General features: G+C 36.0%; 7 protein-coding genes across 11 annotated transcripts in view; 6 read left to right on the top strand and 1 right to left on the bottom strand.

The window, feature by feature from the left end:
• The first annotated feature begins 34,103 nt into the window (after positions 1–34,103).
• On the top strand, positions 34,104–41,976 carry LOC142336248 (organic cation transporter protein-like). The gene is made up of 2 exons (XM_075384931.1): positions 34,104–35,020; positions 40,341–41,976. The coding sequence occupies exons 1-2, from the start codon at positions 34,814–34,816 to the stop codon at positions 41,871–41,873; spliced, it is 1,740 nt and encodes a 579-aa protein (XP_075241046.1). The 5' UTR covers positions 34,104–34,813; the 3' UTR covers positions 41,874–41,976.
• An 8,353-nt stretch (positions 41,977–50,329) lies between these two features.
• LOC142337100 (uncharacterized) lies at positions 50,330–55,849 on the top strand. Its single transcript, XM_075386182.1, has 3 exons — positions 50,330–50,622; positions 50,822–50,903; positions 55,017–55,849. Exons 1-3 carry the CDS (start codon positions 50,376–50,378, stop codon positions 55,573–55,575), a joined length of 888 nt encoding a protein of 295 aa, XP_075242297.1. The 5' UTR covers positions 50,330–50,375; the 3' UTR covers positions 55,576–55,849.
• A 3,070-nt stretch (positions 55,850–58,919) lies between these two features.
• LOC142336645 (uncharacterized) lies at positions 58,920–62,123 on the top strand. Its single transcript, XM_075385555.1, has one exon. It carries the CDS (start codon positions 58,920–58,922, stop codon positions 62,121–62,123), a length of 3,204 nt encoding a protein of 1,067 aa, XP_075241670.1.
• A 74-nt stretch (positions 62,124–62,197) lies between these two features.
• On the top strand, positions 62,198–63,172 carry LOC142336644 (uncharacterized). The gene has a single exon (XM_075385554.1). The coding sequence runs from the start codon at positions 62,198–62,200 to the stop codon at positions 63,170–63,172; it is 975 nt and encodes a 324-aa protein (XP_075241669.1).
• A 34,570-nt stretch (positions 63,173–97,742) lies between these two features.
• On the top strand, positions 97,743–112,258 carry LOC142336247 (band 4.1-like protein 5). Its single transcript, XM_075384930.1, has 4 exons — positions 97,743–97,849; positions 97,963–98,321; positions 110,109–110,335; positions 110,527–112,258. The coding sequence occupies exons 1-4, from the start codon at positions 97,777–97,779 to the stop codon at positions 112,037–112,039; spliced, it is 2,172 nt and encodes a 723-aa protein (XP_075241045.1). The 5' UTR covers positions 97,743–97,776; the 3' UTR covers positions 112,040–112,258.
• Positions 112,259–119,159: 6,901 nt separating this feature from the next.
• LOC142336246 (uncharacterized) lies at positions 119,160–122,637 on the top strand. The gene is made up of 2 exons (XM_075384929.1): positions 119,160–120,563; positions 120,808–122,637. Exons 1-2 carry the CDS (start codon positions 119,195–119,197, stop codon positions 121,938–121,940), a joined length of 2,502 nt encoding a protein of 833 aa, XP_075241044.1. The 5' UTR covers positions 119,160–119,194; the 3' UTR covers positions 121,941–122,637.
• Positions 122,638–128,295: 5,658 nt separating this feature from the next.
• The window catches only part of LOC142337099 (uncharacterized), a 92,005-nt gene continuing 76,121 nt past the window's right edge, over positions 128,296–144,179 (bottom strand). For all 5 annotated transcript variants that reach the window (XM_075386181.1, XM_075386178.1, XM_075386180.1 and 2 more), the window contains exon 3: positions 128,296–128,848. In XM_075386181.1, coding sequence (XP_075242296.1) covers positions 128,484–128,848 — 365 coding nt within the window. In that variant the 3' untranslated portion in view covers positions 128,296–128,483. The remainder of the gene's footprint in view (positions 128,849–144,179) is intronic.

Raw genomic sequence — 144,179 nt, 5'->3', positions numbered from 1 at the left:
AAATAATTAAAAGCTCAATAAAAATACAAAGCAGAATTTGTGGATTGTAACACAGGCACGCGCACAAAATATGTTTTTTTTGTATAAATTATTCACTTAAAATTGACGTTGATAGTGAGAAAAAGTGCACCGAAATTATAAGATTACCTGTTTTAAGGCTTAGTATCAAAACTACACGAGCCACTATTTGGTTGGCTAATTGTATTTTGAGCTGAATACATGGTAAAACACGCCTAACAGGTGGAACTTTAATTAGATTAAGGCAAAGTTCACAACCTGGCTTGTTTTGTGTAATATTGTGACAAATTTTGCCAGCATATTCCACCTTTTGCGTTTTGGGGAAAATGAGAGTTTAATGCTATGAAATTTTGTGACAAATATATTGTGACAAACGCCATATTCCACAATAAGCATGTTAGCTTGTTGTTGTTAAACTCAAATAATCTATTTGGCGTTGATTTTCCTGAAGCGGCACGAATCAATCCTCAAAGCTAGCTGTAATTGGTGCCCATTTCCAATAATTTACTCGCGGATAAAGAAAAATTTGTTTTCAAATTAGCTGTGGGAAATTTTTTAAATTACTCAAAATATGAGTTTTGTATCACTCTTTTCAAATACACACAGCCTGTTTGACCCTCCCCTTACCCTGAATTAACAATCTTGGCTTTGGTGTAATTGACGTACAGTTATTATGTATTTCAATTATTTAATTCCTAGATCTATCCAGTTGAGTGAAAATAATGAAATAAATTTTGATCACTCTTCATACAGAGGGATTTCAGAATTTACTAATCAGCGATCACATTTCCTAAAAAAATTATTCCGAATTTATTAATTACTGATCACCATTCATACAAACGATATTTTCAGAAAATAATAGAGCAACTAATCGTTCTTCAACAAATGAACGATCAGTACAATACTGATTAGTTTTGCCAGCTTTAAAAGTTGCATTTTTTGACTTTCCTCTGAAATATTTTACATCGATTCTAGATAAAAATATAAAAACTCTAACTTTTAGCAAGAAACTTTGTTACGATTACTTTTATGTGGTTGATCTACTAAATCATTATACATTATATGGTTTAAAGTAGAATGTACAAAGTATGATAAAAACTTTTGTTTGTACAACTATGCTCTGTTTGGTTTGAATATTGCAGCACTCCCAGCTCACTTTGTTGCTTTCAAAGCTCATTTGAATTCTGATTAGTAGACTCTTAAACGAACTTTAATTAGTCGCTTATTAGTGGATTCTTGGGGACGTAGCCAGTGAAATGGATTATGCAAACTGTGGAATACAGCAATTTTTAAAGTGTTTGACCTGCGGGACAATTTTTGTAACCTTATTCCACAAAATGTCCAAATTTACAGTTTTGAAGATATTTTTCGGAAAACGATGGGTGAAATAGACCTAGAATTTGGTAGGGGTGTTGGTCTTTAACGTCACCATCGGACGGTTCATCGTCTTCTGAAATAATACGTATGTCAAATGGGAAAAAATCTGTGAATAATGGCAAATAAGAATGGTTATCGGGATGAATGTTTGTCAGAAAAAAAATCGTTGGTTTCCTCCGCAACCCTTTACATTTGATTGGAAAATATTCGGAACAGGCCCTCATTAAAACCACAAGTATATTTTTTGGGATTAAAAACCTTGGATATTGGAAGTTTTTGTTCAAGTTTACAGATTTTCTGGAAAATTGGTCTTCTAGGGTTGTATAGCAAAAATTAAGCTCTGATACGACAAAAAATATTCTGCTAAACTGGTCGGTTCTGAACATTTTTGGTCAATTTTAATACAAATCAAAGAAATAGAAAATCATTACCGAATGTGATATCCGTGACCATAGAGATACGTATGTGGGTTACGAATCCGCTTAGAAAATGTAGAGTGGGATTCGAGGTTCGAATCCAAGCTGTTAATAATTTGTGGGATTACCACTTTTAGTTTTGCTTAGCAATTGAGCTACGATTGTAGCCGTATTTTATCTGACGTGGAAATCCTCCTCGAATCCAATAGGATTCTTCTTATTGGAAAACAGAGTAGATTAAGAGCAACAGAATTAAGTGCTGAAATTTATGAGAATGAAAAGACAATCAAAAGTGGGAGGAATGAACAAACTGAAAACTTGACTTATTGGTCGGCGGCATTTTTTAAGATAAGTGAATGATGAATTTTGGTTGGGCAAGTTGAAACTTAAATTGATATTGTACTAAATGAAATAATATGATCTTAATAAGGTACAACCATACCACATATCCTCAGCTCCAAATAAAATTTAAACTGCCACTGTATAAAATTTGGAATAATAATAAAATATATACTGGTTACTATAATTAGTAGATTATGAGAGCAACGGCAAGCCAACAGAAAATTGCAGTGGATTTGAGGGACATATGCTAACGAATTAAATTTAGTGTAAATCTATTACATTTACATTCACTTGGAAACATACGACATAAATTAAAGCACAATTGAGGTGCGAATCCCTTAAATTAGAAATTTTCGTTTAACTGCTACAGAACAAAGTTTAATTTAACGAATGTAAACAAAACACCTTTACAAATAAATAGTGAACGTCAACAGAAAATCTGCGCAATGGTAGCACAAATCCAGTTCAGATTAAATAACACACAATTGAATTGATTTAAAATTAAAAGAATGAAACAATTTAAAATTTTGAAGTGAGTTTCTTAGTTTAAATTTGATTTTAGGCGTCAAAAATACTCATGCTTATCTCTCTAGCATAATCTCTGTACTCATAATTTTCGGGGTACCATGTCCCAGCTGGAGGAGGTGCAGGCGGACTCACTACGGACAGTTCAAAGGATGTCTCCGCTACTGGAGGTTGTGATGCCTCTTCCTGGATAATAGCCTCAATGACCGGTTTGCTCTCTTTGGTCTTTTGGGTGCAGGAACGGCAGAATTGTCGCTAACAGAGCACACGGAACTTTTAAAGCCAAAATATTCTGGGGATCTTCGGTTTCTCTTTGTCTTTGATGTAGAGGGCGAAGCGATTGATGATGTGACCGATGACGCAGCAACTGAGGAGGCATTTGATGTATTGAATGTGGCAGAAGATTGTCTTGAACATTTTCCCCCTGCTTGTAGCATTTTGGGCTTGCGTGATGACATCGCCTTTGAAGTTTTGCTGTTGGCTGACGAACCACCTGAAGCAGCATCGGATTGGGTCGGACGATGACGGATCTTTATTCCCCACGGAACTTCTTTTTGAGCTCCTTCGTATGTTGACAATTTTTTTCTTCTGTTGTTTTCTCATAAGGGAGGGGGCGTCGTTGGGCTTATTGCCAGAGGTCCGTGTTACGCTCAGCGCGAGTGCCAAACTTGGCTATATCGCTGTTTCGCACTCGTTCTTCGGGGACTCCAGGTTCTTTAATGACGGTTGTGGTATCTGATGTTCGCACTACTGTACTGCCCGGAGTCAACGTCTCCCACAAGCCACGGAGATCCCTCTTCGATCGTTTAATCCCTTTGCGTGCCAGCTTCAAGTCTAGCGACTTTTCGGACCGGGGTACCGGGTTATTGAGTTTGGGATGTACAATAAACCGAGAAACTGATTTATTATGTTCCCCATTGTATCGGCGTCCCGCATCCACTTGCGCCTTTTGCATAGCCTCTTCTACGAGGATATCGCTGCGGTCACTGTTCACCCGTCCGTTGTAGTCGAGATAATCCTCTACAGGAACGGTATCAGCATCTAAATAGTGGTCAAGACTGTTTTCATATGATAAATTGGATGACTTTGGTACTGTACAATTATTGCTTAGTGGTGTGTTTGGCTTTCTTCCGAAATGTGCTTGGAAAGGTGTTACATTTGTCGTCTTTTGTTTGCAAATACGCAATTGATATACTATTGACTTTATTGCTTCTTTAATTGTGAATGTGGTATTTGTACTATCTAATTTCATGCAGCCTAAGCGTCTTTTAATAGTTTGTATCAAATGCTCCACTAATCCAATAGCTCAATGGTCATTAGCAGGAGCAGTGATTATGTTAATGTTGTGTTGTTTGCAGAAATTGTCTACTTTATATCCAATTAAAGAACGTGCTTGATCTAATCTATTATTTCGGGGAACACCGTGTATATGAATGTATTCATCTAAGAATTTAATTACATTTGATCCGTTTGCTTTTTCAAATACTTCTACAGTAGGATATTTTGAAAAACGGTGAATACTTGCAATAAAATGAATCTAAATATATTTCATTTGTAAAGGGCCCTCCGAAATCAATTTGTATTTCTTCATTAGGTTCTGAACAATTTAACAAAGGTTTCCATTTTGACGCCGGAAAAACGGGATTAAGATTCTTATCAATATCAGTATAAGGCTTGCACTGAGCAGCCTTGTTAAGGATTTCGCGGTGCAAGTACGGCCAGAACGCGTGCTGTCCGAGAGTTATCATTCCCCAACTGCCGGGGTGCGTAAGATGTAGGCTCTCCAGGACTGCATCTTGTATCGAGTGTGGGATTGCCAACCGTTCATCTATGCAAACGCAACCCGATCGCACATGGAGATCTCTCCAGTATGAATACATGTAGGGGTTCACCTCCTTACATCGTTGGGTTCCTTTTGCAAAATGCAATAGCGCACCTCTTTGAGAACCGCATCTTTGCTGGTGAGTACGGCCAAGAATCCTTTAGTAAATAACTGAGTTAAGTTATTTTTGAAGATTTCTTCCTTGGACATGTCTAGGTTGGGTGATTTCTGGCCCTCGTTTGATGATCGCGTCGTGTTTACCGCCAAACTTGGGGTTGATTGAAATGTTACCCTGCTGTGGGTGGGAGGGGTTTGTGGGTTCGATCTTGGGCTGCTCATATTTTTAGAAGAAATTGAATGGATATGTGTGGTATTTGTCTTAAGTTCTGAATTGGAGTGGATTTGACTGGAGTTTGAATTAGAAATTGTATTAGGCTGAATTTGAGCTGCGTTTGCAGAATTTTCGAGAAGCAACTGAGTTGTGTTTCGATCAATGGCAGAAAGCAAATTGGAATAGTTTGTTGAGCGAGGATGCGAGGCACGTGTGGAATGTGTGTGATTGACGCTGTTAAAGTGCTGTGATTGGCAGTTTTGTTGTGTGGTATTTACATAAATTGCAGCAATAGCGTCAGGAATGCGGGCAATTGTTGCTACCCCAAATTCCTCATCGTATTTGTTTGTAACTTTTGCTTCTTGATTTGGCTGGCGGGAAATACAATCTACCAGCCCCATTTTTGCACCTGGTATATGTTCGATGTTAAAATCAAAAGGTAAAAGACGATCTCCCAGCGTGTTAAGCCACTATTATAAGATTTGTTGGACCGGTGTTCTTTCATAATTGAAAGTAGTGCTCGATGATCTGTGATGATTGTGAATGATTTGCCAAATAAATAGTATTTAAAATATTCTACGGACCACACAATCCCTAATACGTCTAGTTCATTAACACTATAACGTTCCTCGTTTGAGTTGAGGAAACGAGACGCGAATTCAACTGTATGCCAAACTGTAGGTGAGCGTTGTTCTAATGCTGCTCCTAATCCCGCTCTAGATGCGTCGCATTTGATCCCGCGTTTCCAAGTGTGGATTATTATGTGTACTTTCCGTTGCATTTGCGACTTTATTTTTAATTGATTGGAAGTGAGTTTCATGTTTATCATTCCAGACAAATTTTGTGTTCTTGTTAAGTAATGGCCGAATCGGATGACACAATTGTGATAAATTAGGAATGAATTTTCCTAAATAGTGGACAGAGCCTAGGAATGATCGTAATTGTTTCAGGTTTTTGGGTGCTGATAGCGATAAGATTGCTGCTGCTTTTGATTCAAGTGGTGCGATTCCTGACTGAGTAAATTTATGTCCTAACCATTCAACTTCGGTTTTTGTGAAGTGACATTTAGGTAAATTTATTCTTAAATTATCCTCATCCATTTTTTTTAAACATTTTTAGACTAACTTTAAGTGTTCTTCTTTAGACCCACGACTAACTACTATAATGTCGTCCAAAAAGCAATGAGTATTTTGAAGTCCAACTAGTGTATAATCCATTACTTTTTGGAATGCCGCTGGCATATCAGTTAATCCGTAGAAACCGGTAATAAAACGATATGTACCATGTCCCTCACCACATTTAATATTGAAGTTGAAATGCCGGGCCGTTTCCGGGTCAAAATAAAGTTGACTGTATGCGTACTTCTAATCCAAGGTAGAAAAATATGCTGTCTCCTGTGATGCGGTTGTATTTAAATTTTGTTGAATCGTTTCAATTAAATTATCAATATTCGGCATTTGATATTTATTTTTATGGATAGATTTATTCAAAATTTTTGAGTCTAAAGCAAGTTTAACTGTTTTATCTCTTTTTTGCTGTGATAACTATTGGTGAAATGAAGTTTTTATCTGAATAACTGTGTAATTTTATGATGTGTTTTTCGTCAAGTAATTTTTTAAGTTCTGCATTAACTAATGGTTGTAAATTAATTGGGACTCGTCGTCCTTTTTGATGTGTATCAAAAACGAGTGTTTCAAAAATTTACCGATTCTTGTGATGAGACCTGGAAAATCAAATGCAATCAGTTTCTTGATTAAACATTAGTTTTGATCAATATTTGCGTCTTGTTTCAATTGTGTGAGAGAAAAGCCTAGCTTTGAGAAGAGATCTCGTCCAATGATGGGTCTATGACCATCGTCCACTACTGTTACATCGACGCCCGTGGCTATCCAGTCATTACATTTGATTGATGTATTAATCACACCAACGATCTTGATTATATCATTGGAGAAAGTTTTCAGGTCATGTTTCTCTGTTTACTGTACCCAATAACTTTCTTTGCACTCTGACACCACCGTGGTTGCGAGACTTTTATTAATAATTGTGCACACGCTTCCCGAATCCACCAATGCTTTTGTCTTTGTATTCCCGACACAAATGTCTAAATTCACCGGTTCCACCTCTCGAGTGTCGCTTTTAATTGAAATCGTCGCCACACAATTATCATTATAGTCGTCATAATCCGAGTCATAGTTTGCGTCGTAGATGCTCTGCTGCTGGAGTAGTCTATCTATATTATTGACTTGTTCGGCCGCTGTTGCTGAGGTACCCACTGCGGCCGCCTCCGAAACAGAATCATCTACATTACTTACTCTGGGTTTCGGTTTATATGGGTGTTTAGGTTTTCGACAAATTTTTGCGAAGTGGTTAGCAATACCACAATTTTTACAATTCTTCCCACGGGCAAGGCAATTTTGTCTATGTGAGGCTGACCATCCATAGCCACAGTTTGGACAAATTGAAGGCTTGACGAATTGGTTTGTCGATGGACGAGATCTATTCCGGGATCCTTGTACATTATTCACTTTCGTACTTGTAATTTCGTTTGTGGTTGTCTGAGCTGAGGTCCCAGATATTTTTAGCTGATTTTGTATTCCCATTTCAATGTTCATGGCAATTTCAAGTACCTTTTTTGCTGTTCTTGTCTCCTTTAGCAATTCCCTTTGGATTTCGTCACCTTGCATGTTTGCTATGAAGACATCACGAATGATTGATTCCTCGTGGCTTCCTAAATCGCAATTCAAGGATAGTTCCCGAAGGCAACGGTAGAACTTTTCCACAGGTTCTCCCTTCAGTTGCTTCCTGGTGAGAAAGGTATACCGATCAAAGGTGATGTTTCGTTGTTTAGTGAACACCCTATCTAGACTTTCCCAAAGATCATTTGTTCTTACCCTATCAATGTGGATATTCGGTTCTTGGGAACCAAATATCCGTCTACCCTCTATTCCCAGGCTGAGATACGTTAGGGAGACTGCTTTGTTATCGCAATACTTCCAGGGTTTTTCACCGCACAATATACCTACGAGTTCTATTTTCTGACAACGATTTAGCCACGAGTTCTTCAATTGTTCGTTTCGGATTTTTCGATCTCTTTCGCTCTGAGATGTGCTATTTTCAAAATTATCCTCATATATAGGTTCAGGAGGTAGAATGACCTTGTCCGGGGATCTTCGAGCAGAATTTCGATCGAAATGCTCTCTTTTTCAATGATAGACAACTTCAACATAATCTGCCAGCGGTCCCATCTCAAGGGTGGTTCTAGTGTTGATTTCTCCCGAAAAGGTTCGATTCCAAGGAGTGCACGTTCTTTGACTGCTGTCTGCGCCATGTGATATCCCTGACCATAGAGATACGTATGTGGGTTACGAATCCGCTCAGAAATTGTAGAGTGGGATTCGAGGTGCGAATCCAAGCTGTTACTAATTTGTGGGATTACCACTTTTAGTTTTGCTTAGCAATTGAGCTACGATTGTAGCCCTATTTTATCTGACGTGGAAATCCTCCTCAAATCCATTAGGATTCTTCTTATTGGAAAACACAGTAGATTAAGAGCAACTGAATTAAGTGATGAAATTTATGAGAATGAAAAGACAATCAATAGCGGGAGGAATGAACAAACTGAAAACTTGACTTATTAGTCGGCGGCAAATTTTAAGAAAAGTGAACGATGACTTTTGGTTGGGCAAGGGCAAACTTAAACTGATATTGTACTAACTTAAACAATATGAATTTAAAAAGGTACAACTGTACCACACCGAATATTGATAAACAGTACTATCAAGCGTAAACCCGTTCAATTTACTGAATTGCCGTTCCGTAATTGAGAAACGACAGAAAAATTAAACAAAATTAGCAAAAATTGGGTAAAAGCATAACTTTTTGACAAATCTCTTCTGCTCTTTTGGGCGGTTTGTGTTTTTAGACTGTCTACAGTGTGCTTTGTTTGGTTGCCTTTTGGGTTGGGTTTGTTTTGCGTCAGTTTTTGCTTGTTTAGAGTATGCGTGGTAGTACTGCTGATTTGTCGAATTAATAACATCGTCAAAATAAAGTCATGAATAAAAAAGACAAAATTCTTTGCGCTGCTAGATCAAAGCGTGAAGCTGAGTTGCACGCTATGCAGGAAGTTCTCCTTCATTGTATAAAAAAACTTAGGAGTGGAAAATTTAAGAGCTCCTAGTAACAAAATGCAACGAAGCCTTTATGGCTGTTGTTGAGCAAAATGAGGACTTGATTGCGTTAGCTAGAAAAAATGAGGATTTATTTGCACTTTTTACTTCAATAGAGTCTTTCTCGTAGACACTAACAACTAAGAAGGATAAAATTTTTTTTTCAGCACAAAACTACATCAATTCTGTTGATAAATTAAGTCGGTTTCTTGAATTGAGAGCTTCTTCTTGTTCTAAAGTTTCTCCACTGCTGGCCTCGTCAGAAACTTCTAGTGAAAGTAAACATAATTACGTGATTCCCAAAAAGAAGACAAAGGATTTTGGAAAGCAAAATGAAGCTGCCATCTGACTCGCTAAACAGAAAAAACCAATGGAATTAGATGAACTGGAGGAAAACAACATGAAAAGTTTGGCAGAAGCAACTCTTCAAACATTTAAATTGCTGGGCATGGTTTCAAAAGGTAGCCAGCCTGAAACAACTGCAAGTGCTAGGAGCTCGATGAGAAGTGCAAAAGCTATCCAGAACTGGATCACAACCTCACTTGTATCAATTTGGAGAAAACGAACAGGAAAAGTTTAAACATAAGCAACTCTGCAAGCGTTTGAATTGCTTGATGCGGTTTCTAAAGTTAGGGAGTCTGAAACAAAAGTAAGGGCTAGTTGCTCGATGAGAAGTTAAAACAAGCTGTCCAGGACTGGATCAACACCTCACTTGCTTCAAATTTCAACAAGGAGGAGAAAATTGGGGAAACAGACGTTACGAGCGACCCTCCAGAATGCCTTGTCCGCAATGATAGCCAAACACTAGAAGATTAGAAAACAGAAATATTCAGGCAGTCTATTTCAAAAATTTGTCGTCAACTACATTCTAAATAATTAGACCTTAAAGCAACTAGATCCTTAATATAGTGCAAGTGAACAAGCCTTATACCAGGCGCACTTTCGGACGCAAATGAATCAAACAGGCCAACAAGGCATGGAGCTTCCAGGCAAAACTAACCAAGGAACTGCAGATAGTCACCCGCCTTCGGTACACGCCCCAGATGCTTCATCACCACCAAATCACCAGTTAACAATTTACAAGAGCTATTCGCACCGCAAGCACATCACAACGATTCCAGCTCCTTCCACACGCGCACTTTCGAAATTGTTCACACTTCGGCGCAACGTTTATGCCACCCACATCAATCAAAATCAGTACCACGAGCCCCAAAGACCACTCTCCATCTTTTTCCGACAACAAATGTTCCAGCCCCCGCAATAAATGCTCCCCTTTGCGGCAGCGCCCTCCAAGCGTAGATAACAAACAGCATGGGACCCAAACATATGTGGACCCAAAAAATCCTGAAGCCACTCCCCGCCCGAACACTGTGTTCACTCTGAACCTCACCGATCCCATTCCACGTGCCGCCCGCCCTTTGATTAATGAACCTCCCGTCCCCAACAGATTCCAATATATCAACTACTTAAGCGGTGCACCGTTTTCGTCCAATAGCACCGCGTCAAACCGTGAACCTCCTCAAACTAATCAAGTACGCAAAATCACTTGCTTCACTGCTCCTGCCCATAAAATGCCCAATATGCCTGTCGGACAAAATTTTGGGCCTGATATGAGTCTTTGGTTTTTTCGACAGCACAGACAATCAAACAACCAAGCTGCTGATGTTAATAATATGCCGTCAACTGGACAAACAAAATTTATACTATCTAAAACTAATATTCCGCCACATGTCTGTCAAAACTCTGCCTTTAATTGATATGCAGTTTCCATCCGGCATTCATCAGAAAAACCCGATCTAAACTGTGGGCAATGTCCCACTTGTTTCGCAACTCCAGTTTTTGAGCAGACCCTAGTTACGTTGGGCCCACCCCGTTGAATTGGAATGACACGCAATTATTTTCCCCGGCTCCTCCGATACCAAACAATGCGTCATTGATTAGGCAAGCGGCTGATGCAGTAATAATCAAGAAAATTTACCCTTTGACAGATTGGAAACTTGCACAGTTTAATGGTGACCTCTTACAGTGGCATGAGTGGTAGATCAATTCAAAAGCGCTATTGAATCTCAGTTGCTCACCGATGGCGAAGAATTGACCTACCTTAAAACCCTCGTCAATGGTAAAACAAAGATTGCATTCGCCGAGTTTGTGTACTGTGTTTCGATGAACAAGGATGCACTAAAGACTTTAGAACTTATATTCGGCCAATCACCGGCAGTCAAAAATCTTCACTTGGATAAACTGAGCAACTTCAAAATGCACGATAGTGATAAAATCATACACTATTCTGCAGCAATATCCAGCTTTTTTGGTACTGACCTGAACAGCGCTTCTATGAAGAAGTTACCACCACACATGAAACAGTATTGGTCACTCTTTACGGTAAAAAAGCACTGGGTTGAGCCAACTCTTCTTGACTTTAACTACTGGCTGTAAGAAAAGGCAGATGTACAGGTTCTTATGATAACATCATAAGCTATTCTGCAGCAATATCCAGCTTTTTGGGTACTGACTTGAACAGCGCTTCTATGAAAAAGTTACCACCACACATGAAAGAGTCTTTGTCACTCTTTACGGTTAAAACTCTTCTTGACTTTAACGACTGGCTGTAAGAAAAGGCAGAGGTACAGGTTCTTATGAATAAATTTTCATAAAAGACAAAACTGAAGATATTAGCGCTTCAGCAACCAAGAAAAAAGTTGGGTCGAAAGATTTTACGTCAAATACGTAAAAAATGGAACCAAGAGAGCAAGTTTCGTGATTGTCGACGCGAAATAACTGGCACTGCATGGGCAATCATTGCTGCGAGCGTAATTATTGCCTGTAGGAAAGCAGAGTCTTCAAGAAAAAATTGCCAGGCAACGCGCCAAGATAGTTGCCCGAAATAAACTTTGCCTTTCGTGCCTGCTGGACCAGCACAGATTCCGCCAGCGTCGTCAACCGAGAACGTTCCGGGCAGAAGGGTGCAATAGTTCGCATACCACGCTATTGCATGAAGCATATTGGGTTTTTTATCCAAACACTCAACAGATTTTATAAATGTTCAACAATCTAGCAAAGCAACAAATAACCAAACGTCGGGTAGCTCCACCACAATGTCATCTGCTACTGTTTTCAAAGGATTTCTTCGGGTGACTGAACTACCGTTGGTCAACTTTTCGGATTTTGATACCCAGATTTTAGTTTTGTGTGATTCCCACTGCAGTAACTCTTTGGTGACCCATGGTCTCTGAGATATACTCGGTTTACAAGGTACATCACAAAAACTGACTGTCAATGTCATATATACTGAAGAGGTAATCGAAACCATTGAGGTTTAGTTGAACGCGAAACCAAAAGAGCACGAAGAATATGATTTTTTCATTATCAATATTCGTGAAAGAAAAGATAAACTTCGACTCAGACTACCTTAATGTATCCGCATTACAGGATGTTTAACCGCCTTTAGCTTTCATTGGTCCTCTACAATATTGCTACGAAGACATTGAGATGATACTTGCACAGGATGTAAATCATGCCATCCGAGCGTTGGAGTACAGCTATCATTGAGAAGTGCTCACCCGTTGACGTTATCTACCCATAGGTTGGGTCTTAAGTGGACTGTTACCCGCAAGTTCATGTTTAATCTCAACGTGCTTGAAGGCGAGTATAGAAATTGATAGCGAGTTAGAAAATGAAAACATGGTACAATACTGAATTGTTCGGTGTAAACTAGCAACTCGACCCACGATCTGCAGCAGATGCAAGGGCTCACGAGATCCTTGAGAAAACCACCGTACACAATAGCCTAAGATACGGTGTCGGAAAGTTGTGGATGCCAAACAACACCGAGTTCCCAAGTAATGGCTTCTCTTCCCTAAGATTTGCACAATGGATTAGTAGTTGAGGTTGCGAACAATCACAACGTTGAGAACCGGTCAGACAAACAGTGGTACTTACCTCACTATCCTTTTGTGAACGCGAACAAGCCGGGTAAAGTGCCTAGGGTGCTCAATGGAGCATCAAAATTTCGTTTTGCCTTGTTTAGTCAATCCTTACTCAGTGGACTTGATATGCTCTAAAACCTCATTAACGTACTACTGCGCTTAAGGCAAAAGGCATAAGCCATGTCTGCCGACATCTAGGGAACGTTTCTACTGGTTGGCGTGCTACCATCAGATCAAACATCACTTCGCTTTTTATGGCGCATGACCAAGTTTTTATTACATGATTATTACCTTGACTCGGTGGAGCCTCTTGAGAAAACCATCAATAGATCCAGGGGATTGGTACATCTTCTCACCCTTGGTAGGTTCAATTTTACTAAGTTTGTAAGCAGTGTGCCAACTCGGGCTGTGATGGTTCTCCTGAAAGTACTGAGCCAAAAGGTATTGTTTCAAGCCAAGAGACTTCATTTCAAGTGCTCAGGCTAAGTTGGGACAACACAAATTACACCATAGATGTGAGCAGGGGAACCAGTTGCATTATTACCAAGTTACCCACAAAGCAGTTGGTACTAAGCCTTGTCTCGAAAATCTTTGACCACATTGGTCTTGTCGCGCCGTTTACTGTTGGTGCTCGACAGCTCTTAAAGAACATCTGGGTAGTCACGGGACATTACTGCAATGATGCGCTCCCACAAAACATGATTCAACTTCCTTTTGCTTTGGAGTGCAGACTTTCTGAAGCTTGAAAACGTCAAAATCCCTCGAATTTATTTTAACGGACACCTCAATAATCTTGAGTTGCATGGACAACGACAAAACATAGCTTGCGTTCTTTTTGGAAAAAGCGCATGTGGCGCCTATGAAAGTGATCTCAAAAATAGAATTGCAAGCAGCTTTACTTGCCGCTCGACTGAAAAGAAAAATGACGCCAGCACTTACTGTAAATGTTAACAAGCTTCTCATGTTAACTGACAGCACGACCATCTTTTAATGGATTAACTAATGAAAAGCCACCAGTCTTTGTTGCAATCTGCGTTTGCGGACTTGAGGAGTATGCCAGCTTTACGAAACGGAACCACATCGAATCTGAGGATAATCCAGGAGACGCTGGTCTCTTTTGATAGGTTTCCCCTTTGATAAGTTTAGTTCTTATCAAAAGTATTTGTGCATTGCCGCATACATTCTCAGATCTTTTCAACCGAAATACGCAGGTTACCGTAAAATCGATGGTAGCATTACTCAGCTTGACGAAGACCTGAGTCGTCTCCAGTACTTCGTTCCAAGAGAATTCTTTGAAACCGAAAGAAAAAATCTTCTTCAACAAAAATCTGTTAAACGGTGCAGCTGAATCGCTCTAAACGGGCCAATACGTTCCTGTGGCCGCATCAAGCGGTTAATGGTAGTTGGTTTTAACGAATCTTAAAAAATTTTCTATCATAGATGCACGTCACCTGTTTATAAAAGGGCTCCTTGCACACATATATGTAAAGCAATACCGTGAGGATGTTGAATACCTAAGATCAATTGTGCGGGAACACTGTAGAGTACTGACACCAAGATCATAATTGCGCACAATCAAATGCCACTGTTTGAGGTGCAGAGAAATCCAAGCTGTAACTATGCAACCAATCATGTCTGATTTACCTGAGGAGAGACTTGCTTATCAGACTCATGCTTTAGCAAACACTGACGCTGAATACTTTGAATTGTTTTATGTAACTGTCTGCCGTACTACTAAAAATAGCGGGAACTCCTCTTCAGTTGTCTAACTACTCCTACCGTCCATGCAGATAGTCACCTCAAGGGACACCAGTTCTTGTGGCATAAGAGATGAGCAGTTTGTGTCACGTAGGAATACACCTGCCATGATTTGGTCTGACAGTGGCACCAAATTGATTGGGGTGGGGAAAAAACTCCGGGAAAGTATCGAAACTGGAACATTGTATACAATGCAGCTGTAATAACGTGGAGGTTCATCTACCCAGCGAACAACATTAGGTTGATATCGGGGAAAGGATGGCGCGCAGCTTCAAACGAGTGCTATTTACTATTCTTGGCACATGTAGCCTCACGGATGAGCTGCTGCAAACTACTTTTTGTCTTGTGGAGCAGGCTCTTAATTCGCGACCGCTAACACCCGTAGGCGCCGATCCCAGCAATTTGAAAGCTATAACGCGCTGTCATTATATTTTAGTAGAATATTCCACTTGTATGCCGTCTAATGTTGATAATAAAGATTTTGACCATCGTAAAAGTTACGCTCGTGCGCAGTCGTACGTTGAGGTGATCTACCCCAAATGGACCAGAGAGTACGTACCGACGCTGGACCGATGTTCTAAGTGCCACTTGCCCGTTGTTCAATACCTTAAAACAGGTTACTTTGGTTGGGTAGTTGATGGAATCCTAGGGGTTTCTGATCTACAGCTCGGATTGTTGAACTCTGTAATGGCTCCGACAGCGTCACGCGCTCCGCCCGCTTGTACAACTTGTTCCAGTTTTCCCAACATCTCCATGCGGGCCGGAGGATGTTATGAGTAAATGAAATAACTCTAACCAATCAGAATCAAGTGTTTCCAAATAACAAATACATATAAAAAATCTTTCCAAATAACAATATAATACTTTCTAATATACGTAGAAGGTTCAGAAAATGTTTCTCTAACCTAATTTTAAGCAAATAAAACGGTTATATTAACGGATTGCAAAGTGATTTTTAGATGTTTTTAGGTTTTCCAGACGATTTTTGACCAATTAAAGACAAATTTTGACGTCAATAACCCCAGAAAAAAACCCTTAAAAGAGCATCAAAAAAAGCTTGCTGTCTAAGATCGTTCGTTACCGTGTAGTGTTACATTAATTGGATTTGTAAGTGGAGCATATCCATTTTTCCTGATATTATGTCGTGCAAAACGATGTTTTATGAACAAAAAGATGAATTGATTGCTCGGAGTAAAGTTTGTTACTGAATCAATAGGTGCAAGGTTATTTAATCTTGCTCCGTAACTGCTGCGCAGAGTGCACCGATGCGAAAAAAATGCCAAATTCGCAGACGTATGAAAGTACTTTTGCTCAAGTATTCAAAAGACCGTACTCGATCAATCAGTTTTCTTTGGCTGGATTATTGAATTGCTAATTCTCGACACATGAAAACACTGTCCTGGGCCCAAAATTCCCAAGAATTTAAGAAAAATTTATGAAAAAAATTCTCCGACCTTAAGTGAGAAACTTGACTTCTAATTTCAGACAATAGAGATCCTCGCCTCTAGAGTTTGTGTCTTTTTCATGATTATTAAACAACAGTAAACCATTACTATTAATAGAAATTGGTCAATTTTATGTACCCGCTAATTGGGAGGTTGTAAGAGCAAATGGCGGCTACATAAAAGTTGAAATGAGATCAAAAATGAACTTACGTAAAGTCAATCAAACATCAGTCAAGAAATTTTTCTATGATGACGGACAATTTTGCAATTGAGTTAATAATAATAAGAATAAACTGTTTCCAGAGTATTGATTAGAAAAAAAGAAACTTGCTCTTTTACATTTAGAAGTTAATATCGAAATTCATTTATTCATTTAATACTTCAGGAGAATACTTTTAGACCAAGGTTGGCCTGTTTTCAAGTGTCTCTAGCGAACGAGATCGTAAACATCAAAGATTATACGTAAAGATTATAAGAAAATTTTACTAGCTACATTAAAAAAAATTGTTGGAAGCTTGGAGTGTAGTACTCGGTTTGGTCTCACATTTTAAACCAAGATAGCAACTCATCATTGTCAACAATACATAAGTCCAAAAACTTGTGACAAAACTCCTTTACTTGCCGCTTTGAGAGATCAAAAATAAAGTTGAAAAAATTGGGAAAAAAGTTTAGCAAGCAATTAACCATTTTACGAATTTTTGGTTGCAGTGAGAAATTTTCAAACTTGTTCTTAAATAAACTCAATTTGCGAGAACTGTTTAGCGCATTTACTGTTTTTAGAAGCTCTTCCCTTGAGATACAGTTTTTTAAAACTGGGTTTTCACATTCTTTTCGTATTATTTTTTTGCCTTTTTGAGTATTTCATACAGGTGGAGCTCTGATACATTATAAAGTAGCAGTTCTTTCCGCTTACTTGTTATGGAGTCAATCTTTTTTTTGAATGTTATGATTCTGGCTATTCTTTTCACTATTTGATTCAGGGGTTTGAGTACTTGATTGCTTGTGTTAGCGTAAACTAAGACTCCGTATTGAATTACTGGTTGCACATATATTCGATAGACTTGAACTAACTGGTTTGTTGATAGGACCTAATTCGGTAGAGAAGTTAGCAGAAACCTAACATTCTTTTCGTTAATTTTTTAGCATGTTCTTGAAAACTTAATTTATGGTCTACCTGAATCCCTAGATACTTAAACGTTTCTACATTTTGGATTGTTTTACTGTTGATATACACCTTTTCAGAATTCTTTTGAACTCCTTTCTAAAAATCGGCGCATTTTGTCTTCTCAACTTTTAAAATCAGTCGATTTCTATTCAACCAGGAGGCTGTTTTCTGAAGAATTACATTGATTTTAGTTTCATTTGTTTTGGGTTCACTTTTTGTTTAAACTACAGTGTCATCAGCAAAGAGGAAGAATTTTATGTCAGATGTTTCAAGGGTCAGATCATTTATTTATATAAAAAAAGGACTCATTATTGAGCCTTGTGGGACACCAATTTTTATGCTCCTCATAGATGACTTCTTCGAGCCTATTTCAATGTATTGAAATCTTCTGCTCAAATAGGACTTCAAAACGTTCAAAACATGTCCTCTTAGACAATAACTGGAGCACTTTGCGAGTAATATTTGGTGGTCCACGGTGTCAAAAGCTTTTTTGGGATCCAAGAAAGTACTGATCGTATTTTGTTTACTATTTAGCCAATTATTCAAACATTTTCGCTGAGTTCCACCAGTGCATCAATTGTGCTGCGGTCTTGTCCAAAACCAAATTGATTTTCATTTAATACTTTTTCTTTATTAAGGAAAACAATAATTCTGCTGAAGATAATTTTTTCAAAAATTTTACCTACCACCGGTAGCAGTGATATCGGACGATAATTTGATGGATCACTTTTGTCCCCTTCCTTGAATATTGGGATTACTTTTGCAATTTTCAGGCAATCAGGAAACAAACCAAAAATTAGAGAGGAGTTGAAGACTTCGCAGAGAAAAGGTGAAATTGATGGCGCAAGCAACCGTAAGCAATAGTTATTCAAATTGATAGCATATACATTGCATTTGTTTTTCATATCACTCAAAATTTTGTTAATCTCCGTTATTGTTGTTTTTTGGAGAAATAGACTGTTGACAATTTTCTTTGTGTAGGACTCATTGCGTTTAGCACTAATTTTTTCTGTAAGTTTTTTCCCTATGTCTGCAAAGAAATTATTAAACGACTCCAGTTTTGACTCTACTTCCTTGATCTCTAGGTTTTTGGATTCACCCATTATTTCTTTTACAGCATCAAAAAATTACGAGTGTTCTGACCAGCTTTTTTATTTATTTTTGTTTGATAGTAATGTCTCATCTTTTTCCTGACAAGTTCCTTAACTACTTTGGATTGATTTTCATATTTTGCTTTGGCTGATGAAGATCTTTCTTTTAAATACAATTGCCATAAGTGATGTTTTTTGTAGCAGCATTTTTTACTTCGTTGTCGATCCAGTTTCTCTTGTTTCTAACAGATGGGTTTTTTCCCGGAATTATTTTGTTCAGTTCTTTGTTTAAAATGTCTTGGAATTTAATCAATGATTCATTGCAATTGTGAGAATTTATTTTTTTCTTGAGCAGAAAGTTGCTGTTAGACACAATTTTTGCTCTCATTTGATACAGATTATCTGTGTTCTGTAAGTTTGACCATACTCGTATCTTATTACATTTTTTGTTGGCAAATTTGGAATTTTCAGAAAATTGTAATTTAATGGTATAGTGATCGCTTACAGCTGTTTTCAGTGCTTTTTGAGATGATTTGAAATTTGTAAAAAACACATCAAGTAACGTTTTCGAGTAATTGGGTTCTCTTGTTTCATCTTGTGATGACACAAAAGAGAGCCAAATAGCGCTAAGTGTTGATATCAGCTGGTCATTTTTTTTCCTTTGTGAAAAAAATAATATTCAGGTCTCCACAAAGTATATGTTTGGTATTTGGTTTGAGAAATATTTCATCTAAATAACTTCCTAAAGTTGAAAACGTAGCTTCATTGGTGCAGTTTGGCGGTATATAAACACAGGTTATAACTATTTCAGTCCCTCTATAAATTATCAGAACTGATATAGCCTGAATTGAGACTTTTTTCCAGTTTTGCAAGCAATTTTACATTAGCCGCGCAATTTACAATTTTTCCAACGCCGCCACCCCTCTTTTTTCTTTCCGAACTAAATAAGCTACGACAATTTGCTAGATTAAAAATTTGTTTGTTATCTGTTGGCTTTAGCCACGTTTCAGTTAAGCAAATCGCAATTGCCTGTTTCTCACTTTCTTGAAATATTTTGATTTCGTCAAAATTTTTCGACAGTGATCTTATATTTTGCAGAAGTATTGAGTTTTTTTCATTGTTTCTAATCGAGATTTGAGATGTCATTTTAAGAAATAAAAGAGCAGTGCGTTTTGGCAGCGAATTTTAGCCAATCAAAACCATCCCCCTCTTCATTGTTTTATTTCAGATCTTCAAATTTTTTAAACAAATAAATTGTTTTAAATACAAGCAGTTTGAAAAAGAGAGAAAAAAGTAATAATAAAAAGTTTCTCGTTTCTTTTCTTTTTTTTGCTTCCTCTGCGGAAATCACAGAGTTTTTCAGTATAGTGTAAACATCTCTCGCCATCATCAAAATTGCGTACATTGCTAATGACAACTTGCGGATATCACAAGCAAGACAGTCACGCTTATAGAAGAGAAAACACACTAAGCTAACCTTAACCTATCCTAATTGATCTCTTGCGCTGATTATTAAAATTAACCACACGTTAAGTTCTGTGTTATTAACAGTTCAGTTATTGCAATATATTAACAAAAATTATTGAGTTTCACCAAGACTTCTGATATTATGAAGTTTTTGTCATTGTCAGTATTGTCTTGTGTTTCGCTTTTTGTGAGCCGGCGAATAATGATCATCATGGTCATTGTTGTTTGACCTGGCGTTGTACGTATTTTTCTTCACAGCCAAAACATTATCCAAGTCTTCAACATCATTGATTGTTTTGTATGTTGTGGCTGCCTCGATCAACCAAAACAGAGACAGTGCAGTTATGTGTACTTACAATCATACTTCTTTTTACTGCTTCAGCTTTTATCTGTGCCTCGATTTCGGGTAGTGGCTCGTTCAGGTATATGTTCTTATTATTAATATGATTTTTGGCTTTCCTCAGCGCTCTTTTCTTCTTTAAAACTTCCAACTTATCATTGAAGTAAATAAACTTGCATATCACCGTTGACATTTGGTCTTCTGTCTCAGTGTTGGGTATTATATGACACGCTTTAATGCTATCAACCGGTAATTGCACTCCAAGAAAAGCGTCAAAAAATTTTAATGTGTCGTATGTCACATTTTTACTAGTGCGCGCGTTAAAAGGAGGATTCGCAATGAGTACCCAATCTTTCCGAATATACCTCTCCTGGGCCCGCAATCGTTCATTGATGTTTTTTGATTTGCCCGAAGAATTTTTAGTTCCTGATCTTGCTCATTATTTTTTTATTTAAGATCTTTAACCTCCTTACAAAGTGCTTCAATTTTTTGTTGTGCGTAATTGTTACTCACGACCTCAGATGTCACTGCTACTGATGGTTGTTCGTTGCTCTCCATGATGATAAGACGAGGAAAAAGAAAAAGAAGTAATGAATAGACTAGGAAAAAAGTTTAGATATGATATCAATAAATATTTCAGTGAGAAACAATGTTTTAAGAGATGTTTTTGAAAGGCTTTCGCTGCTTTAAACGCATAAGAGTTTTTAGAGCATTCTTTTTCTCAAGAACGTCACGCTTTTTTCTCGCACGATTTTTCTGACGATTTTTCTGACTCAACAAATTTTGTTAATCCTCAATTATAATTTGCTCTGTTGAATGACAGCATGTGAAATTTTTTAATTTATTTTAGAGCCTTAGCAGTTTTTGACAGCTGGCTGTTTCTGCTAATAATAAAACTTACAAGCGTTTATGGCTTTTTTATTTAAGCTTTCGAAGGCGCAAAGTTCAAGCGAACATTAAAATTTTCTTACTTCGTTATCTCATTTTGTATACCTCCTTTGTTTTGAACGAAATGAACTTTTACAGTGATCAAATTGACTGCCCAGCCTAGTTCAATCACAGTGAAAGAATCTTTTTACGCCTAAACCTTTTAAAAATCCGAAAAAGCTTTAAAAAATAAAAAATCTGTCAAAACATTTGTAGGTCACAGCTTTATGATCAAATGTTTCTAAATGCGTGGATCGGATTATAGTTTCTATAATTTTTCATTTTAAGTTATTACTTTCGCTTGCGCAGATTATATTCCTAAAGTGATAGAACTGAATAGTTGAGGTACAGTCTCGGAATACAGTAGTATCTTGCGCATTATCGCAACACAAAAATCATGATTACGCGAAGTTTCACTTTTTCTTCTTTTCCAATCTAATTTGGACCAACATATTTCTAATGACGCCAAAAAAATTTCGCAAATTTCGCAAAACAACTCCCTGGTCAATCGAAAATATAGGTTTGAAAATATAGAGAAAATTTGATAGGGAAAAAGCATGCACAATGGTAAGTACCGTGGGCGCCAATCAAAAATGACCCGTAGTTTCCAAAAAGCAAAAAGCTCGAAAATACATATGAGCACTCAAACTGAAGGTCGAAGGCTCGCTTTCTAGTGTTTCTCGTTATTTTTTGGCGCGACATTGAAAGGATTCGTGAACCTTGCACCTGCATGCCTTTCAATTAGCCTCGGTGTCTTTTATAAAAGCCATTGACATAGTCAAACGGTTGTCTGTTCCCTCGGAAAAAGGTGGACTAGAAAATCGGCCAACAATATACAAACATATATATATATATATATATATATATATATATATATATATATACATATGCATACAAACACACACACACACACACACACACACATATATATATATATATATATATATATATATATATATATAATATATATATATATATATATATATATATATATATTTGTGTGTATGTGCATGTTTTTATATAAAATTGAACATAAATCTAACAAATATAATACAAACAGAACAATCGCAAAAATAATGCGACTTAAAGTAAAGGAAACAAGGAGGCTCAATAATGTGCGTTTGCACATGATGTTCCGACCCGCGCTCATCTTTTGACATAACTGTCAATCAAATGAAGAGAAAATCAAAAATAGGTCTTTGACTTTAAAAAATCGTTAACAAACTCCTAAGTGAATTACATAATGCCATGCCTCATTACAGCGCTCACGAGATGTCACACCATTAATAAGACTACGGGAGACAAAAATAAACAACAAATTAGGCAATGAAAAATTTATTTTTTACGGAGCAACATCAACATATGAAATTAAAAGCAACTAGTAACAACGTCAAAACACAATAAAAAACCTTAACTACACAAATTTAATTTTTTGATACTACAAAACAGATGGGACCTTATATTAAAGACACTGAGTAACAAAATGACAAAAAAGGCAAAAATGATGCAAAATTCAGAAGTCAATCAAAACTTTTGAAACCAAATATTTAAGCGTTTTAAAAACCATTAGCTTTTAACAACAAACTCTTGATAAATTTGCAAAGAGTCACTACGAAACCAATAGAATCTGTCTTTGGTTAGACTAAGCCACAAAAATGGACTGAAGATGAAGAAAAACCGGCAAAAACAACAATTTGCGAAAACACAAACTATTGAAGCCATTAAAAATTTCCGCTGTTATCTGAATGCCATGTTTTACATTTCAAATGTTAATTAAACTTTTTCAGTTTAAAATATGTTCAAAGGCTAAGTATGTTCACTTGGACCTCAGTTGAAAAACATTTCGATCTGTTTTTCAACAAGCATATTGTTCAACAAACAAAACATCAGTGACGACGTAATATCAGTAGCCACTTTCATATTTGAACTACAGGCAAGTGGGTGGGGCCTCTCATTGATGAGATTTAGATAAAATCTGAAAAATATAACAACAAAAACTAAAAACTTTAAGGCTATTTGCTATAAGTGTACTGCATTGAGTAAACTCATTAGTAAACACTCGTTAGGGGCTTATTAGACCTCTCAGTTCTTTACGACTAGATAAAGGTTTAAAAAATACAGGCAAAAACAGCAAATTGAAAAAAATTGAAACGGCAAAGTGTTGAAGTCATTGAAAAAAGATTTATTCATTGGAATCTTTTTCATTTTCAGTTTTTTTAACAAAATGGAAATCTTTTTTGTAACAATATGACTTCAAAAAACCAACAAATATGAACATTTATATTAAAACCACAAAATTTTTGAGAAAACCCGTAGTATCAAAGCCATTAAATTCAATAGCTTTCAAGGGAAATGAATAAATTATAGGTTTCAATACATTATGCTTCGATGAGATAGCAATAATTTGCGTCATTCCTAATTCATCAATAGTTCATCACAATAAGTCGTATGACTATGAAAACGACAACAATTACAGTCAAAAACCAAAAAAATAGTAGAAAAAAGCGAGAAGACAATGTGGAAGCCACTAAAACTATTACTTTAGTCTATGCAAACTTTATCTAAGATCTCTTAAAATTCTTCTCTATGCCAATGTGAACTGGCAAACGTAGGATAATGTGATAATATTTTAAAAGGATCTAAATATTTGGGAAAAAAAGAATCAAATTATAAAACTTGTCAAAAAACCAAACGTTAGAAATAACTATACGTAAAAAATTAACCAAACGTTATAATAGCAAAATTTAAAAGACAAAAATAAACAACAAATTAGGCAAAAAGAAAAAAATTTTTTTAAGGCAAAAAATCAACACCAGGTATAAAATTTACGAAATACCAACAGTGAGGCAAAATTCCGAAGTCAATCAAAGTTTTTTAAACCAATCATTTATAAATGTTTTAAAAACCATTAGCTTTTAATTAAAAAAGGAATTCTTGATAAAATTTCTAAAACGTCATTACAAAACCAATAGAATAAGCCACAGAAACGGACTAAAGATGAAGAAAAACCGGCAAAAAAACAATTTGCGAAAAAACAAATTATTGAAGCCAATAAAATTTTTCGCTGTTATCTGAATGCTTTGTTTTACATTTCAAATGTTAAGTAAACTTTTTCAGTTTAAAAAAGGTTCGAAGGCTAAGTATGTTCACTTGGGTCTCATTTGAAAAACATTGGGATCTGTTTTTCAACACGCACATTGTTCAACAAACAAAACATCAGTTACGACGTAATATCAGTAGCCACGTTAATACTTGAACTACAGGCAAGTGGATGGGGCCTCTCATTGATGAGATTAAGATAAAATTTCACAAATATAACAAAAATTAAAAAGTTTAAAAAACGTTTTCAAACAAAATAGTATCGTAAAGTTTCAGGCTATTTGCTATAAATTTAATGCCTTGAAAAAACTCAATAAATAAATACTCCGTTAAAGACTTATTAGACCTCTTAAATCTTTACGACTACATAAAATGAAAAAAAAAATACAGGCAAAAACAGAAAACTCAAAAAAAATTACGAGAAAAATGTTGAAACCATTAAAAAATGTTTATTCATTGAAGACTTTTCATTTTCAAAAAATTTTTAACAACAAGGGATTTTTTTTCTGTAACAATATGACTTCTAAAAACCAACAAATATGATTAATTATATTAAAACCAAGAAACTTTTGAGAAAACCCGTAGTATCAAATGCATTAATTTCAATAGCTTTCGAGGGAAATCAAAAAATTATGGGTTTCAATAATTTATGCTTCGATGAGAAGGCAGTATTTTCAGTCATTTCTAAATCACCAATAGGTCACTACAGCAAATCGTATTAATATGAAAACGACAACAATTCCAGTCAAAAATATAAAAATCAGGAGAAAAATGCGAGATGACATTGTCGAAGCCATTAAAACCATACGTTTTTCTCTGCGAACTTTATCTAAAATATATTGAAAGTCTTCGCTATGCCAATGGGAACTGGCAATCATAGGATAATGTGATACGTTTTCAAAAAGATCTAAAAAATTGGGGAAAATTAACTAAATATATATAAAAAAGAAAACTCGCCGCATCCAAGTCATAAAGACAATAGCTATAAAATGAAACCGCTGTTCAGATTAATTTTTTTGTTTGAAGAAAAAAGGAAGGGGCTCTTGTCAACATTAAGACTGACTTACAATTTATAGAAACAAATTTAAGATCAGTTAATGTTCAAATAAATTTTTTTTTCAAAAATTATTTTTGATGTCTTAACAGCCATTAGCTGTCCTTTCCAATCAATACATAGGTTCAATTACTGCTCACTGGGAAACCTAAGGCACTTTTTGTCAACGAGTCTATGTAATAATATCACAAAATTTTATTAAAATCTTAAAAAGAAAATCAAAATTTCAATAAAAATTACGAAAACTCAGAGTCGGAGCCAAAAAATGAGCGATTACTTAAGAACAAATTATTTGTTCATTGGGCATCATTTGACATTAAATGAGACTGTTCATAAACAGAACCTGGATTTGAAAAGTGAGAAGTCTCTAAGTGACGTGAAAAAATGTTTAAAAAATACAAAATTGTTTTTAAAATATCACCTCTCAAATAGAAATTGAATTTTTTTGACAGTAAACTTCCCTACGAGACAAAACCTACCCTTTTTATGGCCTTTCATCTCTTAGAAACATAATATTGTTTCATTTGTAGCATGAAATGTAATTTTGAATTGTTATTTCTTTAGAAAAAATCTTAATTTGAACAAAAAACTGAACAAAATCATGCCAAATATCACCTGTCCACACAAATATTTAAACCTCGATAACTCCTCGAAAAACACGAAAATAAAAAAAATCTTTTTAAATCCGAACTTTACGCTGCACGAGCTTTTTAATGATACCACTCACATTTCTCTACGACGAATATATCGATTGGCCAAAATTGTCTGAACAAAAAAATCATTGGAGTATGTAGTTCCTCCACACAAAAGTGGGTGGCACATCGCAGCTAATTTAAAAAAATGGATTTAAGTTGACCACAGCGTCTTCTTAATGAAAAAAAACATTGAAAGTTTTAATTATTTAGCAACCGCATGCTAAGATTTTGAAATAAAGTAATTATTGCTTACTCTGATAAAGTTCCAAACCACCGTTTGACATTCTTCGGTTCATTTTTTTCCGACCTATGGTTACGTGCTGTCGAGAAGCGTTGATCAGGAAATACATTAACAATGGTCTTGATAAGTAATATCTTAAGGCCTGATGAAAATTGAGCCAACTAACTGCAAAGAAAAACAGGTGTTTTAGGACAAATTTAACTATGACATTGTTAGTGAGCCAAAAACCCGGCGAGAGTAGGCTATTTCATTTGAATTTTACCATTTCGTCTCTCATTCTGCCATTTTCCAATTTCGCTCATTTGAGAATTAAAAGTTTTATAGTTAAACAACAATATCTATGTAGTTCCTTCGGTCATCAAAATACGACCGTACAATGATCAATTCTAAGCCAACGAAACTAAGCTTTAATTTCAAAAGAAATGCATTTTGGTTTAAAAATCAATTTATAACAATGAAATAGTTGTTTCTCGCAGGAGAAATTTCACACTAAATTTTCCCGCATAATTTTTGCTTCAGAACAATACTGATTCAGGTTTCCGACAATTTTAAACACATATGAACATTTGAAACTGAAAATGTGCTCCTACTCGTCAAAATTAAAATGTCTGCATCACTTCTTATATTCTGTTCCGACCCCTCTTGAGGGGGGGGGGGGAGGAACTATATACTCAACTGGTTTTTTTTTTGTTCAGACAATTTTGACCGATCGATATATTCATCGTGGAGAGTTGTCATTGGTATCATTTAAAAGCCTGTCCAGCGTAGAAAATGGAATTAATTTTTTTATGTTCGTTTTCTAGAACGAGTTAACGTGGTTTAATTTTTGTGAACATTAGACCAATTTGCGTTATTTATATTCACATTTTCCGGGATTTTTTCATAAAATTTCGTCAATTTTGCTAAAATGTGTAAAAACTGTTAACAATAGTACTGTTGATCTAATTTTTAAAGACAAAAAGTATTGCTGACTGTTTTGATTTAAAGTTTTTGGCTGCAATTTTGGCTAAATATTTCAAAATTGAGCCTTTTTCATCAAAAAATGACCGGAATATGTTTCTTTAATTCACTATGATTAAATTTACCGGAAGTACACACCCGAAAACAACTCACACAACCTTTGTAAACTACAAGGGTAGTTAGTCCTACTTCCACTTCCATTGAGAGCATTCTGGAATTAAAGTTTTGCCGCCTTCATCTAACTTTACTCTATGAATATCAAAAAGGTAGCGTTCTCTTTGATCGTTTAACTAACAATTTAATTTGATCTATAACATTCGATATAATTGAGTGTTCTTAATGGATAAGCAACAATAGCAGGGGCTGGTTTTGGTCCAATATTGGATTGTTTAAATCAAAAAGTAATTCGGATTATATCAGTCGGTCTTTTTTTAAAAAAACATTTGACCTTTTTATGTTAATTAAGGAAAAAACAATTCAAATCAAAGCTCAGTGTTGATAGGTCCAATGGGCTTCATAAGTATTTCCAAATTAATGTATCTAATTTTTTTACTGAGACGATTTTGGCAATTTTGACTTCTAAAATTGTTTGATTTTTAAATGAACATTGGCTTATTGAACTTTGCCATACAATTTCTCTTAAAGTGGTCAAATGGTAGCTGAGTGTCAGCAAAAAAGAATAATTCTTCTTCCTCATGTTTCTACTGAATTAAAATTAAACTTTTTTGTGCATTAAGTTATGGTTTTCTGGCTTTGATACTACTATATTTCAAAAAAAAAATTTTATTTCTGGCTTGGGCTCATTTTTCGTTTTTTGTTCTCATTTTGTCGCACTATCGCATTATTGAATGTTCACTTATTACATTGTTGGCGTTCCAAATAAAAAATAATCGAACATATAAAACCTCTAAAGGCATGGATTATGGTTTTAACGGCTTAGGCGGTCCTTTCTCGAAGAATTTAATTGAATTTTTTACATTTGTCTGTAACTGTCGTTTTTACTTTGTCTTTTTACTGTTTCGAATTTTCCTGGATTTTGGCTGATTTCATTGGCTATTTATGGAAGACTGGATGAGGCTATGTTGTGATCTGATTAGATAGCTGATGGCTTTCTTGATTTTGAAAACAACTGTTTTCAAAAATAAAAAAAAACATTTTTTTAAAATTTTGTTCTTTCTTTGTCTATTTTTTACCCAGTTTCATTTATTGCAGGTCACATATGACATTTTTGTCGTCGGGGGAAGGTGCAAGTGTAATCAATCTAATGTCTATGAGGATTTTGTTATGAAATTACTGGCTTCGACACAGGTTATTCGCAAAAAAAGTACTCTAATTTTTAATTTTGTGATTTTTGTCTAAATTTGACGTTCTTTTTGTAGACGTAAGACATATTCCGATTAATTACAGGTCTCTGTTTTTTTGCAACCGCATAAAAATTGAAGACAGACCTAAAAAATTAATGAAGACAGGTTTTAATACCCTCTTTTAGAGGCGTATATGATCATAAACTCGTTGGATGTTTTCAATTGCTATCTGATGATATTCATTACGTTGAAATTATTTGTTTTTAAAAACTTGTTCCATTTTTTTTAATTTTGCTGTTTTTTGTTCTTTTCTGTCTATTTGTTACGGAGCCTTATTATAGAGTGCAAGTCCCATATCTTTTCTTGTGAAGTACAAGTTGTTTTTTTAGTTTCTGTTTTATCTGACGCTATTTTGATTTTGCTAATAATTTTTTTTTTAAAAAAAATGGACGTAAAATTTTGGAGAGAATTGAATTTTTGTTGTCATTTTTGTTTGAGTTTGTTTGTCTTGACTTGCTTTCTTGATAATGGCTGATCTCAGCAATCTAGTCTGCATCTTTTTTACTGCACTGAGTTATTTGCGTTGGAGGCAATCTGTTTGTTCATACACACTTTTTTGAAAATTACTTCAGTTTTTGGGGTTTTTCTATCTGTTCCTCATTTGGTAGACATTTATGCCAAAAATACGGTTGAGCGGGGTTGGAATTTTATGTGCGAACGCAGATTTTCGAGCCTCCTTGTTTTGCGCTTTCTCAAAAGAGTCTAAAATGAACTCTTGATTTTGTTTGGTGTCCTCAATTTGAAATGCCCGAATGTAAATCTAGCACAACTCCAGCAGAGAAAAAACTCTAGCTTGACCAATTGGAATAAAGACCAGATATTATTGCACAACAAATGTGCTTTCAAGCTCCATCAAAGATACGACAGCCGATTGTTGAGCATCTTAATGCTGCGAAACGCATGTTTAGTTATCAGCAGAATCTGAAATTTCTTAGACTTTTTTTCTCTCGTCAGTTACCAAAACAGTTCTATATATAGAGAAAGATGCATTCGAAATGTTAACGTTAAGCTCTGTCTACTGGATAATCAACACGCAACAGAAAAAATCAAACCTAATTTTGCAGACAAAATCAAACTCAATTCTGAGGTGGGTTACAAACGGCCAGTTGCCGATTTTAGAAAGCATTTTTATTGCGGTGTCTTCTCCAAAAACCACGATAAGCCAGATGCGAAATCACAATCATTCAGAAGCCAATGGGGGATGCACACGGTTCGCAAGAAATCCAGTGCTTCACTGAAAATTAACGCACATTGATTACTTCAGCTGAGAGTGTGTGCTAATGGCAGTTCTGATCTACATACTAGCAGAATCAATTCAATAACAGCATATCGTCTAACGAAATCACTGTCATATCATTTGAAAAATAAATGGGGAAAAGATTGGGAAAAAAATTTGCGTGGCTCACGATTCCCGAATCTGAAATCTGGCTCACGATTCCCGTTTCACGAATCTGAAATGCAGCAGTATAACGTAGAAACAAGTAATTGAAAATAAAGGAAAAAAATAAAAACAGTGAATCCAGCTGGAGCAATTATTTTCGCGATTAATGATGTTTAGTCGATATATTCACTCGCACTTGGAACTTGGTGAAATCTCTGAAGGTCAACTAGACATAAAAATAAGACGGTACCAACTAATTTGCTCCAAATTTCTCCTATTTTTAAAATTCAGTTCTGTTCAAAATTTTGATTGCATTTATTTGTTTTACTGGAAACAAAAACCGTTGATTTTTGTTAGACGTTCCATATCTTAGTCTCTTTAAACTATGTGGTATTTGCTTGAAAACCTTTTCTTTGTATGTTTTTCGTGAGATGAACCAGCTTCTGTACAATTACGGAAAATTACATCTTACGATTCTTGACCAATATTGCAGAGGGAGACGACCTTGCTGGAAAAGCCACTAACTCATTTGGGCAGAAATATCCAAGACGGGGCCACTCACAAAAATTCTGAAACACATGAAAATTGCCTGAATCTGTCGTTTTTAATATTGATTTTAACATAGACGTCATTGCTCTTCGTTTTGTGTTGTGTTTTTCTTGCCAACATCGCAATTGCCAACTTTTTCGTCCGGGAGCCTAAGGAAACTCACTTTCTTCATTCCCCCGGAACTTAATCATTTCTCTTTTTTATCCAGTAGTCTCTAGTGTCACTAGATTCATTCCTTTAAGTCAACCGGTGTTCGATTTTGACAGTCCCATATCATCAATAGTTTGGAATTTCCGTTTTCAAAGCAGTTTTGTTTGATAATTGGGTGAATTATTTAGCATCTTGTTCAACTAGTGCACCTCAAATGGTACGAATGACTCTGCATTAAAGTTTATTGTTTTTTTTTGCAACCCGAATTTGTGAACTTCAGAAAAAAAACGTTATTCTTTTTGGTATGCAAGACTTACACCAAAGAGTGAATGACTTCTGTATGATGGTTGTCTAAGTTGGATATACTTTAATCCGAGGAGCTCCATCAGCACTTTGGTCTGGTTAAGCTGAAATATTTTCAGGTACAGCTATTAACTTTTGTCAACCCAGGTTGAGGTCCAGACCCAAATTTGCTTCTGATCAGACTTTCCAGACCAAAATTATCTCTGATCAGACTTTCCAGACCGAAATTACCTCTGATCAGACTTTCCAGACCCAAATTATCTCTGATCAGACTTTGTAGACTGAATGAGTTCTGATCAGACTTTCCAGACCGAAGGAGCTCTGATCAGACCATCTCCAGACCATGGTCCAGACTCAAATTCAGACCATTGCCCAGACCTTAATCAGACTATGATTAGACCCAATTTCAGACCCAAGTAGCCTCTGATCAGAGTCAGTCGAGACCCAGCTGACCACTCTGATCAAAAACACTCAAAATCTCCATCGTCAGCCCTCCCGTCCATTAACCACAACACTTAAATTGTCCATTCTCCTCCCCATATCGAGTTGAACTCCCCTCTCATCAGCCTTCTTCTCAACCCTAACCCCATCGCTTGACCCCCACCCACAACACACACAAACACACAAACACACACAGACACAGACAAACAGACACAGACAAACCGGTTACCCCATAAACGCACACACAAAACTTACACACACGTTGGTTGAGATTTTACTGCAAAATTAGCTATAAAATAAAAGATTTGCAATGAATTTGAATAAAAATATTCGACCTCTGATCAGACTCAAGTGCGCTCGAAGTCGCCTCTAATCAGACCCAATTGCGCTCGAAGTCGCATCTGATCAGACCCAAGTGCGCTCGAAAAGATTATGATCAGACCCAATTGAGCTCGAATCCGCCTATGATCAGACCCAATTGCGCTCGAAATTGCCTCTGATCAGACCCAAGTGCGCTCGAAATAGTCTGATCAGAGAAAGATTTTACTTATGAAAAAATCTTCTAATTTTGCTATAATATATTCATTTCAAAAAACTGATGTTTGCAGTATTTAATTATTCTAAGGAAAAATCAATTATAAAAGTTTTGCTAAAGAAAACGAAACCCAACTGTTGAGAAAAAATTTTATTCAGTGTACCTTTTAGTGTATATTTATGACTCAATGGAAGAGTTTAGACAGCTTTCCATAAGAAACATCGTGGTCTCCAGTTGATCAAAGTTTTTTCTGAAGGGGACCGGCCTCCGTTATCAGCTGGACTCCTGTTTTCTGATCAGAGCTATCGGACTTTAGATGAGTCTCCGATCAGAACGCTGCTTTATGGCTGCCTCCTGGCAGATCCAACATCTCTCATTAAAAAAAAAACAAAAAATGGAAAAAAATGCGCTCGAAGAAATGGTCCCTGATCAGACCCAATTGCGTTCAAAAGCATTTCTGATTAGACCCAAGTGCGCTCGATGAGGTTATGATCAGACCCAATTGCGCTCGAAGTCGCCTCTGATCAGACAAAAATGCGCTCGAAGAGGTTATGATCAGATCCAGTTGCGCTCGAAGTCGCCTCTGATCAGACAAAAGTGCGCTCGAAGAGGTTATGATCAGACCCAATTGCGCTCGAATTCGCCTGTGATCAGACAAAAGTGCGCTCAAAGAGGTTATGTTCAGACCCAATTGCGCTCGAAGTCGCCTCTGATCAGACCCAAGTGCGCTCGAATCCGCCTATGATCAAACTTTTCAGACCAAAATGACCTCTGATCAGACCATCTCCAGACCATGGCCCAGACCGTAGTGCGCTCGAACTTCCGAAAAGACCCTGTAATTTCGGTCTGGGAACACACGGGTATGCGCTCGACTGGGTCTGATCATAACTCAATTTGGGTCTGGACCTCAACCTGGGAAGGCAAGCATTCAAGTGTTAATTTTTATAGCATTTGAAACCACATTTTTTTTGTTATTAGTACAAAATTAGCACATTCATAGAAACTTGCCATAAAATCTCTTCCTTTACTTTTTGTGTTCAGATGAGGTCACTAAATTGAGCATCTCTGTTTCATAGATATGAATTTATCTCTGATCAGATTTTCATATCTCTGAACTCATTGGTGAAACAGACCTTCATACGCCTGAATTATGCTATGCCCAGAGTTTCATGTGAATGATTCGACAACTGTGATTTAACTTTGATGGATTTGATTACAGATTTGATTCCGTGAAATGAATCTGTCCCGTCCTGTCACTTAGTAACCTGTAAAATAGTTATCTTTGATCACTTTCAACTTGTTCTATAATATTGTTATGATGAAGCATGAAGGCAATTTTATGACTAAAATTATAGATCGATTTTTTTTGTTTTTTAATGAGCTGACCAATCAGGCAATGAATTTGGAGAAAAGTTTTTAGCGTTAAGCACTTATTTGGCTAAAAATGGCAGCTATTACCTAAAATGAAACAATTTGCCCAATGATTAGAAGGAAAGAAATAGCTAATGGTGTTGGCAGTATGCGAGATTATCTAAGTTTCAGATCTATCATTTGCACGATTGACTGTTCTATTAAAGGATGCATTTGGCTGAATTAGCCCCTGACATTGACATACCATTAGCAATCCTTTGAGCAAATTTGCCAACGTTATCTTTGAACTGGACACTTGCGTAACCTGTGTTGACCCCAGTTTCTGTCGGACGAAAGTTTAGTTGGAAGAAAACGTCGTGAACATGTTTATTGTATCAATCATGTTCGGTCATTTTAACATCAATGATAAAATGCATGCGATTAAAGGCTATATTTTTTTAAAGTTATACTAATTCTGTCTATCACATCACGTTGTTCAGCAGGACCAAGATGACTTTTAAAATATCCAATTAGAAAAATTGAATTTCGACCTTATGTCTACGCAAATTGGAGGCCTGGTTAACAATTTGAATTAAATTATGAATTGTAGGTTGTCACCAAAACTATGATTTTATTTCAAGTTTAGTTCACAGAAGGAAATTTTCTAATTACAAGCCTTTAAAAGTCACAGTATGGTGTAAAATATTGATTTTTTTAAACTTGAAAGTTCTCTTTTCATCGACCAACAGGCAATGAGCAACTGCATGACCTCTTTTATAATGATTGTTTTATTATTTCAGAAAAAAAACTATAATGCATTCTATCTTTGAGAACATCCAATTTGTCGTGTAAATTGAGTACAGCAAAGCTGTCGTTTGTGTGAACGAATTTAAGTTCAACTACGAAAGATAGCGGAGATTGAACAAACTGACTGATTGATCAGTCTCCGTCATTTACGAGCTGGTTTGCTCTTTTCGGTACCAAGAAATCCACTCATGGCCTACATACACCTACACACATATATACACATATCTATACCGAATACATAGATTTCGTTACAAGTATGAGTTCATGTTTCGCTTCAATTTGAGAGTCATTTTAATACAATTTAAATAATCAAATTTGCTAAATATAATTGTCACCGATAAATTCTGTTCACTTATTATTGGATTACATTGATGTTCAAACATTATCGAAATTGTGATTTGATCAAATTTTTGATATTTTGATATCAACCTTGAGTTCATATTGATAATTAAACCACGCTCACCTTTACTGTGTATTTAGACTTTTAATTAAACAAGACATTATATTTCAGCCGTCAAAAATCTTCAACGACCACATTAGTCGAAATAACTGAATATTAATTATATAAAGCTATCCTTAAATCAGGAGGATTATACTTATACTTTAATTACTCTAGTGAAAGATTGTCATTTTAGTTTCACAAAGAATCAAGCCATCTTAGAGTGATCTCACCAATGAAGCAATCTTAAACAACGTAGAACTTGTGTACTATAATTCTACTTACAATTCTACAGGCAAGTCTTTAGAAAGACACGAGGGCAAAAATAAATGGAGTCACCCGGAACCGAATCGAAAGCGGCGCCCTCAATTGACGCTTTGTTTCTGGAGCAGAAATTTGCGGCAAGATGGCAGTTTTTAATGGTGGCATTATGTACATTGGCTGCTTTGTATTCGGGATGCTTCGTCATTTCACCAGAATTTTACAGATTCAGTGTGCCTTATTACTGTTCAGAGAACCAAACCCTGAGCGCAGAGGTAAAAAATTGAAGGTCTTTCTGGAATTATTCCATGGTTGGTGTCAAACCAAAATGAACACTGATCAGACCGTAACAGACCAAAATAACCAATAACCGAACCATTTCCAGCCTATTTCCTAGAATTTTGAACGGCTGAACTTTTTCCTGCCTATGTAATTTCAGCAGTATAGCGTTGGACATGGCCTAATCAAGGTCACTTTGGTGTCAAAACTCACCGTGCGTTTGCAAAATGTTGTGAAACTCTTGGATTACATCAGACTGTTGCCATTACAGAATTACTGTTTTTTAAAGGTGCATTTGTCTAATTGATTTTTAAAAGTTTTTCGCTGTAATCTAGCTTGGTTAAAATTTTTGAGTCTCTCGCTATTTGTGTTATCAAATGGTTATCCTTTTCAAAGGAAATTTGTAAATTGACGTGTAATGGATGCCGACAGTGTCTGTTGTTTAAAGCCGTGATGGCATTCAAGACTATTGAGGGAATTTTCTTTTAGATCTTTACAGTTCCTGTTTTTTTCTTAGTTATACGCACTTTTTGACTAGGCACTTTCACAGAGATTTTCGTCATGTATTGGAACGAAGTCTTTTGTTACAGTCATCACTATCTAATACAGCGCTTAATTGTATATACTATTAATGTGAGGAAATAAGCTAAGCATTAGCTCTTACTGCTCGAGCTATATCGCTGAGCATTTATCAGCCGCACTCAGCTGAGCATGTTGTTATTGGCAGTTTTTCCTCTGCTGCGGGGCTTGAATCGCCAGCCAGTGGATTGCATCCTCGCAGACTTGGGAAAAAGTGCTTCTACTACAATTTTATTGCTTTTTATAGTGGTGGTTTATACTTTTTGCCAGCTGGCATAGTCTGATTGGTTGATTCACCATGACAACATAAACTACCGCAATAGCACAGTAGGATTGCATCAGATAGCACTAAAAGCGATTGAGTTTTGTATTGTATGTACCAATGCTACAACACGGTTTTAAGATAGCTGAGACTTTTCGTATTTCTTTTTTTTCTCTTTTCCATTTCTGATCAGTGCAGACCCCAAAATTTGGCATAATTAACCAATTTGTGCATAATTAATCCACTTGCAATTTTAATACTTCAAATCCGTGGAAAGTACTTATGTTCACTTAATAGGCTTGGATTGAAATCTTTTGAAGGGATTAAGTCAGTCTTGTCCATAAACGCGTATTAGTGAAAACACTGATGGTTTAGTGTAAGTGTTTTCAAAGGCAAATGTTAGGAAATTTGACTATTCGAGTAATTAGATTTCGCAATTGGAATCATTGAAGTGTGCGACTTGCATAATATGATTTCACAAACTGCGTAATTAGAATCCACAATTTGCATAATTACTTTCCACAGTATAGGGATGTCGTTACGCAAATCTACTCTGTTTCCACCTGCCTTCTCGCAACAAGCTTGGTGTTCATATAACATTGACCCCCCATCTGCACGAGCCTAGGTGCTATTTTTGTACATACTGTGGTATATAACCACAGTTTTTCATTGCGCATAATCAAATGCAGGACAATTGAGTGTTTTTTTCTTGGAAAAGTGTTTTGGAGAGAATTTACGCAATTAATTAATTGCAGAAATTTCAGAATTTTCCGAAAGTCACAGAAGTAATTGTAATTTCACAAATTTCCCCTAATTTTTAAAAAGGTTGCGGGTTTCTGAGAAAAGTATTGTCGCAGTTTTGGTTTAGAGTTGAATCCAGTTAGATTTGTCAAACAAAATTGACAGAATTGGGAGAAATTTGAGCAATTAACAAATGCAGAAATTCCCCTTTTTTTCATATAAAAGAAGAAGTAAATAATTTCACGAAGCTCCAGCATTTGAAAAGATTGGTTTCAGGTTTTGGAGAAATGTTTTTTCTCAGTTTTTACTGAGATTTTCAAATAATAGCTGAAATGATAAGATTTAAAACTAGCGAAAACATCTTAATTTTAATTTCAAAATTCCCCCACAAACAAGCTTTTAATTCGTGCATAATTGTATTTTTAATTAATAGTTTTTTAAAAAGTGCTAATTGAAGTTGATTTTATTTCCTTTCTTAAATCAAGTCTTAGGTAGCCAAATTCTGCTCCGAGTCCAAATATTGCTAAATTTAGGTTAATCGCACTCAAGTTTTTGAACTAATTTGATCGAAAATAGAAATAGTCGCCCTTGACTACATAAATTAATCTCATTTAAGGGAGAGGGATACTTGTGCTTTTTATGTAAGTGGAAGCCACCGGTCTAAAATATTTGACAATTTGTACTAAATAAGAGAGTCTGTCTTGACTATTAATGTCTCCAATTCTTCTTGTTCCTGGATTCTGTAAGTTTTATATGAAAAATTTTGAAAAGTCGTAACATGTTCCTTACTTTTCACTAAATGATAACTTGAACTAAAAACTGCAAACCTTCTACTGCAAATAGTTAATTTGTGAATTTTTGCTATTAGTTTGACAACAAGAATTCAAAATACCTCTAGAAGAGACCATAAATTAACTAAATTTTCCAGTTAGATTTATGGTAGTATGTGAATGCAACATTTATCAATTGGAGAAAATTATTTGTTATACGTAACCATATTATTATTTGAACTAAAACCATATTCAATCCATTTTTTCAGACAAAAGAATTTTTGCGCAAAGCGATACAAACACACGCCCAAAACATTACACACAAACACACACACTCACACAAACATAAACACCAGCTCCCCACACAAAAAAACGTTTTGTGCTAAAATGTATGAACGCAAGTTTCGTCACAATCCATTCAATTCTTTCGCGTTTTCTTTTAGAAAAGGAGGTGCAAATTTTTTGAGGAAAAACTTGCATCGGTTATCGTAAACTTTGACACTAAATTTTTGACAAATTTTTCATAAAATTGTCGTTTTTGATGCTTCAAGAGCTTGGTTGCCCAATACAATTTTTTCAAAATATCGCATACGGGTTACCAGCTTGCTTTGATTAATATCATTTTGTTCTTAAACCTTGTTTAAAACCGCAATCTGTAGCAAATATTAAGTAACTTTTCTAACATTGTAAGAGTTTTTGTAAACTTTTTATTGACTCTGGCTTTATTTGTCTCTAACATGTAAAGGAACGGTTGTGTTGGCCCAATGACTAGTTATTTAGTAAAGCAGGAGAAATCACTGTTCACTAAATTATTGTTTGCGCGCTTTCATTCTTTGGATTCTATTTTCAAAGAAATACCAGCTGGATTTAGTTGAAATCAACTTTGCGCTCAAAAGTTTTTAAGAACCGTAAACTGTAGGATATATTAATTATTTTTTTTTGTAATATTTCCGACATTTTTAGACTCTGCGTCTATTTGTTCCTAACATTGAAAGGAACGGTTGTATCGGACCATTGGGTAGTTTACTATTTTTTTGAATAATTTTTTTCCATTAAATTTTGTATTTCGGTCCTTTAACTCTTTGAATTCCGCTTTTAAAGAAATGGAAAACTTCAGTAACTCTAAACTGAAAAAAGAACCCCCTGATTTTTATTTTTTACAACTCTCGCTTTTACACTTGGGCAGCGATACGATCAACAAAAATTGTAAATTTTCCCTTGACAGAATCTACCGCAGACAAGATAACATCAGGTCGAAGTGCAACTTCAAATTTAAGGCGTCAAAAATTAAATTTCATATTTTCGAAAAAAGTAACTTTTGTATTTAGTTTTTGAATCTGGCGATCCGCTAACACTCTACTTCGCGAAGAAGTCTTTATGGTATTGTATTATACAGCAGTTTAATTGGAACGATCTTCTTTGACAAATTCAGGAATAAAAAAGGTGCTTCAAAATTTTCTGTTCTATAACAATTTTTTGACTTTTTTCTTCATGGAACCTATTTTTATACGTCCACGATTTTGAAACCGAATGAATGGTTAATTCTTATGAAATACGAGGAGTTATCTCGAAAACAACTCTGGATTTTGGAAAAGAAGACTTTGATACTTTGAGAGCTCTGAATTCCTGAATGTTTTCTGTTCTCCTAACAAAATTTTAAGATACGGAAAGACATTGGTTCACTTTACAAAAATTTGTCAAAAAAAACTTTTTTTCCAAGTATTTTTGTCAAACACCGTAAGCTTTTGGCTGGAAACTGCTATAAAATAATCTTGAAAATATAAACTATTTTTTTGTTTTTAGCCATGCCACCCCCAAATTTTTTTTTCCTTTTCTCTTCAAAATTTTTAAGTTCCCACTTCTTCAAAATGCTGGAAAACAATTTTTCCGTATAGATCCAAACTAGATTCTTAGAGCTAAGAAAAAGGATAGCCAGCCTCGTATCTATATTCCCTCATTTTGAAATAACCTTAGAACAATAATTGGTTGTGTAGTATTTGTTATTTCGCAAAAGTTTTATGCAAATTTTTTGTACGTTGAAACGTGATCGCCATGTTTTTCTTTTAAAGATTTTTTTCTTTTTATTAACAATTTTCCGTTAGAGTTTTATCTTTTCTTTTAACCAGATTTTTTACATGGTACGTAGCGTAATTTTTTAAATGATAGCATCATAATTTTATCTATTCTCTTTGATGTCGGTATTTAATGAAAAATGATTGCCCAAAAAATCAATGCCAGTGAGGTTGAACTGAAACAAACGTTTAAGAGATTTGCGTCAAACTCTTCGTTATCCAAGGTTTGCAAAATAGCTCTTCGTATTGTAAGATCTTAAATTCCTACATGATAGCAGTTTTAGTTGACAGATCCTATGCTGTCCGGTCCGTTCTTGTATAAGTAAAAGCAACTTGAGCAAAGCGAAAAAAGAACAGGTTGGGATACTTTTACAAAGAAGCTCTCTGATACTTTCTTTTTAATGAAAATGAAATAATTTAGGATGAAAAATTTTTTGCAACACGCTCACTCTAAATATGCTCACCTTGCATTAGTTTGGACTAAGGAAATACTCAAGTAAATTTTACTATAATCAGTGCAATCTATCCTGACTCTTCTTTGTCACGCTTGACAAACAGCCAATCAGCTGATAAGCCCGGATTTCAACTCAGAATTGTCTAAGTTCAATTCTTTTCTTTTTGGTTTTGTTCCTATCTTCATTTTCAACATCTAGCTCCAAAATGTTTTGATCTTTTTCAGTCACGTATTTCGAAAAGAATTGTAACCAAAAGCTGATACAAAGCACAGCAGTTTTTAATACCCAATCTTTCTGAAAGTAAAGCCGCAGCGGATATTTTCCAAGTTTTTGGTTGATATTTACATTATATGCAGTTATTGCTATACACATATTAGTTTGAAACCCCCCCGGTCTATTAGAATAAAGATCTCCGACGCAGCAAATTGAATTTTTAGGAAGCCTGCAATGCTGGTTGCCAAAAATGGACTTTCGACTACTCCGAACATGATCGGGAGACATCAATGCAGGAATCATTCAATCTGGTCTGCGATGACGAAATATTCCTAAAGCTGCATGGAAGCTTGTATTTCCTTGGACTGTGTTTCGGCTCAGTGATCGGCGGCTACTTGAGCGACAGGATTGGCAGAGCTAAGTGGTTCAGAATTGCGACTCTACTCGCGTCAAGTTGCGAGATGATAATGGCACTGACAACATCATTAACTGTGCATTTAGTTACCTGGTGTACTATTAGTGCCATTCTTATGAGCTCAATGGTCGGTCTATTCGCTTTGAGCGCAGAACAAGTCCCAGCCAACTATAGACATATTATTGCAGCTATTGTCAGCGTAATATTCTCAATATCGCTTCCATTATGCGCGCCGTTGGCGTACGCGTTTCCAAATTGGCGTCATTTAGTAATGGCAATTTCGGTTATGATGTTTCTATGCTTTCTGGTGTCGTTTCAAATTGATGAGAGCGTTCGCTGGTTATGGTCGCAAAAACGTTATGAAGAAGTTTTCATCCTTTTGGAAAAAGCGTACAAACTAAGTGGCCAAGCTCTTCCCGAAGAAACGAGGGAAACGTTTGATGAGTTAATACCGAAAGGTCTGCGCAAACTTTCCTTTTTAAGGAGAAATATAAAAGACGCAAAACTAGTTGTCGGAATTTCAAGCGCACGTGAAACAGTTGACCAAAAAGGGGTCAGGGAAGCAACGCAAAACGGTCACTATGAAAGTAATTTGAATAACAACAAACGCGAAATTGATCTCAAAGAGGAGAAACTAACTGAGAACGTCGAAAAGACCTACTCGATAATCGATATCTTTGGATATCATCGATTAAGTTTTCGTCTCATGATACTAGCAATGCATTGGGTATGTGCGAATACCATGTATTACGGTTTGTCTTTCGGTGCTGAAATGTTTGATCAAAATGTCTACATATTTGTGATGACTCAAGGCATAGCGGGTGTAATCGGCAGTGTTCTCGGCTTTTTCATGCTAAACTTCATTGGCCGAAAATACATCTCGGTTTCAACTCTAGTATTCGCTGGCATTTGCTATATAGCTTGTATTTTTATACCACTCTCCGAATCCACTGTTATTCTGCTAATTACGTCTTCTGCTAAAGTGAGCTTGGAGTTGTTCTTCCTAATATGTTACTTATGGACTTCGGATTTGATGCCGACTGTCATTCGAACTTCGGGAATGGGAGTAGCCTCATCATTGGCCCGAATTACCGGATTGGCTTTGCCTTTTGTAGGCAGTCTCGAAAAGTACGGACGATCGGTACCAATGCTCTTTTACTGCACTTTAGCATTCACGGTTTCCATTTTAAGTTTATTTTTGCCCGAATCGAAAGGCCAGAAGTTGCCGAACTCGTTAGAAGATGGAAACAATTTTGGAACCAAATATGCTAATAAGCAAGATCATCAATCTTGTGAAAATGACAGGAATAAAGATCAAGGAAAAACAGAAAGTGGATTGTAGTATTAATATTATACTTGTGAGACAGAAACTATATTTTCTTCATTTTGTACAGATTTTGATGTGACGTCCGTTTAAAATTCATCTTGCTTATTAAACATGTAAATTTTTATCTTAAAATGAGACTGTTTTCAGGGATTTTCTGTAGATTTTCAAAGGAGTGGCGTTGATATGAATGCTCCATTTTGAGGGCTAGAAGTTTCGCTTAGGCACATATCTTTCTCATCTATCGATCTTAACATTCCGAAAAAATATTACAATAAAGTATACACACATGAGTTTAAGTAATAGTAGATAGTTCTATTAATTTATATTTCGAGCTTAACGTTAGTGATAAAGTCACACCTCTTTTATTGGGAGTCAATAATTAAAGTATTCCGATATAAAAACTTCCCGACCTTATCATGTCTCCGGGATCTAAACTTCATAGTTTGAAAACTTGCTGTTAGATTTAATGCAATATAAAAAATAAGATTGGTGTATGTTTTTATTTGCACGTCAAAACAAGAACATTTTTTGAAAACTTAGTGCTCTGAATTGGAAATAAATTTCTAAAATATAAAGATGAGCATTTCATACCATATTAAGAGAGAATGAACAAAATAGTTTCAGGTTTTTCTGTTCATTGACTTCTCTACAGTTACCGAATGGATGCTTACTCACTATTCAATTTTCTGTATCGTAGAACATAATAATAATAGTGGACTACAATTTTATAAATAATACTGTCAATTGGTTTGAAAATCTCAGCCTCTTTCTTTTTTCTTTTGGAGACCGGAGGAGGCTTTTAGTGTCGTTCCTAGTTCAGAAAACCGTATGTCTTGCAAGATTATGCTAGAAATTGGCAGAATTTTGTAGGATATTTTTTTCCTCCAAATTATGGTATGAAAATAAAAGCGCTTGCACACGATCAGCATAAGAAGGTTGCAATAATTTTGAATGAAAAACAATACGAAAACTAAAAACTAGACCCTGAAAAAATGTGCCATAATAAACATAAATTACATTAGACACACAAAAATGAGCTGCAGCCGAGCATAGATGTATTGTGGAGCTCATAGTTTTTAAAACTTGGAGATGAGCATTGGTATTAGGCAAGTTTTAGAGACGAAGAACAGTATTGGATTGAGTTCACAGATTTTTTTCTAGAAAAAGAATGTTTTTTCATGACATGAATTTCGCCTTCGTTCATTTGAAACAATTACCTCTGCCTATGAACAATGACTTCCAATTGCGAACATTGAAGTTGAACAGTAGCATAGTTTTTAATCTATGGTAATAAAGAAATGATGGTATATTCAAGGTGAAAACTTCACCTTCTCCAACCTAACCCCTCAATACCTTCACCACAAAACCACTACACATACCTAAACCCCCAATTTACTACCCAACCCTCCCCCGCACCAACTCGTACCCCTTCTCAAACATCTATCCACTTTCTCAATAGAAATTAGTGGTTTCCATCTTTATATTGCTTTGTTCCGATTTCTTTGTTAATAAATTTGAAAAAGTCGGTTTAGATTAAAATTTTTTACTGCATGACTCTTCGTGTCGTTTCCGGTACTTTATTGAATGTTTTTGGCAGCTGAAGCAAGATTGTTCATGACTTGAATTTTGACTTTTTTCTCTTGGAACACCAGCGTCTTTGTCGATATTTACTTCGGTTTGCGAACATTGAACTTTAAGAATAGAAAGTCTGTAATGTATAGTAATTAAGAGCTGCTGGTAATATACAACTTGAATAAATAAATTTCAGAATTTTTGATCACATATGAGTTTCTCATAACTATCTAAGCCATAGACCAACCACCTACCTATCAAACCCCCAGCCCGCTTCCCACCGCTTATCGATCCACTGCCCCTAAAACCCTACTATACTTATCCGTTCATAACTACTTCCTACCTACATTCTCCCTGGGGCACCTATTCACCTACCACGCGTCTACACCTCTTACCTACTTTACAAAGCCCCACCAACTTAGCCCCTCTATATACATACTCTCCAGCTACCCCTACACCTACCTGGCTCCTTCAGTCCAACCTACTCCGCCCTGCTAATCCAAACTACGCCATTCCCCATCCAACAAATTCCCAGATAAAATTTGGTTTTATGCAACTATAGACAGCTTATTTTGATATTTTTGAAATAGTAAGAGTAAGTTAAAATTTTTATTGCACGAATCTTTTATATGTTTCTGTTTATTGTCCTTAACCCCAAAATTCTACCAATGAAGCCCTCGCCCAACTTCTTAACCCACCTCCAGACACTTATCAACAATCCTAATTAAACATTTTTGGTTTCCAAAGATACTGCTTTTGTTGTTTTTCTCTTTTTCGAAGAATAAGAAATAGGAAGCGTAAGTTATTGCATGACTCATTGTATCGTTTCCAGTATTGTACCCGCTACGATGTTTTAATTGGATAAATTTTATTTATGACTTGAATTTCGACCTTTTTTCGAACACTTATCTCTGTTTTTGAAAATTTAGATCTGTTATTGATTATTGGACATTAACAGTTGCTTTTATCTGCATGTATAGCAATCAATGAAATGTTGATAATATTAATGGTAAAATGTGTTGAAAACTCCTGGTCCCATATGAATTCATCCTACCTATCCAAGCTATAGAGCAAACACCTAACTATCAAACCCCCTGCCTACCCACCCACCAACAATCACCTCTACCCCCACTTTAACCCCTGTACCTGTACCTCCATACATCCCGCTACCTACACAAACCCCGGTGAACGCATGTATTCCGCGCCTACACGTCATACCTACTGTAATTTTCCCACCGACTTAGCTCCCTCCAACATACACTCCACCGACCTCTACACCTACTTAAGCTTTTAAGTCCTACTTGCTTTCTTCATTTACCTGCACCAATCCCTTCCAAAGGTACCCATAATTTCAAAAAATTTGGTTGTTTCCAACTATAGATTGCTTTGTTAAAATATTTCTTTTTTTATAATTACCAAATAGGAGGGATGAGTCAAACGTTTTTTTTTGCACAACTCTTTGAGTCGTTTCCTGTATTCCACCGGCTTTGTTTTTGTTTCATCTTCTGGCGTTCTTTTTTGTTCTTGAAAATGTTTTCACTTTATTTCTTAAGCGGCTTTTTCACTCTTGATTTCTTTTCTTGCTTTTTGCGTGACGTACTTTACTCTTATTCAGAAATGATTTGGGCTGCTAAAACAATGTTGATTGCAAGATAATGCACCACAAGAGTCTGGTAGCGGAGTGAAAATTCCTTGCGCTTTTTAGGCGAGAGAACGGGGGTTCGAACCTCTCCATTGTTTTAGCTTTTTTACCCAAAAATTTTATCAATTTTGGTACAACGCCTTTAAAATAATCGTATGTTTTTAGGCGGCAGTGATAACTTATTTCAACTGATTTCTGTATCTTTCTCTATCTGTATTTTGTGGCACGCAAGTCTTTTGTAGCTATTTCGGCAATATGCCGGCTATGTGTTTTTTGTTTTGTAAATTTAAGTCAATTTACGTGTCATTCAAATTGAGGAACTGATAGAATATCCGCAAATATTCAACCAATAAGAACAGAGCGTGACCGGGATGAAATTTCTTGCAAGATAGCTTTATCTCTTGTAAGATCTTGCACGGTAGCCTTTTTTCTAGCAATTCTTGTTTTTTACTGCTGTCTTTTCTTGCCAGATTGATGAAGATAACTTTTTTACAAGAATCTTGTAGATCTTGCATTATTACCTTCCAGCCTCGACTAGGGAACAATAAGATTCTTTAGTCAAATAATTTGCCGGAGTTCTCCATGTCATCTCATAAATTTAGTGTTGAAGTCTCTCTGACAACGTTGTATTGTTTTGTCTTCTATAAAACTTATGTTTGAAAAATTTTGTCTGCTCATAAGTGAAATAAGAACACTCCACGATGGGGACCTTAAAAGAAGTTATTCAAAGAACTAGGAAAGTTTATCTACTCTATGTTTTATTCTTGTGTATTTATTCGTGTCTACTAAGAATAAGAGATAACAAAGGAGGGGGCAACATGGGGGATTGTGGAGTTATCCAGTTTGTTCTAACATTTTTATTGCAAGTTTCAGGAAATTTTATTTAGATGCCATGTTTTGAAAAGACTTTTACATCCCACAATTTTTACAATGAAAATATATGCTTGAGTTCCCACCAAGGTCGAGATATCAGAGCCGTTTCAGCGCATTTTTTTAAGAAATGCACTGAATGCGCCCAAATTATGTAAGAAATGCGCTGAATGCGCAGAAACTTTAAAAATACGCTGAAAATTCAAATTTCAGCGCATCTTCAGCGCACTTACAGTGGAGCTATGTCGCCACAGTGGCCCATTCTTGTCCAATTTCTACACTATCGGGCGATGTTATGGTTTTTGTTGATTGGGCTTCTCCTTGCGACCGAAATGGTCTGGTCAGAGTAGGCTTGGTTCTGGGACCTTAAACTGGGTGAGACATTACTGCCTGCCAAAACATACAATCCCTCCCGGGTCGAGAAAAAATTGGAAAAATTTGGTAAGATAAGCGGTGAAAAGTCATTTTTTTTACCGCAAATTTCGAACATAATTTTGCGGTGAAATGCGGTGAATGCGGTGAAATTATGTAAGTTCACCGCTAGAGTAAGCGGCGATCTTACAAAAATTCACCACAATTCACCGCTAAAATATGTAATTTCACCGCTTATCTTCTCTTGATTTGGCAAAACCCTTCAAGAAAATAACCAGTTTGAATCCTTATTTTTGATTGTCTACAGAAATCATTCTTTTCTAGAAATCACTAGAAAACGTTTTAAAATCCTCCTACAACATTCCTACGTTTAAAAGCGGTCAAAAAATATCATACATCTCGAAAGACTTTGTAGCCGTGAGAGTTTTTTTTCGAAAAGGCAGCAGAAAAACAGTTCTTCTCAGTACTTTTTTTGTTCCGACCACCCTTCAGGGAGGAACTATATACTCAACTGGGTTTTTTGTTCAGACAATTTTGGCCAATCGAAATATTCGTCGTACAGAAATACGAGTGGTATCATTAAAAAGCACGTACATCCTAAAATATGAAGTTGAAAAGATTTTTCTTTTCGAATTTTGTTTTTTTACAGGGCGTTATCGAAGTTTAAAGTTTTGTGAATATTCGACAGTTTTATTCAAATTTTCTGTAATTTTCGCTGAAATTTGGCCCACTTTTGCTAATATAAAAAAAAGCATGTTACAATTTCTAATGATAGTGTTAATCAAGATAGAAGAGCGTTGCTGAATTGTTCGATTGAAGACTTTTTTTGGCTAAAATTTTTGACAAAATTTTCAAAATTGGCACTTTTATTATCAAAAGGGCACAAAAATTCATTTTCCGGTCCTTGTTTGAGTATGTTTGTCAAAATTAGACAACTCAAAACCACCGAAACAATCTTTTGAAGCACCGAAAGAGAGCTAGTTGACTTTCGGCGCCCTATAAAGGTCTCTAGAATTAAAATTTAACTCAATAATTATTCAAAATGCATCATTGTTTTTTTTTTATTTCTGAAATAGTTAATATAACGAGTGATCTAATTCGCAAGTATTTGGAACAATTAGGTGGTGTTCTGGACGCGTGGAAAGATCAAAGATAGGTTCGATCTCATTATGATTCTTCCAATCAGAAATTATTATTTGGCCGCTGCCTTTATTTTTCAAAAAGTTCTGACTTCATAGTTTTTTAATGTTAATTACTGACAAAATTCTCAATTCGCTGCTCTAATAGTGACAGCTCTAAATTAAGTGAAAATTTGGCCGAAAGTAGATATAGTTTGTTTCAGAGAAAACCTAATGGTTATTACTGCTTTGACGAAGAGTTTTAGTATACTTAAAATGAATTCTTGTGTTTCGCCTTCATTTTTTATTCTTTTTACAGTCTGATTTCTGATTCCAACTGATTAAAATAGCTTCTTCAGGAGGTGTAAAGGAACTGATACAAAGCATGTCTTATGAAAACTGAACATAATTATTTTAAGAGAATTTCAGTGACTTTTTGAAGTTAACAATTTCTAATATCTTCTCTGTCAACTTTTAGCTTAATCTCAGTAAAAACAGGTCTAACTTTCTTTTATATAAGACACAATCTAATCGTTGTGTTGGTTATTTTAAATAACGACTTTTTGTTTCCCGTACTACAAGTTTTCATACAAAATTCTGTGTTGTTTGTGCATAATTGCCCATTGTTTGTTTCTGTGGTTAATTGCAACGTTACTGAAAATGCAAACCGAAAACGCTTAAAGAACGCAATCCAGTACATTTATTGTTTTTATAACTTATGTTTTTAATGGCTGCAGCACTGGTCTCTTGCAGAAATTGGTAGTTTCTCCTTTGTCCTGTTTTCCTTGTTACTTTTTGATGTTGTACGCCATATATTGGGTAATAAAAGTTCTCAACGACTAACAGTTAATATATAAATAAGTTCAACAGCTGATATCGATATCTAGCTGATGGTTTTAGTGATTTTAAAAACTAAAGTCTACAAAAATGAAATGCTCTTCAACTTTTCCGTTTTTATTCTGGTTTTTCGTCACTTTTTCGTGTTCCACAGTTTCGTAACAATTTTATGACTTAGCCTCATTATTGGAAGATCTCGTTATTTTTTTGAACCCAACTTTAAATTCTCTGTTCGTTAGACGTTTTGATTTAGGTCTTAAGGGCTCAATCAATATTTTTCTGAGGAATTTGTTAAGAGCTTGAGATACTTTTCGTTTCGATGCTTGTTGTTCTTTTTATTGTAATTTTGAGATAGTCCTTGTCAAAAAAGATTTACGATGGTCAATGGAGAGGCAAATTAAGATTTGGTTTTCTCGCATTTTATTATCTTATTTACTCAATGGTTTCAAGACTGTTGTTCAACATTTTATAAATATTTGTTTTTAGAAAAACACAATAGATTTTTTTAGCTTTTCCATTCTTATATCTGTTAACTTATCGGTTAGTTTCTCTGCAGAGATCAAATCACATCCACTTTCTAGTGAGCTACAATTTGCTCTTCATAAATGTTTTGCTTTCTACAAATGGTCTTGTTCTTGGTACTACGTCTTTTCATAAACTATTCGTGATTCTTGCACATTTGAATTTTTTTTTCGACTTTTGTTTTCTTTTCACGCCATTAAAATAATGGAGTTCTGTTTCCATTTTGAAAAAAAAATATGCAATTACAAATGTTATTGTTCTCAGTGAACATTAATGTTTAATTGGCTGGGACACCGTTTTCGTGCAAGTTTTGATTTTTTGCCTGTTTTTACTTGTTGTAGTCGTAAGTGGATAACGAATGGTCTCACTCACTTTCTATGGAGGTATAAATAAATCTCTCAGTGATTTCTGTTGATAGTTAATGTTTCTGATTAGTTTGACAATTTTTTTTCAAAATTATGCAACGTTTTTTTAAACTTTGCTCTTTTGTTCTTTTTTTGTTAACTTGTTATCAAGTCACATTGAGGAGAAGTCCAATATTTTTTTCTCATGAAGTACAGTTTTTGTCTTATATATATATATATATATATATATATATATATATATATACATATATGTATATATATATATATATATATATATATATATATATATATATATATATCTGATGCCATTTCGCCATTTCGATTTGGTAATTAATGTTTTTAAAAGAATGGACAACGAATATAAACTAACTAATATTTGTGTTATTTGATTTTTTCGCTGTCTTTTCTCGTAGTCACATTAATGACAGGTCTCATCAGCCCTCTCAGGTATATTGTTTTGTTCATTTAGTGGTTTTTGAACGATATTTTAATTTTTCAATCTCTCCCTCAGTTAGTAAACAATTAAGTGAAAAATGCAGTTGAGCGGGGTCGGATCTTCATGTGCGAACGCACATTACTGAGCCTGCTTGTTCGCATAAAGACTCAACAGGGGATAATATTTTTGTACTTTATTACCAAACAGTAGTGACTATGTATAAAAGCCGTATCTCATACAAAAACTAATTGGTTTCACTGCTTAAAACCCCTATTTTTGTTTAATGTGACTAATTTTTTGTATATTTGGGCTTTGAGACAAAAAGGGAAATAATAAAGAAGCCTGAAATGCTGTGTGAAGACTATTGCACTGAGTCAGAAATAAGTTTTTAAGTCGAGAATGCCGGTTTTCAGGCGGCAACTTTTGGCTAACTCTATTACCAAAAAATGAATTTTGATCGCTGTCATTTTTCATTTTTACGCTTCATCAATTGCTTAGTTTTGTTAGAGATTCTAATCAAAATGGGAGGGATCTAAATTGATTTGAGCAGAATCGTTGATTTAAAATCAAGTCGTCTTCGCCGAGAATTTCTTAATATGTCAGTATTTTCTCTGGCCTAAAAGTGCAGGTATAAATTATGAAATATGTGAATCTACAGATATCAAATACTTTATCTGTTGAATTGATGCTATGACGTCAAAGTGATATATGCGAATAAGTCTACCTGTATCAGAGCCCATCAATAAATTTGTCTCTAATTGTAGTCTAAACTTTATATTCTGCATGCTTAACCATATATTTGTGCTCCTGTTTACAATCTGTAATGGAAATAGCCAACATGCAATGCAGGAGAAATCCAAATTTTACTCCCCCTTTCCTTCGTTTTTCGCTTTTATGGAGATTCCGATGGATAATTACGTGACTAGACACTGCGGAGGTTCCTTTGTCAGCGTGAACAAATTTGTAACGTCAGCGAGTTGTTTTCTGAAGCAGAAGAGCAACCAAACAATCGACGAGACTTCGTGGAAAAGTACGTTTCGTATTTTAACTTGACCGAAGCACCTTCCGTTGTCAACAAATAGTTAGTTGTAAGGGTAAAAAAATTTGCGTATAGGTTGGGTTTTAGCAAAAAAATTCTGGGCATTTGAATTTCATCAAACGCAAGCGTCAGTCTTGAAAAAACACGAATTAAACGATTAATTTAAAATAACTTTGTCTGATTATTTCAGATGCGAGGGTGACTTATAAAATGACTGGACAGAATTATGAACTCCAAATTGCTTCGATTTCCAGCTTTCGATTGCACGAAAAGTAGGTTCACATTTATTCACAATTGATTTCATAAAAGTTGAAAAAAATCAGAAAGCACTATACATACATTTTTCCCGTGTCGATTTGTCAGTAATGTTTTAGCACATAATTTTGCAAGAAATGCGGTGGTATATATATTCCGGGTGACCTTGAGTACAGAAATCTCATAACAGACCCATGACACTAGCATATGCAAGAATTAGAACCGATAACTTGGTAAAAATCGCTTATTAAAAAATAAATACAACTTTAAAAATCTCCGTTCTTGTAATAGTGCAACAGTTCTCTTCAGTTTTCAGAGATGAATTACATAATCTTCTTTGTATCCCTATTAAGTAAAAGTTTAGACAGAAATTTTTTAGAGTATTTTTTTGATACTTTTTCAATTTTTTCCTTACAGTCTACTTGACAACATCGATCCACACGGCTCATTAAGCGCTCTACGGGGGCTGTGAAGAACACATAAAAGTGTGTGAACTACATTTTAACTATTTCATATCTGTTTCGCACATATTCATTGTGATATGGGCTTAATTTTCCTGCGGGGCCAATTTTGGTGAGTACATTTAGTCGTCTTATATTACTAACGTTCAAAATGTAACTAGAGTACACGAATATTTGCATGTACATTAAATACTGCAACTAATATGGGTGTTTTTTTCACAGCCAACGGATTAATTTAGAGTGCTTTATCTATCAATGGAGTTTCCCAATCAAATAGTCCATCATATGGATCAGTTCCTTTGAAAGAAAAACAAAACTTTTAATTGAGTTTGTAAAAATTACGCCCAAAACATTGTTAGTTATTAAACAAAGCTTTTAACTAAAAACGAAAGAGCCACTTCAAAATCCACTCGTACAACACACTACAAACACACACACACATACAATTTTTAGTTGCTCAAGTGCACAAACATCTCAGAGTTTGAATAATTTCAGACAAAGCCGGGTGATATCCCTTATTACTGACTAATAAAAAGATCAAAAAATTTCCACAAAACCAATTTGTCTTTAAATTCAAACTCTTGCTGCTTTTAGAACAATCGTTTTGAAACCCTGTAATTATCATGAACCCTTCCAATGCAAAATAAAAAATATTGCACTGGAAGGTTTTATGATAATAACAGGGTCCTTCCGAAATCTCGAAGGAAAACAGTTGGAAAGAATTTGTTGGAAGCATGATGGATAATTTTTTTACTTAACCTTTCCTCAGAAATAACATACCAAACAGCCAATTGGATCTTTTCAACAATTTCCCCCCCCTTTTGCAAAAGGGGGCCTATTCTTGAATAGAATTTAAGCGAGCGATTTATTAACCAATCAGAGACGACTAAACTTTCCGTGTATGATCATACTGTGTTAAACTGGATAGAATAAAATGCACCATGCTAGGACAATTAGCCGAAATGGAATACAAAGCGAAAAGAATTCCCGACTGGTTTCGGTGGGCGCGCTTCGTCGCGGCTTCGCCGCGATAACCAACCCACGATTTCCGGATTACATCCCACAGCGCGTGAGAGGCATGGCCGTGAACAGCGGTCCGCAATTGCACTTAAACTGATATTCGGCTATCTAAACTGTAGGCCAACTAATATTGTGGTAAAGTATAGCACAAAAGGGGTGGCGATTCTCTACTAGGTACCAAAGGGGGGCAATTGTTGAAAAGATCCCAGCCAATTTTGTTGTTCAATATTTTGGTTGTTGCCACAAAACCTAATCCGCAAATATTTTTTATCTTCAACTTATTTGGGACCGAATGTATCTATTTAAGTGCTGCGATACAAGTGCACAAAATTACCACGACCCCAATAATTTAGTGAAAATCACCGAGAGATCCAAAATGGTTGAGATATATCGGTAATGTATATTAGCGTAATTAATAAATTTGCCCTATAAACCTCAAAGTACTCAACGGATCGTTTCAACAATTGCCCCCCCTTTTTGTAAAAGGGGGGGCTATTCTTGAATAGATTTTAAACGAGCTATTTAATAACCAATCAGAGGTGTCCCATTTTTTCACCCCTATTCATTTAACCCCCTATCATTTAACCCCGATTTATTCACCCCTGTATCATTTAACCCCTCTATCTTTTAACCCCACTATCATTTCATCCCGATTTTAATCCCTATAAAATAAGGATTATTAAATTAGCAATAAAATTATTTGGCCATGCCTCTCGGGCCATGGCCATGCCTCAGCGGCCCGTGGGACTTGATATGAAACTATCACAACCGAACGTGGGATTAATCTATCCACTTAATTATGACAAAACATGCTTTTAATGTCGACTGCTAATTAGCGGGATGAAATGATAGAGGGGTGAAATGATAGAGGGGTTAAATGATAGAGGGGTGAATAAATCGGGGTTAAATGATAGGGGGTTAAATGAATAGAGGTGAAATGAAGTAGAACCCAATCAGAGACGACTAATAATTTTCCGTGTATGCTCATACTCTGTTAAACTGGATAGAATAAAATGCGCCATGCTAGGACAATTAGCCGAAATGGAATACAAAGCGAAAAGAATTTCCGACTGGTTTCGGTGGGCGCGCTTCGTCGCGGCTTCGCCGCGATAACTGACCCGCGATTGCCGGATTACATCCTGTAGCGCATGAGAGGCATGGCCGTGAACAGCGGTCCACAATTGCGCCTAAACTGATATTCGGCTATCTAAACTGTAGGCCAACTAATATTGTGGTAAAGTATAGCACAAAAGGAGTGGTGATTCTCTGCTAGGTACCAAAGGGGGGCAATAGTTGAAAAGATCCTACTCAACTACACAATGCATTAACGAAACACAAATGCTAAGCAGTTCGTATGAAGTTGAATCAACTGAAATCAAATGGACCGGAGAAGGACAGTTACGAAATTTTGAAATTAGAGTTACAGTCAGCTTTTCAAAAACTCACACGCCAGCTATTATCCTGGAGTAATTACTCTGATATTTAATAATATGTAAGTTTTGTTGTGCCCATTAACCATATGTTATATGTGATATCAACTTCTGGGTACTAGGAAAATTGGCCGACAGGGCGTTTAGCCGACAAGGAAAAAATGAGAAACTTAGCCGACAGTTTTTTCATAATTGGTAATAGAAGATCATAACTGGTCCATAAATCAGTAGTTCGGTTGTGATAGATCCATATCAAGTCCCACGGGCCGCTGAGGCATGGCCAGATGCGGTTAAATACGGTCCGACCACGGATAGACCTTCGTTACAGTAGTTGATGAAAAAACTGCGGTATATTTGTCCGCTTACGAAATAGTGTTTTAAATTGGCCAATCACAGCTTTAGAATAAGTTTTATTGCTCATTTTACTTAAATTGTCGGTTAAATTTCTCAATTTTTGGTTGTCGGCTAAACGCCCTGTCGGCCAATGCGGCGGCCACCCAACTTCTGTTCTCCTCGCAACCATTTCACATGTTTTTTAAAGAAAAAATGGATAGAGCAAACGTTGTAGCTTTACTGACACGTTATACGAACCTGAGCTCTCTATAGGCGTGAAATTTCGATATAAAAAAATTTTAAACGAGAAAATAGAAACTGTAATAGCCTCTTCAACGATGTTAAGTGGCCACGTAGATCAAAGGTTCTAGATATGAAGATAACCAAGACAGAATACCATCAGATGTTAAGAGATGCCAAGTCGTACAGATTAAATAACAACCAACAAGTTTTTAAGTTATATGAATAACAAAGATCACAATACACATAGGGTCAAAACGCCAGTTGAGAATTCGACTTATGAAAAGACTGTGGTCGACCGATATCGAGTATGAAAAGACAGTGGTCGACCGATATGATCAGACTTGAGATCGACCTTAATGGTCATGGTCGACCCTAGGTCGACGTTATTTGTCAAGGTTGATTTTATGGAAAGACCGTTGGTCTATTTATGAAGACTTTAGGTCGACCCTTACTAGGAGGTCGACCGTGTATTTAAGGTAGGGAAATAACCCCGGTCAACTTTATAAGTCTTGTCACAAAGTCGACCTCTCAACTGGGGAAGTTATGTAAGAGCATAAAAGGCATTGCCGGAACTAAAGATCTTAAGGGGCCGCGGATAAATTTTCAGCATGGCAATTGTGTCCCGGCAATTTTTATGTTTCAGTTTTATACAAAACCCTGACAAATATCATATCGCAATGGTAACTATAAAACCCTGCATGAGAACAGTAAATGGCAAATGCGATGATCAATCTGTACACAGAGAACTCTCGGATTCCATCTCATACCAATGTTCTCGTTTGAAAGACCTCGACACCTTTGGACTCAAAGTTAACCCTCCAAGTTATAACTCAGTTAACAAGTCACTATTATCACAGCTCAAATGTCTACCAAAATCATCGTCTGACTTCACAAAAGAAACTTGTATTTTAATTGATAGAAGGGAACGCTTTTGTGCAGGCGACATTGGAAATCCTATCTTTGCAAGCGAACTTGTGAACAACAGCGTGACGCCTTGTTTGATTGGATATATAACATCACTCACAGATAAATCTAAAGATGTCGAAATTGGTTTGGTGAAGAAGTTTGAATCATGGATAGGAGAAAAAATGGACGAAAATGACCCCGGCTTTCTGACCAGCAACAGCTCAATCGCCGATGCGTATAAATGGCTTGTATTTATCCTCTGCTCTTTAACAATACTCAACGAATTTCAGCAATAACAGCAGTGTCTGCATGAATACCCATTGTGCCAAAAGTACCCAAAATGTACCAACTATCTTACCCTGTTGTTACGTTTATCAGAAAGACTGCTAGGTTAATTGTAAATAAGCAAGATGATTTATTGCATAAAATTTGTAATTACCCCATTGGCCATACCTCAGTGGCACGTGGGAATAGCAATGAAATAAAAACTACAGCGTCAATTGGTTATTTGCATTGGTTTTTTTGGCAAATTCGGCAATTCGCGATAAATTCTCTGATAATTTAAAATAAAGCTACATTCTCTCCGCATGAGGACTCCAACCAGTGAACTTCTATAATCTAACTTGATTGGACTAATAATGTCTCTTGTCCCATGCGGTCTATTTCTAGACATCTTATAAAATGAAGCTGAAGACTATAGACGAAAAACAGCTGTAAAGGAACCAAGTTCCTTTATATTTTATCTCCCCCCACACCCTCATTTTCCTCCCCCACCTACACTTTCGTCCTCCAAAACCCTTTCATTTCATGATTTTCATTCCCCAACCTATTTTCGTTGAAGCTTTTTATATGTTGATTTGAAGAAGTCAGAAGTGGTTGACGTTCACTTTCAATATTATTTATAGTAAGGGATTTCCCGTTTTTGACCATAACTTGTGTGCCAATGGCGCGAATTATGATGTATTTATAGAGCTTGATTTGATACCATAGTTGCGACTTTCAGAAATACAAATATTAATGAAAAGTTGTCTTGGTATGCAAGACTTAGGCCGAAGAGCATAAACATTTCTGGCGTATCCTAGGGTCAAAAAAGGACCTTTGAAACTTGCTCGACGCAGACTGGGGAATTTTTGATTTTATAGGGGGGAACTTAGACATTTGACACTTAGCACATTTTAAACTCTGGTTTTGATAACTTCACACTTTTTAATCAAAAACATCACAATCACAAATGATCCAACTGATTTTTAATCTGGCCCTAGAAGTGAAGACTGAGATGAGAGTTCTCCTGAAAAGGATGCTTGCGTGGGATGCCTATTCACGACAGATGGGCTGGTCTTGCTTGCGGATTTGAATGTCTTCATTTCAAAGGCTGGATTTTAATAGGCGACTAGTTATCGTTGGATCAATATAGTGTCTTTCCGCATTAGTTTTGAAAGGAGTAGGTCCTCCTCTAGGTAAAATTTAAAGCACCACCAACACACACATTAACTTAGGATTAGTTGCAAGGCCTGGTATGCCCTTGCTACCTTAAGGTTTATAGGAACGTGAAGTTATCCCCCCACCAGTGTCAGTAGACACACACAATAGTCGAAAGTTAACCACCACAGGTTAGGGTTCCTTCTGTCGCGCTCGAGAATCAAATAGGCAACCAGACAAACATCTAATTTATCTAAGTTTGTAAGAATTTCACTGATTAGTGGAAAAGTTTAACTCTATGCAACTTCTGATTAGCATCATATCTGTATCAAACATCACTTAGTTATAGCGACAAGCATAAACATAGCAATCAAACATTAAACAAAAGCATTAGCTAAGCACAGTAAGCAACAGCCTCATTTAAATAGTAGGTTTAACATAACAAAAACTAGAATAGGGCTGTTACAAGGAAACATAGTGCAGTAACAGTGCAGTATAAACTTTGTAAAATAAGAAAAGTCTTCTAACACAATCAACATGCCAAACAAGTCCAAAGCATCATCAACAGCAAAGAACAGCCTCAAGCAACAACTTCAGCTGAAAGTGATAGAGTGGAACGCAGTAAAAGACCTCTTCGAAGAACAAAGCAATAGTAACGAAGGTCTAAGCATACTACGTGAAACTTTGGAACTTTTGAGGTCTCAAAAAGAGCAGTTGGACAGAAGTTGCAATGAACTCATGAAGCTACAGCTAACAAGTGAAGAGTTGACAACACTTGCTAATGAATCTGCTGAAAGAAACATAACCATGCTGAAATGCAAACAGAGAGCAAAAGCACACAGAACGGATGCAAGTGACACTGAATCTGCTTTCAACACATCAGCAGCGCCTTCCCCTAATCTACTGAAAAAACAGTACCCTTTACGCAATAGAGCAATGAAACAAATGAAACATCAGTTGGCAAGCCGCAACAATCAGGAAACAAACAAAGCTGACTCGTCCGACTCAGAAGACCCTGATAATTTTCAACCCGTTTTTAACATTGAAGAGAGAGGAAGGAACAGAGAATTTCTCACAGGGGCCTTGAGAATAGATGAGGGCTGGCAAAATTCAATTCGATCGAGAGAAGAGAAGCATGTTCGAGGACAGAACCAACATGAGAGTGAGGATAGAGCTGGGCATTTGCAACAACCACTTTCTTTTCACATCAATAGCCAAGCTGGTCCTACCATGAGCCATAGGTACACACCACAAAATCAACAACCACTGAACAGTTGTACCGGGCATGAAATACACTATAACAACGGCTCTAACAACAACCTATACAATGGCTTCCCGAGTTTCCCGAGTTCTCCACCAGACTGGATGCAACACCAGGCACTGATGATACAGAACACAATGAGTTTGCCCAAGATATCAATTGATAATTTCACAGGTGATCCTTTGAAATGGCACCAGTGGTTCAGCTTCTTCAAAGCGACCATTCACAACAACAGTGGCCTCTCAGACGCTCAAAAAATGACATACCTCCAAAACTCTGTAACACATAAGGCAAGAGATTCCATAAGTGGATACTCATACAATGGGGACTACTACCATGAAGCTATCGCTGAACTGACCAGAAAGTTTGGCAAACCACAGCATATTGTCGCTGCATACCTAGATCAATTGGAGAAGTGGCCGAAACCCAGACTGGACGAACCAAACACTTTTGTGAGCTTTTCATCCTTCTTGAGGAGACTGGTACAAACATTCAGGCTTCACAAATTTGAAGCTGACCTCAAGTCTTCAGCCGTCCTGAGAATGGCCAGAGACAAACTGAACGCTACCATGATAATCAGATGGAATCAACACACAAGAAGCCAAGCCTTGCTGCAACCTAACCTTACCCACTTTGCTGATTGGATTGACTCCTACGCAGAGGCGTGTGAGGACATCTCCCCACAACGGAACCAGAGAACCAGAGTGAACAGTTCTTCTAGAAGGGGGCCACCAGATGTGTCATGTCAACTCTGCTCACAAAACCACAACCTTGGTCGATGTCCCGAATACTTGGAAAAAAACAGTGTATGACCGACAGTGTTGTGTGAGAAGGTTCAATCTCTGCCCTAACTGTCTAAGAGGTCATGAAAAGGGTCTCTGTCAATCAAAAACAAGGTGCCTTGTGGACAGATGCAATGGCTTCCATCACTCAACACTCCATAGGACAGATGCAAGGCAGATGCAACAATATGCACAACCAAATGGGAACTGGAACCAAAACTCACAAAATAACTTCAGACCCCAAACCAACCAAAACCAGTCAAACTATGGACGTAACTTTAACAATGAAAACCAAAGGCAGCAGACGAGTTCAAACTACAACCAACAGAGTGGAACTCAAAACAGACATGGTGGATCTAACAGCAGTACTTCACACAGGGGCAACTGGAACAAAAATGGTTTTCACCCTCAGCCGATGAACACGCAGAACGACAACAACAACAGACAGCAGAGTAGCAATCAACGCACTGTGGCTCAGCAGCAGGCAACTACTCCGCAACAAAACTACACCTGCAGCAACCAGCAGGAGACTTCTTGGATCAGACCGCAGATTCAGTTGCAGGCAATACCAGTAACACTTTTCAACAGAGATCTTTGCCTTTGCATTGAAACCTACGCATTGCTGGACAGTGGCAGTGACAATACTCAAATAACACAGAAGGTTGCTGATGCACTTCAAGTTCAACAACCAAAAGACATAACCCTACCACTAGCTTCACTTCATGGTGAACACTCAGTCAAAACAGCAGATGTCATGATCGGCATAGGAGCTTTGTACAGCAGTTGTCCTGTGATCAGAATCCCTGTGTACGCAACAGCAATGGACGAGTTTCGCATGCCAAGAGTTCAAATTGAAATGTTGAATGAGATCTGCAGAGACCATTCTCACCTCCAGAGCATAAGATTTCCAACAATCAGGGACAACCGGATCGGAATATTGATTGGAGCAGACGCATTCACAGCAACAGTTCCCAGACAGTTCACAACGGGACCCACTGGTACACCATACGGAGTCAACACTCTGCTTGGCTGGACACTGACAGGGCCCATTCCTCAGAGGTACACACAGAAGAGGGTCGGACAGTCAAACAGCACAAACATAACACTTTTCAATCATATCAAGAGACGGCAAGACGATCCAGATGAAGATCTTCTCCAGCTCTTCTGGACAATTGAAGGAGTGAACTTCAATCAGTGTTCTTCAAAGGGACAGTCTTCAGATGACAAGGAGGCGGTTTCCATCCTCAATGATACCATAAGACACATTGGTGACAGATACCAGATTGGACTTCCATGGGAGAAAGACATCACACTACCTAACAACTACTTCATGGCCAAAGTTCAGTGGCACGCTCTGCAGCAGAGGTTGGAGAGGGACACAAACTTGAGAGACCGCTATGAGGAAACAATCAAAAAAGATTTGGATAAAAACTACATCACAACTGCAGACCCCAGTTGCAGACACTCTGTCTGGTACCTTCCCCATCACCCAGTGATCAACAAACAGAAACCAGACAAAATCCGCAGAGTCACAAACGCTGCTTCCAAATATAAGGGACTCTCACTCAATGATGCATTGCTGACAGGGCCGGATCTACTCTGCAAACTGCATGGCCTTCTTCTCCGCTTCAGACAGTACTCAGTGGCAATCACAGCGGACATCGAGGCAATGTTCATGCAGATTGGCATCCAACCAAAAGACCAAGACTATCTCCGTTTTCTCTGGACAGAGGATGGCAATGAAAAAATCTTCAAATACAATCGACTCATTTTTGGAGCCACATGCTCACCTTCTTGTGCAATATTTGTTCTGCAGAAGTGTGCAAATGACCACAAACAAGAACATCCAGAGGCCTACGCATCAATCATGCAGCAGTTCTACATGGATGATTTCATGCAGACCTACCCTTCTGAAGAGGAGGCCCGCAGAAGTGCAGAGGAGATCAAAACTGTTTTACATACAGGAGGATTCAATCTGACGAAGTTCTTGAGCAACAGACCAGCCGCATTAGAAAACCTACTGGAAGAAGACAAGGTGGAAATGAAAGCCCAAAGAATCCTTGGTCAGACGTGCGACCCCAAAACTGACAAGTTGATGTTTGCAAAACCGAAGTTTCTCTACACAGGACAACAGATGACCCAAAGAAAGGTTCTTTCAATGGCAGCTTCTCTGTTCGATCCAATCGGACTGATATCACCCTTTGCCATTAGAATTAGATGCAGCCTCCAAAGAATCATTAAAGAGGGAAGAAACTGGGATCAACCTGTGTCAGAATGCTACCAACAGGAACTACAGGAGTGGATGGATGAGTTCGACAACATGACTCCAATTGAAATTCCCAGATGCTTGATTCCCAGCACCAATGGAACCCATCAACTTCACACGTTCACTGATGCCTCAATGAGTGCAATTGCTGCCATAGTTTATGTGAGGACAACGAACGCCGATGGATCTTCCACATCCCGATATGTGATCAGTAAAACAAAAGTGGCACCGATCAAGCAGTTGAGCATTCCAAAACTGGAGTTGGAAGCTGCAACACTTGGAGCAGAGCTAGCTGGGTTCTGTGAGAGCGAGATGACAACTACAATAAGTTCAAAACACTTTTGGACAGACAGCACCGCTACACTTGGTTGGATCCAATCCAAGCAAAGACAGAAAATGTACATTGCCAACAGATTAACCAAAATTCACGAGAATTCCAACCAAGAGAATTGGAGACACATCCCTGGAAAGATGAATCCCGCTGACCATGGAACACGAGGCCTCACCCCATCAGACATACCAAAGCTGTGGCTCCAACCACCGGACTTTCTGAGCAAACCTCAAGACTCTTGGAATTTTGCCGAGGACAGTGATCCCCACATATGCGCCACACAAGCGACACAACTTCAGACGCCGGTCATTGAGGTTGACAAATTTTCAACATGGAGTCGACTGCTCAACTCTACTAGAATGGTGTTCCAGGCAATAAGACGCTTCAGGGCAAAAGTTCGAACTAGAAGACAAAACGAATCACCTGAGACATCCAACACTAACACTTTTGCATCAGATGAGAACAGTGCAAGGAACTACCTCATCAAAATGTCCCAAAACGAGTTGTTCTCAGGAACAATTTCTGCACTGTTGAAGGGAGGCAATCTTGAGAAAGGAGACAAGCTGATGCCCTTCACACCCTTTCTAGATGAAGACGGACTCTTGAGGGTAGGAGGAAGACTCAACAAGGCACCTCTAACCTACAATGCAAAACATCCGCTTCTTCTCCATAGCAGGAGCAAAATTGCAAGACTGTTGATTGAAAAGGCGCACCATGACTGTGGCCATCAGGGTGTGGAACATGTGAAGGCTCACCTGCAACAGACTTTCTTGATGATTGGATGAGAAAAGTGCTGCGAAGTCTGGGGAAATACTGTTTCATTTGCAGACGATGGAGAGCAGACAATGTGAGACCTAAGATGGCCGATCTTCCTGAATTCAGATTTCCAGATGCAAACAAGCAGTACCCTTTCGTCAACACAGCAATGGACATGTTTGGACCTTTCTACATTGAGGACAAGAGAGAGGGCACCCAGATGCACTACGTCTGCTTGTTCACATGCCTGGTCACCAGAGCTGTCCACCTAGAAGTATGCCATGACCTCTCAACTGATTGTCTTCTCATGACAATCCGCAGATTTGTCTCACGACGTGGATACCCTGGCCTCATTGTGAGTGACAATGGCAAAAACTTCATTGGAGCCAACCAAGCAATTAAGTTAAAGTTCCAGAGAAGCTACAAGCCAGACAATGAGTACATCAGACTGCAATTGGCTCAACAGAACATTCAGTGGACTTTCAACCCTCCATTGGCACCACACTTCGGAGGAGTCTGGGAGAGGCTGATACAGACCGCAAAGAGGAGTCTACTAATAGTGCTGGGCAGTCGGAAACTAACATTCTCAGTTTTCCAGACAGTTGTGGCAGAGGCCGAGGCAATTTTGAACTCCAGGCCATTAACTCATGTGGGCTGCAGCATCTCAAATGAGGGACCACTTACTCCGAATCACTTCCTCCTTCGCCGACCTCACATGTGTTTGAAACCTCTTGTGAACAGCAACCAGCGGTTCTCCACTAAGGACTTCAAGTTGACTCAGACACTACTTGATCACTACTGGAGCAGGTTGCTGAAGGAATATGTTCCTGAGCTCAACAAGAGAACGAAGTGGCAAAGATCACATGATGAGCTGGATGAAGGTGACATTGTGTGGGTGCTCAAGGAGTTCACACCCAGAGGCATCTGGCCTCTTGGGAAGATTGTGAAAGCACACAGAGGTTCAGACGGGATAGCCAGGAGTTTCGACATCCAGACGGCTACAGGAATGGTACAAAGACCAGCAGTAACCCTAAGCCGTGTGTTCCCACAATCGTCAGGTGCGCGGGAGGGTCACTGAAACAAGTTCATCGAAACACACACACACTCTCACACACACACACACAAAACTCAATGTCGGAATGAAAACTTTTTGCTTTATTGTGTTTACATTTTCATATCAAATGCTTGCTTTTGTTGCCGGGAGTGTAAAGGAACCAAGTTCCTTTATATTTTATCTCCCCCCACACCCTCATTTTCCTCCCCCCACCTACACTTTCGTCCTCCAAAACCCTTTCATTTCATGATTTTCATTCCCCCAACCTATTTTCGTTGAAGCTTTTTATATGTTGATTTGAAGAAGTCAGAAGTGGTTGACGTTCACTTTCAATATTATTTATAGTAAGGGATTTCCCGTTTTTGACCATAACTTGTGTGCCAATGGCGCGAATTATGATGTATTTATAGAGCTTGATTTGATACCATAGTTGCGACTTTCAGAAATACAAATTTTAATGAAAAGTTGTCTTGGTATGCAAGACTTAGGCCGAAGAGCATAAACAACAGCTGAAATCAGCAGTCTTGAAATAGGTATTACGAGTCAGTGTAAATCTAAAATAATACTTTTTAGACAAATAGATTGTATGTCTGTTTTTCATCCAATATCTCAGCTGTCGGCGCATAAAATCTTTCTTCCGTAGCGCCGATTATATAAATAATAGTGAAAATGAAAAACGAATTTTTCAAATGGCTGAAAAAACAACAAAATTTGCAAACTTTTGAGAGTGCACCATGGAGACATTTAGTCCTTAGAGTGGTGTCTTCTGAGCAAACAATTGATCAAACTCTTTCCATTAATAATTATGCAAAATTGAAAATTATAACCCATTAATTTTGGCCCAATCAACATAAAACAAAGCCCTGGAATTTTCTAAGATAAAAAACTGCTACCAGAATAAACTTAGGAGATGTTCATTATCACATATATGCAAAGCCCGAAAATATTGCAAAAATTTATCCAGCCCCTCTTTTCTGGACTTTATGAACGCTTATGACCAATATGTTTAAGTCCAACTGAAGACATTTTTTTGAAAAGGGATTGTTCCCGGTTCTGCTTTTGTTTTTTATTATTTGATGTTATTGTTTCTCTGTTTCTCAGAGATTTATAGTCTACTGGTAATGTCTAGCAACTTTGATTCTCATTCTTCTTCTTCTGTTATGAAGTTTTTAACATCAGGGCATTTCGATTTTAGTCCCATATTTTTTTGTCAAGGACTCAAACACTTGCTAAGTATCTATTTCCTTGAAATAGCATATTTTGATATTTTTCTAAATGTAAGCAAGGCGTTTATATTTTCTGAGCTTGAGAGAACTCCCAATTAATTTATTTATTGCTTTTTAATTTTGATTAGAACTGATTCGTTTGCTGAGCAACCAATTATTACACGATATTGATAAAATGGTTAAGTGTATGTTTTATAAACCAGGTATAACTGGCTGCTGATGGAAAGGTCAAGCATATACTTCTTCAAAATTCATTTCATTATCAAATTTCGAGATGTCTGCAACTTTTCTCAATTGTATCAGACAGCGAACTTCTGTCATTTGCAATTTTATGGTTTGAAAAATTATTTATAACAGTTTTACGGCTATTTAGTGTTAGTTTGTTATTTTTGAACCAACATTTACTTTACAGATTACCATCTTCATTACGTTTGTTTAAATTCCCATCGTCATTGACGAGAATTGAATTTGAGCCTATCTTATCTACTCCTATGTCGATAAAACAGATGAGAAATAAGAGAAGAACCATTACACTACCCTGTCAAACCCCCGTGCTTCTAATTCTATTGAAGGTTTTTGACCATTCAATACAGCCATTTGCTTTCCGATTCCAACAAAGAGCTAAAAAGTTCCCAACTAAATGCTCGAGCAGTAAATATCACACTTAGCAAACAAAATATTGCAATGTACAGCGTCAAAGCCTTTGATTAGATCAATTAATGTACATTGTGGTCTGTTTCTTTCTGATACAAATGTTCACTTTCACTCTGTTACTAATTAAATAATATCAATTCTACTTCATTAGCCTTTGAAGCCAAAATGATTAGGGTTTAAAAAATTGTATTTAGTTAGAAATTGCGCACTGATTCTTGAAAAACAAAACTTTTAAAAACCACTCCAACAGTTGTTAGCAAAGAAATTGGACGATAGTATTTAAGTCAACGGTGTTTTTTTTTGTTTTGTGCATAGGAATTTATTTGCTTGTTTTTTAGAATTTCAGGAATTTTAACAGACAGAAAAAATCTGACTTTTTAGCGTTGCAATTCATTCTAGAATGGCAAAATTTAGTTTCCTCAGATGATTAAAGTTACTGTGTTCAAAAATTTTTTGAGGCTGCCAATTTTTGGCAGCCTTTTTTTTCAGGCTGCCAATAGCATTGAAAACTTTTACTGACTGCTTTTCATTCCATATGTGATGTCAATGCATGGAGTTCAATTGCAATAAACTTTTCGAATATTTCTGAAAATGTATTCCAATTGTGGTAAAGTATTTATTGAAAACAACCGCTGTATTACAATCCATTTTTGATCTCAACAACTTAGCAATTGAACTTGTCGATCACACTATAACATTTTTTTACAGTTATTAATGCTTGAGTGGTTCAACTTCACTTTAGCATTGGCCTTTTTGCTTCACTGCACAAAGTTTTACAAACATTTTTTACTTCTTAGATTTTTCTCATTGATTTCATTTGTATTTATCCAGTACTATTTGAGAAGTTTACTTTATTCAAAACTGCAACATTAAAGCTATTTATCCAATGGTTTTCACTTTTTATGAGGCTGAAAATCGGCAAAAAAATTTCAAATCGAAATAAATTTTTCTCAACTTGGTGTCAATTTTCACCAATTGTATTGAATTTATGGCCAGCGCAATTTCCACATTTTTTTTCTACAGCCAGTGATTATAGCATCTAGCGAAACTTCTTGTTTGTTTTGTTTGCTCCAATCTCGGAATTCGCAACAAGAAGTTTTCTGGTTGTAATTCTGAATGTTGCCTCTTCATTTTTTTTAAGATCAAAACGTTGTATTAAGGGAGTAAACCGTTTACTGTCAACTTCGTTTTTAGTCAATATGCAATGTTAAGCTTCCTATATACAAAATAGTTGGGTGTCTGCTTTGTTTTAAATTGAGCCAACTACCGCTTTAAATGGTCCAAAAATGTACTGACGCAGCTTTCTGGGTCCTGTAAGAAAAAATGACAAAAGATGTTTTCTCCTCGCAAATTATTTTTTTTGAGATTGCAGATGATCCTCCGTTTCTCAGAAAACAACTCATATTTATCTCATTACTGCATAAATTTGTAACATCCGGGATCACACAGGCAGCCAAATCGAATTAATCCAATTAACCAACCAAATTAGGTTTCAGAAACTGCTCTCAAGGCTTTAAAAATTTATTTTGCTGCCCAGATTTCTTCCTCATTGATTTCATTCGTATTTTTCCTGTAGTATTTGAGAACTTTACTTTTCTCAAAACTTAAACTTTAATCTTGCTAAGTATTTAACGATTTTCGTTTTCTTTGAGGATGAAAATAGGCAAGAACTTTCAAATCAATTCATTAAAATTCGTTAGATATTTTAATAATTTTTCAGGTTTTTGTCAAATTTCACCAATTTTATTGAATTTGTGGCACTTCCATTTTTTTCCATAGCTAGCGATTAGCATCAATAAAGACTTCTTGTTTGTTCTGTTTGCTCCAACTTCTCTTTTCGCCTTCACTGTTGAAAAATTTTTCACCACTAACATTTTGCTTTAATTTTCGAGTGTTCTCCAATACTAGCTGCTTTTAATATCAGAAGGCCCTCTAAGCTGTTACAAAAATTTGTTTGGGAGTAATTCTCGTAGCTTCCTCTTCATTTATTTTATAGGTCGGAACGTCGTTGTAAAGGGGTCAATCGTTTACTTACTTCTTTATTTGTCATTATGTAGTATTAAATTTTCTATTTAAAAGATATTTGGATGGCTGCTTTGTGTTAAATTGAGCCAACTACTGCTCCAAAAAGGTCTAAAAAAGAGCTGAAGCAGCTTTATTGTGTCCTGTAAGAAACGGTAACAAAAAATATATTTTTATCCTCACAGGTATTTTTTCTTGTTTGATGTTGTAGAAGATCCTCCGTTTCTCAGAAATCAATTCATGTTTGTCACATTACTGCATAAATTTGCAACGCATTCAATTCTACTTGTTGTTTTGTTATTGCGCAACGACTTGAAACCAAAGAGTTTGCAAGATCCGGGATCGCACAGGCAGCCAAATCTAACTCATCCAATTAACCAACCAATCTAGGTTTCAAAACTATTCTCAAGGCTTTTACAATTTGATTTTGCTGCTCAAGTTTTTTTTACTCAGGTTATTTTGCTGCTCAGGTTTCAGAAAAAATTCTCAAGGCTTTTACAAAAATATTTTGCTGCTCAGATTTTTACTCATTGATTTCATTCGTATTTCTCCTGTAGTATTTGAGAACTTTACTTTTTCAAAACTTCAACTCTAATATTGCTAATTATTTAACGGTTTTTGTTTTCTATGAGGCTGAAAAGTGGCGAAAACTTTCCAATCAAATCGTTAGATATGTCTAAAAGTTGTTGACATATTTCACCAATTTATTTGAATTTATGGCCCAGCGCAACTTCCTATTTTTTCCATAGCCAGTGATTAGCAACTATCAAGATTTCTTCTTTGCTCTGTTTGTTACATGCTCTCATTTCGCCTTTGCTGAAGACAGATTTTTTACCCCCAATGTTTTGCTTTAGCAAGCGAATGTTCTGCCGTACTAGCTGCTTTGTGTTAAATTGTGCCAACTACGGCAGAAGCAGCTTTTTTGTTCCTGTAGGAAACGGTAACAAATAGTAAATTTTTATCCTAACAGGAAAATTTTCTTGTTTGATGTTGTAGAAGATCCTCCGTTTCTCAGAAAACAATTCATGTTTGTCACATTACTGCATAAATTTGCAACGCATCCCATTCTCCTTGTTCGTTTGTTATTGCGCAACGACTTGAAACTTAAAAGTTTGCAAGATCCGGGATCGCACAGGCAGCCAAATCTAACTCATCCAATTAACCAACCAATCTAGGTTTCAAAACTATTCTCAAGGCTTTTACAATTTGATTTTGCTGCTCAAGTTTTTTTTTACTCAGGTTATTTTGCTGCTCAGGTTTCAGAAAAAATTCTCAAGGCTTTTACAAAAATATTTTGCTGCTCAGATTTTTTCCTCATTGAGTTAATTCGTATTTCTCTCGCAGTATTTGAGAACTTTACGTTCGCTGCTCCTTTGATGTTTGATGTTGTAGAAGATCCTCTGTTTCTCAGAAAACAATTCATATTTATCACCTTACTGCTTAAACTTGCAACGCATCCCATTCTCCTTGTTCGTTTGTTATTGCGCAACGAATTGAAACCTAAAATTTTGTAAAATCCAGGATCAGACAGGCAGCCAAATCTAACTCATCCAATTAACCAACCAATCTAAGTTTCAGAAACACTTCTCAAGGCTTTTACAAACATACTTCGCTGCTCAGATTTTTCTGCTCAAGTTTTTTTGCTGCTCAGGTTTCAGAAACTATTATCAAGGCTTTTACAAAAATATTTTGCTGCTCAGATTTTTACTCATTGATTTCATTCGTATTTTTCCTGTAGTATTTGAGAACTTTACTTTTTCAAAACTTCAACTCTAACATTGCTAATTATTTAACGGTTTTTGTTTTCTATGAGGCTGAAAAGTGGCGAAAATTTTCCAATCAAATCGTTAGATATGTCTAAAAGTTGTTGAAATATTTCACCAATTTATTTGAATTTATGGCCCAGCGCAACTTCCTATTTTTTCCATAGCCAGTGATTAGCAACTAGCAAGATTTCTTCTTTGCTCTGTTTGTTACATGCTCTCATTTCGCCTTAGCTGAAGATAGATTTTTTACCCCCAATGTTTTGCTTTAGCAAGCGATGGTTCTGCCGTACTAGCTGCTTTGTGTTAAATTGTGCCAACTACCGCAGAAGCAGCTTTTTTGTTCCTGTAGGAAACGGTAACAAATAGTAAATTTTTATCCTAACAGGAAAATTTTGTTGTTTGATGTTGTAGAAGATCCTCCGTTTCTCAGAAAACAATTCATATTTATCGCATTACTGCAGAAACTTGCAACGCATCCCATTCTCCTTGTTTGTTTGTTATTGCGCTACGAACTGAAACTTAAAAGTTTGTAAGATCCTCCCAGTTTATTTTTATCCTCTCAGATTATTTCGCTGCTCAGGCTTAAGAAACTATTCTCAAGGCTTTTACAAATTTATTTTGCTGCTCTAATTTTATCCTCATTGATTTCATTCGTATTTCTCTTGTAATATTTGAGAATTTTACTTTTGCTGCTAATGTAGTTGGTTTTTTTGAAAATCAATGTTTTGGCTTTAGCGAGTGAATGTTCTGCGTACAAGCTGCTTTGCGTCAAATTGTGCGAACTACCGCTGAAGCACCTTTTTTTCGTCCTGTAAGAAATGGTAACAAAAAATATATTTTTATCCTCACACGTAATTTTTATTGTTTGATGTTGCAGAAAATCCTCCATTTCTCAGAAAACAACTCAAATTTATCACATTACTGCGTAAATTTGCAACGCATCCCATTCTCCTTGTTCTTTTGTTATTGCGCAACGAATTGCAACCTAAAATTTTATAAAAATCCAGGATCAGAAAGGCAGCCAAATCTAACTCATCCAATTAAACTACCAATCCAGGTTTCGGAAACAATTCTCAAGGCTTTTACAAACATATTTCGCTGCTAAGAGTTTTCTGCTCAAGTTATTTTGCTGCTCAGGTTTCAGAAACTATTCTCAAGTCTTTCACAAATAATTTTTGCTGCTCAGATTTTTTCCTCATTGATTTCATTCGTATTTCTCCTGTAGTATTTGAGAACTTTACTTTTTCAAATCTTCAACTTTATTATTGCTAATTATTTCACGGTTTTTGTTTTCTATGGGGCTGAAAAGTGGCGAAAACTTTCCAATCAAATCGTTAGATATGTCTAAAAGTTGTTGACATATTTCACCAATTTATTTGAATTTATGCCCCAGCGCAACTTCCTATTTTTTCCATAGCCAGTGATTAGCAGCTAGCAAGATTTCGTCTTTGTTCTGTTTGTTACATGCTCTCATTTCGCCTTTGCTGTAGATCGATTTTTTACCCCCAATGTTTTGCTTTAGCGAGCGAATGTTCTGCCGTACCAGCTGCTTTGTGTTAAATTGTGCCAACTACCGCTGAAGCAGCTTTTTTGTTCCGGTAGGAAACGGTAACAAATAGTATATTTTTATCCTCACAGGTATTTTTTCTTGTTTGATGTTGTAGAAGATCCTCCGTTTCTCAGAAAACAATTCATGTTTGTCACATTACTGCATAAATTTGCAACGCATCCCATTCTCCTTGTTCGTTTGTTATTGCGCAACGACTTGAAACTTAAAAGTTTGCAAGATCCGGGATCGCACAGGCAGCAAATTTAACTCATCCAATTAACCAACCAATCTAGGTTTCAAAACTATTCTCAAGGCTTTTACAATTTGATTTTGCTGCTCAAGTTTTTTTTTATCAGGTTATTTTGCTGCTCAGGTTTCAGAAAAAACTCTCAAGGCTTTTACATAAATATTTTGCTGCTCAGATTTTTTCCTCATTGATTTCATTCGTAATTCTCCTGTAATATATGAGAACTTTACTTCTCAAAACTTCAACCTCGATCTTGCTAATTATTTAAAGGTTTTTGTTTTTTATGAGGCTGAAAAGCCTCAAAAAATTTCCAATCAAGTCGTTAGATATTTCTAAAAGTTGTTGACAATTTTCACCAATTTTTTTGAATTTATGGCCCAGCGTAACTTCCATTTTTTCCATAGCCAGCTATTAGCATCAATCAAGACTTCTTGATCGTTTTGTTTGTTACAAATTCTCGTTTCGCCTGAATAGTCCATGAAGAGACGAAAAGCGAAAAAAATAAGAAATAGAAGTGAGAAGGAGATTAGTTTGAAACACCGCGAGGTGAGATAATGAAAAAATGAGCAAAAGCGACTAGTACTCTCAGCAGAACGTGTTCTTTACACGTGCGTCAGAATTAATAAATCCAGGTAAACTGAAGATCCAGGTGAGCTGAAGGCGATTGCTCTTAATCAAAAATCATGTTTTTCACGTGAGATAGATTTTTGGTTGTGACTTTTAAAATATTGTACACTTACATGGACTCACTTTACACAACGGACTGAAGGTAGACGTGACACAATGGACAAAATTCAATGGTGAATGTCAAATGGTTCCTAGTTTTTGTCCTAAGAGGGAATCAGGCTGGCTTAGATGTGGCAGGGAAACAAGTCCCAAAGTTGTTAGACCCGCAGTTGCTTGGAGTGGGTAATTTTTCGTTTAAAACACCGAAAGAACTTGTCCATTAGATGGATGCAGGCTGCATCAATGCGGAACAGTATAAAAGTCATAATTTAAAGGAATCCAAAAAATGACATAAGGTACTAGATAGATCGATATGGTGAGCTACAACAGGGCAATATGATGAATAATGATAAATTTTCTGACGTTTTTCCTTCTCTAAAAGAGAAAAGTTAGCAAGAGAAAATGTTTAACTTTTAATGGTACTTTGGACTAAGGGATTTTTATGAAGGAATTTTTATCAGATAAGTGAAAAATGCAAATATATTTACGATAGCTGATTTTTTTCTTGTTAAACCCCCAAAAAATATTGATGCTGGAAAAAATAGATGCCAGATGAGCAAACTGAGTGAGAAAAGAAGTTTGGTTTTTCGGTTGAAGCAAAATAGAATCACATAATGTCTAAACTTAGGAAAAATCCAAAAGGAAATTTAAATTTTGCGCAGAAGAGACCAAACTAACTGAACAGACCAAAAGTGCTAATGAACCAAGAATTTTTTTAGCTTAGTTTCAGGGACACAGGTTTAGATCTGCTTTTTGAACATCTACGATTCTGGAACATTTTTGCATTAATGATTTTCAATTTTATGAATACAAACGCAATTGAGTTGCAAAATGGTCAATGGTTCACATATCCTTGAATTTTTGAGGTCTTTCATAAGCCTATAGTTTTCCTAGTCAAAGAACTGACGACAGTTTTTCAACCTCTGAGACAGTTGAGGTACTGAATATCACTGATGGCCTTTAACAAAGCAAGGCTGCCCAAAACTTAGTATATTCAAAAAATATGAACGGATAGAGATGTCTTCCGGGTATTTTCTTACCAGAAAATATTTCTTGTGAGAATAAAATATTGCAATATTTCAACTTTGACTAGATATACAATCAAAATTGACACGAAATTGGATTTTATGGAAATACGCAGAGAGTCAATTAAAAACCAAACTCTTCGGAAGAAGCAATAACTTTTATTGTTATTCGGTGGATGCTAAAAAAGAAGATACAAGCCAGAATATTACTAGAAGTGATGAAAATGCGAAAGAAAAAGGAAACATAAGTGAGAAGCAGAATAATTTGAAACACTGCGAGGTGAGATAATGTCGAAAATAGTGAAGAAGACTAGTATTTGTAGCGAAACTTATTCTTAGCAGAACATCAAAGAAGAAACATACTTAACAATAAGTGCGTCTTAACTGAAAATTATTTTCTGGTACAAGAAAGCAACCCATAAAAAATCTGATGTTATTGTGTTTCTTTTAATGGCCATTCGACAAAATGCAGAAAGAAAATGCTAAACTTGGCTGAAGACTATTGCTCTTAATTAAAAATCAAGTTTTTCACAATCGGGTTAGATGTAGGGTTATGATTTATAAATTATTTCACTATCACATAGACTTAATTGACACAACGGACTGAAGGTTGACGTGACACAATGGACCAAATTCAATGATGAATGTCAAATGATTCCTAGTTTCTATCCTAAGAGGGAATCAGGCTGGCAAAGATGTGGCAGGGAATCAAGTCCCCAAGTTTATAGACACCCAGTTGACGGGAGAGTAATTTTTCATTTAGAACACCTAAGGGACTTGTCTATTAGATGGATGCAAAGCAGTTTAAAAGTCATAATTTAAAGGAAGCCGAAAAATGACACAAAGGAATAAATATATCTAAATGGTGAACTACAAAAGGGCAGCATCATAAAGAATGGTACATTTTTCTGACGTTTTTTGTTCTCAAAAAGAGAAAAACTACCGAGAGAAAACAGTTAACATCTAATAATCTTTTGGACTAAGAGCTTAGAGTATTGTATCAAGGGAATTTTATCAGATAAGGTTCAGTGCACTATTTAATTGATCCAGAAGAGAAGGTAATTATATGTAGGATAGCTGGGTTTTTTGTTAGACCCACAAAAGTGATTGATGCTGGAAAAATTAGAAGAAAAGAAGTTTGGTTAATCGATTGAAACAAAACATAATCAGATAATGTCCAAATTTTAGAAAATATCCAAAAGTTTACGCGGGAAACAAATAGCAGAACAGACCAAAAGTTCTCATGAACCGAGAAATTTGAGCCTGTATGCAAGAACACTGGTTTAGATCCCCTTTTTGTGAGGATTTTCTATGGGATGTTCAAAAGTTAACAGTAAAGCGATTTTTTGCAGTTCAATTTAGAAAAATTGTAAAGAGCAATGAACATAACTGAAAAAAAGAGTCATTAGCACTAAATTTCATTGAATCAGCGGAGCGCTCGGGGAACACATGCAATGAGAGCAGGATGTGTTTTTTTTACTAAAGGTTGCGCAGGTTTTCGTGTGTCTCGTAGAAAACTCATTTAGTTCCAAGTGGGTGCCATTTCGTGTATTTTCTGACAATAGCTCAGTTGGGATAAGACACTTGGACGCCAGAAACTCAACAGGATTCTCGAACAAATTTGCACTAACGATTTTCAATTTCACGAATACAAACCAAATTGAGTTGCAAATTGAGTCATGGTTCACATATGTATAAAGATTTGAGGTCATTGATAAGCCTATAGTTTTTCCTGATCAAAGAACCGACGACGGTTTTTAATTCCACCTCTGAGACAGTTGAGGACTGAATAACACTGATGACCTTTAACAAAGCAAGGCTGCCCAAAACTTAGGACGTACAAAAAACGAACAGATAGAGATGTCTTCTCGGAATTGGAAATTTTTTATGAGAATTAAACATAACAGTGTTTCAAAATTGACTAATCATACAATCACAAATGACACAAAATCGGATTTCATGAACACACACAGAGAGTCGAGTAAAAGCCACTAACTTGAGTCCTCACAATTAATCATAAATTTGAATGTTATTCTGTGGATCAAAAATCGTCTTCGGTATTGTTTGAATTATTCCTTCAATCGTTTTTCTACTCATTTGTAGAAATCCTGTAGTTGAACTGCAAAACATTAACCTTATGAGGGAGTTCAGTTGTTTTCATTATCTAAAGCAACGCTCCATAGAACGCACTTCGAGGAAAAAACGACTAATGTTGCAAAAGGCAACAACAGATAAATCTCCATTTCGTATAACAGATGTTGATTACGTCGTCGGACCAATCCTTCATTTCTGGTCTACATAGATATGTGAACCCGAAAACGGTTTTTGCTGTCACCATATGCGATAATTTTATGAGGTCAGGTTAGTGGTCTGTCATCAAATATATCGGAATGTTGGAGTCAATTCCTACTAACTCCACTCTAAAAAATGTCTAGGTAAATCTACCTGCAACTGTAAAACATGATACGTGCAGTTTACATAGAACACGTTAAATAGATGTGAATACCTGTGCAATTGATTAGGTGCAACAACAGATCCAAAACGCTCTTGCCAAGGCCTCTAGACTTGATAGAAATGAGTGACTACTAAATCCTATAGGATAAATGTAGACAAAATGAGAACAGCGAAATGCTGGGCTCGGTTTGAGTAGGAAATTCGGCAGTTAAAGGTGGGACTCCAACGGCTGATCAATCACAATCGATACAGGAAACAAAATGATTCCCTGTAAGAGCTGCAAGTTTTCGGAAATCCTGCAAAACGTAGGCGGAAATGTTGATAAATGGGATGAAACAACCAAAGTTTGCGGATGGAAAGGGTAAAGTGTATCACCCTAGCAGAAGTTAGGTACTAATTATATCGGAGAGGTAGAGGAAGAAATGAGAAAATAAAAGGCTAAGTCATGGCGGAATAAATACAAAATAGTGATCAAATTAGACAAGGAGACAATAAGCGCAGGAGCCCGTTCAACTACCCAATTTGTACGAGCTTTTTCTTTTACTTCTTCAAAGCCCAGGTTGAGGTCCCAGACCGAAAGTCGATATGTCCAGACCGAAATGAACGCACAAGGTGGCGTCGTGCGTTCAAAATTACACGGTCTGGAAAAGAAAATGAACGCACGATAGTCTGGACATATGCAATTTTGAACGCACGATAGTCTGGACATATGCAATTTTGAACGCACGATAGTCTGGACATATGCAATTGTGAACGCACGATAGTCTGGACATACGCAATTTTGAACGCACGAAAGTCTGGACATTGTGACTCGGAGCGCACGAAAATTTTTTGAATGGAAACAAGAATGCCAAAAACTAATGAGTCCATGTTTGACTAAACACTCTTAATAGAGTGCTCACTCAAGTGAAAGCTTTCTACCAAGAAAACCTCAACTAACTTGAGTTCAAAAGTTACAAAACATCGAACGCAGGAAAACTCGCATCCAACATTTTGCTTTGTTTAAAACAATTTCCTACCTAGAATTATAAACCCTTGCTGAAGTTGCAAAGCAAATCATACTTTAATAACTAGGTCGCTGGCAGCCCCTTCAGCCAATGCTTTCATCGAACATCTTTTATTAAACAAAATGTAGGAACTGCTTGGGCACTTCATCACAACCATCACCCTAACGTATCTATATTTGAAACGAATACATTATAAAAACGTTATCTGAACATGAACGCAAGAAAGTCTGGACATACGCATTTTTGAACGCACGAAAGTCTGGACATAGGTGTTCTTGAACGCACGATAGTCTGGACATGAACGCACAAATGAGCGCACGATTTTTCATTTAGAACGCACTAAACTCTGGTCATATAAGATTTTGAACGCGCGAAAGTCTGGACATAAGCACGTTTGAACGCACGAAAGTCTGGACATAGGTGTTTTTGAACGCACAAATGAGCGCACGAATTTTAATTTGGAACGCACTAAAGTCTGGTCATATAAGATTTTGAACGCACGAAAGTCTGGACATAGGGAGTTTTGAACGCACGATGAACGCACGAAAAATTTTGAACGCACGAAAGTCTGGACATAGGCACTTTCCGTCTGGTAGGGTCTGGACATAGACACTTTCCGTCTCGGACGGTCTGGACATATCGACTTTCAGTCTGGCACCTCAACCTGGGAGGACCCAACAGGTATAAAACATGAGCAATTCTAAACCGTATCTTTTCTACGTCATCAGAATAAAGATGATCATGAATATTTGTTTGAAGAGATCAATTATGTGACATGTAAGAGCTCTTACCTGTGGAAAAAGTTTGAAATCAAATGGAAAAAAAATTAGAGGGCAATTAACTCAAACAGGAGCCATAAGTAAACGAACCAAAAAATACGTGAGTGAAGGGAAAACCTTTAAATTTATACGACGGAGGCAGTGTAGTATTCCTCGCTTAAAATTGTATGACAGGCTCGCCTATTACAAACTAGTTTTATTTTGTGATGTTTTACTTTTATTTTTAATTTTAATGCACAATAATTTTAATTTTCGAATTTTAATTTTTATTTTATATTTCTCTTTTACGAGACTTTTAAAAGAGAAAAGATTCTCAAAAATGACGGAAAACGTCAAAAAAAACGACCTAGAATGGATACTTTAAGGAATAAATGATCTTGGGATTTGTCAATTGGTGCGGTCACCAGACCATCGTGCGTTCATGTCCAAACCATAGTGCGTTCATGTCCAAACCATAGTGCGTTCATGTCCAAACCATAGTGCGTTCATGTCCAAACCACAGTGCGTTCATGTCCAAACCATAGTGCGTTCATGTCCAAACCATAGTGCGTTCATGTCCAAACCATCGTGCGTTCATGTCCAAACCATAGTGCGTTCATGTCCAAACCATCGTGCGTTCATGTCCAAACCATAGTGCGTTCATGTCCAAACCATAGTGCGTTCATGTCCAAACCATAGTGCGTTCATGTCCAAACCATAGTGCGTTCATGTCCAAACCATAGTGCGTTCATGTCCAAACCATAGTGCGTTCATGTCCAAACCATAGTGCGTTCATGTCCAAACCATCGTGCGTTCATGTCAAAACCATAGTGCGTTCATGTCCAAACCATAGTGCGTTCATGTCCAAACCATCGTGCGTTCATACGTGTTTCCAGACCGTTTAATTTTGAACGCACGACACCCCCTTCGTGCGTTCATTTCGGTCTGGACATATCTGGTTTCGGTCTGCGACCTCAGCCTGGGAAGCAGTGAACTAGCTATCAGTTCTTTGATACGCATTTTACCAAGAGAGACGCATTCGGTAGACACAAACGAACTGTTTAATTGAATTTTTCAAACCAATAACAGATAATGGGCAAAAAACAACGATACAACTACCGTTTTTAGGAAAAAAACGAAGAGACATCAATAATTCCTTGATGGTTATAATTCAGCTTACCATCGGCCTCTCATAACCTAATCGTTTTTTCTTTTATTTCAAGTACTGATTTATTTTGGACGCTAAAGAACCTTTGTTTTTCTATAGAATATATTCATCAGGCACAAACTTTCCTTGAGAGAACTAAAGTGATGAAGTGCTTATAGAGAACCAACCGTAAGGGAAAAGGAGAACTGTGCATGGACGAAACATGAAAAAGAAATAATTGAAATCTAGAAGGTTGCCATCTGTCTACGCAGATTGGCAGCAACAGTCAGCGAGAACAACAGAATTTTCCTTCTGACGGGATCAAAACTTGTGATAAACAAATTGATCTGAGACTAACAACCTAACCGGGCTGGGGTTTCAACGCTAAAAAACGCAAAATTAAGTAACATTGGCGTTGAAACTGTTGAATTCATGTGAGATATACGCTCAAGCGTTGATCTTAAATAAATTCAACGCATTGAACGCTAATCTTACATATTTTGCGTTGAACTTAGCGTAAATCTTACATATTTTGCGTTGAATTTAGCGTAGATCTCATATAAATTCAACGCATTCAACGCCAATCTTACATATTTTGAGTTCAATTTAGCGTAGATCTTAAATATTTTGCGTTCAATTTACCGTAGATCTTATATATTTTCGTTGAATTAAGCGTAGATCTCACATATTTTCGACGCAATCAACGCCAATCTCACATATTTTGAGTTCAATTTAACGTAGATCTTAAATATTTTGCGTTCAATTTAGCGTAAATCTTACATATTTTGCGTTGAATTTAGCGTAGAACTTACATATTTTGCGTTGAATTTAGCGTAGATCTCACATATTTTCAACGCAATCAACGCCAATCTCACATATTTTGAGTTCAATTTAGCGTACATCTTAAATATTTCGAATTCAATTTAGCGTAGATCTTAAATATTTTGCGTTGAATTTAGCGTAGAACTTACATATTTTGCGTTGAATTTAGCGTAGATCTCACATAAATTCAACGCATTCAACGCCAATCTTACATATTTTGAGTTCAATTTATCGTAGATCTTAAATATTTTGCGTTCAATTTACCGTAGATCTTAGATATTTTCGTTGAATTAAGCGTAGATCTCACATATTTTCAACGCAATCAACGCCAATCTCACATATTTCGAGTTCAATTTAGCGTAGATCTTACACATTTCGAGTTCAATTTACCGTAGATCTTACATATTTTGCGTTGAATTCGAAGTAGAGTTTACATATTTAGCGTTGAATTCAACGTAGATCTTACACATTGTGCGTTGAATTTAGCATAGACCGTATATATTTCTCATTGAATTTAGCGTAGATCCTACAAAATTTGAACGCATTCAACGCCAATTCCACATATTTTGCGTTGAATTTAGACTAAATCTTGTGTATTGTGCGTTGAATTAAGCGTAGATCTCACATATTTTCACTGCAATCAACGCCAATCTCACATGTTTTGCGTTGAATTTAGAGTATATCTTACATATTTAGCGTTGAATTCAGCGTAGATCTTATATATTTTGCGTGGAATTTAGCTTAGATCTTACATATTTTTCATTGAATTTAGCGTAGACCTGACATAAATTGAACGCATTCAATGCCAGTCCTACATATTTTTCATTGAATTTAGCGTAGATCTTACAATAGTTGAACGCATTCAACGCCAAATCTAGATATTTTGCGTTGAATTTAGCGTAAATCTTATATATTTTGCGTTGAATTTGGTGTAAATCTTGTATATTTTGCGTTGAATTTAGCGTAGATCTTATATATTTTGCGTTGAATTTAGCGTGGATCTCACATATTTTTCACTGAGTTTAGCGTAGATCTTACATAAATTGAACGCATTCAACGCCAATCCTACATGTTTTGCGTTGAATTTAGCGTAGATCTTACATATATTGCCTTGAATTCAAAGTAGAGCTTTTCTATTTAGCGTTGAATTTAGCGTAGATCTTACATTTTTTATGTTGAATTTAGCGTAGATTTTATATTTTTTTGAGTTGAATTTAGCGTAGATCCTACATAGTTTGAACGCATTCAACGCCAATTCCACATATTTTGGGTTGAATTTAGCCTAAATCTTGTATATTTTGCATTGAATTAAGCGTAGATCTCACATATTTTCAACGCAATCAACGCCAATCTCACATGTTTTCCGTTGAATTTAGCGTAGATCTTACATATTTAGCGTTGAATTTAGCTTAGATCTTACATATTTTGCATTGAATTTAGCGTAGACCTGACATAAATTGAACGCATTCATTGCCAGTCCTACATATTTCGCGTTGAATTTAGCGTAAATCTTATATATTTTGCGTTGAATTTAACGTAGATCTTACATATTTTGCATTGAATTTAGCATAGATCTTACAAAAATTCAACGCAGTCAACGCCAATCTTACATATTTTGCGTTGAATTTAGCTTAGATCTTACATATTTTGCATTGAATTTAGCGTAGACCTGACATAAATTGAACGCATTCATTGCCAGTCCTACATATTTCGCGTTGAATTTAGCGTAAATCTTATATATTTTGCGTTGAATTTAACGTAGATCTTACATATTTTGCATTGAATTTAGCATAGATCTTACAAAAATTCAACGCAGTCAACGCCAATCTTACATATTTTGCGTTGAATTTAGCGTAGATCTTAAATATTTTGCGTTGAATTTAGCGCAGATCTTAAATATTTTTGTTGAGTTAAACGTAGATCTCACATTTTGTCAACGCATTCAAGGCCAATCTTAAATATTTGCGTTCAGTTTAGCGTAGAGCTTACATCTTTAGCGTTGAATTTAGCGTTGATCTCACTTATTTTGCGTTGAATTTAGCGTAGATCTTACATATTTTGCATTGAATATACCGTTGACACTACAAAATTTTTCTTTTCGATTTTTGTGTGGTGGGGGTGGCGTACGTGGAGGGAGGGGGAGAAGTGGGGCTACGTCATGAGGGGGAGTGCGCAGTCTAGAGGAGTACGTGTGGGAGGGGGTACGAGGGGGGTCAGGTGGTGGGGGGGGGGTACGAGGCGGGGGGGGGGGGGGGCTGTGTGGGGGTGTACGTGTGGTGAGGGGGGATGGAGTACGCGGGGGCACGTGAGGGGGGGTGTGAATTGGGCGGGGTATATTGAGGGGTTAGGTTAGGGTACGCGTTTGGGGGTACGTGTGGTGAGGGGGGTACTTGGGGTTGGGGGGATTTTTTTGAGATTTTTTTTCAAAAAATCAGAAACCGGTTGCGTACAATAAAAACTGGACAGTGTTGAAAAGACAGAAAATTAGAGCAAAACTTGAAAAAATATCGAATCAGTTCTAAGCTGAAGTCAGGCAAAAATATGTAAGATCTACGCATAGAAACGCCAAAATTATGTGAAAAGTGATGTTACAGTCCGATTTGAAAAGAGTGCGGATCCTAAGAAAAGTAACGATCTGTGGCATAGTGGTAAAAGAGGCGACAAGTAAGCATGAGGTCAGTGCTTCGACTCCCACACCCAGAGTTTTCGGCAATGAATGTTTTTGTGAAATCTACGCTAAATTCAACGCAAAATATGTAAGATCACCGCTAAATTAAAACAAAATATGTAAGATCTGCGCTAAATTCAACGCAAAACTTGTAAGATCTACGCTAAATTCACCGCAAAACATGTAAGATCTACGCTAAATTCAACGCATGCTACCCAAAATTTTGTAACAAAATTGCGTTGGAATTTCCGACTTGTTAACGTTAGTTACTGCTGATCTTCCATAAATTTGACAAACTCGGCCCAGTTAATAGTTAGGACAAACCTATAAAACAGCAATTTCCCTTTTTTAACTTGTGTTTTCACATTGAACGTGCCGGAGGACTGAATCAAATTCTATTTAAACTCCCACAGCTTCTAGCAATTGAGGCGGAAGCTATTCTATTCTATCCATCTTACGGTACCATTCAATGGTGCTATTGCTTTATCCCATAATCTCATTAACAGAAAGAAAATAAGAAAACATCTCGCGATGAACATTCATAGATGTGGAATAAGCAGATTGAGTCCAATCCAGCAACCAAAAGCCTCTTCAATTTTTTTCACGTACTGAATATTTATTTTGGAAGCTAAAGAACATTTGTTTTTCCATAAAATATAGTCTTCGCACCCGAACTTACCTCCAAGAAATTAAAGTGCTCAAAGAACCTAACTCTAAGAGATCTCGAGTACTGTGTAAGGATGTGTTATGAAAAAGAAATAATTGAAAGCTAGATGGCTGCCTTCTGTATACCGAGTATGGCAGCAAGAGTCAGCGATAAAAACAAAAATTTTTGACTGAAGTGAACAGTAATTGTTATGATATACTTATTAAACAGCCAAATCCTTTTCGAATTGTGTGATTCGAAATTAAATGCGCTAGAGTACAGGAACAAATCATCTTTTAAGCCCCCAACCTCTATCATTTTTGTGTGAAGCGGTTTATTCTATTCAACTTGTGGTGACACTTAACGGAGCCAGTTGTTTAACTCGTGTCTTTAAGCTAACAAGAGGAAAATTCAGAAAACAGTTCTAAAGGAACAAATATAGAGGTGGAATAGGCGGGTTTAGTATTAATATTGAAACCAAAATCGGAGCAGCAGAAGTATATATCTACTGCGGGGTCATCAGCAATTTGACATCTGCTCACAAAAGCGAGAACAACACAACATGTCCTATTGTTACGCTCCTTGGTTTGGCTTGGTGAAATTTCATCCAGAAAATTGTTTTTTTTTCAGTGGGATGAGTGGTTGAGGGGATGAGAGAAGTGGGATGAGAAGTTAACCAGACTTCCAATAGCACTAGTTGACGTTAAGTCGAGGCTGTTCTCAACTAGAAACGGCAGGAAAAAAACAGTTCAGAAATATTGAAAGCCCAACGCCACCCGTTCTGGAAATTGTGGACACGGAAGCACATTGCTGAGACAAACATGTTTATAGCAGGTTAAGTAAACCACGGCGTAGACCTGATCCGCAACCTCCACGCGGTGTTCTGATTAACTGCCACCAGTACAGTTGTCGGTAGTTAGTTTAGTCTGAAGAGTGTCCCCTGAGCAACTTACCCTGGACTCATGGACTCAGAACAAATTTTGCTTGGAACTCCTAACATTCCGATACCCATGAAAGCTGGCAAAAATCTGAGATGAAGGAGTTGAGACGGAGTTTTGAAAAGCGCCCTTGAAAGGAGGGAGAAATGGTGGTTGTCCGTAAGGCCCTACTGAAAAAAAGTGTTTTTTGAAGTCACGTTACCGGTTTTCCGCCTGTTGAAAATGTCTCCAATGAACGAAAGATAGCTTTACTGGCTTGAAAATGGAAAAGTGACGGATGTGAAATCGAGATCAGTAGATGAAATTTAGTTGGTCAGTACTGATTTGGCTATACTCCAACTAAAGTCTCTTGCAAACTCTAATTGGCCTGAAACCCATGGTAGTGGGCAACTCAAGCAGGGTTAGCGCGATGGAGATGCGAGGAAGTTTGGGATTAATGCTACACTGTGTTAACCTAAAGTTGATGATTACTTGAAGAAAACTGTGTGTGATCCCTGAGCACAATTATTATCTGTAATGAAAGTTTCTCAGTAGCACACACTGTGTAAGTTTGGGGCGAACCAGACGTATGCGAAAAGTCACAGAAATTTAATCACAGAGTACTGTTGCAACTGTGATCTCAAAGCTAATAAATAGAGTGGCTACACGGCATGTTTGGTTCATACAACACATGTTCTGATATGTCCTGAAAGATGGTTTTAAGGAGACTTGAGAATCACGAGACACTACTCCTCAAAAATCTAGACCCCAGATTGTCTTGGCACCAATGTTTTGGTCTTCGAGGCCTGGAACTCATTCATATAAATGTCTGATGACTAAATACCAAAGGCTCCGGCCAAGAAGAAGGTGATCAAGAGAAATTCAGAAAACAGCTCTAGAGGAACTTATATAGAGGTGGATAGAGCGGATTGAGTCTCAGTCCTGCAATCAAAAATCCATTCAAGAATCTCCAACAATTGTTCTCTGGGGAGAACTGAGCGGAGCAGGGGAAGTAATTATCCACCACAACGTCATCAGCATATCGATAAATGAAGAAAGAAAATCAACGACACAGACTATCCTGTTCTTAAGCTCATTGGTTGGCTTCGTGAAAACTCATCCAGTAGTATCTCGATTGTGTTACTCAAAAAGCAGGAGGAGCAGCTAGGATGAGCTGCTAGGACTTCCAAAAACAGTAGTAGATGTTGAATCAGAACTGTTCTCAACAAGAAACGCTGAAGAACAGTGCAGATTTGTTGAAAACCCACCCATCAAACGCCCTCCAACTGCTGGTCTTCTGAAGTGTACATAGAGAAAAGAGTAATCTGAAACCTTGCCACAAAGAAGGCGGTCAGAAAAACCGAAGGCCACGAAAACCCATCAAAGAAAGGAAACGAGGAAGCCAAACACCCGAAAAGACCGCAGTAGAACAAGAACCAAAAAAAAATAAAACTGATACAACTTCTTGTTAATCATCTAGTGACCATGATCTTCAAGTGTTTTGAAATGTAATCCTGAACAGCTCAACCGGAAATTTGGTTTTTCTGTTGCGGCCTACGTTGTTCGTTTTTTTTACATTTCCGTCAAGATGCACTAAAGCTGTGGAAAAGCACTAAATTCAACAAGCGGGGCACTGGAGAGTGACAATAGTACTGTGAGAAAAGTAAAAAACTTTATGGCAAGGTAACGGAATGTGGCAGATGCAATAAATACTTTGTTGCAAGTGCCTCATGTCGGCAGCAGTTTATGACATGACGAGGCCTTAAGTTTTGTGGTGTTGTGAAATTTGTGTTCCAATTGCTGAGAAGTGTCACTGATGATCCATGACTAAAACGGGATAGCAGAGATACGATGTGACCTAGATAAAACAATATTTTTCGTGAAAAATCTCATGGACAATTTCTATTGCTTTATTGGTGGAGGAAAAGCAAAAGCTCAAATAGACAATTATAATGAAAATTATGCGAAGGAAATGGGAGTCTGGAAAACGAACCCAAAAAAAATTGATTGCCAAAGGAAAAAAATTTTAAGGCAACATGAGAGCAAAAATATGAGGAAGAAGAGCTAAGAGGATCCGGGCCGATGAGGAGAAAAAGAATAATGAAGAATTAGCTGAAGCCGAGGAGGGAGACAAAGAAATTGTGCAATAATTCTTGAATGCTATGGAGTGTGAGTGTGACCATACAAACATTACAAAAAAATAATACAGAAGCAGTGGTAATGAACAACCCGAGAACGACCGACCAATGCTTTTTTCGTTTCTGTCGGACACAGATGTTGCGTCAGTGTTCAGAAACGTAAATAAAACAAAACATGCAGACAAAAATCTGCAAAAATTGCGGTTTTCTCCAGACAGATGTCTTAAATATCGTGAAGTTGCGAAAACATTGGTCTCAAAAGCGAACAAAGGCAACGGACACTACATACACATAGTAAGAGAAAACAAATGAAAGTGATAAGAAGCAAAAGAGCTCCTAATGAAGAAGTTTCTATTCTGGTTTACAAATGCAGAGACATTTGTCCTCAAGAAGTTTGATGAGATGATAACAGATAACAGAATTATGCAACAGCGGGGGGCTAACTTGACAATTTTGCAGTTACTCAAGCAAAACATAAAACTCTATCTGCGAATCGAATCTAATGTGGCACCAACTGGAAGAATGAAGCTTGATAGCGAAATAAATTAGTCCGAATTCCACCGGACGTGGACTGATGATTTACGTTTGTGATACCCTTTAATATGTAAACCATCACAATCACAATATATTTGATGATATGCAGCACCTTGAAATAAGACTTACTGGAAAAATTGTACATCTCACTTCGGAGTACAGAGCACCAAATCAAACGAGGAAACCGATCGAGCACTCAATAATAACTAAAAATCTATTGGAACCTCCATCACGTTCAACATTGTTTTTAATTGCCCAAAACAACGCTTTCAGGCAAAAATTTGAAAATTATTTTTTTTGGAAGGTGTCAATGAAACTTTTCTATAAAAATGCGTCTGGGAATCAAAACAAATAGACACCGGGGAAGTTCATTGCTAAATCTTTTCACTGATTGCTCAATTGAACCAATAGAAATTGAAATAGGAGAGCCTGTGGGCAAAAGTGACCCTGGATTTCAAAAACTGAGCTCCCAATCGAAACTGAATATTTACCGAAAAAATACAGCCCAAGTTTTAAAATTTATGACTTTAGAAACTTCTGCCAGTGCTTGAAACAGGAAGTCTTTATGGCAAATGTTAAAGCATCGAAACAAACTGGAAAAACCAGAAGTGCGTTGAAAACTGAGACTGTAAATGCAACCAGAAAAAAATACTGCCTGGAAACTATACTGCAAAGATAAAACTTAAAACGGATACAAGGAGTACAGAATGTACAGGAATGCAGTGCGAGAATAGACTAGAAAGAGACTTTAAGAATTTGAAAAACATTGAGTCAAAGATGTGCTAGATTGTTTCTTGCTTCAGGATTCACGAATGAGCCTCTAGGGACATATTCTATGGAAAGGTAAATAACTACCTACCTCTCAGATAACCTCTCTCTCAGATCGAGCAGAGAAGACAAGAGGTGTGCGAAGCATTTTCAGAATTGGAAGCCTCGAAGGCTACTTGAGTACAAGGAAAACCAGCAATTTTCCATAAGAAATGTAGTTTCGAAAAAAATTAATTTCTGAGGGAAAATTTTGAAGAAGCATGAAAAACTCTTGGCCTACTATCAGATTTTAAAAAAGCCAACATTTTAGTAATACATAAAGATGGGACCAAAATAGATGTCAACAACTACCGAGCAGTCAGCTTAAAATCAAATTGTTCCAAATTATTGGCGAAATTTGTGCGATGCCACTTAATAAAACACATAAACAGTAATAATAAAATCAACCACAGGCAATTTCGTTGTTTGCCCAGAAGATATACTGCTGTTTATATTCATAAAATTATTGACGAGATGATACTCGCAGCTGAGGAAGGCAGGTCAGTCAATTTTTTTCGAGTTCAGAAAATTATTCAATACAGTGTCTCACCAAAGACTTTTACAGCTACTTAACTAGATAGGAGTTGCTGGCAACACGTTGAAAGGAATTTTAAGTTTCCTACTGGATTACTGGATAGACAACAACGACTTAACATTATTGAGTCTTGTGAATCTTGTTCGAACAACACAAATGTAGTAAGCGGATTTCCGCAAGTTTTGGTGCTAGGGCCTGTTTTGTTCATCGTCTGCATCAACTCAATGTCGCGAACATTCTCCTCAGTGCTTCACCTATTCGCCGACGATGCTGTACCTATTCGCCGAAGTTTTTTCACAGATCAATAAATCAGAAGACCCAAATATTGAAAAACGATCTGGATAAGCTATTGAAGTGGTCGGAAAAGAGCTTTTTGACACTTTCCGCAAAAAAAACAATTGTGTCAATGAGATCAGTAGCGAGCCTCAAAATTCTTCTGAACAAATTGACGAATTATTTTAGGCGGAAGCTAAGGCTCAATATTTATGTGACCGTACTTTTAAGCACTCATAAAAATTTATGGTTCAAACATCAGAACTGAAATCATGTCAGAGAATAATTATGTTGTACAACGTTTTCGTTGGGACCAAATACTGTGTTTGGGAAAAAAACAGAGCAAGGTCACTGGGACCAAGTTATCTTGGTAAAAGCAAATAAAGATAACACTGGGGGCCAAACGGATAAAATTTGAACATCACAGTTCATAATAGCTGTGAGACTCAATTCGGTGGTTCCCTTTCCTACTTCTCACTTTTGTTGAATTTAAATTGTAATAAAAACTCTTCGAGCTGAATTTCTTTTTTGATTTTTGAACTCAACTAGTTGACACGAATTTTTCAAAAGAATGCGGATTTTCAGAAATCAGATTAACTACAACAGAATTTGGCCACAAAAAATGTTTTTATCTAAGGATAATACAAAGACAGGGGCATCGTTGGTGATTGGTGATCAAAAGTGCACACTGAATATGAACGAAAACGTTTTTTTTTGCGGTCAAGACAAAATTAAGTAATCTGCTTAAAACTAAAGGGCAGACAAATTTAGTTCTAAATCTTTGTTATTGATTACACTCATTATACCGGCAAAACACGAAGCCTTGATAGATATAATTGTGAAAAACGAGAACTCAGAGGCGACAAAAAAGTCAAGGCCTAGCTGAGGGGCTAAGATAGTTTGAAAATCTCACTAGTAAATTAGGGACTGGCAGTTTGATTTCCTTAAACGGCTCAAGTATCCAATTGAGAGTTGTTAATTTTTAAATATTGAAATTAAGTTCAAAATAACTACCAAAAATAGAACATTTCTTCAGCAATGATGACAGCATACAGGTAGAAAAATTTTTCACAAGTAAAGACAAGCCAAAATATCGGAAAGCTTTCCGGAGTGGGACTCATGTAACATTGGTGTAGACAAAGGTGAGTAATATTTAGTCAGACCAATTGTTTATGAGGCATCATCAGTCATTTGCAACGTACTCAAACGACTTGGTGTTCTGTGACAAATTAATGCCAAAGAAAAGAAATCCAAAAAAAATTATGGAAGACCTGAAAAAGCAACTTGGTTGAAGCAACTCGTCCTACTGAGCTCCACCGTCCAATTTAGTCAAAAGAAGGACAAAACATTTCGACTAGTATTGGACTACAAGGGTTTAAGTACGCCAACGGCAAAAACAAACTGGCCGTCGCCAAGATTGAATGATGTAATTGACCCGCTGAAGGGAAATGTTTCTTTTGCAAATGTCGACTTATGTCAACCAATTTGAAATTGGCCTTGAAAGAGATATCACAAAATTTGACAGCGTTCATCACTCCTATGAGTTTATCCAAATGGAAGAGGTTATACTTGGCTAATACTTCAGCGCCAGGATCATTCTAAATTTTGATAGAACTAATCCTGGCGTGACTTTAATAGGATGTGGCTTTGACATACATCCTATTAACAAAATACATCCTACATCTTGACGACATACTCAATTTTTGAATGTCTGTCGAACAACATTTATCAAAACTTAAACTTGCGCTTTGTTATAGAAAGAAAAGCTGGTCTGAAAATCAAAGGCTCAAAATGCCGCGTTTTAGGCCACATTGTATCAAAGGTGATGTGAAAATTGATCGGAAATAGGTAGCCGCGGAAGCAAAACTGAAACCTCCAATTAATCTTAAAAAACTCCGTGCAGTCCTTGGGCTATGCTGGTTTTATCAGCGACTCATAGCAAATTTCGGAAAAATTGTGGAGACACTGTACCTTCAGTTGAACAAATCTGAAAAGTTTATTAGGACTAGGAATGGCGGGGAAACTGTAGTCCAACTTAAATTAAAACTACAGGAAGCAACCGCCTTGCGTTTTCCAAAAGAGGCCGTCACTTACACTTTGACAACAGATACTTCCGTAACTAGAATAGGAGCAATCATTGTCCTGAAACAGAACTGGGGGGACAGAGTAATCGCCTATGCGAGCTAAGCTCTGAATAAGGGTGAAAAAACTACTCAGCGACAAAGAGAGAGTTTTATGATACTGTTTAATTCACACACTGATTTCGGAATTGCTTGATAGGAAGAAAACTTAACACTATAACAGATAATCGTGCTCTTGCGTGGCTGTACAGTTTCAAGGAACCCAAAATAATTCTGATTCGATTGATTAAGAAACTGGGAGAATTTCATCTTGAAATTTTATCATCAGGCAAGGAAAAAATTTCTCATGCGGATTGTCTATCCAAAGTGCCAGCGGTTGAGGATCTAACTCACGTTGAAGAAAAAATTCAGGTAGTAGTCGAACAACGCACACAAAACAGCTGATCCGATGTTTTCGGACACAAGAGAGAAGAGCTTCAAAAGTTTCAGCAGAACTCGGAAGAGAAAAAAAGAATTGGCTTTGTGGGCGGAACGAAAGAAGCGGCCTGAAAAGAGAAACTGAGTGGGGCTTTAAAAACAAAGGGAAACTCTGGAGAGATTCTGTACGACGCCTAAGGGCTGCTTAGACGACATAAATTGCTCGAAGATAAATAAACAATCCAGCAAATATTTGTACAACGATCAAACACGGATGTCATTCTACCTGCCTTTTATGAATCCAAGGGCACCAAGGTGAGCAAAACACTCTTGAAAAAGTTCAAGAACGGTTTTATTGGATTGCAGTGAAATGTGATATATACGATCGGATAATGAGTGTTTTTAAAGGGCTCACAAAATTTGTGGAAACCGAGCAATCTATTGTGGCAAGTGCTTATAGATTTCGTGGGAACCTTATCCGAAAGCCATGGTTTCAAACAAAAATTACTCATAGGAAATCATCTCTCAAAATGGTACGAAGATGTTCCTATGCAAAATCAGGAATCAGAAACAGTTGCAAAGTCTGTTGCGGACTGTTGGATTTCAAAATTTGGTTGCCCCGCAAAATTGCATAGTCAAAAGGGTAAAAAGTTTATGTCAAATTTTTTCAAAAATATCTGTGATGAATTGGGAATTTATCGCAGCTCTACAATTGCGAATCATCCTCAGAGAAATTACATAATTAAACAAACAAATTGAACGGTAAAGGAGAGTTTAGGAAAGTGCATACGGGACACCACGACACCCTGAGTAAATATCTCCAATTGATAATAATTTCATATCGTATTTCTGTTTAGACTGTATCAAAATAAAGTTCCAATTTTTTCTGTTTGGTGTTCCTTGTGCGCTACATTTTGATTGCATGTACGATGTACGGAACACTCCAAAATCAAATTTTCGCAACCCCTAAGTGATTTATAACGAAAGGTTGGTAGCCTAGCAAAAGAGCTGCAGCTTTGCCGCGAACTAGTACTGTCAAACTTGGAGGTAGGACGAGAGAGTCAAAAAAACCTACTACGATCGAAAACAGTTTCGACCGATTTACCAAACTGGGTACTTGGTATTGCTGTTCAATACAACAGTAAAACCCGAGCAAACCAAAAATTTCCAAATTGTTGAAAGGTGTTCCGCTTGTTATACGAATGATACCAAATGACTGAAATTTTATCATTGAAGGTTTGAAAACTATAAAACAGCAAATTGTGTAATATGACAGACTCTAGAAATTGAAAAATTGCACAAAGGAAAATCAAAACTGATATAGCTGAGAGACCTGCTAGCGATGAAACTGATGACATTTTTGCTGAAATTGCAGCCGAGCAACAAGTATGGTAGTAGGTGACGAGAACACAAAAGCAGAAGAGATCCCAACTCAAGTTGAAATTAATCTAGAGGTGGGGCAATCAGAATAAAAGTTGCTAGAGCCCAAAACTGACATTGAAACACTGATGGATACAAATACAGAGGCAGAATCTAGTGATAACGGAGCACAGCTGACCGAAATGAAAAAGAAAAAAAACAAAGTTAAACAGCACTTCGATGGAGACGTCTAGTAAATCATTACTGCCATACAAAACTGCAACACAAGGAAAACAGAACAGTGGTACAAAAACTCCAAGTGAAAGTCAATGTAGCTCATAAAAGGTTACACAAAGCACTGGTAGAAAAGAAAATTAAGAAAAGTACCCCGACTGGAAACCAGGGCCAAGCCAAGTAACAGTGGAAACATCAGAGAATCCAAATACACGTCTCGCTGCCAGCTGATCTAAACCCGGCAAACTTAATGACTTTTTTAGCATAAGAATTAAAACGAAGATCAAAAGGATGAATGTTTAAACAAAATATAACGGTTTTTAGTGAAACTTGCATTGACAAGATGAAAGCTGACACAGACTCAGTTTTTGGAAAGATAATTGTTGTACTTTTGGTATTCTCATGGGATCCATAAGAAGCAATAAGTAAAAATTACAGCTTATAACTCTGAAAATATTGTATGGACATCTAGATTTTACTGTGGGAAAAAAACAAATGTACACAAAAGGAAAAACATCTTATTGAAATATCTTCTGGACACCTATTGTATTGCGAGGGGATCAGAATCCAAATGAATTACTGTATGTTTCAAGCTGCATACAATGTCAGTTACGTCAAGAAAATTATTTGGTAGGACGGTGAAGTTTTTGTGCAGGGAAACTCTCAATTGATTCCACATTATTATCCACTTACCCGTGAATATTTTAGCAAAATGTTACAAGGGATGTCGGTAAAACTACCGGAACTCGGAAATTAAAGATTTAGGTCTGAAACCAGACTATTGAAGAAAACACAACAGTCGGAAACAGAAACTGAAATGAAAAGCAAATTAATCGTTAGATAATTGTCCTTATTATTAATGACATTATTTTTTTGGCTGAAATTCTAGTCTGATTAATACGATTAAATTTTTGCACTACTTTATTATTTGAAGGTGTTCAAACGAAAATGGCACTACAGCCGAGTAACCCGTTAGTTGAACTTAATTAGATAACTGTTGTGAAAAGTCAAAGGTTTCAACAAAATTAGGTCAAAAAAATTGTTGAAACAAAATTAGGCAAGTAGTCGGTAATCTACAAAATGACAAGCTCTTAGCCAGGAAAGAACAAATTGGAAAAATTTGCAAATTCAATGGGATGTCTCGATTGATGTTAGTCTACTTAATAAGGTCCAATACATGTTTTGTCTAGAGAGCGCCATGGAACTAGAGCTGGGAGATCATGTGTATCATCTTCCACAATTGTACGAAGTAAAAGCAGTTGTCCAATACGGAGTCTGCGGAAAGTGAGGCGTTAAAAACCGTTTCAGAACGGAACTGGCTCTGGATGAACTCTAGCCTACAACTGTAACCCAAAGGCCGCTTAATACTATTCATGAATGGAATGGGATGAAAGTCCGTCCGGTAGAAAACAGTGAAAAGCTGGGAGTTGCTTCTCTACAATTACAGGAGCAAATTAAAAATGTTCAACAAGAAGACAGTTTGCCTAAAGGGCAAGTTGTTGACCTAGAGCTACAACTGCTCGTTGCTAAAGAGCAAAGGGAACCATTTTGCGCTAGAATTGAAGCTAATAATAGATTAATTGAGTTGTTATGCCGTCTCCTGCAAATGCGACTTCACTTCGAGTCTACTCAAACTGATTCAGACTTTGTGTAAGGGGAGCTAAAGACAGCTCTGTGAGTGTCACACTTATGTAAAAAAAGGGGTGTAATAAAAATCTTGGGTTTCAAGGTCAAAGATTTAGTTTAAATTTTCATTTATTACTTGATTAATGACTGACACAATCTTGATAGGTGTCGACATATTGAAATAGACAAAGCTCGGGCTTCGAGCAATACCAACAATTGTGACACATCAGTATTTACTTGGTTAATTTACCACGGTGATAGAACCGATATTGGGTACGGGCAAAACTGAGGATAAAACTCACTCATTGAATAATAAACCTACCTTCAGAGTTAATCACTCAATTAGATCTTCATATATTTGAAACAATTCTCTTCTGCTTTTATCTACTTATTAATTAAACTTCAATCCTTGTATTTTAAACAAGTACCACGCTCAACTACAAAAGATAATACATATTGCGCACGGGCGGCTGCTATAGTGGCGACAGAGATAAAAAAAAATGAAAAAGAGTTGTCTTGAGGTCAAGACAATTAAAAATAAGGGAGAAGTCTTGAGATCAAGACTGAAAATATTGAGAAACTTTAGAAGCAAAAATGGTTTTTTATTAAACATAGCAGGCAGTGAGACCCCACAAATTGGTGAATATTTGTACTATATGCCAGAGTTGTGGAAAATTATTTCGGAGATTTCTCCGGGAGTGGACCGAGTGGAATCTTGTCTGTCACGGACTCGGAAGGTGTCTACACTAGAACTTCTGGCACCCGCCAATATTCGGTCCCGAGCTCTGCCGACTGAAGTGGAACTGCAAAGCCAGTGCGCGCAGTTAGAGAAATTGAAGAGTACAAACTCTTTACTCCAAAAAGATCTTGTCGAGCTTCGACAAAAACTAGACAGACATCGCGACAAAGCCAAAGAGGCAACAAGAGAAGCATTGGGAAAACTAAGCGCCGAGTGTGGGGCGCTAAGAGATAACCTAAAGGCGGCGGCAGCTAGAAATGCCGAACAAGAGCAGTCAATCGACTTACTTAAGCAGGAGTCGGCCGATCTAAAAGTCAATACTGATAAAAAGAGCGAAGCCCTGGAGAAAATGGACAAAGAGAATGACCAATTGAGGTCAGAGCTTCAGCAGTTGGAAAACTATAACCAGTACTTGGCGAGTGAGTGCCGAAGGAAAGACACTATAATTGATAGACAAAAGCATTCTTTGAAGAACGAGAGAGCCAAAACGAAGGCCACAGAGAAGTGTTTATTCGATATTCGAAATAAAAATGTACTGAATCGGCCTGCGACATTGTACGAGATTTTGTTGGTAAAAAGTTCTGCTTCAAAAGATCAGATCAAAAAACACTACCACAAAATGAGCTTGTTGACTCACCCTGATGCTGGTGGAGATGAGGAGTTTTTCAAGACCATTAATCGAGCATACCAAATACTGATGAACGATGGGGCGCGAGAAGCGTACAACAATTTCGGGCTGGACGAGGCAGAGAAACTCATGAATGACGAAAAATGATACCTAAACTTTTTATATGAAAAGTACAAACTTTTTGTATTTTAAAACGCTTATGTATCGAGAGCTGTAAAATTTGTTTGATTTTATGTGAGTGAGTGGCACACTCTATTTTTATTGAGAGGGGGCAGTGTGAGTGTCACACGTATGTAAAAAAAGGGGTGTACTAAAAACCTTGGGTTTCAAGGTCAAAGATTTAGTTTAAATTTTAATTTTTTTCTTGATTAATGACTGACTCAATCTTGATAGGTGTCGACATATTGAAATAGACAAAGCTCGGGCTTCGAGCAATACTAACAATTGTGACATATCAGTATTTACTTTGTTAATTTACCACGGTGATAAAACCGATATTGGGTACGGGCAAAACTGAGGATAAAACTCACTCATTGAATAATAAACCTACCTTCAGAGTTAATCACTCAATTAGATCTTCATTTATTTGAAACAATTCTCTTCTGCTTTTATGTACTTATTAATTAAACTTCAATCCTTGTATTTTAATTAAGTGTACCACGCTCAACTACAAAAGATAATACATATTGCGCACGGGCGGCTGCAATAGCTCCATGAAAACTCGTTGAAAACGAGGAGGTGCTGGGGCAGTTTGTAAAATGGTTTTGAAAACGGCTCAAAAATTCAAAAAATTGGAAACTAAGGTACAGGCCGAGATAAAAGCCAAAGAGCTGATTGGACAACAAATACAAGAGAACAGTTTGCCCTGCAAAGAACAGCTATCCATATATGACCTTCCCTGCTTGCCACCTACTGCATCTGTCGAGAAAATCAACGGCAATTTAAAAATTTGGCTCCGTGAAATTAACCTGAGAAAGGAGGCGACACAGAAAATTTCAGTTATTGAATCAAAAGAAATTTGCTCTCTTGGACGATGAAGCGCGACTTTCAAATGAAACTCATGGGTATGAATTCACGGCAGAGTTTCTCAGTAAAATATCTGTGGAACCTTATGCCTATACAGCGGAAGGGAATGTAGTGACACTGAAAATACTTATAAACTTGCTCATGGATTTTTAAAACGGAAGCTATCGAGTAATACAATTTAAAGTTTTTTCCGACGAAAAACACTTCAAAGTGACAGCTAAACGAGCTTATTTATTGCTCAATTTTTATGAGACGGTGTATTTAACCACTTGTCATAACAATTTATTGTTCAAACATCAGAACTGAGATTATAACAGAGAATAATTATGTTATACAACATTATTGTTGGGACCAAACGCTGCGTTTTTGAGAAAAAAACAGAGCAAGGTCTCTATCTGCAAATGAAGATAACACCGGGGGCCACACAGGTAAAATTTGAATGTCACTTTTCATAAGAACTTTGAAACCCATTTCAGATGCTCTCGTCCCTACATTGCACTTTTGTTAAACTTTTATTGAAATAATCAACCTTCGAGCTGAATTTTTGAATTTCTTTAAACTTTTCAAATTTGTGAAAAGAATTCGGAGGAGACTTTTGAAACCCAGTTAACTACAAGGTATTCTATAGATCGCATCAACCGTTAAAACCACTGAAACTTCGAATACACATTGGATAAGCAACAAATGAAAACCAGACAGCTATCTGAACTTTTTAGAGCACATCCTAACAAAAATAAAGAAGGCTATTGAATTCCTAACTCTCATTAAAAGATCTTTTACAAGATTTACTCCGAAATTGTTTTTAAGCCATGCAGAAGTTTGGAACCCATGGCTGAAAAAGCTTAGCAGCTCCACAGAAAAAGTGCAAAGGAGGGCAATAATACTTGTACGATGGATCGGTTAACATATAAGGAAAGACTGAGGCACCTATTATGGAATTTAGAAAAAAGAGAGGTCGAATAATACAGATATTCAAAACTCTAACAAAGAGGATATATACCGAAGCCTGCGGAGTACCGTTAGATCCATCTATGCTGTGACTGTCAGATCTGCAGAAATAATAGGACAATTTTCTAAGACGACGACTGGGACGAAAATCCCCTCAGTGAAAACTGTAAATCCCCAACAACAACAACAACAAAGGAATACGAGAGAGATCAGCTGTTAAAGCAAAAGCCCAGACTGGAAATGAGGTTAAAAAATCTACCGTAAAATCCCCGAATGAATGGAATGATGTACCGGAAGCAATAACGCCAGACAGAACAACAGAACAAATCAAATTATTATCAAAAAGAAAACGAAAACGAAGTGGAATAACAAATCTTTAATCTTGAAAAGCGTTCAAAAATGGAACAAATTGCCCTCTTCAATAAGAACTTTTAACAGTAAAACTTGCTTTAAAAATGTTTTAACCGAGTTTTTGCTCGATCAACACAGGAAGGTACCCGTTAATAGACAAATAGGAGCCTTCAAATCCTATTTTTACCTATAAAAACGAACAGCCACAATTTGAAGATTTTTATATTAATAACAATGCTGATTAATTTATTTAACATTTTAGAGCATGTAGATATCTAACCTTAGGGTTATAGTCTGAGTAATTTACATGTTTCAAAAAAAAACAATAGTGTTTAGATTAAAACGTTAGATTACGGGAAAATTTAAAACTTCATTTTGATAGGGAAATGAGCCCTTCACGATAGAGCTGATCGACAGAGGCGGTTGCCTAAAGAACAGAAACCTTACACTTAATTTTATAAAAACCGTTAAATCCCCGAATGAATGGAATGATGTACCGGAAGCAATAGTGTTTAGATTAAAACGTTAGATTACGGGAAAATTTAAAACTTCATTTTGATAGGGAAATGAGCCCTTCACGATAGAGCTGATCGACAGAGGCGTTTGCCTAAAGAACAGAAACCTTACACTTGATTTTATAAAAATTAGCTTCGCGATTCTATATAGCTCCATACTGTGCTTGTGTGGGGTTTGATAATGCGCCGGTGTCCTTTTGCCGAAGCTTCAATTTGAGCCATATTAAAAGAGGTAGCGGGAGTGTCGTCTTAAATCTCCTTGTAATTTCTATTCAAACCTGGAATCAAAATCACCATTTGGAAACCCTTACTCCATCCGGAGTTCTTTATTTTGTATAAGTTGACCTTGTCTACTGTCAAAATTTATAAATGTCTAAATAGTTGACTTGCCGCTAACGAGTTGACCGACAACTCATTTTGGGGAGACGGTTTCTTTTAATTGACGGTTTTTTGTAGATAGACTTAAGCACAAACGGGCGACTGACATTGATAGTTCTTGCAGTGCCATAGTGCAGGAGGGGAGGCTAGATTCATAACAAATTAACTTATATAGAAATTCAATTCTCAGGACGCTGCTCTAAAAGAGTTATACTGATGCAGTGATGTCTAGGTTTATATAGAAATTTTAATTCTCATGACGCAAAAGAAAAAAGATAAGACTTAAGCAGCTTATGCACAGCTCAAGTCTTCCGAAATGCGGATTTCAATGACTACTTCGAAATACTAGCCCGCACTTAGTGGTTGTTTCAGATATGGACTGATGTGCTTTGTCAATGCTTGGGGATGTTTAAATTTCTTAGACAAAGTTTCGCCGCGAAGCGTCACAAACAGACTACCAGTGAAGGCTCTCGAAATGGTAAAATTTTGGTCTATCTATACAGTTGCTAACTTTCAATTACGTGGTTTGAATATTTGTTCGGGCAAAATTTATTTCAAGAGTTTATTCAGTTAAGATTTATTTTTTTACAGGTAATCGAGCTACGCCATCTCCAGCTAAACATGACCCTTCTCTTTTGAACGTGCATATACTTCTGCTTGACGGGGAAAACCAAAGTTTCATGTTACCTAAAAAGGCACTTGGTGATGAACTATTGGATAAAGTATGTTTTAATTTGGAGCTGAGCGAAAAAGACTTCTTTGGACTGCAATACTGCGATAGTGATAACGTTTGTCATTGGCTGGAACCAAGCAAACGAATAAAGAAGCAGGTCAGCATTGGCGTCAATAACGTCTACACACTGCAATTCCGAGTCAAATTCTTCCCGTCTCAGCCTCAGTTGGTTAAAGAGGAACTGACCAAATATTATTTTTACTGGCAGCTGAAACAGGTAACTAATTTTATGAATACAAGAAAAGCCTGATGTGACGATAAGGTGTCTGGTATCCCAATTTCTCTTCTTCGGAGCTCTTTAAAATTTTTTGAAACGATATTCTCAAAACACGCTGCCTTCTAATCTGTAATATTTGTTGGCGACGTGAACAATAATGCTATTCGAAATACTTCATCTCAGACAAATTAATGATTGTTACGCACTGATTTTAAGAGTGTTCCTCATGGTGTTCTCTGAGGTTAATATTGGAGGTAATTAACTTGAATGATCAGCATTTTACGAGGACTTACTTAGATGTTTCACAGTGCGATTTTTAGCCGATATATTTTGAATAAATTTAGCTAGTGATAGCCTTTTATTGAGCGGTTCGGATGTGCGATATATCCAGTAGTTTGTCTTGTATTCCAGAGTTTTAATCGTTTGTAATTATGCTCCTAGGAAGCCTGATTTAACTTAGTAATTTATAAAGATTTATCCGGTTCAATCTTTAATTATTACAGTAAAAATAAGTTAACAATTATTAACAAGAAGTTTTCCAGTTCTATCAAGGTTTTCAAAGATGTTAATCAACTGATTGTCAGGCTGGTTCTCCGGTGATCGTGGGTTCCGCAGGACTGTACCTTGAGTTGTATTGGTCCTTCGCAAATATTTACTGATCTACAAGTTGGGCGATTTCCGGCTTTTGTACGTCTCTTGATGTTTGTTAAGTACATATACAAGTTCCGTATTAGCACCTACTTTATCAGAATAATTACTTCACCAAGTACATAATCTCTCATGAAGTTATTTACTAATTATGCGAATTTATCTTCAAGAATTTCAAAAAAGTAAATAGTGAGGCTTTTAGGCACTTGATATGTTTATCAATAAACTGTCAATCTGCGGTTGTTTCTCATAAACATAAACAAATTAGGGGTTACAGGCCTAGATGAAAATACTAGCTATATATGGCCTGAAATCTATCTGAATATGAACTAGATTAAAGCACTTATTTATGTATATTTAAAGGAAAATAATCACGTAACTATGAGGGACGAAATAGGGGCGTGACAATGATTTTAAATCATTGCTTCTCAGATTTGTTACCAAGCCTCTTCCTCTTCCAGGCATTGGGGCTACTGATAGTCCCCACTTATCAAATGGTTGCGGCATATTTATGCATATCAAATGCAGTGGCATGTCAGCTAAAATGATCATCTAAACTCCATTGGCAAACATCGCACTGAACATACGAAGGACCACCATATATTAAAATTCCGGAACATTTACAACGAAATAGTTCTGGAAGCCAATCCCCTTTACCATTAGCAAAAGTAAAATTGACTTAGAATGGATGATCAAGAAAATTATGCAAATTTTTTATTCATTTTTCGATCATCATTTTCATCAGTGACGCCTAAGCAAATTATTGATGTAATTTGTTTTGCTTTTGCTGATGATATTAAACTAATAAGTGAGAAGCAATGTAATTCAGAAACCGTGACTTCAAATTTGTCAACCCGGGGTAATTAAATTTAAGTGAGACTTAATTATAGCAAAACATACCTCTAAAACGTCAAGGGAAGCATATCGGCGTCTATTGGTCACTATCTGCCTGATCGGGAAAACGCGACCGTGGGTTCCAACTTTCATCTTGGGCAGCAAATCTTTCTTGGGTTGAAAGCTGCTCATTCTCAAAACAAAAAAAAATTATGGGCAGTTTACGAACTCAACAGAAACATATCACTAAGATGTCAGCAGAAATCAAAGCTAAACGCCTATTTATGTAACGTTTTACCGATAATTACTTGCTGCTCTCAGACATGGTTTTCAATTAAGTGGCAAATGAGAGAAATTGGAAAGCTGCAGAAATTGCGACAACATGTTTTTTAAATGAACAGCAGAACTATCAACAGCGACTTTAAGCTTAATTACTCCCTCGGTCTTTATAGTCAAATGCATAACTTATTTTTCCCATTGCTTTAAAAGAAGATAAATGGCGTCTTTCCCATTATAGCCCTCCCCCCAGCGTAGTGGTCAGATAACCTATAGCCCTCCCCCAATCATGGTAATTTCACCATAATGGGGGGCTATAATTTCATGGGGTGGGCTATAATGGGAAAGACCCAATAAATGTAACGTCGAACGCAGAATGTGTTCTAGTACTTCCCGTCAGCATAGCCGTGGAGAACTGCACATAACCAAACATCGAGTAGTAAGGACTGAAGATTTTTTAAATGCAACCTAGGGCGTGTCAAGTTTGTCGGCCTGGTGTAATTAAAATCAAATGAGACTTAATCCTTGAAAAACTTTTTTTACAACCTTGTGCTTAAAATGTATTCAAAATATGGGAAGTGTTTATGTAAAATTACAATGTCCAAAATGTTTTTGCATTTCTGTAATCGCTTCACGGAGGAAAGCAGATGTACCTAGCTCATTATCTGCCAATGAGGAAACTGCAACAGAGGTCAGAAACTAAAATTTTTGGACAACTGAATGGGTCCAACTTTGCTACTAATACTACTATTTGTGAAGTACTTAGTATCTTTCTCCTTAAGACTCTTGACGATGCCCACTGACTGAAAGCGCTATAATTTGCAGCAGCATGATATTCCCTCAATTACTTCTTGCAAGATCAAGAAATGACAGTTTCAGTAACAAACACCTTGTCTAGAGGGCCCAATTTTTGGATCAGGTGCAAAGTAGATTATTTTATCAATGAGGCAAAAGCTCTGCAGGAGCGCTTAAAAAACTTATTTAAAAAACGAGCAGTAGATGAATTTAAACTTCGACCAAGAAATGGAGACGATTGAGGTTTCGAATGTTTTCAGATGATTCAAAGGGCAGTTTTCTATTAACATCCGATGAAGAGGGAATCCTGGTTGTCATGGGAGAAGATCGAAGGGTTCCTAATCTTGTACATGGAAAGCAAACATTTGTTCAGAATGCCTGCCCTTAATATGTAACCAATCTGAAATTATAGGATTTACCGTTCCATCCCTCTAATTTCGATTAGCAGCTCAAATAAAACGTGCTGCTATGAAAACAAATGGAAGACATAATCCAGCTAGTCCTGATGCAGGGGAATGGAGACAATTTTTGACACCATAAATTCTTCTCAAGCGAGCTCTGCAAAACTTTGTCCGAACTTGTAATCAGATTTCCGAACTTGTAATCAGAATTCCGAACTTGTAATCAGAATCGCCAACGAACAAGATTTCTGATTTCTTGCAACAGTTGCTGTTTAATTGCACTCGATAAATGAACGGGGTTTGAACGATTGCCATTGACAAGGGCTTAGGAAGAGTATGGGCGAATTGCCTTTAACTTGATCTCCAATTGGCGGGGATACGTACAGCTGTGCCTTGGGAAAAAAATGGTTTTCCTCGGAAACTATCCTTCTGGCTGATGCCAAGAACGCATCTAACAGCCTCAATAGAGATCTTGCTCTGAAGAATTAGAAAGCTTTGTCCGTCAATTTATACGACAGACAGAAACTCAAGTCCCAAGGGGATACAACAGAAGGTTATCCAATAGCTAAGACAATATATGGGGGATGCTGGACATTATTTTCTTCCGCGCATCGGTTGCTTTTTGTGTGAAGATTTTCCAGTGGAATATCTCACATTGTCCCCGCTGCGCCTTAGAGTACGTACTAGTACGGTGAAAGTTTCTCTTAAGCTTTAGCGGTCAACGTAAACTAATTGAAGGTCATGTAGTCCCTTTTGCCTTTCATGTAGTCCCTTTTGGTTCAGGTACTTGGTTTTTGAAATAGCTATTGTTGAGCTTCTAATTGATTAACGAATTTTGCTTGCGTAAACATGCGCGTTATGAGCTTATACAGTCGACTCCGTGCCATTTGAAGTTATATCGGCTATCATGCTAGACGTGGTATTTGGTATACTAACATGCTCTCATCTTTATTGTCCATAATTACCTTCTACATTTGTTCACAATTGTGGATCATCAAACTCCAGCACGCAAAAGTCAGTCTAACTCTGCGCCACAATTTAGTAGGAATTATTTTGAGGGAATAGCCTATTCTTGCTGGACCTTGCGCTCTAAAACTACCTGTTATACAAAAGTATTCAAAATAAAAACTACTCTGACAATTTGATAAGTGTAGTCTGGAACACACATCAGAAGCACGCACTGGAACACACGCAAATGCCAGTGGCCGCCGATTTAGAAGCGAACATCAATGGCCGCCGAATTAAAAAAGAATGGCTGTAGAATTGAAGTCAAGAACTGCCGACGCGTCCGAAGTCCGATGTTCAACGCGGTTCATGAGCATCCCAAATTCAATTTGGATATCTTCCAAGAATATTGGACATTATGCAACTGATATACAACTTGTCACGCGTATATGAAAACCTAGGTGTGGCTAACGATTTCAATATCCTTGTTCTGATCGATTTATTTCAAAGCTGTCGATAAAATAAAGCATTCTATTTTGTTGAAAAACTATGATTTGGATTTACAAAATAACTGTTGAAGCCGTTTTCTAATTTCTTGGAGGGAAGAAGCCAACGCGGGAGCAATGGTATGCAATCTTAGAAGAATGTTGTATTTCAAATGACGCAATTTTCAAGGTTTTAATAAAAGATTCAAAATAATAACAACAGATAAAAACTTAACTGAAGAATCTGACCGGCAATTCACCAGAAAATATTTTTGACCTGTCTTGATTGCGAAAAATTAACAAGTAGACAAAACTAAAAGGTTGAAGTAAAAAAATACTACATTTAGACCAAAACTAATTTTGTTATCGCTGCTGGGAGAATAAAATCAAATAATTGTTCCTGGTATCACCGAAATAGCCAATGGATAATTTTGCAACTGATATACGACTCGTCACGCATATATGAAAGCCTAGGTGTGGCTAACAATTTCAATTTCCTTGTTCTCGTCGATTTTTTCAAAGATTTTGATAAAATAAAGCATTCTATCTTGCTGAAAAACTACGATTGGGATTTACAAAATAGCCGTTGAATCTGTTTTCTAACTACTTGGAGGGAAGAAGCCAACGCGCACGCTATGGTATGAAATCATAGAAGAACTCTGTATCTTCAGGGGTACCACAATGCTGCTTTTTGGGTCCTTTGCTGTTTCAGATGACCTTCACATCGTTCTTTTCTCGGTATTGCTACTGTTGGCAGACCATTTGAAATTTGTGCTTAGATCTAACGATACCCACTAGGTACAACGTCAAGAGGATCTGCACAGGCTCCTTGCTTGAAATGTGTCTTCTTTTTTATAACAAACAAGGAAGCTCGGTAATGTGCGTTCGCACATAATGTTCGGACCCCGCTCAATCACGTTTTTGACTTATTTGTCAACCAAATGAGGAAGAGAAACTTTTAAAAAATCATTTGTTCAAAAATAATTCGTTTACCCATTTGAAAAATCGATTTAGCTCTAATCACTGTGCAAATGAAAAAACAACTCATAAGAGGGCCGATGATAGCTGCCATTATGAAGCGTTAGAGACAACACAAACAACAAAATCAAATAATAAGCATTACTTATGACCAAAACCATAGTTTATTCATTTTTTTTGGAAAACTTAGCATCAGATAAATTAGCCAAATTCGCATCAGATAAAAATTGAACTAAACCAAATGACTTTTATTTCACCGAAAGAGCAAACTGAACTACAGAAAGAACAATTACAGGCAGAAATCAAAAAGTTATTTCATTTTTGCGAGGAAACGGTGTCGAAGCCTATACGATCAAAATCTACACCAAAAAAATTGAATATAATCACTCGCGCCTTGTTTCGGCGCCATTAATGTGATAGGCAATTTTTCATTAATGTGCCATTGAAGTGATGATCGGACAAGACAGCAAAAGACAGCCTAAAATTTTGGAAGTTGTAAAAAGTATTTGTTTTTGAAAACGTGTGTCAACGCGATTAATTAAAAAAACGTCAATTAAGACTGCATTGTTACTCAATTAAAAAAGACTGCGATCTCGCTCTTTAACGAGACCACGCTAAGAGGTTGCAGAAATAACATTGAAAATGGCAAATTTTAAAAAAACCATTATTTTTAAAAACAAATTTTAAACCATAAAACATTACAATCGTAATCAAGACTACACATTAACACTGAATACAGACAATTAAACATTTCACAAAAAATTTTCTGCAAATGGCGTTAAAGCTGAAAAACCATTTGCTCTTTTCGCTGAAATTGTTTTATTTTCTCTGGCCTCACATTGCGCGTCGATTTGACCTTTCAATGAGGTTTAATTAGAAATTATTCTGGTTTGTAAACAAAATAAAGAAAAAAGGCAAAAGTATTTCAAAATAAATTTTACCGCGCACCAGTACAATCTGAATAATTTTTAATCGATAAAGTTCACCACCTAGGCCAAAACCGGTCGTGCTCTTGCTGATTCTCTATTAAAAAAATATACCAAATGTTACCGAAATAGCTAATTTGACCTAAAAGTCTATCAAAAATAAATGATGAATTGATGAATCCAATGAATACTTATCGAATTAGATTGTCAAAAAAGCATCAACTGAAAGCATTAAATAGTTTCTCTATTAGCTCCCTAGATCCTAAATACCGAGATAAACATATAAATTATACAGATTAATTAGACTTATGCATGAGACTACAAAAAGAACATCAAATGCTGGCAAACATCAAAAATTGAAAATGATTTGTCGGAGCAATGAAAACCATGAGCTTTACTCATAAAACGCAATATTTTTTTATTGGATCTTATTTGAACATAAAGGAATCTCTTAATAATTGGACCTTTAAATGAAAAAAGATTTTCTTGCAATTGGGATGAAAGAAAAAATGCAAAAAGTATTTGAAAACGACAGATCCAAAATACAATCCGGACCTTTTTCCATTGCAAACATCAGCGATGCGGCTGTTAAAAAACGTCATTGTTTTAAAATATTGCGTAATAGTTTTTTGTGGCTAGCGAAATCTTTTAATTTGTCAAAAAACTTAGTTTTTTTGTAAATATCGGTTTAAATTAGCGAAAGACCGCTAAAAGGGTATTTTCTGAAAACTTTCTTAAGAACCGGATGTACAATTAGCTTGGATCTGAAAAGAGAAAGATTGTATCGGCAGTTTTTATGTCTGTTATTTCCGAAAATGACCATCAAAAATCTCGGTTTTACGATAACAAAAAATCTAATGATGACAGAAAATTGAAGTTGGATACAAAGTCAGAACAAGAATCTCCAAGTCTCTGAAGGTTTGGGTCTTTATCAAGAGTAATATATCGAAGCGTCTAGCGTTTGCATACCAATTATCATCTCGCTCGAGCTCCAATATGTCCGCACTTTATGTTTGCTTCCGAATGCTTGGAATAAAGGAAAAGTGAATACATAGTTATCGAGGTCTTCAATGAGAGAATGAGGTGGGTACGAATTGCTCAGATTATAAAGAGCATTTCTAAAGTCCAACCTCTTGGCGCTTCTGTATTTAAAAGTTCATGAAGACTTAACCTTTTGGAGAATAACGTAGTTGGAGGAAGCTAAATACTGTGTAATGGGGTAAGAACTTGGGTGAAGCTCTCAGAAATTATATTTGAAGCTCAGATTATGGTGCCGAACCGGATACCGTCTTATTTCTCGGCAACAGATCAGTATTTTCTTCGTTACCAAACTTGAAATCAGAACTAATAAACTAACGTGAAATTCTTCGATAGACTGAAAACAAAAATATTCCATGTAGTTGAATGACTTTTTGCCTATGTGAGAACTGTTTTTGAAACTCAATGATTTAATCTCTTGGAGGAACACTCCTATGGTTAATTTTATCCTCGAAAAATAAATAATAACTTTCGAATGCGCGGTGTTGCTCAAGATGTGGTTAATTAAATCCAATTTGGTTTATTGGTAATTTGGCTTCTTATTGGCAAATTTTGTAATCAGCGCTGTCTTCACTTGAAATTATTTTGGTTTGTAACCAAGATAAAGAAAAAAAGGCAAAGTATTTCAAAATAATTTTTACAGCGCACCAGTACAATCTGAATAATTTTTAATCTATAAAGTTCACCACCTAGGCCAAAACCGGTCGTGCTCTTGCTGATTCTCTATTAAAACAAAATATACCAAATGTTACGGAAATAGCTAATTTGACAAAAAATCTATCAAAAATAAATGATGAATTGATGAATCCAATGGATACTTATCGAGTTATATTATCAAAAAAAGCATCAGCTGAAAGCATTAAATAGTTTCTTTATCTCCCTAGATCCTAAATACCGAATTAGACATATTAATTATACAGATTAGTTAGACTTATGCACGAGACTACAAAAAGAACATCAAATGCTGGGAAACATCACGAATTCATTAAAAACGAAAACGATTTGTCGGAGCAATGAAAACCATGGGCTTTACTCATAAAACACAATATTTTTTGGACCTTATTGGAACATAACGGAATCTCTTAATAATTGGACCTTTAAATGAAAAAAAGATTTTCTTGCAATTGTGATGTAAAAATGCAAAAAATATTTCGAAATGAGAGATCCAAGATACAATCCGGACCTTTTTTCAATGCAAACCTCAACGATGCGGCTGTTAAAAAACGCAATTGTTGTAAATAAAATATTGCGTAGTTTTTTGTGGCTATCGAAATCTTAATGTGTCAAAAAAACTATGCGTTTTAATAAATATCGGTTTAAACTAGCGAAATACCGCTAAAAGGTTATTTCCAGAAAACTTTCTTGGGAACCCGATGTACAATTAGCGTGGATCTGAAAAGAGAAAGATTGTATCAGCAGTTGTTATGTCTGTTATTTCCAAAAATGACCATCAAAGATCTCGGTTTGAGGATAACAGAAAATCTATTGTCGACCAAATATTGAGGTTGGATACAAAGTCAGAACAAGAATCGCCAAGTCTCTGAATGTTTGGATCTTTATCAGGAGTAATACATCGAAGCGTCTAGCGTTACATACCAACGGTCATCGCGCTCGAGCTCCAATATGTCCCCACTTTATGTTCGCTTCCGAATGCTTGGAATAAAGGAAAAGTTAATACATAGTTATCGAAGTCTTCAATAAGAGAATGAGGTGGGTACGAATTGCTCAGATTATAAAGAGCAACTCTGAAGTCCAACCTCTTGCCGCCTCTGTATTTAAAAGTTCATGAAGACTTAACCTTTTTAATAACGTATTTGGAGGAAGCTGAATACTGGAATGGGATAAGAACTTGGGTGAAGCTCTCAGAAATTAGATTTGAAGCTCAGATTATTGTGCCGAACCGGATACCTTATTTTTCGGCAACAGATCAGTTTCTTCTTCGTTGCCAAACTTGAAATCAGAACTAATAAAATAACGTGGAATTTCTTTGATAGACTGAAACAAAAATATGCCATGTAGTTGAATAACTTTTTGCCTTGCCTATGTGAGAACTTTTTTGAAACTCAATGATTTAATCTCTTGAGGAACACTCCTGTGGTTAATTTTATCCACGAAATATAAATAATAACTTTCGAATGCGCGGTGCTGCTCAAGATGCGGTTAATTAAATCCAGTTGGGCTTATTAATAGCCGCGCAGCGATAGCTGGGGCTATTATTGGCCTTCTCTTGGTTTTTTACAGTTCAAAGAATTTGATTGTATCTGGGCGCTGTCTTTTTTTTTAAGATCTGTTCACACGTTTTCATGATTTTTGAAGTCAAATTGGAGTAGTGATTTTGGTCACGCCGAAACAGGAAGTGGAGCGAAAAAGCGAGTGGTTTTGCGGCGTGAAATTTTTTCGCTCTAATTTTAAAGTAGAATGAGAACACAGTGTTTGAACAAAAATTCGCTTTCTGGCTTGTGGTTTTTTTTCATATGCGGCAATTTCACTTTGATTTTTACTGTTTTTTCGATTTTTTGGATCGGATTTTTTTTTCTAAATGGTTTTCCCAATCCATTAATAGTCCATTCTAGGTTTAGTTTTCTGTTTAGTCAATGAAAATTCTTTGAATTGTACGTCAGGACTTGTCCTGCTATGTCTTTTATTTCGTCGTCGCGATTTTTGTTACGACCATATGACGTCACAATCACTTCAAATCTGCTTTTTGTTCATTGGTTCGTGCATTTTCAACTGAAGTGCGTGTGTGACGTCATTTTTCGCTCTTAATAGAGCGAGTTTTTCTATATATCGGCCTTCAATGAAAAGACGATTTTTTTGGTCTGTCTTACTGTTTTTTGAGACTGCAGATCTACAAAGCTATTGCGGCTATTTTCTGGCAATCTACCAGCTATGTTGGTAATTTGGCTTATTGGCAAATTTTGTAATCAACTCTATCTTCATTTTTTGCGCGCAAGGTATCCCGCTGTAATTGTGAAACTTCCTGTATGCTCCGATTGTTTTCGATATTGTCATTTAATTTGTTCTCTACAGATTCTGTAAGTTTTTCGCAACTTAGACTTTCTTCGTTTTAGACTTTCTTCGATTTTTTCGGTTCTAATGGGGTGCCCTCCTCCTTTTTAATAAGTTTGGTAATTATTGCGAGTGTTATTTCTCTGATTTGGATCGTTTTTTTTCCTGTTGGTTGTTGATGACTTTTGTATTGTCTTGGCATGTTTCTTTAATAGTTTGGCCGGGAAAAGTTTTTGAGGCTTTACTTTTTTTAACTTTCTATCCCTCCTTATTGTCGTTTCTGATTATTATGGCAATTTCGATGACTGTTGGGGGGATTGGGGTGCTCGGTGGGCGTATTCTTTTGTTGTTTGTTCTCAAAAAACCTTGGTCGATTACCCTTATGGTTGATTTATTGTGTTATGAATCAATGTTTTTGTTTACACTGATTGACATTTTTCCGGTAAATATGATAAGTGACTCTGTGTGAAGAATTATGGAGGCCGATAACATTACCTGTTTAGATAATCAATGATATCTATTCGAAGATTCACTTAGGTTGAGGATTTTTCTGTTGTTGTAGTGTTTTAAATCTTCTTATAACATGGTGTAAAATGGGTACGTTAAAACTTTCTCTGTTTGATTTTTGATGTTAATTCTAATCTGAATTGATAATAATGCTCTTCTTTTTAAAACCTTGTTTCATAATATGAAAGTAACGGGCCTCTAAAGGAAAATGAAAATTAAGTCTGTTATATTTGATTATTTCTAAGTTCTGAAGGCTCAACGTTCTCGAATAATCTATCGTAGCTCTCCAGTTTTTTTAGTCAAATCTGTAAAAACCTGTGGTTGTTTCTAGTTTTTGGGTTAACATGTGAAAAATAAGGTTCGATTCACCGCTGAGCCTGTAAGGATATCAATTAAAGAGCCTCTGTCTTGTAGTAAATGTACTGTGATTCTATATTGTAAAGCAGGTTTTATGCACTTTTGATTGGCGTCCTTGCAACTTTTTTTCATTTTTGCTCGTTCTTAAATTTCTGCTTTTCAATATACTCCTGGGAGTTAAAATTTTGGGAGTGTCGTATGTTATGTGAGGTCCTGTAATATGTTCCCGTGTTCATAAAATGTGAAAAATGAAAAATCAGTTTTACTTGAGACTCAAATGACTAATGTGTCGAACCGATTAATTGCGTCAGATTCAAAGACATCCGGGTTGCCGAAAAGTTTTTTAATCCTCTTTGCAATGATCCTTATGACTATAAGTTTTTTTATTTACGTTGAGTTTGAAATGTCAAAAGAATTGATTGAATTATTGTTTAATGTTTGGTGAAAAACAGTCCTATAATTTAACAGAATCAAAGTTCAGGAGGAATCGAAGAAAAAAATAATATTGGCCTTAAGTCAAACATGAATCAAACTTTATTGCGATGAGTGAATTGGTGATGCGTTTTACGGAACAGTGACTGTTTGCAGGATGTCGCCAATGGAGACCTACCAGTGCCCATTGATTTAGCAGTGCAGCTGGCAGCTCTCAATGTCCAGTCAGAACTGGGCGACTTTGAGTCACATGAGCATGATATCATAACTGTTTCTGAATTCAGATTTGCCCCAGAGGCAATTCAGACTGCAGAATTCGAGAGGCAGGTGATGCTAGAGTGGGCATCTCTTGGAGACACGAGTCCAGCGCAGTGCGAGGACAGGTATCTAAACATTTTCGATAAACAAGTTTCAGTAGAAGTCAGATTAAAATGAGGTTGAAACAGCCAAATTGTTGCAAGGTGAATTGGATCTTGGTACATTCAATAATGATAAGCGTCAAAACCTAAATAATATCAACCGTTTAGTTTTGCTGTTTGATTGTTCTGTAAACAGTGGAACATGAATATTTTAGGTACATCAACAAGCTGAAGGACGTTGAAATGTATGGGGTATCGATGCACGAAGTTCTGGGAAAGGACTTGAATATCTACAAGTTGGGGCTGACGCCTTTCGGTATGCTGATTTACGATGGTGAAGAAAGGATTGGTCTTTTTCTGTGGCAGAAAATGACTCGTCTCTACTTCAACAAGAAACAGCTGTTCATACACGTGGCAGATTCAGACCCAAATGGCGACGAGAAACTGCATGTATTCCAGTTTACTCTCAAAAGCAGCAAAGTTTGTAAGCATTTATGGAAATGTGCAATTGAATTCCACATGTTTTACCGCCTTCAAAGCTCAAATGTGCCTGAACTGCGCGACAGACAAAGTTTTGTAAGGATGCAGTCAAAGTTCAGATACAGTGGTCGAACAGAGGCTCAACTTAGAGCATCTGCGAAAGCTCCTCAACCAAGAAGGCAAATCCAGTTTCAAAGACGACCAAGCAAGCGATACTCCAGACGTGAATCTCATCGAGTTCGGGAAAGGATTTTATCGCAATCGCAAAATAACGTCGATTCTCTTAATTCCAGCCACAATACAAATGCTAATTTCCCAATGGGACCACGAAAAGGCCGTTCCGGATCTCAAGTCTCTTTAAATTCCCGACCAAGTAACATCAATCATCAGTACAATGTATCATCAAATGCAATAAATTATTCAGGAAAGTTGGACCAAAAACGTTCCATGACAGATCTGGAGCTATCGGGTCACAGAGGTGCTGCAGGGTATGATAGAAGTGATAACTTGATTGAATTTAGTCCTTCATCTAACGAATCCAAATCATTGGGTTATGCCTCGTACATTGGAAGCTCAATAGCAATGAATAAACAGAGCTCACATGGCTCACGAATAGAAGTTGACGAAGAGCGTGGCTGCGTTGAGTTCGTGAGAACACAACCAAAAGTTCCGGAAAGGCCGATGAAAGGTCATTATCTGCTATCAAACAATGAATCAATGGTCTCTAGTTCCAATTCTTCTGGTACGCCTCAAAAGAGTTCCTCGGACGGTGAAAAAAGTGTTCACAATCCACGTATGGCGTCACGCAACAACAATTATTACGATCAGCATTTTGACTCCCATAATCAACCTGTTGTACCGCCTCCAAGGGGCAAGTCATCAATGAAGTATCGTGACTCTAGTCGTGACAGATCTTCTACCAAAGTTGCACGAGATGAATATGTTAGTTCGAATGACCACAGAGATCAGCGGAGTCAAGACTTCAGACCCACAGTTCTTCCAATGGACCAAAACGAATCCAATGCTTCTACGAGCTTCGGTGGAAATTCAGACGCGTCGGCTCGATATAATCACCATAAAAACTTGTTATTTGACAATTGGGACCGCGAGGGTCCCAGTTTTCTATCGTCGACCTTGATCTCGCCCGAAGATGAGCCACACAGTGGTACTAAGGATAACCAATTCAGACAGCTACCATCTTATACCTCGAGTAAAGTGTCACGCAGAGTTATGATGACAGAAATTTAGTTTAAAAGTTTTTTGTTGATTGCCTCAAGTTTATTCAACAATCATAATGCCGCTTATCAAAATTATCTCACGGTGCTTCACATTTTTATTTCATTAAATTTTTTTTTTGAATTGCACTGAAAATCGTTTAGATTTTTCCAAAAAAAAACATTTAAAATAGCAGTTAACTTTATTCTATACTGTATGGACATATTTGAAATCGTCCTCACTCTGGACCCATTGTGAATGCTTCAATGATAAAATTGAATTCAACCAAACATGGTTACAACCAGCTTGGTAGTCCCCAGATTAGGGGAGAAATCAGGTTTCAATAATTAAATTTTCTCGAAAACTTTCCATCCTGAAGGGTAACTTTTATATTTGAATCTTTTCAATGCCTCCCCTTCCAAAAAGTTCTTGACTTCTCTTCGAAACTGACATGGATTTTTGTGTGGTGAATAGTTAGCAAAACTGTTAAGTTGAGACAAAGAATTATTGAATCGGGCTACTCTATTAAAGTAATTATCTTCAGAACGTTTCCGAAATGTTTTTCTCGCTTCAATAAAAAACTTTTCACTTGATCTGGTCTTTGGACAACCAAAAGTTATTGACCAGTGGTCTGACGCATTCATCGAAGTTAAGCCCATTAAAATCTTGTTAAGCAGAATTAGATCGTTAAAAACTAGAAAATAACTGACTGGCAATAGGCGATTTCGAATTAGGCTCTCAACGTATTCTTTGTCACCCAGAACAGAACGGCAAGTTATCCATTTTAAACATGATCTCTGCAGTCTTTCCAAGCGTTGAAGATACTCTGGTCCTGGGTTCCAGACATTTGACGCATAAAAGACCGCAGAGAATATATACGTTTTCACCAACGTGCATTTGACAGTTTCTTTTGTGGTGCGGGGTATAACTCTTCTTAAATGATTCAGTTTTTGAAAACCTTTCTTTACCGCCATTTCGAGGTGACAATTCCAAGTCATGCTGGCCGTAAAAATTAATCCGAGATCTTTAATTTGTTTTTATTTTTGATGGCAATTCCTTTTGCAAATAACTCTGTAGACGAATTATATGTATTTTTGTATGAGAACTCGAGAATGCTGAATTTGTCAAAATTGAAATTTAGTTTGTTTGAACCAGACCATTTGATAGCTGTATTTATATCAAACTGAAGTTCTTAACGTTCTGAAATCTGTACTATTATTTTCGTATCATCGGCATAAAGGAATGTTTTATTATGAAGTTGATCAGGTAGGTCATTTATGTACACGGAGAACAAAAACACAGCAAAGATTGATCCCTGGGGACCCCCGCTTGAGATTTTAGAGAAAGTCGAGTAACTGTCTGCAATTTTTACTCTGCAATAGTAGATCCGTTCTCAAAATAACAAAAATAGAAAACTTCCTGCAATCTTATAGTCCCCCCTAAGCCGCAGCTAGTCAAAGAAACCGACCGCTCGCTAGTCGTTTGAGAATTTGTGAGCAATTCGCCAGAAGTTAGTCGGTTATGTTTTATTTTGCTCGACGTACTTAAACCAGTTCAACTTAACCCAGGTTGAGGTGCCATCCGGAAGTGACCTCTGATCAGACCAAGTCCAACGCACACGGTGTGTTCCCAGACCAAAATTACAGGGTCTGGGATTTGGTTCGAGCGCACAATAGTCTGATCAGAAGTGATTTTAAGCGCACAATCGTCTGGAGAGAGGTCATTTCCGTCTGGAAAGGTCTGATCAGAGACAGTTTCGAGCGCACACGGTGTTTCGAGCGCACTTTAGTCTGATGAGAGGATACTTTGGTCTGGCACGCTCTGATCAGAGGTCACTTCCGGATGGCACCTCAACCTGGGAATAGACTACGTTGTCGCAAAAGTTTAGCCAGTGCGACTCAAAATAGTTCTAAAACTTCATAGATACTCTGAGTTCGAATTGTTATCGGTTGGTGCTTTGTAATCTTTCCATAATTTTGCAATTCTATTTCGCAAATGCATTCAGCCAAATATTTCATTCTTCATCCGAAATATCTATTTTAGTATTCCTCATTATGTTCCATTTCACAAAAATATCACAATTTCATCTACGATCAACAATTTTAACAACTCTTCTGTAATTGATTGATCTCTTCGGTTAAATTCCGCCTTCTCTGCTGAGAAATTCTCTGTTGTTTAGTATCGTTATCTTCTAAAAATAGAAGCAAAATCTTAAGCAATATAGCGTACCCTTTCTATATCATCATATCATATGCAACCTGTGCAAACTATCATTTTAATCATAATCCAATTTAATGGCAATTCGGCGCTAATATTTTTGGTTTCAATTTACTACTTAATCAGGTGGTGAGTTCTTGGCAATGCTACCCTCTAATGGTCATTTTAGTTAGTGAAGCACTTTCAAATGTGGTTGCAAGGTGCAAAAATATTAGAATTCAATGAGAATAGAATTAATTTTTAAACATTCTTTTAGTATTTAAAGCTAGAGCTTCGACATGCCGACCCGGACCGTCTCGAAACAATAATTGTGAATTATTGTACGTGTTTTTGGAAAATCATGTATTGCATATTATCTGTGATAACAGAGTGGAGCTATTATTGGCTTTTTTTAGTTTTTACAAATTAAATTGTATTTTGGCGCTGTCTTTTATTACTAGAGAGTTCTCTTGGGCTATTTCATTTAATCGGAGGAGTGATTCTGAAACAGGATTTAATAGTCAGTTCTCCACGTGAAAAATAATTGATTTCATTTTTTAGTTTTACAAAATTGAAGAGCTGAGGGAAAAGAGGTTTGTATATTAGATAGCGTGCGTGTTTTGAGAAGCACTTAAAATTTTTTAACTAGCTTTTTCGAGCAAAGTGGTTTTTCTGAATCCTATTTGACTCTCATCGGCACGTTTTTCAAATTTATTTGTGTCATTCTGCCGTTGAAAATATTAGACTTTTAGATGCAACTTTAAGCTTTTATTGTCATTCAGTCATTTCAGACGCTATTTAGCAGTTTTGGTATTCTTCTGTTTTTATAGTATTCGGGTTTTTTTTCTGACTTTGGCGGATTTTTAATTTTAGTAGTGGCGATTTAGAGTGTCAGAGAAAGTTGAGTCAAATTTCGTCCAGTTTCCGTCTTTTTGATTGTTCCGACCCCACTTGTGGGGGGAGGAACTATATACTGAAACGGGTTTTTTTTTGTTCAGTCAATTTTGGCCGATCGATATATTCATCGTAGAGAAATGTGAGTGGTATTATCAAAAAGCTCGTCCAGCGTAGAGTTAGGAATTAAACAGATTTTTTTGAAATTCGCTTTTTCCGAGGAGTTATCGTGGTTTAAAGTTTTGTGTGAACACCCGACATTTGGACAATTTTGTTCACTTTTTAGCTTAATTTTCGTTCAAAATAATATTTTTTCTACAGAAATATCAATTCAAGATTACATTTCACGCTACTAAATTGAACATTTTTTTATTCCTAAAAGAGGAAAGGCGACCAAAATGCTAGTTTGGGTCTCATGGTTAAGTTTACTATAAAACATAAAACTCGAAATCTCGTTGTTTTTTTTTAGAATATTTTTGATTTATTTTTTTTTGTTTTTTAAAATCACTTATAGACTAGTCAATTTCCATAACAAGATTCTGTTATTGACGAACGTCACTTACCGTCAAATGAAGCCCAATGAACAAAATATTCGTTTTCGAGTACTCACAATTGTTTTCTTTTGGCTTCTACTCCGACTTTTCGTAATTTTTAATGAAACTTGGGTTTTTTGCTAAGATTTTACTAAATTTTTGAAGTCCTATAGCTTAAAATTGTTTACAAAAATTGCAAGAGGCTCCCTAATGATCATAACTGAACCTATCTAGTGCTTTAAGGGACAGCTATTGGCTGTTAAGACATTAAAAATAGTTTTTTGAATTTTCTTTGAACATTAACTCCATTGATGTTAAACCTGTTTTTTTTTTAAATTTATGTCATTTTCAGTTAAAAGAGGACCTCCATCTCTTCTACTGCAAACAAAAAAATCTGGATACCAATTTTGACTACTAATTTTTGGTTTTATGACTTAAATGCCACGAGTTTTCATTTTTTTTTTTAAAGTTTAGATATTTTTTTCTTATTATTTTGGTTCCCTTTGAAATCTTCTAAGATTATTATAACAGTGATAGTTCTCAATTGCTTAGAAAAAACGTTGAAAGGATCATAGAGAACTTTTTTAGAGAAAGGCTTCTGGTGTAAATGACTTAGACAATTTCTTCTCGCACTTTTCTATTGAGTTTTTGGTTTTTGCCTGTATTTGTTGTTGTTTTCATAACCATAAGACTTAATATGATATCTTATTATTGACTTATGGATGACAAACATCCTAGTCTTCCCATCGAGGCTTAACTTAGCGTATTTTTTGATTTCCTTTGAAATCTATTGAATTTAATGGCGTTGAAATTACGTGTCTTTCATGAAAATTGCATGGTTTTGATAAACTTGTTCATATTTGTTGATTTTCTGAAGTCCTTTTTAACGAAGAAGTATCCCATTGTTGTTTGGAAATATTTGAAGATAGAAAGTTTTTAACATTAAAATTTTACTTTTTAATGGCTTCGTCAATTTTCTCTCTTTTTACTTTGCTGTTTTTGACTGTTTTTTTTTTTATTTTTTCTGTAGTCGTAAAACGCAGAGAGGTCTCATAGGCTTCTAATTGAAGATTGACTAAATAATGCTACGCATTGCGGTCAGTTTAAAGCGAATAGCTTTAAAATTTATGATTTATTCGTTTTCAATAAAAATTTTTACATTTTGCAGTTTTTGTTGTTTTCTAGAATGATGTTTTTTTAGCATATTCGCGTAGTAACCAATCCGAATGATTCTCAAATCAAGACAGAGTGAACTAATTTAATCAATCAGTATAGTTTTAGCTAAATTAGTATAGATAATAATTGAATTAAGAGAAACAACATTTCGATAAAGCTAATGATTTTAATGGCTTCAAAGATTGGTGTTTTCGCAATTTGTTTGTCTTTTTTTGTTAGTTTTTCTACAACTTTAGTTCGTTTGTATGGCTTAGTCAAAAGAAATACAAATCCTATCGGTTTCTTACTGACTTTTTGATACGTTATCACGAATTATTTTGTTAAAGGCTAAGGGTTTTTGAGACGTACGAAGTTATGAAACGTTTTTTGAAAATGTTGACTGATTTTTGATTTTGCCCCATTATTCCTTTTTGTCGACTTTTTTACTGGTTCCATTAGTCACATCTTCCGTGTATTTAAGAAAAAGTAAGTTTGTGTAGCTAAGGTTTCATCTGATTGCATTTTGACGTTATTACAACTTAGATATTGAGTTTTTGCCGTGAAATTTTTGTTTTTGCTGATTTTGTTGTTTTATTTTTCTCTCGTAGTCTTTTTAGTGGCAGATCTCGTGAGCGCTTTAATGAAGCACGGCATTATGTAATTCAATTATTAGCTTGGGTGTGTAAATATTTTTTTAACTCAAACATTTAATTTTGATTATCTCTTGATTTGGTTGACAATTAAGTCAAAAATGTATATGAGCTCAGGTCGGAACATCATGTGCGAACGCACATTAACGAGCCGCCTTGTTGGCTTTTAGTGTTCGTGTCTGCCTGGTGTCGGCTTGAGCTCTTAACAGAAACCTGATTAAAATTTTCTCAGAACAAATGTTCGGAAGTAGCATCTAGTAGTGAAATTTGTGAAAGTCTTTTTCTTTGAGCAAGTAAAGCAAAAAGTCGACTGGTTGTGCGGGGAGTGAAATATGTTCACTGCAGTTTTGAAGCAAATTGAGGAAACGGTATTTAAACAGATTTGCTGCTTTCAGTGTTTTGTTTTTCAGCGGCAATTTGACTTCAATTTTTGCTCTTTTTTCAGTTTTTGTTCTTTTTTGGGGATATTGAAAATCCACTTGTACTCATTTTAAGGTCTATTTCATTGGTTTTCTCAATAACATTTCTTTGAATAGTAATTCAAAGAGTTGTGCTGCAGTTGGTTTTTCAGATGGGTTCATATATCTTTTGATGATATTTGAAGCCAATTTGAGTGATGATTTAGTCACGCCAGAAGGAAAAATTGAGGGGTTTTGCGACGTGAATTTTACGCTTATTTTTATGTGGAGCTGGAAAACTGTTTGAACAAAAAAAGCGGTTTTTTTACTGGCTTTTTGTTCACGTGCCTTAATTTGTTTTCCGTTCCTGCTGTTTTTTTTTCACTGTTATGGATTTACAGTCCTAGTCCGTTCCAGGTCTAATTTTTGATTTGGTAAATGAAAATTCTTTGAATTGTTGTTCAAGACTTCTTCAGCTTTTTGTACATTCAATTGTTTGACTGAATTGCATGCGTGACGTCTTTTTTTCGCACTTATTTATATTCCTTCACGCGATAAATTTTTGCGCGCTCTTGGAGTACGTCTTGCTCAAAACGGCTCTCTTAAATTGAATTTCCGTATTGTTAAGTGATCATTTCAAGTCATAGAAGTTTCTCACTCTAAGTCATCTCACTCTAAATGAATGTCATTTAAAGGCAGCGTTGCGCATACCAGTCTAAATCAATTAAAGAAATAATAATAATGAGTAGAAAAGCAATTTTTCTTCTATTTTTTTGGTCTGTGTTCTCATTGGTATTTTTTGTCTACATGTGTCCGAAGCGATCGTAGCTGTTTTCTACCAATCCGCCAGCTTTGATTTTAATATTTGTCAGAATTTAAGCACAAAATTTTCGAAGAACGCTTTTCAGATCCATCTTTAAACAGTCGTACATGAAAAACCTTTACTACTCTATAACCGGGATTCATTTGTATGACGCATCCGTAGCTCTCTCTGATAAGTTGCTATATTGGAGTCCTATGAATAAAACGCTATGATGTTTGAATTTAAAATATAGCTGTTACGTTTGTGAAGTGAACTAGATAATAACAAATAGTTCTAAGTTAGGCAAGCGCGTAATTCATGACATCGGGAAAATAAGATCAAATCTTGTGAAATTCATTTGAGAAGAGTAAAAACAACGTCTTGAAGGTTAAGTGCAGATATTACTATTTCCTGGCTAAATATAATTGCATGTTCCGCGGAATTACCATAGTTGCCTCTAACTGAACTAAAATATGGCCATTGCGAGACTTCGGTGTGTGCATTGCTCTTCGTATTCATCTCTAATGCAGTGAAAGTAACAGAGTTGTATTTTAGTTAGAATGGATTCAATACCACCGCAGCCTCCGGACGTATTGCTGGAGACCTCTGATCCCGACCAGAGTCTGGACTTTGATTTTGATGACACTGATGACCTACTTGCAGATTCCAGTTCTACTTTCATCAACAGCAAACCTCCTTCCTCCATCGATGATAACTCCCCTCAAAACACACCTCCTATCAATGATTCTATCAATGGCAATTTCCAATGTGAATTATGTGGACAGTTGTTTCCGTCCATTCAGAACTTACAAAACCATATAGCTCTTAGTCATAGTGCGTTTTCTCAGGCCCAATTTGTAAATCACGTTATCACAACTGCCGCGGAGTCTGCGGGTGGTGGTTTGTCTGCTGTCCCATTTGACCTTCTGACAGCTGTTGTGGCGTCGTCTTCTGCGAATGTTGCGAACTTTTCAAACCAAAGTTTAAACTTAGTCTCAGGGCAAATTCCTCTCAATGATTTTGTTGAAAATCAGCAAGGAGGTCCATTACCAGTGGGCAATGAGGATTCATTAACAATTACAACTGATGCCTTTAAATGTGGAGTCTGTTCTCAACATTTTGGTGACATTCGTGTGTTCGAAAAGCATATGTTATCGCACGGTGAAGAAAGGAGTTACACGTGTCCTCAATGTCCGAAAACGTACAAGTACAAATGGGACCTGAACAGGCACTTTGAAAGAAAACATATGAATGTAAATAATACCTCAAACGATACAAATCAAGTCGATTTTGACGCGTCTCAGTTTATTAACAATTTCCAATGCAATGTCTGCTCTAAGAATTTTCTAGAAAAGGCCCAATTTGAGCTGCACTGTCAGGAAACGAAGTGTGGTAGACTGTTGAACGAAGTGTCAGACATTGACCAAAGCAGTGACGAAGATGAAAACGGACATCCTGCAATATTCAAGTGCTATAATTGTCCCCAGTCGTTCGATAGCCGTCTGCTGTTCAAACAACACAAGCTACTTCATCTTCGATTGTACTCCTGCTCTAAATGCGATGAAAAATTTGTAAAATTTGATTCGTTTCATGCACATGGATGTAATGCTACGGCAAATTCGGTGTCGAGTAATATGTCCAATGTCAATGTTCAAGGCACCGTAGTCTCTCAAAATGGAAATCAGGTTCTCAATTTCAACTCGCTGGCAAATTCAGTTACTAGTAGCCATGCGATTCGTGACGTCGTTTCACCATCGTCGTTTACGGGGGTTCCGGTTAATGAGTTGAACAATGTGTCTGATGTCAGAGCATCGCCATTGACCGTGGGACCCACGCAGTTCCTGACTGGCAATGTCAGCATACAGCAGCAGCTTTCGCAAATTCCCTCATCCATTAGCGACAACTCTTTAGCAAATAATAATTTAGCAGGTAATATGTTAATTCCATTGATATCTGGTATTTTTTGGCTTTCAGAAAATTGCAGCGGTGCTTTCGTTTGAGAATTTTATGTTTAAACACGCTTCGAGATTTAGTTTGTTTTCTAAAAACTCAGATTCAACGAAGATAAATCTGACTTCCACCGAATGAGAGAATGGCCCTAAATGAGGTGATAATTTTGAGGCGGTTCATATGACATTAATAGCCCCAATTTTTTTATTGTTGATTGTTTCAGGTACACTAGGATCTCCGCATCAACAGCAGCAGTTTATTTGCCAAATTTGCGACTCGGTTTTTACTCACAAGGCAATTTATGATAGGCACTGTGCCATTGATTGCAGATTGGATCTGGGACAAAGTAGAGCTCAAACGTCCAACGGAGCAGCAAACGATGATCAACAAATCAACAATCAAACGCCTCAGAACAGCGTCAATACAGAGGAATCCACCAGGTTCTCAGCATCACCGGCCCTCTCGGTTACAGGATCATCAAACAGTCGAGAAACGTCTGAGATCAACTACACTGCAGGAAACATTGAAATCATCCCGAATACTACTATTGGTTCTGGCGCTTCCAATGTCCAACCCACGCCGGATCCCTGCGAAATATGTGGCAAAAGGTTTGCAACGTTGTCGAACTTGAAACGACATATGATGTCGCACTCGAAAATCAGGAATTTCAAGTGCCCGTATTGCCATAAGAGCTACATCTACAAATGGGATTTGACAAACCATATCAAGAAAGCGCACAAAGGCATGTCAATTGATGAAGTTAAACCTCTTTATTCCACTCGCGACTTCTACAATGAGAACGCAGAGCACAAACGAAGACGGAACCCCGCAAGGAGTAGCAATAATAACGCATCAGCCAATCAGAACTCACCCGCCACTCAGCAAAGTCAAAAGAGTAATAAAAATGCAGGAAATATGCAATGCAAGCATTGCGGAGGTATTTTTGTGGGGCAGAATTCTCTGCACGCCCACATGATATTACGTCACTCAGGTGTTATTGACGACGCTAATGACATCACTAACGAGCTAATGCATTTTGTGGATCATTACACTTGCAGCTTTTGTGGTAAGAGCTTTTCAGACAAAAGAATCTACAGGAGCCATTTGGCAACTCACTCAGAAGGAAACTCGGACGCTGCTGTCACGAATTTGCCCTGTACCCCGACTAGTAACGTGGCTAATGGTCTCAACATGTCAAATCTGAGCTCCTCACCTGAGATTTATTGCAATGGATGCAAAGCAGAGCTGATGACCGAAGGAATTGACCTTCCCTCGGATGAGGATGTTGAGTATCTGTGTGATGTTTGTGACAATGAAAGGCGGCGTCAAGAAGAAGCAGCTGGTCTGTCGTTTTGACATGATCAAAATCAAACTATTAATTATACCGAGCAGTTTTTGAGACTAGTATTCGGGAACAGTTTCCTTATCCACCGTCAACAATCCACCGTCAACCACGTATAAACAAAATAACGCTTGTTAGTGCACTAATAATGATTTGAATAGCCTAACAAGAGGTTGATACTGCCCATTACAGTTAATGTATACCATTATAAAGGTCTAAAAATAACAATTAAGTGTTCGTTATTTACGACGGCGGGGAGGGGGACTGCTCCAGTATTTGTTATGTCGGTGGAACTATCTGATATATCTTTATTTTTTTTAAAGAATTTGAGATTCGAACGAATTGGTGAATCTGTATCCTGTTTTATAACTTTTTGTCTTCTGCTCCAGAAGGTGAGGCGTCAGATAGTTTTACTGTTCTCCCAAGTTAATAATCATGCTATTGCTTGTTCTGCACTATACCTATGGCCCATTTGAATGAATTGATAGCAGCCTACATAAACTTTATACACGTTTTATCAATCCGTTAGTTAGCCTGAATATAGATTGAGGCACAATTTGTAATACTGTTAACTATCTATATATTGTATATGTCTTCAATCACAGCTTGAAGCAGCCATTTTTAATAGTTTCAATATTTTTGCATGGTCTTTATTCCATATAATTTACTGCATAGTTTTGTTAATGTTTTTCAATTCACGTTGAATATATATATTTTTTGAAAACGTGAGAAGCTTGAGGCAGGTAATCCCGGGTTGATTATCTCTGCGGTACCATATTAAAGACAATAATGTGGTTTCTTTCAAGATCATCGTGCAGTCTTGCCATGGCGTAAGAGCCATTCATGATTGTTATAAGAAGCCATCGGTATGCTTTTTGAAAATTTTGCGCAAAATTATGAGAGTTAAATGAAAGCAAGCCAATCGCAAAAAAGAGGTCTGGTTTTGAGTTACTAATAAGACAATTTTTGTACTTGCAATATGAAAGGCTTTTGGAGTTTGTTTGAATTTGAGCCTTCTTTCATGATCATTTTGGATGCCGTTTATCTCTGACTTTTTTGGGAGGTTTTATAATAGTTATGACTAGTCTTGGCAACTACCAGTGATTGGATTCTTTTAAACAAAATATGAGACTGAGAGCTATGATTTTCTGTTCATTTCTATCTTTGATCACAACAAGCTGTTTATGTTGCTTCACGTGTAGAAATTTGAGATTTTAATTAGCTTCTTTCGGTGACCTTCTTGGGTGTTTTTCTATGATTACAAAGAATGTAAATAGAATACAGCTATGTACTCCTTTGTACACGGTTGTGTTGTTATCGCCTATGACCTAAATTTACAAAATTGATGTGATCAACATCAATTTTGTACATTTAGGTCATAGACGATAACAACCCAACCGCGTAAAAAGGAGTACATAGCTGTATTCTATTTAAATTCTTTGTAATCATGGAGCTCTTTCTAGATTTATCAAGCTCTTTCAAGATGTAGCAACTGATTTAAATTGAGCCTTCGATTGGCGCTCGAAGCCAATTCTTCGACGAAGTTCATTTATGTTTAAATTAGGTCATTCGACGATGCACAGGCTATTGAACCAAATTCTATGCATTAGATAATTCCCATTGGAGGGGAAATTTATGATTGAAAGAAATTTGATTTGGCCACGAGCGATAGCACAGACAACTATGGATGATTTTTTTTTCAAACCAAAAGATGGTAGTGCGAGCGGTGATTTTGTTGATTTTTGTCACGCAGATGATATCTTTGATCATTAACAAGCGGTTTATGTTAATTCTCATGTCGAAATTTGACTTCTGATTTTACATATTTTCTTTGGGTCTCCTTTTTGTGTATTTAATATCTTTTATAATAATAATAATAATAATAATAATGATAATAATAATAATAATAATAATAATAATAATAATGAATTTCACTAAACTTGGTTTCACCAAAGCTTAGTTGGTCCCTAACGGGGCTTGAATCTGATTTCCCTCAAACACTGTCCATCCATATGGGTATGATTTGTAATTAAAATTTCTCTTAGCTAAATCAAATAGATATTCTTTGACTTCTCTTTTGAATTTGGGAGGAATTGAATATGGGTTATAGTTGGGAAAATCACGCGCCCGTGGCACCGAATTGTTGAAGTTTGTAACTCGGTAGCAAAAATTAGATCGGCAACGCTGGCGATTACATTCGTTTGAGTATAAAAATATTTTCTCGTTTGATCGAGTTTTCGGATGTCCATGCCTTATTTGCCAAAATTGCTCTGCCTCAAGTGGAAGTTTTCTTGTCAAAATTCTGTTTTAAACTAAGATATCCAAAAAGACAAATTGATATGTGATCAGAAGTAAATTTACTGATCGAAGACAATCATTGTATTCTTTATCAGTAAATTGAATGTTTGATTGTTTCCATTTTAAACTTTTTATCTGAAGCCTTTCCGTTTGCCTGACGATAGTTTTACTGGCATACCAAACATTTGATCCATAAAACAAGATCGATATTATGTAAGTTTTGACTAGGTTGCGTTTGACTGACAATTTTGTTTCACTTGGAATTGTTCTCTTTAGATAAGCAAGCTTCTGATTTGCTTTTTGTAGAAAAAAACTTAAGTGATGATCCCATGATAAATTTTCTGAAAAATATATGCCCAAGTCTTTGATATGTGTTTCCTGTGAGATGATTCCATTGCTGGGAAGACGCAAAATTTGCTTGTTTTTGATTTTTACGTAATGAAAATTGCACGTTTTTAAACTTATCGAAATTGAAGTTCAACCGATTCTCCTTGCTGCAAACAATAGCATTTTCAATATCTTTTTCCAGCTGTATTTTATTGTCTACAGTGCTGACGATTTTTGTGTCATCCGCGTATAAATAGCACTCACTGATAATTATTTCTTTTAGGTCATTTATATAAACGGAAAAAAGAAACACTAAAAATTGACCCGCGGGGCCCACCGCTGGTGATTGGTCGAAAGTCCGATTTTCCGCAAGATATTACAACTCTCTGCTGTCGATCAGTTAAATATGACGTGAAAAACCTCCAGAAAGCTCTGTCAAATCCCATTCGACATAATTTAAAAAGTATGATATTATAATTGATGGTATCAAAGGCCTTTGCTATGTCTAGATACACTGAATTTCCATGAGTCTATGTACATGAATTTCCAATTGAATCCAGCTGTTTACTCTGATTTTGCTTACGAGGTTGGTTTGATGCCGCCTATGACTTACGAAATGCAAAAATGATGTGGATCGCATATGAATTGGTTCATTAGAGAATAAGATTTCGCGCTCGCTAACTCGTTTTTTTAAACGATGTAAGTTTAAAACGTAAGCAGCCTGTATCTAAAATGGTTTTTTGTTTCAGATACATTTACGATGTTATAAGAAGTCAACGGTATGCTTTTAAAAATATTGCGCTTAAAATGTTATTTTTCTTTACGCATCGTTTTTTTTATCGTTTTAATCCATAGTTCATTTTATGACATTGAACGTGATATCTGACAAAATCTGGATGAGACTTTGTTATGGTATCATAGATGAAATTGTTTGATGTTCTTTTTTGCTGCCCCCATGTTATTTGCGTGGATATCTGAAAAAATGTGGATGAGACGTTGATATGGTATTATAGAATAATGATTGATATTCTCTTTCGCTGCGCAATATTAATGGAGTTAAATGAAAGCAAGCCAATTGCATAAAAGAGCTCTGGTTTTGAGATACTGAGAAACTAAGTTTTATACTTGCAATCTTAAAGGCTTCTGGAGTTTGTTTGAATTTCAGCCTTCTTTTGTGATCATTTTGGATATCATTTATCTGTGCTTTTTTCGGGCTGTTTTATTATGGTGATGACTGTTTTGGCTGTGATACCATATAGATCATATTTTTTGAGAGATTTAAAACGAGGTTCATTTGATTTGCGTTAAATTTGTTTCGATTCCGTTAACGAAGTTTTACGTATGAGCAGTTATCGAACTTTGTCAGTTGTAATACAGTAAGAGGTAATTTCGATCCTGCTTTTTAAATTGGCCTATTAATTCTTTCATTAAAATTTTTATGCATATGTTTTAGTCCGTACAAGTCTGTGCATGTTGTTCAGATTTCTTGTTTCTTTCAGTCATCTTTTAGAAACCTTTTGATGACGATTTGAAAGCTCAAAACAGCAGTTTGTTGAGCTTCTCGGCGACTTTTCTCAGATTTACTCGAATTGTCAGAGCTCTGTCATTACGTTGCGCTCATCCGTTCAAATTTGATGGTCAAGGTGTGGATACGGTTTTTCAAAGGAAGTATTTCTGAGAAAATCTGAACAAAGCTAAGAAGTTTTTGTGAAATTTGTCCTGTCTCAAATATTTGATATAAGCGATTTCTTCATTGTTTTCATCAGTCTCTTAAATAAATGTCTGAGCATTCTATCTTTTTATAGCAGTTCAATGCTGAAAATTGTTTACTTGTGCAATCTACCTCCAATATTTCTGCCCTTTAAAAACTAATTTTTAGCAGTCTGTTCTGTTTTTGCTTCTGCAATATACTAAATTATGATGCTGCTTTTTCTGAGTCTGAATGCAGGCTTTCTTTTTAATGGGGGATGTAACATTAGGCGAAAAGTTGATTAGGTTAACACAATTTTTTTAGCCATTAGCCGGAAATTTTGGAAGTAAATTTTTGTGGACCTCAGGCGAATGCCAATTGAAGCACTTAAAGACGTTATCCGAAATACACTTGACGCTATAAAGTACCCGTGTCCCTAAAAATTGTCTTTACATAAAAATGATTTGAAAAAGCACATGAAAAATGCAATACTTTTAAAACTATGCAACACTTTTCAAAGAACTTTTAAACTATACTTTACATCATTTTTACAGCCCTCGGTAATATTCGGGCAAAAAAATGTGGAGAAAGAGTAGAGAACATATCAAAAAAGTTTACATGATTTTATTCTAAATAGTTTAGAGCTATCGAATAATTTGAGAAAAATGTTGCTATAATTGCAGGATTCGTCTTAACTGAAATGCTGAAATATTGAAAAAATTAATGGTGTTCTTGAAAGCTATTTTCATCTAGAGTGTCCTGCATATTAACTGACGTGCAAATTAGCCGAAAAAGCCAAAAGTAGGAAAATTAGCTGAATTAATTGCTGAGATATTTGCTGTAAGCAGAGATAAGTGAGACGCACTATTATCTCACTCGCTTAACATAAAATTAACCAATTTGGCCATGTCTCCCGGGCCACGGCCATATCTCCCGGGGCACGGCCATGCCTCAGCCTATGGGACCTGTTATGAAAATATCACAACCGAACAAAATATCACGACCGATGATGTTATTCTTGCAATAACATTTGTGCGTTCAAAGCTGATTGGTTAATATATCGTTTTCCGCTAATATTCCGTTCGGCTAATTCTTCTTTTGGCTAATATGCACAGCACCATCATCTAGAGGCAATTGTTTGGGACACTTGAGTACTTTATATCGTCATGTGAATTTTGGAAGTGCCGTCCTTAAGTGTTTATTGGTTTTCGCCTAATTTCCACAAAACTTAAGTTCAAAATTTTCGCCTAATAGCTACACAAATTTTGTTCGCCTAATCAAGTTTTCGCCTATTATCCCATCCTCCTTTAATTGGCTAAAAAACAAAATGAGTGCTGAAATGAACCATGCAAATTAATTTTGCTTGTTCTTATTGAAAATATGTTTACATTTATAAGGGCTTATTTCTTGAAAGATTGGAATATCAGTTTTCGTGGTCATGATGTAGGGGAGGCATTATGAAACATAAACATAACATGTGTAAAAGTCAATATTTAAAATGACAGTGATGCAAACCCAATATATGGAGCAAAAACAACAGGTCATCGTACTCGTCTAGTGAAAACAACAAAAACAAAGTTATTGCTGTTTTAAACCTCACAAATTAGTTGAATTCATTTTTTGAAAGGGTGTAGCTGATCACAGTATTAAGAAAGAAGTAAATTTAGACTTCTTGAAAACAGCAATCTTAAAGCCAGCCATGTTGACGAAATCTTTGGTCAAGCCGTAGAATAGAAACAACAAAAAATCTTTTCCCGGACTTTTACAGCTCCGCATCAAAACATGTGCACTTTCGTCAAATATCAGTAAAACCAGGGTTCACGGGTCCGATTTTCTCTTGCATAAAATGTATTGCAGGAAACTAAGAGGTTTCAAGCGTGAATTTTCCACGAGACAAACTACGCTATTTTGTGTCCCATACAACGTTTGATGGAAGTATAATAGCATTGACAGAAACTTGTAAAAAAAATCAGGTAATTCAATGCTTTTGAGGACTGAAAACAAGTTTGAACATTGAAACCGTAAGGCAATGTAAGAAAAAGCCCTAAAAAAGACACATAAGATCAAATATATTTAAACTCTCTCAGAATAGCAACTTACGCACTAACGCGTATTGCGAATTGCATTTAAAATAAGTGAGCATCATCTGATCTTTTAAAGTTTGCTTGGTCTAATTTGGTCTCAAATTAATTGGGCCTGTTTTTTCTAGCGGCCTTATCTCCGCTCGGCTTTCTACTAAATTTCAATGGCTCCATTTGTTTCGGTGACGCCGTCCCATCTTTGCCTTGATAAAATACGCGTTCTTCTTCTCCAGAGTCCGCGCTACAATTGGTGCTGGTTGCTCGTACAAATTGTTGAACTTTTGACCTTCGTATCGGCTTTCTCTCTCGAGGTCAGACTCTGTGAGCTCTTTGTTGATGTCAAAGTGACCCTGGGAGTTCTCGACTGTATAACTGGGGTTGAACATTTCCCATGGGTTCCATTTGTCCTGTTTAGTGTCTAAATGACTGCTCGGTTCCAAGAATCGTTTATAGTTGCCGTAGATATTGTCGGGTGACGATTGAGAGAAGTAACGTTTGGTAGCTTCAAAAGAGTTTGAGTTGATTCCTAAAATCATCAATTAAAAAAAAAACAAAGAACATTGTTAATTTCCTCTGGTACACATAAGAATAAAATGCAAATGGTAAAAGAAGCAATGTAAAGTTAAGAATATAACATTATGTAAAATTATGAAATCAATAAATTACTTAACTAAAAATTTGACCTTACATTAGTAAAAATGGCCTAAAATGCGAGCATAAAATGTTCCCACAATTTTATATGTACATCATGAAGATTAAAAATAAAAATTAAAATCTAATGCTCTCAATGTCATCTTTCATATCAGTTACTTTTGAGTCCTTCAAAATTCTTTCCAAATAAATTCTGTCAGTTCTTTTTTTAAGGAAGCTTTCGATGTTGTTTTCAGTCTAATATTAAAGGGCAGACTATTATAAATTGGAATGGCTTGTGCAATAAAAGAAGCAGTTAAAAACATATTGTTCTTTCTTATGTCGAACGTTTTTTTGACCTGTCATATTGTTTTATTCTCATGGTAGAGATAGGATCAATTTTATGTGCTGGAAGATCGTTGCTGAGTTAGCGAAAAAAATATTTTGAGCAATGATATTTCAAGAGAAAAGAGACCGGTAATATTTTGTTGCGAAGCTTGAGATCTGTGGACCAATCGTATTTTCTATTAAAAATGGTTTTTATTCCCCCATTGTTTTTCTAAAGTTGTGAGTAATGACATTTGCAACCCGATAAAGCAAAAAATTGATTATTTTTGAGATGTTATGTTCAAGTTTTGTTTTTGACGATGTTTCATCAATGTCAGATTCAAAAAGAAAAAAGTCGTCTGCATACTGGACGACCGTGCAATCCTTTCCTACAATCTTTGTTAAATTGTTGAAAAAATGTTAAATAATAGAGGTTCTAAAATAATACCTTGTGGAACTCCTCTTTTCAAAATTATCCAATCTGATTCAATTCCATTAAGGACAACTCTGCGTTCTTTCACTCAAATAACTCTCTATTAAATTGCTAGCATGTTCATCAAAACCTATATTTTCAAGTCTCCGTAACAGTATTTTGTGGTTTATAATCAAAAGTCTTTGAACGATCTAAAAACGCACCTGTAACATTTTTTTTTCTCGTTGAGTTCTTATCTTATTTGTTCTGTCGATCTCAGGATAGCATCAATTGTTGAAATTTGTTTTCTATAACCAAATTGACTAATAGACAATAATTGCTTCCTTTCTAGGAAACTTGTGATTTGTGAACTGAGCGCCTTTTCAAAAAATTTTGACAAAGCAGAAGTGACAGAGATAGGACTATAATTGAGTGGATTTCCTTTTTTGAAAATTTGGGTTAATAGCTTTTTTAAGATCTTCTGGAAATTTTCTTTCTCTATTGAACTTATTAATGAGATAACATAGTGGTTCCGATAGCGCTGCTTTAGCATCTTTTATTGCCCAAGCTGGTATTTTTGAAGGACCGAGTGATTTACTTGTATTCAATGAATCCATGAGCACATTTGGTTCCCTGTTTGTTATAAATCGGAACGTGAAGCACTTTCTCGGAGCAGTTTTAGGAGGAATGTTGTTTGTTTGTTGCAAGCCAATGAACTCTCCTAGTGTAGAAAATCTGTAAATTAGAAGATTTGCATTTTCCATGAGTCTTTTCTTTATTCCGAAGATCTTGAATGAAGTTCCATCTGGCTTTTTCACTGTTTAACTCAGAGGCATAAGAGTAGTTGTTTTTCTTTTTGACGAATTAAATCGTTTTTAGTTTCATTATCGCTATTTCTTGAAAACTGTTTTTTGTTTTCTCTTAAAGCTTTTTTCTTGAAGCAAAAATTTTGGTTTGTCTTTTCTTATATAACAGACTTTAATTGGAGCATGTAGTGCTAATGCGCTTTCAATAATTTTTTGAAATTCTAATAACATATTCGTCTGTTATGATGTAATCGATAAGAGTTGAAGAAGAGTTAATCATTCTTGTAGCTGTATCAATATTCGATGGTTTAAAATCATATGGAGAATTTACAGATTGCAGCAGACTTCTGTCGCGCTTTGCAAAATAGTTTAAGTTGCAGTCTCCAGCAAGTATTAAATAGGGGCTTGATGCCTAAATGCATTTTTGATTAATCTAGAGACACTCATATGCAACTTTCAAATGCAAAATTATAGCCTGTTTTTGAAGAACTTTTTCAGTAACATCAGGATTTCTGTTTTTCTTTTATTTTATATGCGTCAACTGAAAATCGATTGGAATTTAATTGCTCTTAATTGGAGAAAAAGAACTTAAACAAACACTTAATAAGAAAATACAGATGGAAGTCTGTCAGTTATCTGTAAAAAGCAGTACCTTGAGTTCCTCGTAAAATCTTTAAATTGACGAAGCCTTATTTGTTTTAAGATCAAGAACAGGTTTCACGTGGAACTCAACTTCCCGCTATCAATGAGAAACTGGCGACTTCCATCTAGATCTCCTCCGTTAGTATTTTTTATTTCTCTAGAACAATTAAAATTCAACCGATTTACAGTTTGTTCAAATGAAATTGAAAGGAAACGGAGTTCAGAATGCTACTGAAAATGCTCTTCAGAAACCGGCAGATTACTATTTAATTTTGATATTTGAACGTTTACTGTTGTTAGTGACTGTATATCATTATAAAAGAGTGAGAACTGTTTCTAATGTTTCGTTAAAGTGCATGAACACAAGGGCCTCTCATAAGGGCCTATAATAGTAGAGCAGTTCTAAAAGTTACAAATATAGGAAAGTTACTTACAATATTATTGAAAAAAATGAATTGAATACGATTAGATATGGTAGTCGTTTGAAGGAACTCAATTGCAATGGTGTACGTGCAAAATGGTTTAATTTACTTTGCTCAACGTATTAATAAACTGCGTATTAATAAACTGCGTTGCCGTAAGACTCTAGCCAGTGCAGTGCGGCTCAAAACAGTTCATAGATACTTTTGAGCTCTATTTGTTATTGGTTGCTGCTAGTAGTTTTTCCATAGTTTTGCTGTTTTTTTTGCAAATGCAATCAATCAGTAATTTCTTTCTTTTTCCAAAGATCTAATATTCCTCATTGCATTTCATTTCACAAAATAACACGATCTCATCTGCGATCAACAATATTAATGAAGTGTTTTATAGAAAATGCTGTTGATTGATTGCTTGGGTTTAATACTGACTTGTCTGCTGTTTAGAATCTTTCAAAAAATAAATGAAAAATTTTTATGCATTATATCGTAGCGGTCTTTATCAATATATCATATGATACCTGTGCAAATTATCATTTTTATCTATCCAATTTAGCGCAATGTGATAAATTACCACATATCCCTTGGTAAATTTGATGAACGATATGCTAGCTTCGCAGTAAAAACAATATTGCCGCCTTATGTGAAGATTAAGGTTTGTTCAACTTTATTGAATTTGCATTTGCATTAAGCATAAAAGAGACAGAGAGAGAAGACGAAAAAATTGTAACTGGTTCAAATTTCACTTTATGTGCAACATTCATGGAGTTCATCAAATTTTGGTTAAGTTGTTCGATAAGTTACTACACTTGTTGGCAAAACTTCACGCTCAAAATGCTATTTAAATAGTAAACGACCTGTTTAGACGTCATTTTTAGTCAGGTTTATTTGGTCGTCTCTTCGGGTATTTATATCAATTGACGCATAATCATGAGAAATTTAATATATCCAAATTCGTGATATCTCTTTAACTTGTTTCAGAAACTCTTTTCTTAATGAAAAATTTTTCTCTAAATGATGGAGACATAAGCAAGTTGAACACATTTCTCGTGGACTGTTAAACAGATTACTGCTGCTTTTCTCTAAATTATGGAGACATCAGTAAATTGAAAAGATATTTCGTGGATTGTTGAACAGTTGACTGCTGCTAAAACTGGTCATTTTTAATCTAGATTTTCTCGATAATTAAGCCTGTCAGCTTAACTGTCTTCTCTCTCATTCTCAACGCATTAGTGTCACTCTCAACGCATTAGTTCATTCTCAACGCATTAGTGTTGAGTCACATACATTATTCAGCAACTATCATTCAGTCTATCAACCAAAATCGTGTTCTAACACTGGACAGACAACTTAATTGGGCAGTTAAAGCTAGCTTCTTTAGGAAAAAGTTTGATTCATCTAGAGATCTGAAATTAAAGCATAAAATTCTACCTATGCATTATTTTTTGAAATTAAAGCGAATTAATTATATCTGGAAGAATAAAACCAACCAACTACCAGCATTTGATAAAAGCAGGGGCCGTGAACTTAAAACCTGGAAAATTAACAAAAATGAAAGAACTGGACTCGAGTACAGGGGCTATAAGTTCAAGAGCTCAAATCTAGAAAATTCATTCGTTAGAAAAGCTTTACAGGACTGGAATTCTTTACCTTGTCTCTTAAGAAAAAACGAAAATGAAAAAAATTTCAAAAACAAATCTTTAATCATATTTTTGGAATTTAAAGGAATTTAAAGGAGACCCTTGCATGCAGTTATCGGATTGTTTTTCTTGGAAACATGTAAGGTTTAAAAACTAACTTTTCTTGGGTTCCCATTCGAATAATAATTTTTTTTTCAGTAATGACATTGCTATTATTATTGATACTTTGCACTGCCATTTTGTTTTGCGCAATCTACTTATTTGTTTTTGCACAGCAATAATGGATTGAAATCAGTGTTCTTTTTTCAACTGAATTTAGATATAATAAGGTTCTGATGATTATGCGTCGATTGATTAAAAAAAATCAAAAGAGACGACCAAATTAATCTGACAGAAATTGACGTTTGCTTGCTTTCGAACGAAGTTTGAAGCAACTATTGTTCATGCCTTTTCAATTGACTTTTACGCCCTTGACTTTTTCGTTTTGCGTGATCAAAATTTCATTCAAAAGTTTCAGCAGCTGTCACTACTGGCTGTTCACTACTAAAATGCAAATCAAATATGCTCCGAAATTTTAGTGAATTTAGTTACTCCCACCGAACTGTAGCAGGCTGTAAAGTTACTGCATGAAAAGCAGCAGATCCCCCTCTTGTCAAACCCTACCCCTCACTCGCTCGACCCCCATCCGCACTCTACGCCCCCATGCTAGCATATGAGTCCCAGCGCAGTACTACCGAAGCCAACCGGTCACCTGTAGTTTGAGAGCAATTCGCCCTACATTAGTCGGTTATGTTATCTTTTTTATTAAGGACTGAATTACATTGTTTTCAAACATTTACAGAGCAAAAAATTTGCTTCTAGAGTTTACCATCCTACTGGGCGACAAATGATCAAGACTATTTATCTGCCCTGTTAAAGCTGCAGAAGTTGTCAACAGTAATTATCTTAACGAAATAACTGTTTCGTCTCTCATTGAGTCTCTCAATTTATTTTCAGAAATGAAAGATCACTCTTCAATATGGAAAGATGATGTGAAATCAATGCTCCACGGATTAATTCGGATACGTGTCGCTTTGATAAAGTCGGCATTAGGGGAAACTTCACTTTCAATTGACTTCATTCAAAATACGTCTTTGAGAAGTATTTCTTTCAAAATACTTTTTAATTAAACAGTAAGCGTCAAGTTTTTTTTAATTGACTATATTTTAAATACAAAAAAAATGTCATTTTTGCGGCAACAATGTTTTTTCCATAAAAAAATTTCTATTAATAGCAGCCCTCATCTTCTCAGCCGGCTATTATAGTGCTCCTATTTTTACAATTCAAAGAATTTGAATTGTATTGGGGCGCTGTCTTTTTTACGACTCGAAGAGGAGTATTGGAGAAGTCCTTTTTTTTAATCACTTTAGTTGGAGTGAATTTTGAGGCAGGAAATGAAACGTGTGAAAAATTTTAGAGTGTTTTGGGTGCTGAACAAAAGTGAAGAGGGGAGCGAAAAGAGAGTGGTTTTTTGTTCATACCGCTGTTTTTGAGAGAGTGAGAAATTGATGTGTGAAAAAATTTTCTCTGAGCGAGCGAAATTTTTTTTGTTCACATGCGGCTTTTAAAAGCAGTTTTTTGCGATTTTTCTTGTTTATGAGGCTTGATTATGATATTGTATTGGATTTGGGCTCGTTCTGATAGGAATTGAAGGTTTCAAGTAGTTAATTTGAGTTTTATGCAAATTTGGAGGTTTTTGATCAGTTTTGCTGATTTTTCGACGAAATTTTAAGTATTTTGGCCTTCTGTTTTGTTTTACTGCTTTAAGTGCAATTTGCATAGAAGCTCGTTACTCAAAGATCATCAGGGATACAAATTGATTACAATTTTGTTGTTATAAATCATTTTTTCTGAAGAAAAATGACAGAAAAATTAGGAATTTTTTAACCACTTTTTTAAACACATCAGAGCAAATTTTGGCGACTTTTTGTTGCCTATTTCATCCAATTTAATGTTTTTTGTTGGTAACTTTTTCCCAAAAAAGGAGCATTTTAGTAGGAGTCGATACTATGAATTTGCACTTGAAGGCTTAGCAGGGCAGTTTTCATTTAAACAAATTATACAAATCTCTAATTCGTTAAAGAGTTTTTCTTAGTCTTTTTTTTAGTTTTTTGTTTAACGTTTCTCTGCAAGTACTAGGTGGGCGATTGATCTAGCCAAATCTATAACTAATTGATTTCTATGGGTTATGGATGGGAAGCTGCATGTTATCTGTTGTAGAGAATTTTGTTTGGATTTTTGGAGAATATTATTTTTTGATTTGGTCCTTTGTCAAGTTTCCAGTTCCCCAGTCTTTTCTTTGTGAATTGGTTACACTGTCTGTCGATTGATAATATGCTGGTGATGCATCTGATTAGTGTGAATAGTCAGATTTCTACTTCGAGTCGTTTCCGGAATTTTTCCGGCTATGTTTTTTTTAAGATCTGTTCACACATTTTCATGATTTTTGAAGTCAAATTGGAGTAGTGATTTTGGTCACGCCGAAACAGGAAATGGAGCGAAAAAGCGAGTGGTTTTGCGGCGTGAAATTTTTTTGCTCTAATTTTAAAGTAGAGTGAGAAAACGGTGTTTGAACAAAAATTCGGTTTCTCGGTAGTGGTTTTTTGTTCACATGCGGCACTTTCACTCTGATTTTTACTGTTTTTTCGATTTTTTGGATCGGATTTTTCTAAATGGTTTTCCCAATCCATTCACAGCTCATTCTAGGCCTAGTTTTTGTTTGAATTAAATTTTCATTTCTCGCTAGGTGTTTTTTTGTTCACATGCGGCATTTTGACATTGATTTTGTTTTTTTCTTATTTTTTTGTTCTGATTTTTTAAAAATGGTTTTCTGAATTCACTCATAGTCCTTTCTAGGTCTAGTTTTCGTGTTTAGTCAATGAAAATTCTTTGAATTGTACGTCAGGACTTGTCCTGCTATGTTTTTGATTTTTGTGTTTTACAGGGAGTTATCGAGGTTTAAATTTTTGTGAACATTCGACTGTTTTTGTTAATATTTTCAGTAATTTTTGCTAAAATTTGGCATATTTTCGCTAATATAAATCAAAATAAGTTAATAAGTCATAATAAATTTTTAACGGCAGAGTGTTGTCGTTAAAAATAGAAGAGCCTTGTTGAATTGTTTGATTGAAGATTGAAGTTTTTTTGGCTAAAATTTTGGATAAAATTTTCAAAATTCAAACTTTTTTCATCAAAAATGGCACAAAATATGCTTTTTTGGTCAACTTTAATAAAGTTTGCCAGACATAGTGACCTAGAAATCTTAACACAGACTCCCTAATCTCAAAAAGAGCGCTAGTTGCGATGCAAAACGTCGAATAAAAAAATGATTCGCTTTACCTCATTTTGCCGCTTTTTCAATATTTTGCGTGAAATCTTTTTGACTTCTCTAGGCTAGTTTCTCTTTTTTCATTCTGCTAAAAGTGATTTTGAACATCAGTTGCTCAGCAAAGCAATTCAAAATGAACAGAGTCAGTATAAAAATTGAAGTCAGAAATAGAAACGGGATAAACCCATAAAGCCCAATTTTAGATGCCCGCTATTTGAACGTCGTTCCTATAAGTCTTAGTTACCTCTTTCTAATGCTTATTGGTATTGATGGTAGCCCCTGTAGCCTCTCTCTAAGAAACAGAAGTATGTTCAGTTAAGAAATGCCATCAAAATAAATCGGACTTAAAAATGTTTTTGTACAAAAATCTTTTTTTTTCAATATCTATTCTTTCAATCCCAATCATGCTTATTGGAATCAACGGCGGCTGTTTTCCGGCAATCTGCCGGATATGTTTGTATGTTGTGATTAAAAACGGTGTGTGTAATCAACTTTAGAAATCCAGCAATACCATTTACAATTCTCGTTACGAATTTTAACTGATACTAAAAAGTATTAATCTACATAACGCTAACCAATTGACTTTTAAAAAATTTTAGTCAAAGACAGACTTAGCATATAATGATTTAATCATAACAACATTAATTATAGAAAATAGTTAATATGCTCAATTGTTTGTCAATTTTGTAAATAATGGAAAAAATGGTAAACATTTCATTTTGAGGTTTTTTAAAGGCCGACAATTGCAAGTAGCCAAGATGGCAATTATATTGGAGATATTTTTTGGCGATATTGCCGTTTTTCCTCATCAATATTTTTCCAATTTGCTACTTCTTTAAAATTAGGTGGTTGAATTTTCCACTAATGTGGAAAATTGTCGACAAATATTATCATTTGAAAAAAAAAACCAATCTCCCAACTTTAGAGTTCTATAATCAATTGAGCAGATTTCACGCGGAACTGAAGTTACTGCATGAAAAGCAATAGATCCCCCTCTTGTCAAGCCCTACCCCTCACTCGCTCGACCCCCACCCACACTCCGCGCCCCCATGCTAGCATATGAGTCCCAGCGCAGTACTACGGAAGCCAACCGCTCACCGGTAGTTTGAGAGCAATTCGCCCTACATTAATCGGTTATGTTATCCTTTTTTATTAAGGACTGAATTACTTTTTTTTCAAACATTTACAGAACAAAAAATTTGCTTCTAGAGTTTACCATCCTACTGGGCGACAAATGATCAAGACTATTTATCTGCCCTGTTAAAGCTGCAGAAGTTGTCAACAGTAATTATCTTAACGAAATAACTGTTTCGTCTCTCATTGAGTCTCTCAATTTATTTTCAGAAATGAAAGATCACTCTTCAATATGGAAAGATGATGTGAAATCAATGCTCCACGGATTAATTCGGATACGTGTCGCTTTGATAAAGTCGGCATTTGGGGAAACTTCACTTTCAATTGACTTCATTCAAAATACGTCTTTGAGAAGTATTTCTTTCAAAATACTTTTTAATTAAACAGTAAGCGTCAAGTTTTTTTTAATTGACTATATTTTAAATACAAAAAAAATCCATTTTTGCGGCAACAATGTTTTTTCCATGAAAACATTTTTTTTTTGTATGTTGTGATTAAAAATGGTGTGTGTAATCAACTTTAGAAATCCAGCAATACCATTTACAATTCTCGTTACGAATTTTAACTGATACTAAAAATTATTAATCTACATAACGCTAATCAATTGACTTTTAAAAAATTTTAATCAAAGACAGACTTAGCATATAATGATTTAATCTTAACAACATTAATTATAGAAAATAGTTAATATGCTCAATTGTTTGTCAATTTTGTAAATATTGGAAAAAAAATGGTAAACATTTCATTTTGAGGTTTTTAAAGGCCGACAATTGCAAGTAGCCAAGATGGCAATTATACTGGGGATATTTTTGGCGATATTGGCGTTTTTTCCTCATCAATGTTTTTCCAATTTGCTCCTTCTTTAAAATTAGGGTGGTTAAATTTTCTGCTGTGGGTAGTTGTCGACAAATATTATCAGTTGAAAAAAAACCAATCTCCCACTTTTGGAATTTCCAGATATGTTTATTTTACAGACATATCATGGCCCATCTTAAATTGATTTTTTTTCTAAGGTAAGATTTTATCATTTGAGTATGTCTGCTTTACTCTGTGACTTGTTGCGCCACTGTTCTAAACTGTCTTTGACAATTTCCGTTCAGAAAAATATGATCTTTGCTGAATTTTTTTTTATAAGTGATCTTCATTTTCTCAAACCAAATAAGCATTTTGTTTTGATAACTTCGTAACTCTCGAAATTATTATTATCTCACTTAAGAAATAAGAATTTTTCAGAATATTTTTCGTAAATTTTCGTTCTGCCATCATTTTCATTTCCTCTATTATTAGCTCACTTTGCAACACAACAGGGCGTCATATTTACTGGTTATGGGTCCTTGTAATTATTAAATCTTCTGTCATTGTAGAAGTTTGTCGTCTTTGAGGTTACTGACGTTCCCTTTTACTAAACTTCTCTCTAAAATAAGCTGGGTGGGCATCGTTTCTGTTTTGAGGGAGTTTTCTGAACTGATGCTAACGTTAAAATGGCTTAACCGATCATTTTGAGGCTTCTAGAAGTGATGCAAATTATTCTTTTTCTTGCAAAATTATTTTTGGCAGAAATTTGTTTTTCAAGGTCAGAAACAATGTGTTTGTTCTAAAAAGAATTAGGTTCTCTCCGTTTACAGTTTCGGCTAAGTTTATAATGTTTGACATGAATTCTTCGTTTTTCTAATTTAATGCTGCTTTTAACTGCTTCAATTTGTATCTCAATTTTTTCAAAGTTTTTGGCGAAACTCGGTTTTAAGCAAAGATCTTAAAAAGGTAGTTTTTGAACTGAAATTTATTCCAACAGAATAATGTTTGAACATGCTTTTTTCTTGAATAAAACAAATGTTTTTGCAAATTTAGCTCAAAATCTTTAATTTGTTTCAAAAGCAATACACCACTACACCACAGTAGTAGTTCATAGGAATGAATTCACATTTCTAGACAAACCCTTGTTTTTTTACAAACCGTGTTAAGTTCGAAAATAGTTTTAGCTCGCACATTTTTACAATTTTCGAACATTTTGTTTGGCGAAAATTGAAGGTCAAAATACAGCTAACAGAAAAATTTATGCCAATAATTCCGATGATCTCTCTAAATAAAGAGCAAAATTGCACTTGTGAGAACGCATCATTTTCTACTGAAACTGAGTTATGCTGAAACTGGTGATTTTGTAAAAAGTTTCAGAAGCATTTTGAGCTCTAAAATAGGGGTCACCGTACTCCTGAAAAACAGTAAAAACTGCAATGGTTTTTATATAGTTTCACCAGAAGACACGTGCTTTCAGAGATGGAAATTGCTGATTTTTTCCTTCATCAGCAGAAAGTATTTTTTTGCCCCTTCCGCATTTTATCTAGCAATATATTTGTTTGGTTTAGGTTTGTTGAGCAGTTGATATTCCAACTGTTTCACAGTACTTTACAGAATCCCGTTTTTGACAAGTCATCTCTAGCTAAACTATAGGAAAACTGATTTTTTGTAAATTTCGATTCTAATTTTGAAAACTAAGCATCAAGAATTTTAGAATATTCTTATAAAATGACAAATTTAGGACTTTTTGAACATAATTTATAAAAAAATGTATAGTCAGGAAAACAAAATTCAGCAATTTTCAACAATTGATTATAATAACCGGGTTGCATAATAAAATCTCAATTCATTAAGTTTGGAATGTGGACTTATGGGGAAAAGGAAAAGAGTTTTTTTGTAGGCAAGCAGTTCAAGTTGCATGTTTTTTTTGTATTTTCAAAGAGTTATATGAACATTTCTTGAGCCTTAAAATTTACAGACATTTGTCAGTTATCAAAAATGTTTTTGAAAAAATTTTTAATGCTCCATGGCAGTGGAAAGAACAGCAACTAAGAAAATGTCAATAATATTTTTTGGCTTTTCTTTTAATTGTTCCAACCCCTCTTGAGCGGGAAGGAACTATATACTCAAATGGGTTTTTTGTTCAGTCAATTTTGACGATCGACATATTCATCGCAGAGTTAAGACTGGTATCATTAGAAACTTGTCCAGTGTATAATATGGAATTAAAAAGATTTTTTTAATTTTCGTTTTTTACAGAGTTATCGAGGTTTAAAATTTGAGAAAATAGTGTTAATTCCGGTGAGATTTTATTCATATTTTCGGGAATTTTTGACAAAAGTTTGGCAATTTTGCTAAAATTTAATATTTTTTTAGAAAGTGTTGTTGATTTTTGTTTGTAAAGACAAAAAAAACTTTTTTGTAGGCTATTTTTATTAATTTTTTTGTCAAAAATTCTGGCTAAATTTTTTTGTCAAAATTTCTGGCAAAAATTTTGGCACGAAATAAGTTTCTTTAGTCCAGTTTAATTAAATTTTCAGGAAGTACAGACCCAAACACCACTAACACAATCTTTTTAAACTCAAAACGGGGCTTTATCTACTTCAAATTCCGTGGAAATTGCTCTGTAATTAAAACTTTGCCGTTTTTTGCTAAATTTATTCGTTGATTATCAAAAACGCAGCATCTATTTTTGAGTTTTTAACTAACAAAATATTAATATCTAGAACCTTGAAATGATTAAGTGTTCCAAATGGACAAACAACATTTTTGAATCAATCTTGGATTGGTGTAATCCAAAAATATTCGGATTGTAATCAGTCGGTCTTTTAAATAAAAAAATCGATCTTTTCTACATTAATTAAATAACAGAAAATTTCACAGCAAAGCTAACTCGTGATGGGTCCAATTGGATTCCTACATATCTCCACTTTTTTGTATCTAGTTGATTATTTGAAAGCTTATGGTTCTTTTGACTTTTAAAAGAATTTGATTTTTAGGCAAATAATGACTTTTTGAAATTTGCCTCTATGTTTCTCTTAATTTAGTTAACTCGGAGCTTATTGTCAGCAATGAAAGAATGCTTCTTCTTTCTTTTGAAATCGAATTCAATCTTTATTTTTTTGCCTTAAGTTTTGGTTTTCTGGCTTTGTTATTACTAGATTTCACATTTTTTAATTTTTTTTAGGTATTTGCCGATTTTTCACGTTTTCTAGTTTTGTCACATTATCACTTTATTGACAGTTCTTATATCACATTATTGGCTTTCAAAATAAGGCACAATTGATAATCTTAAAATCCTTGAAGATGTAAAATATGATTTTAACGGCCTTGACACTACTTTCTCGAAGAATTTATTTCAACTTGTTATATTTTGTTATTAACTGTCCTTTTTCCTTTGTCTTTTTAGTCATATGAAAATTCCAGTACAATGACCCGGTTTCATTGGCCTTTAATGGAAGAATAGAAGACCCGATTTTCTGATATTAGTAGATAGCTGATGGCTTTCATGACTCTGAAAACAATCGTTTTATAAACTAAAAAAACACTTTGTAACTTCGCAATTTTGCTCCTTTTATTGTCTGTTTGTTATCTATTCTCGTGTATTACAATCCAAATATGAAATCATTGTTGTGATAGGAAGGTTTCAAGAGGGATTGGTGTCACACAATCTAATGTTTTTAAAGATATTGTTGACTTTAGTGGCTTCGACACGGAAAAAAAGTAAATTAATTTTTGATTTTTGTCGTGTTTGACGTTCTTTTTGTAGACGTAAGACATATTCTGGATAATTTCAGTTCTCAAGGGCATGCTTTGGGAGAACAATTGAACCTTTTTAATTATTTTATTCTGTAATTAATGGCGTTCATGTCTTTGGAAATAGTTTTTTCGAAAAAAAATTAAAGTGTTACTTAATTTTGATTTTTTCAAATATATCTACCTACCTTCATTGTTGAGAGGTTACATAATAATTTATCGGTGCTCAAAGAATGTGCAATCTAACTTATATTGATGGCCATAGTGTGGCTTTACGATTTCGGAAGCATTTTCTGCCAAGTTTTATTGATTTTTTGTTTGTTGTCTATTTGTTGTTCTTTTTGTAACAATATAAAAAATTGAATACCGGCATTTTTTCAATTCTTTCTATAGAAGCATTGGTTTTTGTACACCTAGGGGAAATTTTAGTTGATTTCTAACGATTTTTATTACTTTTTAATTAATTGTTTTTTAAAAAAGCGAAATTTTCAACTTTACTGTTTTTGTTCTTTTTTGTCTAATTGTTACCAAGCCTTTTAATTGACTGCTCCCATATCTTTTCTGGTGAATTACAAGTTAATTTGTTTAATATCAGTTTTATCTTACGCTTTTTTGACTTTGTTATTAAATTTTGTTTTTTAAAACGGACATGAAGTTTTTTGATGTAATTAATTTTTGTTGTTTTTGTTTGATGTCGCTGTTCGTCTTGACTCGCTTTCTTAATATTTGCACATATCATCAATCTAATGCACTATTTTTACTATCAATATCTATAGCATTCGAATAATTAAGTGTTCCGTATGAACAAACAGCATTAGCAGGGCTTTTTTTTACCAATCTTGAACTGGTATAATCCAAAAATAATTCGGATTGTAATAAGTCGATCTTTTTATTAAAAAAAAATGGAACTTTTCTTCATTAATTAAACAGAACTTTTCAAACAAAGCTAACTAATGATAGGTCCAATTGGTTTCAGAATTAGCTCCACATTTTTGTATCTAATTGATTACTTGAAAGCTTATGGTCCTTTTGACTTTTAAAAGTATTTGATTTTTAAGCAAATAATGACTTATTGAAATTTGCCTCTATTTTTCTCTTAATTTGGTCAACTTGTAGCTTATTGTCAGCAATGAGAGAATGCTTCTTCTTTCTATTGAAATCTAATTCAATCTTTTTTGCGGTTTTACGCCTTAGGATATGGTTATTTTTGCTTTGATACTACTAGAATTCAATTTTTCTTTGATTTTTAGGTATTTGCCCATTTTTCACGTTTTCTAGGTTTGTCACATTATCACGTTATTGACGGTTCAAATATCACATTATTGGCTTTCAAAATAAGGCACAATTGATAATCTTAAAATCCTTGAAGATATAGATTAAGATTTCAAAGGCTTCGACACTACTTTCTCGAAGAACTTATTTGAATTTTTAAAAATTTTTTGGTTAATTGTCGTTTTCAATTGTCTTTTCAGTCGTATGAATTTTCCTAAAATAATTGTTTTAAAAAATAGCGATTTTTACAAGTTTACTGTTTTCGTGATTTATTGTCGAATTGTTACCAAGCCTTTTTATTGAGTAGTCCCATATCTTTTCTGGTGGATTAAAACTTTTTTTGTTTAATATCAGTTTTATCTGACGCTATTTTGACTTTGTTATTAAGTTTTGTTTTTTAAATTGGACATGAAGTTTTTATTGTATTTAGTTTTTGTTGTTGATGTTTGATTTTGATGTTCGTCTTGACTTGCTTGCTTAATATTTGCACATCTCGTCAATCTAATGCACCATTATTCACTCCACAACTGAAGCTTTGGAGGCTATCTTTTCGTTCATATACCAATTTAAAAAATACTTGAATTTTTGGGTCTTTCTATGTTCCTCATTTGGTAGACAATCATGCCAAAATTGTGGATGAGCGTGGTCGGAACCTTATGT

The sequence above is a fragment of the Convolutriloba macropyga genome, chromosome 3 (genome assembly GCF_964194025.1).
Source record: "Convolutriloba macropyga chromosome 3, txConMacr16.3, whole genome shotgun sequence".
NCBI lineage: Eukaryota > Metazoa > Xenacoelomorpha > Acoela > Convolutidae > Convolutriloba > Convolutriloba macropyga.
The sequence above is the reverse complement of the archived record's forward strand: the minus strand, read 5'-3'. Positions and strand labels throughout refer to the sequence as shown.

Excerpts from the sequence above, each read along its gene's own strand:
- LOC142336248 (XM_075384931.1), top strand. The coding sequence starts at position 34,814 with ATGGAGTCACCCGGAACCGAATCGAAAGCGGCGCCCTCAATTGACGCT. Across the intron at positions 35,021-40,340 it reads ACCAAACCCTGAGCGCAGAG|GAAGCCTGCAATGCTGGTTG; the intron begins GTAAAAAATTGA and ends TTGAATTTTTAG.
- LOC142337100 (XM_075386182.1), top strand. The coding sequence starts at position 50,376 with ATGCTTAACCATATATTTGTGCTCCTGTTTACAATCTGTAATGGAAAT. Across the intron at positions 50,623-50,821 it reads CGACGAGACTTCGTGGAAAA|ATGCGAGGGTGACTTATAAA; the intron begins GTACGTTTCGTA and ends TGATTATTTCAG. Across the intron at positions 50,904-55,016 it reads AGCTTTCGATTGCACGAAAA|TTTTATACAAAACCCTGACA; the intron begins GTAGGTTCACAT and ends TTTATGTTTCAG.
- LOC142336645 (XM_075385555.1), top strand. The coding sequence starts at position 58,920 with ATGCAACAATATGCACAACCAAATGGGAACTGGAACCAAAACTCACAA.
- LOC142336644 (XM_075385554.1), top strand. The coding sequence starts at position 62,198 with ATGGCCGATCTTCCTGAATTCAGATTTCCAGATGCAAACAAGCAGTAC.
- LOC142336247 (XM_075384930.1), top strand. The coding sequence starts at position 97,777 with ATGTTTAAATTTCTTAGACAAAGTTTCGCCGCGAAGCGTCACAAACAG. Across the intron at positions 97,850-97,962 it reads CAGTGAAGGCTCTCGAAATG|GTAATCGAGCTACGCCATCT; the intron begins GTAAAATTTTGG and ends ATTTTTTTACAG. Across the intron at positions 110,336-110,526 it reads CCAGCGCAGTGCGAGGACAG|GTACATCAACAAGCTGAAGG; the intron begins GTATCTAAACAT and ends TGAATATTTTAG.
- LOC142336246 (XM_075384929.1), top strand. The coding sequence starts at position 119,195 with ATGGATTCAATACCACCGCAGCCTCCGGACGTATTGCTGGAGACCTCT. Across the intron at positions 120,564-120,807 it reads AGCAAATAATAATTTAGCAG|GTACACTAGGATCTCCGCAT; the intron begins GTAATATGTTAA and ends TGATTGTTTCAG.